Consider the following 107,954-nt stretch of genomic DNA (forward strand, 5'->3'; position numbering starts at 1 on the left):
AGGGGGACGGGGTCTGCGTCCCAGCGTTGGGCAGGCCTACTGACCAGGGGGCACAGCCTCCGGCCCCCTGGTCACAGGAGGAGCCAGCAGGGCAGCAGTGCAGGGAGTCAGCGCAGCACACAGCCTGAGAAGACAGTGACATCACATCCTGTAAGCACCGTGACATCACATCCTGTAAGCACCATGACATCACATCCTGTAAGCACCGTGACATCACATCCTGTAGGCACCGTGACATCACGTCCTGTAAGCACCGTGACATCACATCCTGTAGGCACCGTGACATCACGTCCTGTAAGCACCGTGACATCACATCCTGTAAGCACCAATGCCGTGTTCCATTACCTGTACTGTCCGAACTTACTAGCCAAAATTTTAGTACGGAGTACGTTCCAATTCAGATCCGGCGAAAAGAAGTATACTTCAAGGACCCGGATGCCGTACTCAAAACGGGCTAATCGTGAAGTGTGGATCGAAGGACACTCCCCGTACTCAACGGCAGCCATCTTAGCTACGTAGCGGAAGAGGCGGAGCCAGGCTGAGCCAAAGTCGGCGCATTTTCCACATAGCCTGCATTAATAGAGTCATTTTGTAGTTTTTATAGCTTTTTATAGCTGCTAGGCGTAAAGAGTTCACCGTTCAAAACGGGATGTTTATTGCGGAGGAGGAGCCACGGCGGCAGTCGTGATCGTCATTTCCGGTGAGTGCACCACAGAGTACTCGATTTGGAACAGCGCTCACATCTGAAAAATTAGCGTACTCAAGTGAGTACGGATAGTGCAGATAGTGTACTTCCTTTAAGTATACTCATGGAAGTACGGGTATTGGAACCAGGCCCCCAGGATCAAGTACCCCTGACTGCAGCCCGCAGACGGAGCCCACATGGAGGGGGCGGGCACTCAGTCCACATGGAGGGGGCGGGAACTACGCCCACATGGAGGGGGCGGGAACTTAGTCCACATGGAGGGGGCGGCCACTCAGTTCACATTGAGGACTGGTCAAACAGCATTTCTGATCCCGTTTCTGACCTGAAATTAGCTGAAATGTACCTGAAATTACCTGAAATTAGAGTGTGCCCGCCCGAGCGAGTGATGCCTAAAACATGCAAGTAAGTGAGAATGTCAAAATGCTTATATTTATATTAATATTACTAAATATATTTAGTAATATTCATGCAATTGTGTATTATGTCTTGTTACTTAATCGTCAAATCCCGCCGGCGAGAAAGTTTGAAAGCGTAGAATCTCAGGATTGTCAACCAATGTCAACCATTCGGTGGAATAAATATGTTTAGTGAATATCGATCAAATATATCCTAGTGTCTTAGGTCAAAATAGCCCCCCTCACCCTCCCCCACCCTTGGTGCATTCTTACTTTATGGTCGTTGTGGATATCCTTAGCAATGAGTTGATACTTCATGTTGGGTCTTGAAATGTTCATAAGAGTCTACAGAAATCGAATATCAATATTATATTAGTCTAATTACATTGTGTATATGCACAAGCCATCTTATACAAAGCAGCCGAAAAATAGAAAACCGAAAAGCTGCAATGTTTTTTTGTAGAAAACTGCTTTTATGTTGATACTGATTTTCTTTGACTTTTAGAGACACCATCAATATACAAGTTATAGCCTACTCCATGGCTGATCTATTGCACTACTAGGGCCTACTTTTACTATTCCATTGTATTAGCCTTTTAGCCTCAACATTACAGACAACAATGATTGTTGTCTGATTGTTGTAAAACAGATTGAATCTGTTTTATTTCCAGACAAAACTGAGGACCAGGAACTGGAACCTGGGAACCTGGTATGTAATATGTGTGTAATGCTGGAGGTTGTATGTATAGCCAGATAAAATAGTCTGATGACTAGTTGAATAGTGTTTTTTATCACTGAAAACTCATCAGTAGGCCTAGTAGTAGCCTTTGTTTGCATATCATTTTGTGGTTTTGGGAGAGTAGGGTGTCAAGTACAGACACAAATCATTTTTCCTTCTTCTTCAAGAAAGATGATGTTGTCCTGAAAGACACAATTCAGGCAGGAGCATGGTGCCAGTTACAGTCCTTCAAGGACAGCGTTTCTCTCCCAGAGGTCATTGGGATGGAAGGTTGGGAGCAGATGGCAGCATCAACACAGCGCAAATCCCATGACGGCGGGGATGAGGAAGAAACGTGGAAACCATTCCAATTCTCATTCAGATTACATACTGATATGAACTGTTCTGTGTGGAGATGATGGACAGGAGAAACCTGAAGGTGTTTGCCTCTTTTGAGTCAAACACCTCTCCCCCTCCCCGTGACGCCTGAGCCACACGACTCCAATGTAGTCTGATGATGCAGCATAATGGCGGCGCTTGGCAGCTATGGCGGCGGTGACGGCGATGTCGGGCGACAGAGAGTGAAGCGAGAGTGGCGTCCACCTCACTGAGGAAGGCGTCAGTGTGTTCCCCCCCCCGTTGAGACTTTATTTGTTCTACTCTTTATTGATTTATCTTTTATGTTAATAGTTTACAATCTATTTTTTGTAGTTGTTATTTTTTAATTGTTTTGTTGAATAAAAAGACAGTTGTTAGTGCTCCTGTGATTGGTGTAACTTAATGTGCTTCACACATGTAGCTTTTCATTATGTCTATTGAGGTACATTTTTTGCCCTTAGATGTGGTCACTTCGTTATTCCTCACATTACATCTGTTAAGGTCATACCTTTGGGTCCCAGTCTTCATAGTTCCCCAAATCTTATTTTGGCTCTTACTGGGCCTGTAACTCTCACAGACAGACGGGTACAGGAGTTCGCACACGTTGCATTGTTTACAGGCAAGGGTGGATTATCGCACGGGCACACCGGGCACATGCCCAGGGGCCCAAGGGCGGTGGCGGGCCCTAAGCCAGAGCTTTGTGTGAAGTCGCTGTTAGTAACTTTTGATGTTGCATTGTCGAAGCAATCAGAGAAATATAAAAATTCAAGCGAAAACAGCAATAGTATTAATACTAAGTAAAAAAATAAAAGATCACTAGGGGGCACTATTTCAGTTAGTGAATTTGAGACTGGTCACGAACAAGGCACTGTGATTTAAACATGGAGCAACGGCGAACGGTTGTAACGTGAACTCTTAAGTGGAACCTAAATAGATCCAGTGGAACATCTCAGCAAAAAATAAATAAACAAGAGAAAATGTATTTGCAAGTCGTTTAGGCTATGCTTAACTTTATAATAGTTCCATGGTACGCAGCAAGAAAGATACCCAGTCACATCTCCCGTACCATCTGTTTGTATAATTTAATTAACAGCATGGACTCCCGCTAGCTTAACATAGTATTACCGTTTACTCTTGCATTAACAAGAGCAGCGGAAATCTGCTCAATCGTCTCGATGTGGACTGAGTGGCCGCCCCCTCCATGTGGACTGAGTGGCCGCCCCCTCCATGTGGACTAAGTTCCCGCCCCCTCCATGTGGGCGTAGTTCCCGCCCCCTCCATGTGGACTGAGTGCCCGCCCCCTCCATGTGGGTTCCGTCTGCGGGCTGTGACACGTTAAAATTGTACCGGGGGCGAAAATTGTACCGGCCTACGTCATCGTTTGTTTACATCCTGACAACCTGCCCGGCAACAGACGACGCGATGCAGAAAACATGTTTCCAAACGACGGTTGTCAGGTTGTCAGGATGTAAACAAACATTGACGTAGGCCGGTACAATTTTCGCCCCCGGTACAATTTTAACGTGACAGAGCCGTGCACTTCAAAATATGTCCATAGCATGGAGCCGTTTGTTTCAGTACGGCTCCTTTCAGCTGCGTACCCAACGTAAACTGCTAATAAAACGCTTGAGGAGGCGTTTTGAAAAGAAAAAACTTACATTTTTTTAGAACATGGTAGAAATATAATTATGAGCCTTTGATTGATATCCAGACATTTCTTGCGGAGACACAATCCTGTTCCCCACTTGTATTGGAGTGGACGGCAATATCTACTTCTGGGCCGCATGAAATGACGGACCCCCGTCCACTCCCAGCTAAAACAGCTGCAATAACAGGCTTGGCCTCTAAGCACGGGTGGATTGCGGAAGTATATGCCTATCCTGGGGAGATGCCCCTGACTGCAGCTGTCACGTTAAAATTGTACCGGGGGCGAAAATTGTACCGGCCTACGTCATCGTTTGTTTACATCCTGACAACCTGACAACCTGCCCGGCAACAGACGACGCGATGCAGAAAACATGTTTCCAAACGACGAAATAACATAATACAGATAGCGGATCGCTATCTGTATTATGATAGATAGCGATAACACTTGTTTTTACTTTATATTTGTATTGTATTTAATTGTTTAATCGAAACAATAAAAAAATTTGCCCGCGAACGAGCGATCGCGTCAAATGACAAATGTTTTGCCCGCGAAACGGGCGATCGCGTCAAATGACGTAGGAGGGTTTTTGAAACATAATACAGATAACGGATCGCTAGATAACACTTGTTTATACTTTATATTTGTATTGTATTGAATTGTTTAATCGAATTTAGCTAGTAAACTGAGTGTTTTAAGCAAGTTTCATGGTCTACAATGTTCAAGAACCTTCCTACGTGATTTGACGCGTCATTTGACGCGATCGCCCGTTTTGCGGGCAATTTTTTTTATTGTTTCGATTAAACAATTAAATACAATACAAATATAAAGTAAAAACAAGTGTTATCGCTATCTATCATAATACAGATAGCGATCCGCTATCTGTATTATGTTATTTCGTCGTTTGGAAACATGTTTTCTGCATCGCGTCGTCTGTTGCCGGGCAGGTTGTCAGGTTGTCAGGATGTAAACAAACGATGACGTAGGCCGGTACAATTTTCGCCCCCGGTACAATTTTAACGTGACAGCTGCAGTCAGGGGCATCTCCCCAGGATAGGCATATACTTCCGCAATCCACCCGTGCTTAGAGGCCAAGCCTGTTATTGCAGCTGTTTTAGCTGGGAGTGGACGGGGGTCCGTCATTTCATGCGGCCCAGAAGTAGATATTGCCGTCCACTCCAATACAAGTGGGGAACAGGATTGTGTCTCCGCAAGAAATGTCTGGATATCAATCAAAGGCTCATAATTATATTTCTACCATGTTCTAAAAAAATGTAAGTTTTTTCTTTTCAAAACGCCTCCTCAAGCGTTTTATTAGCAGTTTACGTTGGGTACGCAGCTGAAAGGAGCCGTACTGAAACAAAAGGCTCCATGCTATGGACATATTTTGAAGTGCACGGCTCTGTCACGTTAAAATTGTACCGGGGGCGAAAATTGTACCGGCCTACGTCAATGTTTGTTTACATCCTGACAACCTGACAACCTGCCCTGCAACAGACGACGCGATGCAGAAAACATGTTTCCAAACGACGAAATAACATAATACAGATAGCGGATCGCTATCTGAATTATGATAGATAGCGATAACACTTGTTTTTACTTTATATTTGTATTGTATTTAATTGTTTAATCGAAACAATAAAGAAAATTGCCCGCGAAACGGGCGATCGCGTCAAATGACGCGTCAAATCACGTAGGAAGGTTCTTGAACATTCTAGACTATGAAACCTGCTTAAAACACTCAGTTTACTAGCTAAATTCGATTAAACAATTCAATACAATACAAATATAAAGTAAAAACAAGTGTTTTCTAGCGATCCGTTATCTGTATTATGTTTCAAGAACCCTCCTACGTCATTTGATGCGATCGCCCGTTTCGCGGGCAAAACATTGTCATTTGACGCGATCGCCCGTTTCGCGGGCAATTTTTTTTACTGTTTCGATTAAACAATTAAATACAATACAAATATAAAGTAAAAACAAGTGTTATCGCTATCTATCATAATACAGATAGCGATCCGCTATCTGTATTATGTTATTTCGTCGTTTGGAAACATGTTTTCTGCATCGCGTCGTCTGTTGCCGGGCAGGTTGTCAGGATGTAAAGCTCCATTAACTTCCGAATTAAATTAAATTCCGAATTAACTTCCATTAACTCCATTAACTTCCAAAGTCTGAGATTTGTCCTTTACTTGACATGAATGGCGTTGTACACGGATATATAACACACATATCATTGAAATAGCTGGAACAGGCACGCACGTATTGATTACCTGAATGATTATGGGAGACCTACGTAATTTTCATAATATTGTAAATTGTCTGATATTAACATTTCAGTTGCGTTGGCAGGTATTTCTTTCATTTGCTTGTTTAGCTATGTATGACAGGGTTATGGTTAGCTATGTATGACAGTTGACAATGTTGGTGTATTACAATTCAATATTTGGGTAGGCTACTCCAACTTCGTTGCTGGTCGATATGTAAACATTTACTTTTATATAAATTATTGATTGCATTCTTCGTAAAATAGTTAGTTGGAAGGAATCTGTTTAAGCAATAACATTGAACTGAATTTTTTAGGCCTACATACGTTTACTATGTTACTATGGTATTATATGGAGAAATCTTACATATTTATGAAGTTTCCAGATCAATAAAGTTCTATCTCTTTTTATTTGAACTGCCTGTATGTCCTCTTGATTATAGTATTACAGTGTGTACCTTGGTTATCAGCTATCATAGAATGGTGTCAAAATGGCTGCATGTGTAAGAAATAGGATTTGAACCAAGTGTTACAATAAAAAAAAGCTTTTATTAAAAGACCCCCCACCCCAAATTTGAACAAAACACATTTTTTGGGCTGTTTGGCTGGGGCAGAAGAGTGGAAGGGGAAACAAAGACAGGTACCCTAAGAAGTAAGGAAAGGAATGAGAGGAAGAACAGTGAAATGAATGAACAGTGTGATAAACGCAAATGATTACCAAAAAGGTTATAATTACTGATTTATCAAATACGCAGAGAAGAGCATCATCGAATAAAGATTAAGGACCTGGATTATATCTTACAGTATTGAAAACTGTTGAAATTACAATTCAGAGTGGAGAAGGCTGAAGGCATTGGCCCTAAAAGTGTCAGTTTCACCCACTCTGGATTATCGCTTCAAGAGACTGTGAAATGCTTTTTAAAAAAATGTCATTTCCCCTATTGGTGAAATGAACCTTGTCTTTTAGGTATAAACCACAGCAGTTAAACCTTATTCCAGGATGCTCTACGCTGTTGCCTCCTAGCTCTACACTAACAAATGCGTTCATCACACTGTTCACCCATTTCCTAGCGTGATTTAGCTTCCCCGGATGGTCAGCCCTCCACCGGCGTCTCTCGTTGATGGTAGAGTAGACGATCTGCATTGCTGGGAACTGCCGGTGGAGGTACTGCAGGTCCTGCTTCATTGCGGCAACAACCTCAACTCCCTCCAGGCGTCCGAGGTCGTTGCCGCCACAGTGGATGAGCAGGACATCCGGGGCTGTTCTTCCTCTCAGGGACTGCAGGAAGAAAGGGATGAGGGTCTTCCATCTGAGCCCGCCCCAGCCAAACCAACTGACCCTGGCCTCTAGGCCAAGGTGGGGGCCACAGGTTTCCTTGTCTCTCTCCTCTCCACGGCGGACGTAGCTGTCCCCGATAATCCACACTTCTGGCCCTAAAGATTACAAAACACCGATTACTATACATGTAAATACAGAGTGAGGGGACTGTTAACTTATAGAACAATGTAGCTTAATATATCATAGTCATACAGTCATTAGCTTATGTCATATGCAGTATTTGTATGAATTCAGTAAACATGTAATTCTAATCATTTGTCATATTAGGGGACACACAGACAATACAAAATGATGTTCTGTGAATATCATTAAATATTATAAGCCTTGGTTTAGTTATTCAGTTCTGTTGGATTCCAGCCCACCATGGAATATATGGCAATGAAATTGCTGATAAATTAGCTAAAAGATACTAACTTAATTAGAAGAATTTAACCTTAAATATATATATTTTTTATTTTTATTCATTCATTTCTTTTGTTAGTTTGTTTTATTTTGTTTATTTTGTTTCGTTAGTTTGGTTTTTTCTTTGAATTTATTTGTCCTTGTCAACGTCCTTGTCACAAACTCCTGTGTAGTAGTCCAGTAGGTCGCGGTATATGGGGAAAAACTATGATCCGCCACTAAACTAGAAGAAGAAGAAGATCTCTGCATCCGGTACGTCACGGACTAGGTCACGTGTCCTGGCCACATACCGCGGAAGCAAATCGCTCCTGTTTGTTACCATGCGCCACTGAGCAGTTTGCATAGGAATGAATGGGCGGCCATTTTCCAGTCCGTGGTCCAGCCTTTATTATGTCCATGATTGGAACACGGCCCAAGACATCACATCCTGTAAGCACCGTGACATCACATCCTGTAAGCACCGTGACATCCTATCCTGTAAACACCATGACATCCCATTCTGTAAACAGTGGCCTAAAATCCTGTATACACCATGACATCACATCCTGTATACACTATGGCATCACATCCTGCAAACACTGACTTACATAAACAACACCAAAATGTCACAGTCAAGTAAATATGATTTTACCGACACGTCTTCCACGGTTTTGATAATTATTTCAGGCAGGGCTCCCTTGAAAAAGAGGCTAAAGGTCTCAATGGGACACATCTAGATAAATTAAGTTTAAATAAAAAATAAATTAATAGAATAATTTCCAGAGCAGAGCCAAAAACCAATTACTTTGATTTCAAAGTTGAAAATTGAAATATAGCTGCGAGCAGCAATGTGGGGGTCAAGCATAATGGGACTTGATAAACAAATTTTGCTGGACGGACGGAATTCGGCTAGGTGGCTACATGACGATCCTCTCGGTAATCGGTAATACCGACAGCCGGTGGGATGAGCATTATGCGAGTACGCGTCAATGTTTACCAAATGACCCCACCTAGAGGTAAGAGCGCAATACAGTCTGCCTGACAGAACAAATGTCACAAATACATAGCTATTCGGAACAATATCCCTAAAAGAGACAAAAATTTAAACAAGAATCCGTTCTGGAGGTGGTTCGTGAAGCATCTAATCCAATGGGAATTGCAGTTTATATTGTAAATGGGCGGAATGGTAAATATAGTCAATGTTTTATTATACATTAAGTACCGCTTGTCGCCACACGAGTGCAGTGTCTACCCATTAATGAGCGCTGTTCAGCGCAACTGACATTGATATAAATGAAGTAGTTTTCTGATTGTATGCTGTATGTCAGGTTGACATGATGATTGAATATGATTGATATGTTATCAGTTTTATATAACACAGTATATATGATATGACCATGAAAAAATACATATGATTAGATTTTACTGACAATGAAAGTATTGGCAAATGGGTATCACAATGAAAATACATTGAAGTTGCTTTCTAAGGGCTGGAATAGACTTTCTGCTAACAACGCACCCCTAAAATCAAATCACACCAAATGATTTGGGCATCATCAGGATAGGGTCATAAGACTATGAGCCAAGTTTGGTTTGGATGCATGAAGGCCTTGCAGAGGTATGAGCTCACTTCCTGTTTGACGTGCCCCTGAGGTCAAAGGTCACCAAATAGTTTGGATGTCCCCAGAATGATGTCATGAGTCACCAAGTTTGGCTATGACATGTTAAAGAAGTGCTGAGAACAGGCTTACTTCCTGTTTGGCTGCTTTGCCGTCAAGTTTGATTGGCTGTCACGGCCAAACGGTTTTGAATATGAGAAAGCTGTTGGACACATTTGTTCAGCTTGGTCTGAAGATTATATATGCCAAGTTTCATGAAGATTGGACATAATTTGTGGCCTGTGGAAATGTACAACTTATTTTGACAACTTTCAACATGGCGGCCAAGTTCTGATGTTGCCATAAGATATCATTTATAAGCTATATGGGGAGGTCTGACAGTATCATCAGATATTGAAAATAAGTTTGAAATGTACTCATGGGAAGAGAGAGGAGTTAAAACACGTCTTCATTAATTATAGCTCCCCCTAGAGGTCAATGGTCACCAAATTCATTAAGTGTCCCCATGATAATGTAATGGGTTTATGTATCAAGTTTGGTTATGATATGTCAAAGGGTTGCTGAGAAATTGGCTTACTTCCTATTTGGCAGCTTCGCGGTCGAATATGATTGGCTGTCGCAGATATTTCTGCAAGAAATAATATACTAGCTATATGGGGAGGTCTGATAGTATCACAAGACATTGAAAATAAGTTTGAAATATATTCATGTGAAGAGAGAGGAGTTAAAACACATCTACATTATTAACAGCGCCCCCTAGAGGTCAAAGGTCACCAGATTCATTGGGTGTCCCCACGATGATGTCATGGGTCTATGTACCAAGGTTGGTTATGATATGTCAAAGGGCTGCTGAGATATCTGCTGAGATAAACGGTTCTGAATTTGAAAAATCTATTCGATGATTTTTATCAAGCATGGCCTGAAGATCACGTGTGGCAAATTTCGAGATGATTGGAGAACATTTGTGATAGGAGATGCATTTTGAAGGTTTTTGACATTAACCAAGATGGCGGAAAATCCATCACGGCGCAAAATGACGTAATAAATTAAAAAATTAAAAATTAAAAAAAAACGAAAACGTTTATAACCTACCCCAATAACCTACTCGTGTCCCCGATACATAACATGGCTGTAGTGAACGATTTACTCTCGATAGGTTTTGTGGAAGGATTTTGTGTTTTATAGGGGCATGCCACATTAGATCATAATCTTAGATCCTTGCATATAAGAGCTACATACCATCCATTTAAAAATCAATGAAGGGATCTTTTTGTGGGGAACAATTACATTTAGGACCAAGGCTTCTAAGAATCTTGATGATATATTGTCACAGTACGATATAGGGATATAAAAAATATTTAGTCTCTTTCTCTTTATCCAACCCTTGAGATAAACATTTGAATAAACCCTTTTCCGCAAACTTAACTTATCAAGTGCTTATGTTAAGCGTTGTTCCAAAAGATACCAACAGACATTAAGAGAAGTTGACAGCTGCCAAGAGAAGCTAGCTGAGACTAATAGAAGCTCTGACAGATGCTAGGAGAATCCAGGATAACCAACAAGAAGAGATCATGTAGAATGCTTAAAGATGCCAACATACCAACAGACACTAAGAGAGGCTAACAGATGATAACGACATCAAACATCAATAAGGAAAAGCTATTGGAAGCAAACAGATGCCAATACAAGCTAACAGATGCTAACGTCAGTCCACTAAGGCTAACAGAGGCGAGGCGCTACCTGGGCCGAGGGGCAGCACGCCCACACTGTGGGCGAAGCGCGGCAGCAGGTCTCCTGCTTGGAGCAGCGGAACTCCCCCACATCGTCACATCGAACATCCTCCTCCACAGCGGACGGCCTCAGCATGGACCGTACCACCTTGCTCTGAGGGCGGCTGCGGGGGGTTTGGTGGCGCAGCTGCTTCTCGCAGGTCCCACTGTGCATGTTGCAGGTGTAGCCCTGCGGGCAGCAGTGCTCGTGGTTGTCGCAGAATACAGCCTTGAAGGGGAAATGAGGAGCGTAAGTAGACATGTACTGGATCACACACTGGTGGGGGTACATTGGAGACCAGGGCAGGCCTTCGGCTGGAAGCTAGGTGAAGTGTGATGTCATTGTCTGGTTTACACATTGTCTTATCAGTGTTGCCATTTTTTATTTTTCAGTGTTCTTTGAAAAGTAGCTAGAACTCGCTGGTTTGCTTGATGACGTCATTCGTGACATGAAATCAGCAGGCGCAAGGGATTGGGATTGGGAAGGGGCGGGGCTGGAGAGGAGGGAGAGACCTGTGCAGTGCAGAGACGAGGAATAACACGAAAAAAATCGCCAGATGCACGAAAAGGTCACCAGATTTGCCGCCGGTCAGTCGCTGGAGATAAATCTCGTCGCTAAATCTAACGACAAAGTCGCCATATTGGCAACACTGTGTCTTACATATAAACAAGAATAATTTGAATTAAATCTGAAAAGGGGGAACATGGAACATCAAACTGAAATCATCATCGTGGATAAAATTAGCATTATTTGTTTTCTGAAACAGATTATAATAAATGTCTCTTAAAAGAATCAACCAAATTGTATGGTATAGTTAAATATAAAACTAAAGAGTGTGTTTCTGTGCGTCACACATTCCCATAAGCAATTGGACATCTATGCAGATTGGAAAAAATAAAAATAATCCTACTGAATACTGTCAGCCTCTGCTACACTAGAGCCATTCTGTCTGGAGCACAATATCAAAACTTGACAAGCCTCATAGAAAAAATATCGAATTAAAGTGAATTAAAGTTCATACCGTAATTGACAGGCCTACTATGTGCCTTGAAGAATACATCGTCCAAATGCAAGAAAAAAATCTCTTCATTTCACATTCACTTCAAAAAATCTTTTTTAACAATTTATGCACACAAGAACATCTGATTGCATGGTTTGATGGGAAATAGGCAGCAGGGCTGGGGGGCGATGAAGAAGCAAAATGAAGCACTAATAGCGTGTCCGTCCAAGTTATACATGTCTTATGTCTGCTAATCTAGAAGAATTGAAGGGCCTCTACGAATTCTATATTTTGCATAGGAAATTTTCTTTCCTGTGGAGATGACCCGGAACTGCTTGAAGGAAAGGTGGTTCGAATTCTAAAAATGCTTAGGAAAGGAGCATTAATGCTTCCTTTAACTCTCCTTTAAGCCGTAACGAGCCGTAAGTAGCAAGTCTTATACAGCTTTGAGCAGGTCCTCAGCTAGCATTGCTGCCACAATGGCTAGAGCTAAGGCTGAAGCAGCCAAAGTAAAGGTGTCCTTCCCAAAAGGAAGCAGCCATGATGAAGAAGAAAGCGGAGGTAGAAGCCAACCTCCATGTATTAAAGCAGGAAAAGGAAGCCGTAGCAGCATCTACAGCGGCAGCAATATTTGAAGCAGCGGCAGACATGGAGGAGGGTCATCTTGAAGAGCTGCAGGATTTAACGCAGGAAGATCCAGCAAAACACACAGCTGAGTACATAGAACAACAGGCATTTGAGCACAATACTCAGAGACAGCGTCAAGATGATTCCAAACACCATTTTCCAAGTGAAATCACACAGCAGCTGACTTCTCATTACAATGAACAATGGGTTTCAAACCAACCACCCCCTACCAGCAGTGCAGCTTATGCAATGTTAGGGCCTCAGGAGTGTGCAAATGGAAAGAAGCCCACTCCTAACAGACGCTATGTAACTTCACCTCTCTCCTGCGCATCCATTCCAGCACAAGTTCATAATCCAACAGCAGCTGTCAGCATGATATGGCAACGCTTGGAGGAGTCTTACGGAAGCCCTGAGATGATTGAAAACGCTTTAATGAGGCGGCTTGAAAACTTCACGTGCATCTCAAACAAAGACCCACACCAGCTCAGAGAATAAGGTGACTTGTTGCTAGAAATAGATGCTGCTAAATCAGGAGGATACTTACCTGGTTTGGCATACCTGGACACCGCAAGAGGAGTTAATCAAGTGGTGGAAAATCTCCCCTTCAGCCTTCGGGAACGCTGGATCACACGATGCTCAAAATACAAGGATGATCATAACGTCTCCTTCCCACCATTCAGCTTTTTCGTCAGATTTGTAAGTGCACAGGCAAAGATCAGAAATGACCCCAGTTTCACATTCAATCTCACCACTGCTCCAACCAAAATGAGAGCAGAAAAGGCACCTAAGTACTTACCAAGATCAGCTCTGTTGGTTTAAAAGACTGAGATCACTGCTGCAATATCCGGTTCACAGTCTAGCTCAGGCTCGAAGGACGATGAACCAGACAAGCAATGTCCGGTACATAATAAACCTCACCCACTGTCAAAATGCCGCGGGTTCAGAGGGTTGTGGATCCACGAAACCTATTGCTAAAGACTGCAAGGTAAGAATAAAATGCAGTGAGTGTGAAAGTGACAAGCATACCTCAGCGATGCATCCTGGTCGGGCTCCATGGCCTCTTGGTACGCCTGCTGCAGACAATGCGCAATGCGGGGAGCCTGAAGAACACCCATCACCTGACGTGACTTCTATGTGCACAGAAATCTGTGGTGGTGCTCCCAAGCCGAGATCCTGCTCTAAGGTATGTTTGGTGAATGTTTACCAGATACACAATCCCAACATATCCTACAGAGTGTACGTGGTGCTTGACGACCAGTGCAACCGATCCCTGGCAAAATCACAGTTGTTTGACCTGTTTAACATAAACGGCAGTACAGCTCCATATACATTACGGGCATGCACAGGCATTGTCGAGACAGCAGGGAGAAGGGCAAGCCAGATCATCGTAGAGTAAATAGATGGGAAGACTAGAGTAGCACTCCCCACCTTATTGGAATGCAACAACTTACCTGATGACCGATCAGAGATTCCTAGCTGAGGCTGAAGCAGCTGTGTGGGAAGCAGCAGACGGTATGGAAAAGTATATGCTGGTAGATGATGTAGGCCCATCAGAAGAGGATAAAATGGTACGGACAGAAGAATACATTACGTCTCACTTCGACCCGCCCTCATATAAAGGCCATCCTTCTACCGACCCCCCAGCTCAGCCAGCCATTAAAGCTATCCAATCAACATGTCAGCCTCCTGATCTATATGTCCCACCAGGGGTTAAGATAGAAAACCAGGCTCCGCATGGAGAATCTGACCAACAGAGAGGCTCAAAGGTGAGCCACACCGACTCGAACAGGTCAGCACAGCCTTTCTATCCCCAGAGGGCACGACAGCTCCCCACACTGGACCCACGGCCGAACACCTGGGGCATTATTTGGCTCGACGGGACCTGGTGAGTTCAAGTTTATATCAGTTTGACGATTAGCCTGAACATTTTCGTGCTTGGCAGTCGTCATACATCAGCGCAAGTACTAGTGGCTCGCCTGCAAAGTCTGAAAAGACCTTCTTTAAAGGCACAAAGTACCCAATTTCAGTCCACAAGACGGACATCGCCCCAACAAGCCTAAGTATAAACAAAGGAGTCAGCGACCTGAACAAAAGCATCCAATACATGGCAAGCCACATCCTCTTAAACGCTGAAAAGCCTTCAGAGCTATGAAGCTGGAAAGAAAGGCCTTTCTCAAAGAAAAAGGAATCTACTTTAAGTGCTGTGGCTCAACTACTCACCTTGCTAAGGACTGTCCGAATGCAGTTAAGTGTTTGGAGTGTGATAGCCCCTATCACGACTCTGCCATGCACCTGCACCTGGATCTGGACCTGCACCTCAAGTCAAGTCCCCTTCAACTCCACCACACAACGGCGGGGAGGAGGAAGAGAGCAGCAAAATTAAAGCTGTTGTTAACTCAAACTGCACAGAGGTCAGTGGTACAGGAAACGTTGGCTGGTTCCAAGATGTGTCTTGTGAAGCTATATCCTAAAGGTCAACCAGACAAAGCTATCAAGGCCTACGTCATCCTAGATGACCAAAGAAACCGGTCGCTAGCAAGGTCCAGCCTTTTTGTTTAACATTGAGTGCAAACCATACTCTTACTATCTGAAGACATGCTCTGGTGTAGTGGAAACATCTGGGCGCAGGGCTGAAGACATCCTGGTCGAGTCACTCGACGGAAAGGCCACGATCCCATTCCCACCAGTCATCGAGTGCAACGACATACTTGACAACCGCTCTGAAATCCTAACCCCAAATGCAGCTCGTCATCATCCACATCTTGTCAAGGTAGCAGAGCACATCCCAGAGGTCGACCCAACTGCTGAGATCCTCCTGTTACTTGGTAGAGACATAATAAGAGTGCACAAAGTTAGGGAACAAGTCAATGGCCCCCACAATGCCCCCTTTGCCCAACGCTTGGACCTAGGATGGGTGCTGGTTGGAGAAGTCTGCTTGGGGAAAGCGCATATACCAACAGTCAACACCTTTAAGACAACCGTGCTTGACAACGGCCGGCCCTCCCTACTCGAACCCTGTACAAACTTCTTGCACATCAAAGAAAAGGTTCACCAAGAAAAAGAGATGAGAGACAGGATTTCAGAGACTAGCAAGTCTGTGGAAGAAACATTGGGCCAAATAGTTTTCAGTCACACCGAACATGACAACAAGCTAGCATCTTCTTGAAACTAATGTACAAAGAGGTCTAATGAATCCAGACGATTCTATGCCTACGTCCATAATAGAGTTCAGCGCATTCGCCAAACCACAAAACCTGAGTAATGGCACTATGTGCGCACAGAGGTTAATCCTGCAGACCATGCATCAAGGTCTATTCCTGCCTCACTCTTGGCACAGACTGCATGGTTACAAGGCCCTAACTTCTTGCTTGACTCTCCCAACAAACCAGATCTGGTTCAGTCCTTCAACCTGATCAAACCAGAATTGGACGTGGATATCCGTCCCCAAGTGAGGAGCTATGCCACAAAGCAAGAGAAAAGCCTCAGCACAGAACGCTTTCTAAGGTTCTCCAGATTCAACTCTCTTGTCCGAGCTATAGCACTCTTAATTCACATTGTGAGGTCCTTTAAGCTCTCTAAAGACATGGACAAGTGTAAAGGGTGGCACAGGTGTGATCTGTCTCGAACCCCAGATGAACTATCCCTAGCAAAGGAAGTCATTATTGCAGCTGTTCAGAGGAGAGCATTTTCAAAGGAATTTGAGGCTTTGATCACGAATAAGCCAGTCCCGATAAACAGCAGACTTCGTCGCCTCAGTCCAACCTTGGAGAACAATCTCATTTGTGTTGGAGGACGACTAAAGAACGCTAACCTGGGCGCTGGAGAGAAGAACCCCATAATCCTCCCAAAGGATATCCACATCGCCTTGTTGCTTGTCAGACACCAAGTCAAACCAAGTCAATCACGCCCAAGTCAAACACCAAGGCCGTCACCTGACAGAAGGAGCCGTCGGAGCAGCAGGTCTATGGCTCTTGGGGGGGAAGAGGCTCATCAATTCAGTCTTACACAAATGTATAACTTGTCGCAAACTCAGAGGCAAAATGCAAGAGCAACGCATGGCAAATTTGCCTCCAGAACGCCTTCAAACCTGCCCTCCATTTACATATGTGGGATTGGATGTCTTTGGACCCTGGTGTATTACTGCCAGACGAACAAGAGGAGGACAAGCAGAGAGCAAATGGTGGGCTATGATGTTCTGCTGTATGAGCTCCAGAGCCGTCCACAATGAGGTCATTGAGTCAATGGACACTTCAAGCTGTATTAACGCTTTGAGGCGTTTCTTTGCCATAAGAGGACCTGCCAAACAGCTAATATCCGACTGCGGCACACATTTCATAGGAGCATGTAAGGAACTTGGAATGAGCCAAAACCAACCAGACGCCATGGTGCAGAGGTACCTAAACCAACAAGGGTGCTCATGGGAATTCAACCCCCCACTCTTGGGAACGTCTGATTGGGGTGGCCCGAAGAATCCTGGACTCAATGCTTTTCGAACAGCACAATCGCCTAACCCATGAGGTTTTGTGTACACTAATGGCAGGAGTGACAGCTATTGTAAATGCAAGGCCACTAATCCCAGTTTCTAATGATCCTGACGATCCATTCATTCTGTCGCCATCAATGCTCCTAACTCAAAAAACTGGAGTCCCACATCCACCAGGAGACTTTACAGATAAAGATCTCTTCACCAAACAGTGGAGACAAGTACAGGCTCTTGCCAACAGATTCTGGAGTCGTTGGAGTCAAGAGTACTTGCCAACCTTGCAATGCCGCAAGAAATGGACCAAAACCTGCAAATAGGAGACGTTGTCCTTCTCAAAGACAGTCAAGCTACCCGCAACAACTGGCCCATGGCTACCATCACAGAGGCCTTCCCTGGAGAAGACGGAGGGGTGAGGAAGGTGGAATTGAGGACCACAAATCAGGGACATTCAAAAACTTTCTTCAGACCAGTCTCAGAAGTTGTCTTACTTCTTACTAAAGACTGATGTTCAGAGACTCATGTAGTCCATCGGGGTCAATAAATGACCTCACAGAGGTCAGACGGGGAGTGTGTTGCCTTTCACGCATAAATCTGAATGGACTTTTGCTTTGAAAGAGCTCTTATTTTGAAGGGCAGCTTTCACCCTAATGTTCCCGGGTCATAGGTTTGTTTTGGTTTAGTAGTCTGAGGAGGCTAACCGAATTTGCATAGCTACATTTCTGTGTTCAACCGCATGATTGTATCACTGTAAACGTCACAGAGGCAACGTCGTAAGTTGATAATTTCATAATTACATTCAAAAGTTAATGTTAGAAAGTACTATTTATATGAAAAATGCATGTGATATATTTGTGGCTAAAAACGTTTTATTTACATTTATTTACATGTGGAAAGCACCTGTTACAGAGCTAAAATTGTAATTTTCGTATTTGTCTTGTTACAGTTTTCACTCTGACCTTGTACAAGGGGGAAAAAAGCCACAGTAAAGAGCAACTAAAGCTTACTACGACTCACGTCTTCATTTATAAGGAAGAGTTGAACTAGTTGTATAGCTGCAGTTGCTACACTGCAGTGAGGACAACACAGACTGAAACAACCTAATTGTGATTGCAAAAAAATGCGTTTGTGAAATGTGTTTTTGATTGGTCCACTACTTAAGCTAACGTATTGATCCACGACAGCAGACGCTTTAAATAATAGTTATAATTACATGCAACTTATTTATCGCAACGAAATTTCAAATAGTATACTAGATACATACAAATATATATAAAGGAAAATATACAAAAATGAAATGGCTAAAGTTAATGCAAAATTATGATGTAGTCTACTCTCATTGCAGTCTTTGGAAGTTAATTCTGGCTGATATACTGTTATCTTCCACAGCATGACATAACACATCTCAGAAAGTGGTAGTGCTCCACTTTGTTGGAGAATCTCCATACTGAGGGGTATAGTTCTTCTGAAGCAGATGTGCTGTGAATTCCAATATTAACACAACCGTAACAATGAACTACAAAAACTATTTGTGTGTGTGTGTGTGTGTGTGTGTGTGTGTGTGTGTGTGTGTGTGTGTGTGTGTGTGTGTGTGTGTGTGTGTGTGCAGTCATTGCAGAAGGTTTGCTCATTTCACGGAGGGCCGAGAGATGGCAAGAGGAACTCTACAACCTATCTTCGGTATCCCGAGGAAGCGCAAAGTGTCTGAAATGGAGGAGACATAATATTTATCTTTTCTCTATTTCTTTATTTTTTATTGGTTTGTCTGAAGAGAAGAGCAGAAAATAAAATGTATAATAATGGATACCAATTCCAAGAAACATATTATTTGAATCGAAATTAAATCATATATTGCTGGTTATTAAGCACACAATATCCACCGTAAGAAAATAAAATGCAGACTTCACATTTAGTAAAGACTAATAGGGGAAGTAAATTTCAAAATCGACATAAGTTGAGCCTCTTTTTTTCACATGTGAATTGGGATTCTCACCGTTGGCCCAACCTCATTGAAATCAATACGACAAGAATGCATTGGAGCACTTGCTGTTGGGGATACTAAATCATCAAAATCTTATAAACATTTGTTTTGTACTCCAGGGTGACAACGAAGTGCAAAACAACGTGCAATTTCCTATTTATTTTATCAGTTTCAGTGTGGAGAAACTGTGTTACCAAGAGGCAGAGCTTACAGGAAGGGTTACAGCAATCTTGCACAGTCTAAAGAGTGCAAAGGAAACTTCCCTGTTCTACTGTTCTTTCCCCACTAGTCACTTAAGAAATTAAATCGTTTTACTTAGTTTCGACTCTTGCAACAGGAGAAATCGTGGCTCTTTCTCCATAGTCGCTGAGCTCTCATTTACCGAGAAGCAGCAGCACAGTGTTTGGGTTAGCCACTCTATGATTTAGCTTGTGGCGCACTTATGAAAGCCCTTGCGCAATAATATGAATTTTAAGAACTGGGTGTTGGTGGTTCCCCACATGCGTAAGATAATGTAATAATTGCAAAGCAAACCATTTCTGTTCCCTCTTTCTTCATTTGTCACGTGAAGTCGTTCCCCATTTTGTTATACTTTTCCATCATTGCCAGTACGTTTTTATTTTTATTTTATCAATATTAATTTAAACAAAAACAAATAAATATAAAGAGAAATGTCGACTCTCTCTAGCTTTCAAATAAATTCTGTTATTTGTTATTTTTAATCCGACTGTACATTACTTTGAAAGGATGAACCTCAGTTTTGTTATTTAGACCTCCCTTGACCTCACTCGCAGAGGTCCACGGTGCAATGTTTTTTTCACCACTGGGATGCTGACGGCGTTACCCGCCTACATTTTTTTCCTTTGGCGGCTCTCAGTCAAATTTTGGGTTCCTAAATTGGCCATCAACTGTCAAAACTTTGAGAACCCCTGTTGTAGACCAATTTCGGAAAACTGTAGTTTCACCGTAAAAACGCTAAAGTTCAGCAATACTGTCTGTCTTTTCCTATGTTCGAAAGGAAGCACATTTTCATCTCTCCTTGACCCGATGACGTTTTCCACAAAGGTTAAGTAAAGGAGGCATAAAGGCCTGATTACACCGGACGCGTTACGGCAACGTTACGGCTGCGGCAAGTCTTGGCCGCGGTCACCGCAGCAGATAGGTTCCACTCTAATCAATGAGACCATTTCCACTGGGTGCGGCTGCGGAACGTCTCAGCAACGTCCCAGGAGCGGCTCGCCGTGCCGCAGCGCTATCATTCCGTAGCATTTCTATTTTTGCCGCAAGCCGTTGCTGAACCGCGTCAATTTCAACAGAGCAGATCGAGCAGGAAGTGAAAAAGTAAAAGCCATAGAGCATCCGGTCAATTTTCAAAATAAAACACAATACTCAGCTCATGTAGCCTATCACAACGTCATTTATGTACCAAATCATCCTTTTTATAAGGGCAATGGCCGGAAGGACAAAGCGTGGCATTTAATTGCAGTAGTTTTGGGAGTGGAAGGTGAGTACATTAGGTTTAGGATTATCGCTTGATCTCGTGATCTCGCGTGAATACGGCTGGCTCGCAGGGCAACGCTGCGCTGCCTTAACGCGCCCGGTGGAAATGCAAGCAGGGCAGAGTCGCAGCCGTTCCGTGCCGCAGCCGTAACGTTGCCGTAACGCGTCCGGTGGAATCCCCGGGTAAAGGTTAGGAGATTTGACTATTGGGACACAGCTAAGGAGTCTCACCGCGTCCGCCATCTTGTCGTCACGTGACAGCACTTGGACGTCGGATGTCCATGACCTACAGGCTGCAGCGAGACCTAAAAAAACAGTTTCCTTGACAGCGGTCAAATATGGTGGACGTGAGTATTCCACTGCATTGAGCCATGTAATAAACAAATTATTGACAGCTGAACGTTAGGAAGGCCCATGCAAATGAATGGAGCAGTCTACAGCATTTTGAAGAGCCGAAAAAATTACTTCACATGGTGTGTCTTTTTAAAATGTATTTGTTACCAGCATTCGTAGTGTTGATCAACAGAAAAAATAGTCAAAGACGTTGACGTCGCTTAGCAACCGAAGACGCTAGGGTTGAAAAGTTACCGGACTACTTGAGGAGTGATCAGGGGCGGATCTAGCCATTTTGGGGCCCTAGGCAAAATATAGACATGGGGCCCTCATTTTTGAAACACGTACACAAAACAAATAACCATCCCAATACTCTTAGAATCGCAATAAACCCTTAGTGCACTGCCACTCAACTCTCCACAGTAAAGGGAGGGGGGGGGGGTGTTTAGGTGTGCAAGTGGTTAAGTTCTCCATCTTCAAATGTCCATTTTCCCTGTTGCCTTCACCATTTCATGTGAGTAAAACAGTGTGTGTGTGTGTGTGTGTGTGTGTGTGTGTGTGTGTGTGTGGGTGTGTGTGTCTGTGTCTGTGTGTGTGTGTGTGTGTGTGTGTGTGTGTGTGTTTGTGTGTGTGTGTGTGTGTGTGTGTGTGTGTGTGTGTCTGTGTGTGAGTGAGAGAGAGAGTATGTGACTGAGTGACTGGCAAAGCTCTGTGTGTGTGTGTGTGTGTGTGTGTGTGTGTGTGTGTGTGTGTGTGTGTGTGTGTGTGTGTGTGTGTGTGTGTGTGTGTGTGTGTGTGTGTGTGTGAGACAGAAAGCATTTGTAAACACAAAGTCCTACTGTTGTCGTCTTCTCAAAAGTCTTCATATCAGAGAAAAGTGGTGAGCAGCAGTATAGAACCCAACCTGAAAAACAGACAAACACAGCATTAGAACATACTCACTACACCATGTTTCATTTGGCAATGATCTTTATACAACAAGAATGTACTTTGTCAACTCAAATACCTTGTTCAGCCAGGGCTCACTGATAGAAGGTGATGTTGTTCATCTGTCTTTTCCCCTGTTGTTTTCTCACTGTCTGTCAACTTTTCTGGCCAATGTGCAGGGTCGTCGCCAATTAGGAAACTGTTTCCACTGCTGCTAGTGGTAAATGGCATAGCACCACTACTCACCGCCAAATCATCTTCGTCTTCATCTTCCTCTCCTTCGGCTTCCATAGCCACCTCTTCTCCTTCGGCACCCACCTCTCCTCCTTCCTCCTCCACCTCCACCTCCACCTCCACCTCCACTTCATCATTTTCCCCAACAGCAGAGCCTGTCGCAAGTTCAGCAGCGGCTGCTGTGGCAGCAGCAGGTGTAAAAAATGAAGTCAATTTCGGCAGTGTATCTGCAATTCTTTTCTTCTCAGCTTTTTGTTTTCGTTTAGCACAACCACTATCATAATTCCGCCGCTTCATTTTCACCGAGTCGCATCCCTCTGCTTTGGTTTGAAGTACGTTATTTCGCGCTGCGCGCGTTACTACGTAATCATATTCTGGACTAGTCCAATGCACAATGGAGGGGGGCATGTGTGCTGGAAAATTATTATTTAGGCATTAGTTTGGCGTTATGTTGATATTTTTGTTATTTTTTTCTGCTAGAAATGTTTTTTTTTTTTTACTTTACATAAGTAATGGCTGGGGGGGTCAGATTTGGGGGCCCCTAATAAAGACAGATTTGGTTGGGGCCCTAGGCACTTGCCTAGGTTTGCCTAATGGAAGATCCGCCACACCAAAGACGTCATTAAAGGCAAAAAGTCCTTTGTTTTCCTTGACAGCGGTCAATTATACTTAGCACACCGGAAGTTGTGAAGAGCCTATGCAAGTGAACGGAGCGTTCCACGGCATTGAGAAGACCCGTGTAATAATCCATATAATTCAACTCGATTTTTTTGTGGACCGGCATTAAGTTAGTTTAATATTCAACATTCATTTAACATTCAAAAGACAAACCTATAATGCGCTTCAACCATTTGAGTGAATGATGTCAAACAAACTGTGCAACATACTGATTAATGTCCCTCATGTGCCACAAGGCTTATTTTTCAAATATATATTTTCATCGATTTTTTACTTTTTTTATTTTTTAACTTATTATGCTGACCTTTTGACCTCAAGATGTCAAACCAACTGTATAATACAGACAATAATAACCCCCATGTGCCACAAGGCTTGTTTTTCAAATATATCATTTCAGCGTTTTTTTTAAATTTATATAAAATTTATAAATAAACGTATTATGCTCCTTGACCTTTTGACCTCAAGATGTCAAACCAACTGTATAATACAGACAATAATAACCCCCATGTGCCACAAGGCTTGTTTTTCAAATATATAATTTTAGCAATTTTCTACAATTAATATAAAATAAATACATATACTTATTATGCTCCTCGACCTTTTGACCTCAAGATATCAAAACAACTGTATAATACAGACAATAATAACCCCATGTGCCACAAGGCTTGTTTTTCAAATATATAATTTTAGGAATTTTCTACAATTAATATAAAATAAATAGATATACTTATTATGCTCCTCGACCTTTTGACCTGAAGATATCAAACCAAGTGCATAACAAAGATAATAATAACAACCCTGTGCCACAAGGCTTATTTTTCAAATATATCATTTCAGCGTTTTTTAAAAATTAATATAAGATTTATAAATAAACGTATTATGCTCCTTGACCTTTTGACCTCTCAATGTCAAACCCACTGTATAACACAGATAATAATAACCCCCATGTGCCACAAGACTTATTTTTCAAATATATAATTTCGGCAATTTTTCACAAATAAAATAAATAAATGAACGTATTATGCTCCTTGACCTTTTGACCTCAAGATATCAAACCAACTGTATAACACAGATAATAATAACCCCCATGTGCCACAAGGCTTATTTTTCAAATATATCATTTCGGCAATTTTTCACAGATAATAATAACCCCCCTGTGCCACAAGGCTTATTTTTCAAATATATCATTTCGGCAATTTTTCATAAATAAACTATTATGCTCCTTGACCTTTTGACCTCAAGATATCAAACCAACTGTATAACACAGATAATAATAACCTCCATGTGCCACAAGGCTTATTTTTCAAATATATATTTTCAGCTTTTTAGTATGTGGGTAGTATGGAACATGCCAAGTTGAAACAGTAAATTTTCACTTCTCATGTACAACTGCTTGCAAGGCTGATCTTGTCAGTAATCGTGAAATCTTAAGTGTAGCACGTTTTTGGAAACATTGGTTGAGTTACTAAAATCTTTAATTCAGTCATAAGATTATTTTTTTGTCCAGCATTTTCTTATTTTTTGCAGTTGAATTACCTATTATCCACTATTTGGGCTGATTGTCCTGAGATCCGATAAATGGCTTAAAAAATCAGACATTTCTTTCTATTAATTTATTATTATTTTCAAAATCACATCAAAATGTAACATTGACAATCTCTATCGTAACTCTATATTTAGTTTTCTTTCCGTCTTCTTACTGTCCTTGTGTCCTGGTGCCTATAGATAGAAAAATGTAATTACTAATTTTAAAGCATTAAAAAGTTTGTATTGACTCAAAATAATAAAAAGCTGAAAAGATATATTTGAAAAATAAGCCTTGTGGCACATGGAGGTTATTGTTATCTGTGTTATACAGTTGGTTTGATATCTTGAGGTCAAAAGGTCAAGGAGCATAATAGTTTATTTATTTATTTTATTTGTGAAAAATTGCCGAAATGATATATTTGAAAAATAAGCCTTGTGGCACAGGGGGGTTATTATTATCTGTGTTATACAGTTGGTTTGATATCTTGGGGTCAAAAGGTCAAGGAGCATAATACGTTCATTTATTTATTTTATATTAATTGTAGAAAATTGCTAAAATGATATGTTTGAAAAATAAGCCTTGTGGCACAGGGGGGTTATTATTATCTGTGTTATGCACTTGGTTTGATATCTTCAGCTCAAAAGGTCGAGGAGCATAATAAGTATATGTATTTATTTTATATTAATTGTAGAAAATTGCTAAAATGATATATTTGAAAAACAAGCCTTGTGGCACATGGGGGTTATTATTGTCTGTATTATACAGTTGGTTTGACATCTTGAGGTCAAAAGGTCAAGGAGCATAATACGTTTATTTATACATTTTATATTAATTTTAAAAAAAACGCTGAAATTATATATTTGAAAAACAAGCCTTGTGGCACATGGGGGTTATTATTGTCTGTATTATACAGTTGGTTTGACATCTTGAGGTCAAAAGGTCAAGGAGCATAATACGTTTATTTATAAATTTTATATAAATTAAAAAAAAACGCTGAAATGCTATATTTGAAAAACAAGCCTTGTGGCACATGGGGGTTATTATTGTCTGTATTATACAGTTGGTTTGACATCTTGAGGTCAAAAGGTCAAGGAGCATAATGCGTTCATTTATACATTTTATATTAATTTTAAAAAAACGCTGAAATTATATATTTGAAAAATAAGCCTTGTGGCACATTGGGTTTATTATTGTCTGTATTATACAGTTGGTTTGACATCTTGAGGTCAAAAGGTCAAGGATCATAATACGTTTATTTAGAAATTTTATATACATTTTAAAAAAACGCTGAAATTATATATTTGAAAAACAAGCCTTGTGGCACATGGGGGTTATTATTGTCTGTATTATACAGTTGGTTTGACATCTTGAGGTCAAAAGGTCAAGGAGCATAATAAGTTTAAAAAAAAAGAAGTAAAAAATCGATGAAAATATATATTTGAAAAATAAGCCTTGTGGCACATGAGGGACATTATCAGTATGTTGCACAGTTTGTTTGACATCATTCACTCAAATGGTTGAAGCGCATTATAGGTTTGTATTTTGAATGTTAAATGAATGTTGAATATTAAACTAACTTAATGCCGGTTTTTTACCGGTGGGTACACAAATCTTGGAAAAATGTGCTGGGGACACGTCCCCAGCGTCCCCGGCGTAATTAGCTGATCTTATTGCAAAGGCCAAGAAACCCAATAGAAGAGCTTCTCTTACCTGCAGAAATTGACATGTCCAGACAGGTTATAGATCAACCGGCGGCAGATAAGCTGAAGACCATACCACTAGCTGCGTTTACATGGCACATCTGATGCGCATAGATTTCTATGCGGAATAGATCTGTTCCTAAAATGTGATCCGAATGTACTGTATACATGGCAGTAGCAAAAGTGTCCGATATGTCTCTCGCGCACACCTGACACATCTCTGGACCGGCGGCGACATATTGGACGTCTTATCACTATTTGACATTGTGAATTTTATTTTAATGAAAGCACAGCAGCATAGAGCTTTTCTCTGCCTGCTCCTTCAATTAAGAAGGAGGCAGCACAGCTACGGCAATATCTCGTCCGATCTTTATATTTACCCCCACCTCCGCCGCAAACAAGAGGAATTTGAACGCGAGTCTGCAGCCAAGACTGGTGGGAGAGAGTGGTCTCTCTAAGTTGAGAAGTATTTTAACGTTCAGCCTGCAAAAGTACTAGTAGTAGCCTATCATTTACAGTTATCTCGGCCGCGCGCGGACACTGCGATACGCAAACACGTCATTAATAAACACCCATGTCCTGTCGCTTAGCAACCGGACACGCTTACCGGATTACTTACGTAGTCCACTTTCCTTGACAGCGGTCAAGTTCGTTGTGCATAAAAGTACCGACGGAGCTCAGTGGACCAATTGTGAACTAGGCCTACTGCAGCTGCTCTAAGTTAAACCCCAATCCATTCGGAATAAGTGTATACATGTCGATTAAAACGGACTACACTACCTCTTCTATTCGGCATAGATTTCTATGTCGAACAAATAATTGTATTCCGAATGAGGCGTATGATCATTTTCTATTCCGCATAGAAATCTATGCGGATCAGATGTGTCCATGTAAACGCGGCTACTGTTGAATGTTACAATAGGTAGGCGCATGAAGAAATGTCTGCTGACATAAATTTGCTTGGTTTGAATAAAGATGGGTGGCGACATAATGACCATGTATTTGAGAAGTAGTTTAACGTTCAGCCTGCAAAAGTACTAGTAGTAGCCTACTCATTTACAGTTATCTCGGCCGCGCGCGGACACTGCGATACGCGAACACGTCATTAATAAACACCCATGTCCTGTCGCTTAGCAACCGGACATGCTTACCGGATTACTTACGTAGTCCACTTTCCTTGACAGCGGTCAAGTTTGTTGTGCATAAAAGTACCGACGGAGCTCAGTGGACCAATTGTGAACTAGGCCTACTGCAGCTGCTCTAAGTTAAACCCCAATCTATTCGGAATAAGTGTATACATGTCGATTAAAACGGACTACACTACCTCTTCTATTCGGCATAGATTTCTATGCCGAACAAATAATTGTATTCCGAATGAGGCGTATATATGATCATTTTCTATTCCGCATAGAAATCTATGCGGATCAGATGTGTCCATGTAAACGCGGCTACTGTTGAATGTTACAATAGGTAGGCGCATGAAGAAATGTCTGCTGACATAAATTTGCTTGGTTTGAATAAAGATGGGTGGCGACATAATGACCATGTAATATGTAGGTCCCAAGGCCAAACCAGTTGAGAACCACTGCCCTAAATTTCAATGTTATGGGAATAAAATAAATGTATATACATTAGGGCCGGACAATTCTATTTGCAATGTCCCCTTCGCATCAGATACGAGGCTCTCTGACAGCGCCTGTAGCTGTGAGCAGGGCCAGGGATCCAGTTCAGCTGCACTTATTATTTCTCATTGCAGCCCACTTCCTCTTCCCAGCCCAGCCCCTGAATTCTATCGTGAGGCGTTGCATCCCAACCGTGACCTGGTGGCCGGACACGGGGTGTCTCTTTTGTGATGGGGTAACAGAAAGAGCCCGCCCCGCGCCAGCTACCGCTCAGCCTTCTGCGTTCTACAGCTCCCACTTCTCTCTCCCTGCACACAGTCTGGGGAGCGAAAATACAACCGTGATGGACTGGATGATCACTCTTGTAGTGTGCTTCTCAGGTAACAAAGACGCGTTAAACAGTGTGCTATTTTGTCATTTTAGTCCTTATCCTGTCTTGATTCTTAAGACTTTAGTTGATTATTGTGTTGCCTATGTGATTATTGGGCTCATGATGCATGAACTATTTTCTTGTGTGGCTCGTTGTGTGTTGTGAAGTCTGTATTTAGAGGAAATCAGTTCACACATCCTGCAAAGTTCTAACTGAACTAAGACACATACACTACAAACACACACACACACACACACAGATAATTCATTTTTTTTCAGGCTTGCAGGCGTCCCAAGCCTTTAACGTGGATTCCCCAGCCTGGCAAACGTTGACTACAAATTCTGGCGATCCTTCTGGATGGTTTGGATACAAGGTCGTCCAGACAGGATCTGGGTGAGAGAAGATGATATTGGTCTAACACTGTCTTAATATCTAACTCTAACCCTGTCTATAGAACTAACCCTGGTTTAAATATCTAACCCTGTCTTAAGATCTAACTCTAACCCTGTCTATATAAATAACCCTGATCTAAATATCTAACCCGGTCTTAGGATCAAACTATAACCCTTTCTATAGAAGTAGCCCTGGTCTAAAGATCTGACACTGTCTTAGGCAGTGGTGGGTAGAGTACTGAAAATCTAGACTCAAATAAAAGTAAAATTACTTCCTTCAAAATTTACTTTAGTAAAAATAAATATTCCAATTGGAAAACCTACTTGAGTAAGAGTAAAAAAGTACTTTATTTTAAAGTTACTCAAATTACAAGTTACTTTACATTTTTGTATTGGAATGCTTGGATCAGTGAAAAAGACATAACGTGTTAGAATGCGTGAGTGAGGGAGAGAAAGAGATGCACTCCTAAAACATTTCTTCACAAGTTGTACAACAAAAGCAATATGGACAACAAAAAATGTAATTTCATTTCAAACAAATTTGCATTAAGCTCTGTGCATGTGACAAAAGGCAAGAGCTTTGTAGGAACACAACCAATTAAACACAAACAAGACTGACTTGGTTGGCTGATTGGGCAACCAGATTTATCTAGCCTACGCACTCACAGAGTGCATGGACGCACTCACAGAGCCAGACACGACAATGACGAACAAGTTTGTGAGTGGTCTGCAGATTACAGCGTAACATAGTATCTAACTCCGCACCCCCTGGCGAAAATATCTTCCTGCGCGTCTGCATCCATGCGTTTCTAGTCCTCAGTCCCAACGTAACTGTCGACTCGTCTCCTCGGCTGTGGAATTGCAACAATGTTGCAACCTAGGGAGGGTGCGTCGCTAACGTGTACGCTTGTATGTACAGTCAACGAAGATAATGTCTTTATCAAAATACTTGTTTTAATGAAGGCACAATGGAAAATGTAATTGAGTAAAGAGTAGAATTCTAAATCAAATATTTACTCGAGTAAGAGTAAAATTACAGACTTAGAAAAGGAACGTGAAAAGTACTCGTTACCCGAAAAATTTACTTTTTTACTAATTTGCGTTACTTGCAATGCGTTACTGCCCACCACTGGCCTTAGGATACATAGAACTAAGGATTGAACCCTGTCTAAAGAACTAGCCCTGGTCTAAAGATCTAATCCTGGTCTATAAATCTAACCCTGGTCTAAATATCTGACCCTGTCTAAGGTTCTAACCCTGGTCTACAGATCTAACCCTGTCTATAGAACTAACCCTGGTCTAAAGATTTTACCCTTGTCTAAATATGTCTGAAACTCATAGATTAAGCTAACCCTTACCCTAATTAACCAAACACTGAACAAATGCTGATCCATAATCAAAACAAAAAAAAGATGATACGTACTATTTATTTCCCTGCATTTCAGTACAGTCAAATGAGGTTTGTTTCTCAAACATGGGCTGTTAACGACCAAAGCATGGAGCATGAGTTTTGTGTGAATGATATAAGCGAGACAGTAGTAAAAGTAGTAATTGGTAAGATGAAGGCATTTGTAGGATGGAGCGCTTGTTAAATAATGGTGTTCAGGATCACCTGATTATGTAAAGCCAACCCCAAAATCTCGATTTATTATATCAAAAGGTTAAATTCGTCCTCCAATAAAGAAACATGTCCTGCTGTAATAATTAGTTGCACATGGTAGTGAAGCTAGAGTTGCTGACACGCGCCTTGTGGTGGGGTATAATAACTGGCAGTGTCTTTCAAAGATACTGAAGCACCATGAAACAAGTGGTTACCACATAAATGCTTATCTGATGTGGAAAGAATTGGCATCCTGCTTATGCCTAGGTAAAACTATTGATAGCGAATTGCAGAGAGCCTGTTGACTCCAGTGATCGACTGCATACTCTTCCTTGCAGAAAGAAACCTCCAACTGAGGGGGACACAGCTAGGAAATCCTAGAAATTGACATTTTCTGGGTATCCTTGATCGGTATGATGTTACACTGGCAGAGCATCTTAAAAAGGCTGCCTTTAAAAAAAACACCGGATATTTGTCCTGGTGCACTCAAAATGATTTTTTTGTGTGTGTTAGGTCAAATTTGTGCCCAGATCAAAGAGGGGGGGGGGGGGCGCCTGCTATGTGTCTGCATATACCCCCCAGAAAGTAGGCAGTTGCGCCCCTGAGAATGACCAATGGAAATAATTCTCTGCACAATTTGAATTGTATTTAAATATGCTACAGTGGTCATTTGTTTAGCCAATTCATGTTCAACAATGAGGGTTTTGATTGACCCGACCCGGGCCTTTGATGGAGCGTTTTTTTTTTGTTTGTTTTTTGTTATCATTGCTTTATTGGCCTAATCTGAAGAGAAATCTATGCCATCAACAGAAATAGTATAGGCCTTTATTACACAGGTCTTCTCAATGACTTGGAATGCTCCGTTCACTTGCATGGGTATTAGTCCGGTAACTTGTCAACCCCAGCGTCTTCGGTTGTTAAGCGACATCAACGTCTTTGGCTGACTATTTTACTGCTGATCAACACTACGAATGCTGGTAACGAATAAATTGTAAAAGGACACACCTGTAATGTTTAGCTGGGTTCTTTAATAAACACACCGTAAGTAGCTTGAGGAGAAGGCCTTCATATTCATGACACATACATGAGGTAACATTAACTCGCCTTGACGCATTCTTAACCCGGACCTGACATCAACATGCAGCAAGCCAGTCCAACTGCGCATGCTCAGCGTGACGGTCTGATAACTGATGCTGATATCATTACATCTCCCTCTCTTAAAATAAGAATGTAAAACATTTACATAGACAACACATACTTCGTTTTTCAATACTTATCTTTAACTCTTATGAACTGTAATTATTAACTGCAATAGTTACTTATTTAAACCTTTTCAACTGCAGTGTAAGAACATTAGAATATTCCAGGGAAAGTATAAACTCATAACTTTACAGCAATACTCATTATCCCCTAAAACTGTTAAGCCTCTGTGGTGGCTTCACAGCCCTGGAACTTCTTCTGAAGGGCAAGTCTTGCACTGGAACTGGTCTCTCAGGTGATGAGCTATCCGAGTGTCCAGGTTGTTCAGCAGCGGCATCACCTCTTTGATCTGCTGTGGCTGGTCCCATAATGTCTCGCCGGTTCCGTCTCAGCACTGCTCCCTCCTCTGTTTTAATGGTGTACGACCTTGGATGCACTTCATTTATAACAGTTGCTTTCTGTGACCATGTATTTGTTTTATCTTTGAGCCTCGCATAATCACCAGTATGCAGTTCAGGTAGGTTCTGTGTTCCTTTATCATAGTAGAATTTCTGTTTTGCTTTTTGCTGCTCCTTGAACCTCTGTACTTTTCCCCCCTCCTTCGTTTTCAGCAAGTTCTCCTGAATGGGCAGGTTGGATCTAAGGCGACGTCCCGTTAGGAGTTGTGCTGGTGAAATACCGCACTCTAGTGGCGTTGTGCGGTACACAAGCAGGCTTTGGTAAAAGTCAGCTCCAATGTCATTTGCTTTACACAGCAACCTCTTCACAGTCTGGACCGACTTTTCGGCCAAACCATTAGACTGCGGGTAGTGAGGACTTGACGTTGTGTGTACAAAGCTCCATTCTTCTGCAAAGTGTGCAAAACTGGCAGAGAAAAGACTTCGCTTGGCACACCAAGTCTGGAGAATATGGCCTTCATAGACGTTATAACCGCCTCTGCTGTTGTAGTGTGCAGTTAACAGACCTCTGGATACAGGGAATAATAGTCTGTCACCACAATTTAGTCTTTCCCTGCAGAAACAAATAGGTCAGCGCCTACCCTTTGATATGGTCTGTCAGGCACTGTGTGCGGCTTAAGTGGCTCAGCTCTATTGCTTGTGTGATATCTCAAACAGGGCATCAAACAAACAGGGCATCAAACATGTTGTGCAGTTTGCCACCTCATTTGCCACATCCTGGTTTATTCGAGGCCAGTACATCACTTCACGTGCCCTTTTCTTACATTTTTCAATCCCAAGATGCCCTTCGTGTATTTTCTTGTTGTCTCTGTTCTTATGAGCTCCATTTTCGCGTCTGCTACTGGCAGTGCCTTTGTGATCAAGTTCACATAAACATCCACGTCATCACTCATCTTAGTGTGCGTCGGCTCCTGTGGGTCAACTGCTCTTTACAATGTGTCCGCTGTGTACATCAGCTTGCCCGGGGTATACATTACATTCAGCGAGTAGCTTTGCAGCCAGATCATCATCCTCTGTATTCTCAGTGGGCAGTCATTGAGCGGCTTTTGAAACAACGCGATCAGCGGGTTGTGGTCAGTTTCAACGCTTATGTCCTGTCCTGAAACAACCTGGTGAAATCTTTCACAGGCATATGTTATGCTGAGCAGTTCTTTCTCAATTTGTGCATATCGTGTCTCTGCGTCTGTCATTGAGCGCGATGCATATGCAATTGGTTGCCAGTCATCATATTTTTGTAAAAGAACAGCTCCGAGCCCACTCTGTGAAGCATCTGATGAGATTTTGATGGGCTTCACTGGATCATAGAACCTCAGAACTGGTTCTAATTTGAGCTGTGTCTTCAGTTCTTTCCATGACTTCTCATGACTTATTTTCAGTCAGCTGCCTCAGAGGTGCCATGCGTTCAGAGAGATTGGGTATGAATTATCCCATGTAGTTTATCATGCCATTAAATCTCTGTATGTCCTTCTTACATTGTGGCTTTGGCATGTTTTCTATTGCAGACACTTTCCTGGAATCTGGTCCGATGCCCTCGCTGCTCAGGATGTCCCCCACCAATGTTAGTTCTTTAACCCCAAGCTGGCATTTCTCTTTATTCAGCTTCAAGTTTGCTGTTCTTGTTGCCTTGAGAACTTGTTTTAGCCTCTCATCGTGTTCAGCTTTCGTACTTCCCCATACTATGATGTCATCCATGGATGTGTCCACTCCTTCCAGATGTTCATAGATCATGTGTATTGTCTTATGATACACCTCAGGTGCTGAAGCTATGCCAAATGGTAACCAAAGAAACTTATATCTACCGAATGGGCTGTTGAATGTACACAGCTTCATCTGCCAAAATCCGGATGATGCATCTAGCTTGCTGAAGTACTTTGCATTTGCAAACTGTGACATTATTTCTTCTCTTGTGGGAAGTTTGAAATGTTCTCTTTGTATTGCTCTGTTCAAGTTTCTGGGATCCATACACACTCTAGGCTTGCCATTTTTCCTTTCTACAATAACAAGCGAACTCACCCAGTCAGTTGGCTCATCAATCTTTTCGATCACATTGAGGCTTTCCATCCTGTCCAACTCGGTTTTCAGTGGCTTTTGAAGAGCAAATGGCACTTTTCGACATGGGTAAATAACTGGTGGCACATTTTTATCCACTCTGATTGTGTGTTCTCCAGGAAGGCATCCGAGACCCTGAAACAGGTCACTGTACTCTTCCATCAGTTCATCATAGACTGTTTCTCCTTCCCTTTCCACCACAAGCACTCTCTTAACCAGGTTCAGTCTCTCACAAGCAGCTAAACCTAATTTGGCCTGCACGTCTCTGTGCACCACGACGAATGCGAGTGTGCGTTCTCTGTCCTCGTGTGTCACTTCCACCAAGCATCTTCCTTTCACAGGTATAGCTGTTCCTGAATATCCACGTACTTTAATTTTTGTTGCATGCATTTTAGGTCTGGGTCTGATGTTGTTGAACGTTGCCTCTGACATCACATTTGCCTCTGCTCCAGTGTCTAGTTTCAATGCAATGTGTGTGTCATTTACTTTCAGTGTCAACATCCAGTCCTTTTTATCTGTGTTCTGTTCTGTCACTACATCTACATAAAACTCATCAGTCACCCTCATCCACTGCATGAACTTTGCTCTGTTGGTTTTTACATTGCTGTGCATAATGGTTCTTTTTGCTACAGTTGTGAAATACTTTACCATATGCGGGACATCTTCTGGGAGCATGCTGCGTGCCACATCGATCACATGACCTTCCCTTTGCGTCTCTGCGCACCGGTGTATTTACGTCGGGAGCCGTGCTCTTCTTCTTGACTGCTCTGTTTGCATCTCTTCTTACAGCATCTTTCACAACTTTCACTAAACAGCTCTATTGCTTGTGTTTTCACAGTTTCTGCTGCTCTACACATTCCTAGTGCTTTTCCTAGGTCCAAATCGTGTTCCCTTTACAGCCTCTCTCTTAGACTATTATCTGGAATCCCGCACACAAGTCTGTCCTTTATCAACGAGTCAGTCAGCTCTCCGAACTCACACGTCTTGCTTCGGTTCCTCAGGTCCGTTACATATTGATCAAAAGTTTCTCCCGTTTTCTGCAGCCACGTGAAAAACCTGTGTCTCTCAAATGTCACGTTTCTTTTAAGTAATCCTCAAACTTCTCAAGTATTTTATCCAATTCCATTTTGTTCGCGTCGTCTTGGAACTGAAAGTTATTATATACCTCCAGCGCTTTTTCACCCACAACATGCGAGAAAACTGACGCCTTCATCTTAGCGCTCTTCTCGTCCGCCCCGATCGCCGTCAGGTGCAACATAAAGCATTGTTTAAATCTCCTCCAATTCTCAGCCACATTACCTGTCAACTGAAGGCTGGGTGGTGGTTGTAATCAGGGCCGTCGTAAAGGGGTTAAAGGTGATGACGATTCTAGGGGCCCACAGCCCAGGGGGGGCCCACAAAAACAAAAAAAATAAATAATAATAATTAACTACCAGCCCATAGTACTGGGCCCCCCCCCCCCCCCCCCCGTCAACAATTTAGCGCAGGGGGGCCCATCAGTACCTCTTGTATAGGGGCCCAGGACTTGGTGCAACGGCCCTGGTTGTAATGCTTGCATCTTTGCGTTGGTATGTCCTCTTTCTCTCCCGGAAAGTAAATAGGCTACCGATGTCCTCTTCGTGGGTTATTAGCGTAGCTCTTAGCTGCTCACCGTGCTTTAATAATAAACACACCGTAAGTAGCTTGAAGAGAAGGCCTTCATATTCATGACGCATACATGAGGTAACAATAACTCGCCTTGTCGTGTTCTTAACCCGGAACTGACATCAACATGCAGCGCGCCAGTCCAACTGCGCATGCTCAGCGTGACGGTCTAATAACTGATGTTGATATCATTACAACACCATGTGAAGTTATTTTCCAAATAAGATTTGAAAAGCTTTGAAGTTTAATACAACACTATTTATATGGTTTCGGAGTAGTACACTTTGACATTTAATACAGTTCAGAGAGAAAGGCGACGAAGAATAAGAAGGGGGCGTTCCAGTTTGCATAAACGGGAACCCCCACCACACGAGAACGCCCATTTGTGTCTGCAGTGGGATGATATTGGGAGAGCGGGCCCTGGGTGTCCAAAGGATCAGGACCAAAAAGCACATGCGGATTGACTTTGCACACAGAATAAGAAATGTACTGTATATACAACTACATGCTTGTAAAACCGCTTTATTTGTGAATGACTGATATCAGGTAACTTTGTTGTTTTTCAAATTAGGCCTACGATACACAGACTAATAGTGCCCCATTGATGTTCTTTGAAGTAGTTTTCTACAACATGCACGTTTGCATTAAAACAAAAAGATAAATAAAACATAAGATCCCCCCCCCCACCGGTGGGTCTTTCTTTTCTTGATACTAACATTAATTCTCATCCTCCTCATCCTCATCGTCATCCGCTTATCCGGGGTCGGGTCGCGGGGGGAGCAGCTCAAGCAGGGGGCCCCAGACTTCCCTTTCCCGGGCCACATTGACCAGCTCTGACGGGGGGATCCCGAGGCGTTCCCAGGCCAGTGTTGAGATATAATCTCTCCACCTAGTCCTGGGTCTTCCCCGAGGTCTCCTCCCCACTGGACGTGCCTGAAACACCTCCCAAGGAAGGCGCCCAGTGGGCATCCTTACCAGATGCCCGAACCACCTCAGCTGACTCCTTTCTAAGTAAAGGAGCAGCGGCTCTAATCCGAGTTCCTCACGGATGGCTGAGCTTCTCACCCTATCCCTAAGGGAGACGCCAGCCACCCTTCTGAGAAAACTCATCTCGGCCGCTTGTACCCGCGATCTCGTCCTTTCGCTCATCACCCAGCCCTCATGACCATAGGTGAGGATAGGAACGAAGATCGACCGGTAGATCGAGAGCTTTGCCTTGCGGCTCAGCTCTCTTTTCGTTACAACGGTGCGGTAAAGCGAACGCAATACCGCCCCCGCTGCTCCGATTCTCCGGCCAATCTCACCCTCCATAGTACCCTCACTCGCGAACAAGACCCTGAGGTACTTGAACTCCTTCACTTGGGCTAAGGACTCATTTCCTACCCGGAGTACATTAATTCTAAACAGCGTTTTACACAGTAGCCTATAACAGGAAATGCTCAAAGGTAAATCAGCACAATTTAACACTGACTGAAGTTTTTTATGGGTAAAGAAGCAACGGTGAAGGACCGTACTAAACGCCATCATTGTATGGGTCTGTAAAATGCTAATCAAATCAAAATAATTGTATTTATTAAGCACCTCTAATTAAAAGGTAATTGTTTTGGGGGGAGATCTTATGTTTTATTTATGTTTTTGTCATACCCGTCTACGCTTCAAACTCGTGCATATTGCAAAAAATCTGCAACAGCGCCCCCCGGGGTCACACTTTTCGTCGCAGAATTTGGTGTCGGACATTTCTCCGCCCAAGAAAAAGTATAGCGTGAACGCTGGATGCTACACAATGCTAAGTAGTGTTTTTCAAGTGCCATGATGTTAAACAAACAATAAGTGTGTACATTAAAGGTCCCATGGCATGCTACTTCATGGATGCTTATTTATAGGTGTTAGTGGGCCCTTAATACAGTATTTGAAGACGTTCAAGAAATTCAGCGTCGGTGCAGAATAACAGCCAGTCCTTTCCACAAACATGCCATTTTTTAGAGCGGGTCAAGGTGGATGGTGGGGGTGTTGCCCTGAGCAGCTTGCGGCCACGGTACCATGCGCCCATGTTTACAGTGGATGTATCGCAATGGCGAGGCACACACAGCTTTTGCTAGGAGCTCTATATCTAAATAATATCATATTATACATTATGTTACGGGTCCCAGGATTGGGTGCCACGGCAACAATAAAAAAATCTGTAATATACAGAAAATGGTGAGAAACAATGAAGACACGACTGCTCAGTTCGTCATCCAAGTTGCGTCTCTATTCAAGTTCTCAAATAAAATACAAACATTTCTCTGAGTGTCTCTTGTTCAGTCTTCAACTGTTTAAAGGAGCATTTCACCGGTGTAGGCATGAATATGTATTGAAATTGGGTCCTATATGTAGTCGAATAATAAAATAAAATTCTAATTTGGTTCCGTCTTGACCGAGAAAAGGCAGAAAGTGACTTTTTGGCGCTTGTGGATTGAAGACAACTCCCACCATGCACCACGATGCACAGCTTCGCTGGCCACTCCCGCTTATCTAGATCTCCGCCTATCAGACACCTCGCTGTTCCATCTACCAAGCTGATACCGCAAGACTGCTTGAAAATCATTTAACACAACATTTCTAGTGAAGAGTATTAGTTGGTGAACTCAGTGAATTAGTCCTTGTTTGTATTTCTTTCGAAATGGTGAACTTTTGCATGGTGCCATCTTCTATGTCAGATCCAGTACCTTCCGCCATTTTACTTCAGTTTTATCAACAGCCTCTGTTAGCTTAGCTTCAGACGCTGTGGATGTTAGCTTCTGCTGGTGAAGTCCCACCCACTGGCACTGCTCTAATAGGTCTGTAGCGTCAGTGGGTCCCACCCCCTATAGAGGGGTGGGACTAGTGCTTGTAGTCTTACGAGAATCCTCCCCTCTTACACTTCCTATTTACTTCTACGCAAAAATCGTCATATTGCGTCATCTTAAACAGGAAGTGTTGGAGAACGATACAGATCTCTCCAGTCCCTCCAGAAAATAAGGGAATGATGCACAACCATTCAAAAATATGAGTGGGTTTCTAACGATACAAAGCTTAATGGAAATGAGTGAAGTTTCCCTTTAAGTGCATCAAATATTAACTACATTGTACATACTATTCTAATACACATTCATGTTATAGCTCGTGTACATTCAATATTCTCCATTAGTCCACTTAACTCTACTTGAGCAACGTACTCATTTACATTCACCTGTTTAAGTGAGTTAAAGCATCAATAATAATGTAGTGCAATAAACAGCATTAATCCACTGTACTTGAATACAACATGTAGTTGACAATTATTCTAGATTCACACACACTTAAATAAAACAAAATTATTACTCAGAGAAAGCTAAACGTTTTCAATACAAAGTAAACCAAGTTGTGACTCTGGATGTAACAGTAACAGTATTTTTTATCTTTAAACAGTATGCATTAATATAAACACTTTGAAACTTTTATATCTGTAACCATGAACCTTTAACAATTACTCATATTCCCATTTGAACTGTGGTGTACAGGAGACCAAAAATAAAAAAAAACTAACACTGTGCAAAGTGCAAACAAAAAAACCCTTAAAGGGGTAGTTCGGAATTTTGGACATAGGGCCTGATTCCCAAGTGAGCATTGGTATTCTATATCACTGGAGACAGTTTTCAACACATTTCATACAGTCCTTCTAGTTGCAGAGTTCGCTCGTGCTAGGCTAGCGCAAGTCAACGGGCAATGCTAGCCTGCTATTAAAACAGTCTTACCCACTCCACAGTACACCCGAGGTAAATCAATTATAACGCCAGACTATAGATTTAAATGTCTGTTTATAGAATAATGAAATAAAACCAACCTTGCATTGCATTTTGAGGGAATTGCGGGGTCTCAGCAGCAGTGTTTATATTCCTGTACGTAGGCTACGGCAGCGGCGGACTGATACCTAGGTTACCTGCCGCTGTCATTGCTACAAACGCAGAGTACAGTGAACGAAGGAATTATATAAGCGTATTCAATTAACAAGATATGCCCACGTTTGGAGGAGTTAGCGATGCATCTGCTTTTGAAGACGATTATGAGGAATTTGTTGTATCCAACGAACCGTACATGTACTAGCCGGTGTTTTGATGTCCAAGCCAGCAGCAACAAGCCACAGTTGAGTACTTTCTGGATCTCGCACTGGAAATTGGTGGAAACTTTGTGGTGCCCATCTGTACCGTTTATTTCTACAATTTCTAAAAGCACACTGAACCATCATGTTGCCTAGTCGTTCAATTGCGCTTCTGTCCCACGCTTCTCTGTTTACGTTCTTCTGTCGTGATTCGGTTACAAACCTAACCAGCGCATAGTAAAATTCCGCTTCTGCTGAGAGAGTAGTCCCTCGATGATTCATGCGATGCAAGGTGAGTTTTATTTCTAACATTATTCTATCAACAGACATTTAAATCTATAGTCTGGCGTTATAATTGATTTACCTCGGGTGTACTGTGGAGTGGGTAAGACTGTTTTTAATAGCAGGCTAGCATTGCCCGTTGACTTGCGCTAGCCTAGCACGAGCGAACTCTGCAACTAGAAGGACTGTATGAAATGTGTTGAAAACTGTCTCCAGTGATATAGAATACCAATGCTCACTTGGGAATCAGGCCCTATGTCCAAAATTCCGAACTACCCCTTTAAATTGCCCGGCATTCACGCAAGGCAATACGCAGGGCGAAAAATAAACCCATAATCGGCGGGACCTGCCGTTTCGCGCTTTCCGGTATATTTACCCCTGCCATTGTACTCAACGGCGGTATTTTAAAGTCTCTTAAGTTCGCTAGAAACACAACAAAACATGACCCGAACTTCTTCAACAGTTATACATATAAAGCAAGGCTTTAGAAGGTTGACATGTTATAGTTTAAACCAACGACTGACCTGTAAAATACAGAAAATGGTGAGAAACAAGGAAGACACGACTGCTCAGTTCGTCATCCAAGTTGCGTCTGAGGACGCGGGCGGAAGTGCTCCCATCTGACGACAACCCGGAACGCAACTACTTAAGTGTCGACAGTTCCACCTGGGTGCTGCTTACATTTTAAGTTCCTCTCAAGACAAATTATGAGGAATAAATGAATGTACTGGTCTCATACATTTATAAAAATCGTTTCACCCTTCAAATCAGAGAAAATTACCTTTTGCTAATATAAATAAAATAATCAGTTTTGAGAGTACCACAATTACATTATACATATATAAAGCTGCATGCGCCTCCAGACGAACTAACGCGCCTCCTGACGATATTATGAATCTCAAACGACTGGGTCGGGTTCTCTGACGTCTCTGGTTCTTCCACTTCCACATCAATCTGAAGTAGACTGAACCGCGACATGGAGGAGAAAGGGATTGTTGACCACGATTGTTTCCCGCCGGAGCCGCGGGGCCTGTTCCGCGGCGGCGGTGCCCCGCGGCGGCGGGAGGGTGCCCCGCCAGTGCTGCTGAGGCAGCCGGCATCGTGGCTCCGGCGGGGGACAATCGCGGACAATTCCTTTTGTCAAAGGCAGAGCAGGATGGCTAGTGCTCGTTTTACACCTAATGCCATTTCTAGCTACTGGGGGACCATATGCAGGCTAGGGGAACTCATATTAATGTTAGAAAACCTCCTAAAGTGAATTTTAAGTGCCAGGACGTACAATAGTGCGTAAGGGGGGCTATGCAGTCCAGGTGAACTCTGAACAAGTGAGTCTTTTGTGTAAGCTGGTGAGTGGCTGGAGACTTGAAATCTGCAGGTTTTCTTGATAAATCTAATCTATTTATAAAATGAAATGTCAGAATGGATTTCTTTCAGTGGATTCAAAGTGAACAAAAACACGTACTAGTCGGTCACAAATAAGAATAAATGTCACCCCAGGTTACTCGAGAAAAATATTTGAAAGAACATCACCAGTTACATATAATAACACTGAATTCAACTCAGCTCAGCCGACTCATCGACGCAAAGATGTTGATTCAATCAACATGAAGCTGAGTGGTTTCAGGGATAGCGGCATCCATATGAATCACCATGGCAACGATAGAACACGTTGCATTAACTAACAGGCTAAACATTGTATACATTCACTGAAGATTACAAAACGGAAATATGCATTTATCGCTAGAAAAGTTTGAAACTATCTAAAAATGTCCACAGAATAAATCTAATGTCATCCATTTTGTTTTGGCACAACGGTGAGATACGTGACATTCATGTTGCTGTTTCTTCAAACAGGCGATAGGGGGCGCTGTACAAGTGAGAGTTCATATGGCTAGTTTTGGGTCACACCTATTCTGTCGTTTAGGTTGGAGAACAGGCTGATAAATAAGCAATAGTCTGTTCTGCATACTCAAGTTTGGATCTCGTTAGTTATTCACGGTCTATCTGTCGATACCTATCGTTATTTGAGGGTTTGGGTATTATATTTATAGTGGATTGATAACGCCTATATCTCCCCATTGGACTGGTCAAAAGATAGATATTAAGTTAATCGAGCCCCCAAAAAGTTTGTTGCCGAAATTCCCATGGCTATAACTTATGGTCAAGGTTAAACGCCCGATGGATAAAAATATATGTAGGCCTATAATGCAGATTTTGTAGGCCTACTTTATATTTTGCGGTAAAATTTGAAGGTTCCTGTTCAGTCAGTCTGGTGCTCCTGGTGACTTTTCTCCTAGAGGTTTACGCTGGAAATGGAACCAAAAACACAAGGTTAGAAAATTGAAGCTGTGATGACTTAGTGATACCAACATAGGAATGACAGAGAAGAGGTAGAGCAGAACATTAACACTGCCAGGGTGCAGGGTCGAATCCCGTCTAGCAGGCCCGGCCCTGCGCAGAGGCAGCAGAGGCGAATGCTAAAGGCGCATCCATCGGCAGGGGGCGCCAAAAATATGTATTCTTTTTTTTTTTTTTTTTTTTTGCATACTGTATTCATCTAACTTTAACTTCAATGTTTATATTACTTAGTACCAGTAGTTATGTCTAAATAAATATTAGACAACATAATAACATGTAAAATAAAAGAGCACCCTAGTTTCTGTTTCCCCCCTCATTCTGACCGGAGAGGAGAAAGCTCTCTATTTGCACATCACAATGTCAAAGAAACCTAAACACTCTGGCGCCCAGGGGAGGAAGAGAAAGAAAGAAGAGGAGGAAAAACGGGAAAAGACAGAAATACAGTAACTTTAATTTATTTATCTTTAATGTTGACCTGGCTGGCTATAGCCAACTGGTCACTTTGTCGGGCTCTTGTTCATCTTTCTATCTTTATTTCTATGGAGCTAACTGTTCCCTATACAAAACTCAGCTTAATACATGGCTATTAGTTTAATTTATTCACTTATCGAAGCATTATGTGGTTTTAAATGTGGTTTTATTATTAAGTAAATACAAATAGTCCGCCAAAAGTTGTCAGGGCGTAGCGCGTTGCCAAGCTACGTGTAAACAACTTAACCAGAGTTAACTAGTCATGCAGTGTTTGTTTTTAAAAAAGAAAAGGAATGTTAGCTCTTTACCTAGCTGGTCCGCTGCTCAATCCAAACCCACACGCTTCAATGAAAATCAAAACATGTCAGCTAAGTACATAGGTCCATAACAGTTTGTAACCCACAGTAAAATTGGGGTACTATCCTTAAATTATCCAATGCATAGTAACCATTGTTTCAGCAGTGTTTATTTTCAAGCTGATTTGGAGGATAGTTTGTGGTTTGCATATCTTACATTTCCCATATCTTTCATACAATAATGTATTATTGTATTTTTTTTACACTTCACTTGAGTGCTTGTTTAATCTCTGGTTAGAACCAAGCTATAAAAAAGGTAAACCACACTACATTTAATTGTATTTACAATAATTTGAATCTGAAGTCACTCAAAACGTAATACGTTTTTTGTGTTTAATTTTCTATCTAAATTAAAAAAGTCTCAAAGACAAAGCTTTGCAGCTTATCTGAGTGTATGAACATTGGTAGTCGAATTTACTGTGCGATCCAAAGGGGTAGGGGGCGGCAGCAAAAATCTTGCCTGGGGCGCCAAATTGGTCAGGGCAGAGCACGTTATTGAAACTGCCAAGGCTCGTAGAGGTTTAAGGTTCCTAGAGGTTTAAGGCTCCTAGAGGTTTGAGGCTCCTAGAGGTTTAAGGCTCCTAGAGGTTTGAGGGTCCTAGAGGTTTAAGGCTCCTAGAGGTTTAAGGTTCCTAGAGGTTTGAGGCTCCTAGAGGTGCAAGGTTCCTGTTCAGTTCGTCGTAGAGGTTTAAGGGCGAGAGCAGCGGTGATCCCTGTTAGTGTTGAGGGTTGCAACGCCACGCCCTTGTTCATATCAAGCTAAACTAATCCCACATGCGCTTTCAACTTATATGTTCTATACTGGTCCTATAGTAACATATGAACATCTCCCTCTCCCTGATAAGCTTACTGGTGAGCGAGCCACTGTTGCAGACATCCCCAACGCAAAGAGGCAGAATCTACAACTGCACTACTAAGAATTGTCAACCCATCCCTCTCTCAGGTAATCACACTCTATTCACAATCATACATGCTACCTTTCATTTGTTGAACAGGACTGAATGAAAAAGTGGTGTTTTTACGTGCGGCCTGTATGTAAATTGGACCCAATAGGACCTGGGTCAAAAGTTAAAAGTATAATGAGTTATTGATGAAGGTCTCAATACTTAATTAACTGTTACTTTTACTGTCATTCAGGTTATGTAGGCTTGCTTATCATCTTGGTCCTCGGAAAAACTTATCACAAGGCAACATCCACATGATGCTACACTTTATACAACTTTTTTAATTAAAAGGTATTGAGTGGATGCTTTCATCCAAAGTATATTACAATACCTTAAGTGAATGCATTCTGAGCATGAGAATCAAACCCGTAACCTTGGCAGTTTCAATACCATGCTCGACCAGTTGAGCTAGTCGGGATTCGACCCTGCACCCTGGCAGTGTTAATGTTCTGCTCCACCTCTTCTCTGTCATTCCTATGTTGGTATCACTTAGTCATCACAGCTTCAATTTTCTATCCTTGTGCTTTTGATTCCAGTTCCAGTGTTCGCCGTCAATATGTCTCTTGGTTTGACGTTGACGAAGGACCCAGCCTCTGAAAATACTTTGGTGAGGGGTCCATGTATTAAACATTAAATGGTTGTTTTAAAAAACAACCATCGATGGCAAAAAAGTATTGGCAAGTGTCCAAACGTCTACAGTTAGATGTTTAGAGAAGAAACATTGTCGTATTGTTTAATTGTTCCAAAAATGAACACACTATTTGTAACCGTATTTCTCCTTTGTTTAGGCATGCGGTCCAACCCTTACAAGAGAATGCAGGACTATCAACACATACAACGGATTATGCTTGAAGATTAACTCTCAAAATAGAGCTGAATTGCATAGACCATCAATTCTAAAGGGTAAACATGTCAGCTATGCTGATGCTGAAACTTCCTAGTATTAAGCTCTTCATAGAGGAAAGGTTTATGATGTGTACAGGATGATTTGAGGCTCACTTTAGATAGGCCGATGTTCTCTTATGAATTGTCCATTGCAAAATATTCATATTGTTATTCAACAAACGTACCACAATTGAACATAATTAAATTCAGTAAACTGAAATTAATCATGCACATTTCATGGGTTTCATTGGATTGACAGATTGTCCTGGCCTTTCGGACATCGCCTTTCTGATCGACGGCTCTGGCAGCGTAGCTGTTGGGGACTTCAACGCCATGAAGGTCTTTGTCACGCGTTTGGTCAGCTCCTTACGCAATGGAGACACACGGGTAGGGACAGATGTCTATAAGAACACTTCTCGAGGTCCACCGCAGTGTCAATGTGTAACCACACAATGACACCCATGTCTTACATAGCATGATATTATCCAAGCCCTGAATCTATGAGTGGCCAGGGAGGCATGGTGGTGCTGCAGAGATACTTGCATCGGATCGCTCTGCCTTTAATGGTGCACCTACAACGACCAGTATAGGCTACCTACTGAGTTAGGTGGTGTCAATGGAATCTATAGTTTTTTTACTTCCCACTATTGGTTTTTCAGTTCCCACAATTCATAGCCGATATTGTTATCTAGTTTTGATGGGCATGATATTATTAGACAATATTTCGGCATTGTATATTAGCCTGAAATAAGTGGACCAGGGACGGCTTTGTCATTGTATGGTTATAGCTTTAATTTTAAATACATTTCTATGTCTTCATTTCAGTTCGCCATCACCGAGTACTCAGGAACTCCTATAACTTATTATCATTTTGATAATTTTGACCTCTTCAATTCTTTGGAAAGTAAAATCCCGCCAATAAGACCACAAGGTGGAGGAACGAACACGGCACAAGCCATCGAGCATGTTGTGTAAGTCCATCATCATCGTTTCTATCGTAACAGAACCATTGGACCCGATGTCACAGCCTGGTGCAGCCAACACTCATTGGTTGATCTTGCAAAAATAATAAAGTAACATTGTTTATAAATATTGTAATGATATTGTGTTTTAATGCGTTAAAAGAATTGAGAAGAAAAATCACAAGAAACTTCTAGGCTTCTAACTTGTTGAAATGTAACATCCTAGCAACGTTAAGGTTACATTTAACATGGAAAACCTTGAGTATGGTAACAAATATTCACTCCACTGGTCATTTTGTTTCCAAAGTACACAAGTCTTCTCACCAACCAGAGGGTCTAGGAGAAGCTCAAAGAAGGTTTTGATCGTGATTACCGATGGCGCGTCACAGGACTTCTCAAAGTTAGATCGCGCAGTCAATGGCGCGGAGGCAAAGGGCATCGTTCGATTTACAATCGGGGTAAGACACTTTTAAAATGGTTATTGTTAATAATTGCAAAGCATTCAGAAACAAAAGCATAATGGGTAATGTTACCAGGCTGCACACCCTACCTTTCTCAGTGGCACTTCAGCACTGCGCTGATGGTAGATGGACGGGAAGCTAAAACATGGGGGGCTTCAGTGGCTAATGCAGCGTTAACAGTTGAAGCTGTACACATTTTGAGAGTGGGGATCCTTAAAGGTGCCTCAACAGCTATTTAGGGTTGTGATTGTATCTCCGCCTACCGAGGCTGGACAAGCCCATCAGAAAAGACCGTTTCTAACGTCTATTTTTATCAAGACTGTAAAAAATAATGCAATGATAATGACATTTTTCTGCGTGGCTGATAAAGTTCTAATCTTTGTTTTCTATGGATAGGTGGGGAAAGCCTTCGACCAGTATCGTGCGAAAGAAGAGTTGGATAAGATCGCGTCTAGACCATCCAAAACACACGTGTTCCGCGTTAGCAACTTTGAAGCCCTGGACAAAATCAAGGACACACTGGAGGAAAGCATCTTCTCTATTGAAGGTACGAAGTCTCTCCACCTAAAACTCAAAATACATCTCAGGTATTTATTAAAATTGCAATATTTGATAATAATTTTGCGTGATCATTCTCCCGAATTCTCATCATGTCAGTTATTTAACACCAACTAAACTCTTTGATGAAGAGCTGATGATAGAAATGGTGAGGAAAAATGATACAAAGAAATCCATCAGTCACAGTTCTGGTATATGCCAGAGAGGGTCATGAGAGTGTTTTACTGAGTCCCATCAAGACTCATGTAAGTCCATAAGATACAGTCCAGAACACAGAACCAAAGACATCTGATGCATGATGCATAGGCCTATGTTGGTTGGAGTTATGACCATCATAGATGTTTAAAATTTTGATCATGGGAGGAGCATCCAGGAAGGCATATGTTTTTAAAGGCTGCTAAGCAAGAGGGTGCATGACTCTGATACGTCTTCCCTATAGGAACTCAGACAGGTGGCTCTTTGATAATGGAGATGGCCCAGGAAGGGTTCAGCGCAGCCTTCGTCCCGGGGGTGAACAAGTCTTTCAATCGACCAACACTAAGAATCTTTTCCACACATTAACAACCTTAATTCAACTCCACATTGCTGAGAGGTTAGTTATACATACAGTATGTCCCGAATAGTGACCTAATGCTTCTTCATACTTTCCAGGGTGGGTTTCAGATGGCATCTGTCGGAGCGTATGATTGGAGTGGGGGCTTTCGGGGCTACTCATCTGATGGTCGGCTTACGTTTCCACAGGACGAACAGTTTGTGGAGAAAGACAGCTATCTAGGTAAGAAACACTAAGAAACAGTGAAAGGATCAATGTGGAGTTTGGACCAGTGAGACAGTTTAGCTTCTTCAGCGCCATTCAAGGCTGTTCAGGATCTGACCAATCATAACCTTCTGGGTTCTTAGCTAGAGAATAAGTAAGAAGCGTGAGGCATATCACTGTAGACATACCTGTAGCACCTGTGTTCGTTCTACAATGACTCTGAAATGGGACTATTTCAGATTTCTATCTAAAATAAAAAGTCTCATATCTCCAATTTCAATCTTTTTTCTTTTTCTTGGAGGAACAAGCAGGTTATTCTAACAAGCTAGCAAGATATCTTAACAAGCTAGCAAGCTTTCGTAATGAGCTAGCTAGCTATCTTAATGAGCTAGCATTCTGTCCTAACGAGCTAGCCAGCTCTTCTAATGTTTGGTACTTTTTACATTTTTTTTGGGATCCACCAGGCTACTCCATGGCTGTTGCTCATACCAGAAATGGACCTCTAACCATTGTAGGGGCGCCGAGATACCTTCACAGAGGAGTAGTGTTTGTCTATCCTAAATCTTTGGACATCTCTAAAGGCCAGATGGTTGACCCCTCTCCATGGCAGGTCTGTCAGCAGGAAACCTCTGTCAAAACAAATGTCCAGCATGCAGCATTTGTACTTTTTGTACTTTACAAGTACAAATGCTTTTAGAAAACCTTTATAATATTTTTTTATTTGGTCTCATGCTTTTTAAATGTAATCTGTGTAATCCCGGTGTTTGACAAGGGCTATACAATGGGGAGGCTTATTCATATTTTGACGAGCAGCGCGGGTAGGACGAGACGGGAGTCCAAGTTAAGCGGTAATGCGACTCTCGCGCCCCTTACACCGCACGACTCCGACGCCTTCATTGAACACACACATGACACACGGCAAAACACACCCAATACAACCAACCAACATGAACGTCTCGGTCACGGTGTCGGGAACAACATCTCAGTAACAGCAACGCTAACCCACCCATAGAGATAAACAAACCCCACACAATGTCTCCGCCGCAAATGACCTAGGAGGGTGCCAGAGGTCCAACTTGAATTGGTCCAAACCCCCCCCCCCCCCCCCCCCCCCCGGATCCCTACAATATAATTCCCAATTATTATTATTATTATCATTATTATTATTATTATTATTAACATCATTATTGCTTTTGCTTGGTTTCAATCAGTCTCAGATTGGTGAGTATTTTGGGGCGGAGATAGTGACCATGGCAGTGAATCCCACCCGTCAGATGTTCACCAAAGTGGTCCTCATCGCCGCCCCTCTGCACATGGAGGAGAACTGGGAGGGCCGGGTGTACGTCTGCCCCCTCACCGCCTCCGTGAGTAACCCCCCTACCATCAGCCAATGGGCTGTTTAGTCTAATTACCATCAGCCAACAGGTTGTATGGTCTAATTACCATCAGCAAATGGGAGGTGTATAGTCTAAGTACAATCAGCCAATGGGTTGTAAAGTCTAATTACCATCAATCAATGGGGTGATTAGTCTAATTACCATAAGCCACCATAAGCCAATGGGGGGTGTAGTCTTATTACAATGAGCCAATGGGGGGTTGTATAGCCTAAGTACCATCAGCCAATGGGGCTTTAGTCTAATTACCATCAGCCAATGGGAGTCTAGATTCAGTCTGACCCGTGTGTCCATGCCAGAGAGTGGACTGCCAGTTTGAGGAGCCGGTCGTCCTGCGAGGACAAGCGGGGGAGAGAGGGAGGTTCGGATCCTCCATGGCTCCCCTCCCTGACCTCAACCAGGACGGGGTCTATGACCTGGCCGTCGGGGCCCCGCTGGAGAACCAGGGCCAAGGCAGCGTGTACATCTTCCACGGCGACATGAGAGGCACCATAAACCCCAGGATCTCGCAGGTGGAAACCCAGACCTCTGTCATGTTCTGACGTTCATCTTCTGAAATGTGACCCTTCCCTCTGGTAATATCTACTGGATTGTCCCGGTCTCTCTGTAGAGGATTGCAGGCTCAGACATCCAGCCGGGACTGCAGTTCTTCGGCCTGTCCATCAGCCAGTCCTCCTCTGACCTCAGTGGGGACGGACTCCCTGATTTAGCAGTGGGGTCAAAGGGCAAAGTGTTCCTACTCAGGTACTTTCAGTCTCGTGTGTTTGCATTGAATGATTGTAACCCAGTCAAAAAAGAGTTTGGTCATTTCTGCACCTTATAGGGTCGACAGATTAAGCTCCCGTTGAGGTAGCGAGAAGGGGGGGATCTTTTATATTTTAAGAAATTATTATTATTTATTATTTTGTTATTTATGATTTCAATGGGATTCAGGATCACCTGGCCCACTCAGATGGGCCTCATTCATGCCTGAAGGACTCCCCGACACAAAACTGATCCCATACCAATTCATCATGCCGCCAAACTTTGATTTTTGTTATGGATTTTCGAGAGAGCCCTGGCGGCAGGTTAACATGTTATCACTTTAAGTGTTGGAGATGGTTTTACAGGCCAACCCTGTCAAATAACTCTCAATCTGTTGCACAAGGCTCCACCCTACACCCAAAAACTCGTTCTGGCGCATTTTAATGAGCTGTACCAGAAGCCCTCTTGCTCTGCACCCAGTGGTGTGTATATTGGTAGCATTCAGATACAGCGTGTTGAAGGGGACATATTATACCACCAGGGGTTAGTGTGATTAGCCTAACAAGCCGTTTCGAAAATCTGCCCCCTATGACATCACTAGTGGGCGTGTCCACCTAGATCTGTACTTGATAGATGGGCAACGGTTACGTCAGTACACTGGGTAGGCTGGTAGACTGATCTATCCAGCATAGATCTAGGTGGACACACCCACTAGTGATGTCATATGGGGCAGATTTTCAAAACGGCTTGTAAGGCTAATCACACTCACACCTGGTGGCATAATATGTCTCCTTTAAAGCGCAGGTGCCTTCAGCCCCAGCAAGCTCCTCTCTCTTGCGCTGCAGAGGAGCACACTCAGAACCAGAGTACATAGTGAGCCCAAGTCCACCAGTTTTGTTTCCCTCACAGGAAATTATTTAGGAAAATGTATGTACTGTAATAAATGGCAAATTACATATAACATATAATTTAAAAGATAATTTTGGAAGTGTCAAAAGTCGCATTTTTTATTCAAACAGTAAATTAATATTTAGCTATGTGTGAAATCGTTCATTGCAATACAGCTCTTGTCTCTAACAATATACGTCCCCAACACCAACATGACATGTTTACTCTCGCTGTGTTTCTCTCATGAGCCAGTGCAAAACAAAGCTCTGATAGTGTTGTAACGCTCTAACAAATAATTCAGCGTTGAATTCAGAATCCTTGGTTTATTTACACACCAGATTGTTGCCAGTGATGCAAAGTTCAATCTTAGAATCCAAAGATCAGACTCCAATCTTTGGATCTGCGGCAGACCTTACAGAAAACGAGTCTTTCTGACACCCCAAAATCTAAAAATAAGCTGCGAGTTTAGGAAAGAGTTGGGGGGAGGTGTTATCGCCATGGTTACAACCCACTCCAACTCATTTTTTTGCAACGTTTTTGTGTAACTGTTGTGAGTGTCAGATCAAAACATCAGATCAAAACAGGCTTTCCGTCTGAACAACCCCAAAGTCCTGAGGTGTGCAAAGTCGACAAACTCATAACAATACCATCAATATTACTTAAGGACACGAGTATCTCCCAACGTCAGAAACATAAACCAAAACAGAACTGGATTAAAATAAACAGGCGGGACATGTTTACGTCAATAAATTAGAATTCTAATTAGAAGTAGAAATGTAAGGGATCGCGTTAATTCAGAAAAACAGCTGAATTTGTGTCGCCATGAAAACTGATCTCAGAAAAGATAGTTAACTCATTTTCTCAAATGAATGCATAATGCCTCTGTACTTTTGCACAACGCTTGTGGTCAATATGCTCTTCCTTCTGCCCACTGATGACGTAGGAAGGTGATGCAAAACATGTAAAGCTGGGAAACTATTGTAGACTCATTCTGAGTCTACAACGCTTTGATGAAATGTTAAATCGCTGGACTGCCCCTTCTAATTATTGACAGTAAATTTGATTTTGAAAGTTATCCAGATGATCTCATTTGGGGGAATTATTGTTTGAAATATGTGAAAAAAATGTTTTGCCTCCTTTCTCTCAGGTCCAAACCCATTGTGATGGTGGAAGCTCAAGTGACCTTCACTCCGGCCCAGATACCACCCAGCCCCTCTGACTGCCTCACCCCGGTGAACGTCTCCGCTGATGTCTGCTTCACAATGAGCGGCCCACCTTCGGTCCTACAGACAGGTTTCTGAACCTCTCACCTAAACCTGTGGTAGTTTGTAGCTCAGCTAGTAGAGCAAGCATTAACACTGCCAGGGTTAGCGGTTCCATTCCCTGTCTAGCTCACCTGGTAGAGCTGGCCCTTACACTGCCTTATTTGTGCGATAACCCTTGTTTTATTTCCCATGGGGTCTCTCATGCAAGATTATATGCACTCATGGGATTGGCAGAAACACACACACTATAAATCGTTCACATCTTCACACTATTCCAACGTCAACGTTCAAATCAAACCATATGAGGTAAAAGGAGGAGGGGTGAAGGGGGGATTGTGTTTTGTTAACTAACTTCGATAATAACATCTAGGACGTAGTGACAATCAAATTGGTTCCACATGGTCTTCCTTTCTACTGTCTTCCAGTACAAGCCGGGATAAATTTTACTCTGTCACTGGACGCCATCCGAAAGCGAGCCTACTTCACTCCGAATGTGCGCGCGCGGGACGAGTCTTTCACTGTCAACCAGCGAGGAAGATGTTTCACCTACCGAGTGGTCATTGAGGTACGTGGTTCCCTAAGCACCGTGCTGGTAACTGGTAGTTAGTTAGTGATGTGCAATGGGAGCACCAGGGAAAACTGGTCCAAATGACCTATTTACACAATTTAGGGGTCAATCAGGTAAGCCAATCACTTGGTACTTGGCTGCTCTGTGCTGTCTTGTGTAATACCTTTTGTAATAAATCTCTAATACATTTTAAATTGAGCACTAGTAAAGTAAAGGGTAGATAATTTCAATTAAATTCAATTCAAAAAAGCTTTATTTGTCCCCAGGGGGCAATTGAAGACACATAGAGCAGCAGTATTACAAAGGACAAGGTTGGGTCCAAACATAAAAACAAAACAAAAGCACAGCGTTGCTACCTGATAGACAGTACACACAAAGCACAGGTGCGTACAAATGCACAAAAATAAAATAGTGGCGTGCACAGACATTTTGGGGGGCAGGTGCTCAGGGAAAAATAAGGGCACATTAAAGTGTCATTTCGAAGTGAAGAGTGATCATTACCACTTTTCTAAAGCAGCATCCTCCTCAGTGCCATGTCTTGATGTTGATGACCTCACTATGATTGATCTTGATATATTTTTCTATAGCAAGCAGGAGAAGGTCAGAGAGCCGTTCTTCTCCACACAGACTTCTTAGTTTAGTTTTGATAATTTTCAGCTTTGAAAATTATCTCTCCACAGAAGCAGTTGTCACTGGCAATGTTTCATCGATTTTTATCATCTTCACAAAGGCAGGAAAGATGAGCCGGCCACTGTTTTCCCTCAGTATGGCAAAGATTTCTTTGAGGTCTTTTGCAGGAAAGCTGGAGTGGAACACCTTTAGTTCTGTCTTCAGCTGGTCCTCGTCTTCTCCATAGAAATCAGGATGCGGACGGCTTCCTTGGCTTCTGCGTTTGGCGTGCTTACCCAGTTGGCATGTACCGTGAAGGGGTGGAAGGACTGAATGATTCTAGCAGTGGGACTTCAGCTCCTCAGTCACAGTATCCAGAAAGGAGGCTTAGGGGGCAAACAATACACTCTAGACTCAATTCATTTATGTGTTACATCGCCGGTTGGGCAGGGCAGGGGAGTAGGTGTGTGTGGGCAGCAGCTTTGAACTACAGCTGCAACGCGCCTCCGTTTGTGTCCGCTCTGCGCGTTCACGTTGACAAAGGAAGAGAGTTGTGTGCGAGGAGCAGGGGGGGGGGGGGGGGCATATATATTGGGCCATTATTATCACACGTTTTTAATTGTCGAGCCTTTATAGATGATAATGTCACCATGGGCCACATACACTGTTTAAAAAAAAAAAAAAAAAAGATTATTTTATTTTTTTCAAAAGGGCACTTGATTGGGTCAGGGGGCAAAGGGCAGGTGCTATAGCACCACCTTGGGTCTACCTGTGCACGCCACTGATGAAATATGTATAAAATATGTACAGTGTATGTTTATAAGTGGAGAAATTACTCTTAAAAGTGTAAAAAGTGTAAAATATGACAGATATATAAAGTGCAATCAATTAATAAATACCATACTGGTGAGAATACAATTATGAGATGAATTGCAGCGAGGTAGGTAACAGTTAATGGGAGGGAGAGGGCAAAACAGAGTTTACGGCTTCAACAGTCTGTGTTGGGCGGGCACAAGCCCGGTAGGGGGGTTTAGGAGGAGTTGAGGAGGTGAACACCCTTGGGAACATAGGTTGCTTTTCTCCTCTGTGTCCTGCAGCCGGGGCAGCGAAGTCAGCGACCTGAGGGGAGCCACTCAAGTGTAGAGTGTTTGAGGGGTCCTGCATGATCCTGTTGGCTAACCGGAGTGTTTGCTGGTCATAGATGGAGGAGAGAGTTCTTGTTGAAAGTCCAATGATCTTAGAGCAGACTCTGGCCGTACTCTCCAGGCGGTTTCTGTTTTGGAGGCTAATGGAGTGGAACCAACAGGTTATGGAGAATGTACAGATGCTCTTGATGAAGGGGTAATAGAAAGTGAGCAAGATGTTTTTGCTGACTCCAAAGGAATTGAGTTTCCCTCGGAGATCCTGATGCCAGACTAATTCTGGACTATCAGGGCATCTCTTCCCTTATTGGTTCGGGGAATCCATCTTGCCTGTCACTCACAGTGCGTGTTATGCATCACTTCTGAGTGGCAGAAAAGTGTTGGGAGGGCGGGAGCAGAGTGAATGGTTCCAGCGGCGGTCTCAAGGAGCAGGTTGTAACCGTGTATTGTCCCTTATATTGCAGCCCTGTCCCGATGACTCTCTGAACGACTTGTACAATGAGCTGACCTTCTCGTTCGTCGGCCTCCCCTCAAAGGACAACCTCAGCCCCAGTCTGTCCCAGCAAGCCCTCACCACCAGCTACCATCCAGTAGGCTCCTCTCCATCTCCATTCCAACGCTCTGTCTCATTATTGACTGGTTCCGTGTACGAGATAGGGCGGCCCTAACATTTTGAAGTCCTCTTGTTTTCTGAACCCATGAACTGAACACACAGGGGCATAATTACGTGGGAGATGAGGTGTTTTAGATAAACGGCCGCCTGGTTCCCCGTGGTTAACACTGTCAACGTTAGAACAGAAGTGTGACCATGGTTCACACCAACACATATCTTCTAACCTCCTCCCCTCCTCACTCTCACACAGCTGAGCTTCAAGATCAACTGCGAAAATGCGTGTGTGGATGAACTCAAAGTCGGTTTCAACTTCAGTGGGTGAGTCAACCTGAGCTGTTATAACGTGTAGGTGAGAAGGATGTGTGATGGTTAGAGGATGTAGGCGAGGTGAAGACAATGTGTTGAGGTCTGAAACACAAAGTGAAGTGAACATTTTCGAACCCACGCTAAGGCGGCATGTGGCTCTGGAGTTACAGCGGGTTGGCTGGTAACTGAAAGCTTGCTAGTTCAATCCTGTGTGTGTGGAGGTGTCCCTTAGCAAGGCACCTCACTGCTCCCGAAGAGCTGGCTGTGTTTCATGTCTGAGACCGCCGTCTGTTGCTTGAATGAGTGAATGTTAAGCAATATTGTAAAGTGCTTTGTCTTGCCCCTGGTTAGACAAGCGCTATATAAATGCAGTCCATTTACCATTCACACAGTAGGCTGGCTAGCATGGTCAAGACGGCTTGATAGCTGGTTAAGTAGTTGTTTCCTAATCCTCCTTTCTCCCCTACACCAGCTCCTCTGCCGTTCGGGTCGGCATCGATGACTTACTGAACGTGACGACGTCCCTCACCAACCTGGGAGAAGACTCGTACAACAGCCAGGTGGTTCTGACCTACCCCGCAGGACTGTCCTTCAGGAAGTTCAGCACCCTGCAGGTGCGTGCATAGCATTTTGGTTCTGTTTTGAGCATCCCTCTGTTTGTATGAGCAGCGAAGGAGAGCAAAGAGCCATGACACCGTGGACAGAAACAGCCCACCAAGCAACAGAACAAGTAGAAGTTGATCCAGCATCATCTAAATCGTCTCTGTACTCACATAATAAGAACAGCGGCAGATCACGCTGATTTTAAATAACAACATTGGAACGTAGTTCAAAAGTAACATTTTGCCTGTTAAAATTCACTATGGGGTTAGATTTACTATTGGGGTCGGATTTGAAAGGCTTGTAATTGTGTGTGTGTCTTTTTGAACTGAAATTGAGCTGGTCATGTGGTTCATTTCTTTTTGTAGATCTGAATATTGTGTTCATACTGCACTAAGTGTGTACCTGTGATCAGCCCTGGTCTTCAAAGCAAACCCTAAATGTCCATGTACACTCAGTAAGAACCATCAGAGTGCAGGGGAAGGCTCAGCCGTGGGCTGGAGGAGGCTGATGTGTCTTTCCCCCTCAGGGGCGGGTGGAGTGCAGCTCGGTGGACAGTGAGAACGGCCTGTCTCTCGGACGGAGCAGCTGCTGGGTCTACAGACCCATCCTCAAGACCAACGCTAAGGTCTGCCGCCGCCATCACACCGACCACCCAGTCAATCCACCAGTTAGTCCCTTAGGTCATTGGATGATCTGTCATTGATTATGTCAGTCAGTTGGATAATTGTGAGTACGTCAGTTAGCTAGTTAGGTGGTTATTGCTTTAGTTAGTGTGGAGGCTGATCCTCACAGGGTCTTTCTGGTCATGGGAGGATCATGCTACTGATTCATTCACATGATTGTTGACGCAGACTGTCTGCCCATCAGGCTGTGTTCACCGTTTCCTACGGCATCGACTCCAACAGTCAGCTGAGCCACAAGATTCGCATCACAGCCAAGGCCAACAGGTAGCTCACACACACGCACACTCACCTCCAACCTCCGCCCTCCAGGCCACACAGACCTCCTCAGGTCCTGCACTGAGTCCCCCGTCTGATGGCAGCAGATGAGGAGTCAAGGGCCGTAGAAGCCTGTTTACTTTGTAACCTTTCTTTTACGTTTTGTGGGGTCTGTTTAGTGGAAACCTGGATCACTCACAGCAGAGTGTACTGAACCAGACGGAGGAGATCGACGTGAAGTACAGCATATTCCTTTCCATCGCCAGGTGGGTTTGCACGAATGCAACACACGTTTTTTGGATGAAACAAAGACGAAGGGCTCGACCGATCTGGAGAGGGAAGAATTGACCATAGCTGAAGATAGCCCTGGCAAGAAGTCAGCTTTAATGTTAACACATTATGGGGTGGAGTGTGTTGAGTTGTTCCTTAAATAAAAGATAATTCCATCTCAAAGATAACAAATTAGCACAGGGATGGGCAACTTTCATGATAAAGAGGGCCACATTTTTCATCATAACCATCGGAGGGCCACATGACTGCACACTTCAACTAAACGTGAGCTGAGAGAAGCTACACAATTTTGAATTTGGTAGATATGATTTCCTGTATTCTGGTGCATTTTGGGGATGGCCACTACCTAAAAAATCATCCAGAATCATAACCTATGTACGGTATGTTAATTGAACCAACATACATTAATTTCATGTTTTCCATGCTCAAACAGCCACATGAATGGTCAGTATTTTTATCAGTGCAAAGGGCTCACATACATCATCATTCAATGAAGTCAAAAAACTGAAAAACAGTGGCCCAACATTAAGTGCAACAACTCAATGAACTCAAACCCAACAAGCAGTTGTAGTAGTTGTAGTGGCGACTTAAGTGGATATCTTTAATGACTGATATCGCTTCTAAGCACACTAGACGCATGGGTTTGCCTTAGAATTCTATGAATTCTTCTCATCTTTCTTGACCGAGTTTTCTGTAACTCGATCAATTATTATTATTATTATTATTTTTTATTTTTTTTATTTTTTTATGTGCGGGCCTGACTGAGTGAGGATGCGGGCTGCACTGAGTGAGGATGCGGGCCGCATAATGCCCGCGGGCCGCCAGTTGCCCATCCCTGAATTAGCATGTAGCAAATACAGTTATGTATTTCATAACTGGGCTTGTGCATGTGCACAGCAGTCGCATCTTTCTCACATCTCCACAAGCAATAGGCCGATGTCAAATGGAGGCTGTGGCTCCACTGACACAACAGTAAAACACAGCAAAAGCCGTCAAAGATAAATAACAAACCCCCCTTTATGAATAACAACCAGGCACCCAACACCAACACACACTAATGCACACACACACTCAGTCTTGTGCTCACACACATACACAGGTACTTTTACTTCCATCTGTACCGGTCCATGAGAGGGGAAGTAGCTCTCTTCCTCTCTGATGTTCCAGTCAAGTCATCAAGGTGTATTCAGTCAAGTCATATCATTTGTGATATTATGAAAAACATTTTTCCATGACAGAATTATATCGAAAAGACAAAGAAAGTCCTCAGCTCCTATCCTTCCAAACATCTGGTTGAACATGTGGAGTAACCTCCATACATCACTGAACATACTAACAACATTCATCTCTGAACATTGTATTAACATACATCACTGAACGTAACATCACTGAACATATTAACAACATGCATAACTGAACATAGGAACAACATATGTATGTTGTTCCTATGTTCGGTTATACATGTGTTTCCTATGTTTGTGTGATGTTAATATGTTCAGTGATGTTATGTTCTGAAAATACTGAACAGACTGAACATACCAACATACATCTCTGATCATAACAGCACCGAACATACTAACAACATACAGTACATCACTAAACATATTAACAACATACATCACTGAACATACTAACAACATATGTCATTGAACATAACATTACTGAACATACCATCCAGTACAGATTGGAGTAGCTGCAGAATAATATCCAAGGGCTGTGTATTAACTGACTCACTCTCTCCTTATTTAGCTCACTCAGTTACACCAACTTCACCTTCGGAAGAAAGGATTTACACAAACCAGTGGTGAATCCAGTAACGGTAAACGCAGCTCTAAAACTATTTAAAGCACTATGAAATTAAGATTAAATTATTTCAGATAATTGATCCTCTTTAACATGCAATCGCTTTGCGATCTTTGCTTTTCATCTCAACTATCACTCTCTTCCATCTACCGCTGTCTCTCTCATCATTGTCCCTCATAACCCATCTCCATATTACCTCTCCCTTTCTCATTCTCTCCGTTAATCATTTCTCCACCTTCATCCATGTCTGCCTCTCTATCTCTCTTTCTGTCTGTCTGTCTATCTGTCTCCCTCTCTTTCTGTCCGTATCTCTCTCTTTCTGTCCGTCTCTCTCTCTCTGTGTCTGCCTCTGTCTCTCTCTGTCTGTCTGCCTGTCTCTCTCTCTCTCTCTCTCTCTCTCTCTCTCTCTCTCTCTCTCTCTACCTGTCTGCCTCTGTCTCTCTCTCTAACTGTCTGCCCCTCTCTCTGTGTCTGCCTCTGTCTCTCTCTCTTTCTAACTGTCTCTCTCTCTCTCTCTCTCTCTCTCTCTCTCTCTCTCTCTCTGTGTCTGCCTCTCTCTCTCTCTGTGTCTCCCTCTGTCTCTCTCTGTGTCTGCCTCTGTCTCTCTCTCAGGTGTTAAACTTTGGGAGGGCTTTTAATGTGACGGTGCTGATCAAGGTTCCTGTGCGGCTCGGAGGCGAACACATCTGGCAGGAGAGGGAAGACCTCCAGGTGGCTGACGGAGCACAGACTCCACCACTCAACAGACCCCTACACCTCCACACACACACACACACACACACACACACACACACACACACACACACACACACACACACACACACACACACACACACACACACACACACACACACACACACACACACACACACACATATACTTACAGACACACACGCCATATATGTCAATATACAATGACATTATTTAGCTTGATAAATATAAAAGGTCAAACTCACCTTTAAAAGTAAGTATTGTCATAAAAATTATAAAGAAAAAGTCTCTTCAAAACACACACATACACACACACACACACGCATCTATTTTGTGTGTATTACTTGCTGCTGTGATCCCTGAAGGGATTCAGAAAGTGATTTTATCTCCTCTGAACCTTGATGTGGTGTTTGGTTTGTTAATGCTGCTCCCTCAGCCAGTTCACCCCTGATGACGACGTCATGTTTTCATCTCAACCAGGCGGCTCAAACAAAGTTAAATCCATTAGAAGGTGGTGTTGTGTTGAAGTAGCTTGAGTCGGCCCCCTGGTGAGCAGGTGCTTCCTAGAGAGACTCTGACTCTGAAGCTGTTTCTAGGTTCCAGAGTGCCGGCGAGACGGCGTGGAGCCGGCGGCCCGTCCAGACTTTCTGGCGGAGGTTCAGCAGAGCCTCACAGTGGTATGTATGTCCCTGTGCGCTGGCGTCTTTGGTTCTGTCAATAACGGGTTGAGTGTGTTTGTCCGTGGCGCCGCAGGTCGCGGCTGGTAGTGTTGTTTCTGTACATGATGGGTTGTGTGTGTTTTACGCTCTGTTGTGTGCGGTTGTGATAATGGCATTGTGTATGTGGTTGTGCATGGTTTTGTGTTATTCTGTGTGTTGATGTGTGGTTTGGTGATGTGTGTGTCAGGACTGCTCGGTGGCGAGCTGTCTGGTGTTCAGGTGCAACATGTTCATGGGTCGGGCGCAGAGCAGCACCTTCACCATCAACGGCAACCTCAGCTCTGGGTGGATCGCACAGGTAGGTTGGGGGAGGAGTCTGTCACGGAGACCGTGGAGGGTTTGGATAGGGTAGAGGGTTGTCATAGAGACCGGGGAGGGTTTGGATAGGGTAGAGGATTCTCATAGAGACCGGGGAGGGTTTGGATAGGGTAGGGTTGTCACGGAGACCGGGAAGGGTTTGGATACGGTAGAGGGTTGTCACGGAGACCGAGGAGGGTTTGAATAAGGTAGAGGGTTGTCATGGAGACCGGGGAGGGTTTGGATAAGGTAGAGGTTCTCATAGAGGCCGGGGAGGTTTTGGATAGGGTAGAGGGTTGTCACGGAGACCGGGGAGGGTTTGGATAGGGTAGAGGGTTGTCACGGAGACCGGGGAGGGTTTGGATAGGGTAGAGGGTTGTCACGGAGACCGGGGAGGGTTTGGATAGGGTAGAGGGTTGTCACGGAGACCGGGGAGGGTTTGGATAGGGTAGAGGGTTGTCATAGAGACCGGGGAGGGTTTGAATACGGTAGAGCGTTGTCATGGGGACCGGGGAGGGATTGATTAAGGTAGAGGGTCGTCCTAGGGACCGGTGAGGGTTTGAATACGGTGGAGGGTCGTCATGGAGACCGGGGAGGGTTTGAAGAAGATATAGAGTTTCCATAGAGACTTTTCCTTCCTATGTTTTGGCTATTCCCGAACCAGCTTACTATTTCACTGGTCTATGCTTTTTTTTTACAGATCGGTATTCAGTCGGCTAAGTTCCTCCTCATAAGCACAGCCACCCTGGAATACGATGAGGACACATACATTTTCTTTTCCACAGAGTCTAAACACACCCCTCCCATCCGAAAGGTAACTCTCGCTCTGGTCTCACCTCAGTCCTGCTAGTCCAGGGTCTCTGATCAGAACCTTCACGCAGTCATGTGACTCCTCAGATCGTCACTGAGGTGGAGGTGTACCCGGTAGCAAACTTCACTAAAGAGATCGTTGGAGGCACCTTCGGAGGACTGCTCCTGCTGGCCATCATTACGGCCGCTCTATTTAAGGTGACCTCAAGACTTTGTGTGGATGGGCCGATCCCAGCAGAAAGAGCTTGAGTTCAGGACAGTAGTCTTGGAAAGTTGTTCAACTTCCAGCTGGAAGATACTTGATGTAATCCCAAATGACCATGGCTTCCCTGAGCAACAGGTCTTAACCCTTACCTGCTCCTTAATGCCCAATATCCGAATTCACTTGAGATCTGCTAAATGACTTAGTAAATATAAACTGCTCCAAAAACGACTGTTACATAAATACAACTATGAATACAAAGGAGATCTGATTTATAGTTTTTACATTAAGTTGGTTAACTATGGGCAGATTATTGTTGATTATGTTAGGGCTTGTCATACAGTTGTATTTGCACAACACTTCTCCCTAGTGGCCATGATCATCCAATGTGATAATGAGACGGGAATGAATCATCTTCTGAGTCGTTTTGAGGGATTATAGAGGGTTATTGGGTTGGCATCACGAGGTCCTCTCTTCATGGGTACCTGAATGATTCTGTCTGCTGTTTTCAGGCTGGCTTCTTCAAGAGTCAATACAAACAGATGATGGAAAAAGCTGGCACTTCTGGTGAAGGTGGAGAAGGTGGAGATGGTGGCGGAGATGGTGGCGGAGAAGGTGGCGGAGATGGTGGAGAAGCACCGTGAACCAGGCAGACCACCCTTCCATGCTAAGATGCTCATTTGAATGCTTCAGTCCCATAATTCCCTCCCCACATCCCATATATCAATGATTTTGTTTATTGTACACATATAAAATCTAATGATTACACCTTTAGGATAAAACTCTTTTGGAAAACCATTGTAATTATCTTGTAATAATCTTTTTTGATGTAGAACATTCGTTCCTTTTGGCCAGACAGGCCAAATGTAAATACAGTATAACTAAAAATAAATCATCCCCCGCATTTAATACATTTGTGTTAATAATCGTGAATAAAAAAATATTTTATGGGCTGTTTGAATGTTGATTGACAACTAATTTGGTCCCGGGCCAATACGATTTAAAAATAGCATATTATACCACCAGGTGTGAGTGTGATTAGCCGTAGCATTAGCATACATCTAGGTGGACACGCCCATTTGTGAGGTCAGAAGAGGCAGATTTTCATAACGGCTTGTAACAGCTAATCACACTCACTCCTGGTGGTATGATGTCACCTTTAAAGCAAATGACGAAAGAGCAGCAGTTAAAGTTCCGGTCGTGGATCACGGAGCATTTTGCCACCATCCCCCATTCGAGGTACGTTTGCTTGTATTTTGGGGCGGTGGGGTAGGTAAAAGGGCCCACGTTCCCCTTCAGGACAGGCCACGCGTCTTGACGATGCTCTGAATGCCGTACGGGGCTCCGACCTGTTCTGATCCATGGTCACAGCAGCTGCATGCTGCCAGGTCAGACCGCATATAACCAAAATAAATCATCCCATCATATCACTCATTTAATTGTTGCATTACATCCCACCCTCTATGGGACTACAACCACCATGCATATTCAACAGAAATGTTTTATATACTTTGTATTTTACATATCAAGTGATCTGAGGTCACTGTGACTGGACCCATCAACTCTGTAATAGGGCTCACTCTTAAGCAGTGAACCTATCCCCCGCGAACACCTCGTCTACCAGTGTGCATTCACCGCCAGTCGTCATGACGACCATCTGACCACAGAGGTTTTTGTGAACGCGTGGCGTTAGGAAAAGGTCAAAGAAAACACCATCTTAGTCAACATCATTCAAGGACGCAACCTTTAACGAATGGATGACATTTGAGGCTATAGGCATTGCATAACTTTATTAATGCAACAACCTTTTACAAAGTCTTCAAAGAATGTAGATTTAAATCAAGAATCAACAGTGTGACGGATATCATGTGACCGGTTAGTCTCCGATCAATTTCTTCATTACCCCATAACTCCCATAACTAACACTTTCTCCTTTACATCGAAGACCCACAACACACCAAAAACATTTTATAGGCAAATTCAATTCACTCTTGATATTAAAAAAAGGTAATCAATGAAAGACCAAACTCCGGAAAGTCTAAAAGATGAGCCAAGGGTTGAATCTGTGTCTGCTGCAGAACCCCCCCCCCCCACACACACACACACACACACACACACACACACACACACACGCACACACACACACACACACACACACACACACACACACACACACACACACACACACACACACACACACACACACACACTCTCTCTCTCTCTCTCCAGAACCGCTACCAGACCTGACCCTGAGGCCTCACTGGGCCTCAGGGTCATGAGCTCCGGTACTCAGAGCCAGAGGGGAGCTCAGTCTGGGGGGGGACAAGGAGTCAAATCCAGATAGAAGATTGGGTTTCTTTACATTCTTGTAACCAAAATGGACTTGCATGGACTTGAAAACCCAACTCTGGGCTCAAAAGGAGGAGGGAGCTTCAAGTCATCCCCAGTCTTTAGATTTAGTGATCCTGGAGAAGACACTTTAACATTGGAATCATGACAATTTAACCAAAAGTCAAAGCGATGTGAGATTTTATGATTTTAAACCAGCATCACTCGCTGTCACACTAAAAGAGGTAGCATATACCCACGTACATTCATATTCCTCTGGATTAAGGGTCATTATTCCGGGCAGGGCCTTCTTAATATTTATGCAGGATTCTCAGAAAAACTAAAAAAGATTAGCTATCTGGTTTTTGTAAAGTGGCGGACACTGTCCTTACAAAACGTGTTCTATTAGACCTGATGAAATAATGAGTGTCACGCAGGAACCCAGCAAACTCCAGCAGGGGGTCGAATAATGGTTGGAACAGAACATGGACTCGATTGCATTGAAGTGAATCATTCTTTACAGCAGTTGAAGAGCCGGTCTTCCAGCCTCTCCGGACAATGAGACCTGTGATGTGCCCCCCCCCGCGGTCAGGTCCTGAAGGGCTTAGAGTCCCAGGGGGACGGGGTCTGCGTCCCAGCGTTGGGCGGGCCTATTGGGCTGGCCCCGGGGGGCACAGCCTCCGGCCCCCTGGTCACAGGAGGAGCCAGCAGGGCAGCAGTGCAGGGAGTCAGCGCAGCACACAGCCTGAGAACACAGTGACATCACATCCTGTAAGCAGCGTGACATCACATCCTGGAAGCACCGTGACATCACATCCTGTAAACACTGACTTACATAAACAACACCAAAATGTCACAGTCAAGTAAATATGATTTTACCGACACGTCTTCCACGGTTTTGATAATTATTTCAGGCAGGGCTCCCTTGAAAAAGAGGCTTAAAGGTCTCAATGGGACATCTAGATAAATTAAGTTTAAATAAAAAAATTTAAAAATAAATAATTTCCAGAGCAGAGCCAAAAAACCAATTACTTTGATTTCAAAGTTGAAATTGAGTAACCTACTCGTGTCCCCGATACATAACATGGCTGTAGTGAACGATTTACTCTCTATAGGTTTTGTGGAAGGATTTTGTGTTTTATAGGGGCATGCCACATTAGATCATAATCATAGATCCTTGCATATAAGAGCTACATACCATCCATTTAAAAATCAATGAAGGAATATTTTTGTGGGGAACAATTACATTTAGGACTGATGAAATAGGGATCTAAAAAATATTTACTCTCTTTCTCTTCATCCAACCCTTGAGATAAACATTTGAATAGACCCTTTTCCGCAAACTAAACTTATCAAGTGCTTATTTTAAGCGCGGTTCCAACAGATACCAACAGACATTAAGAGAAGTTGACAGCTGCCAAGAGAAGTTAGCTGGGACTATTAGAAGCTCTGACAGATGCTAGGAAAATCCAGGATAACCAACAAGAAGCGATCATGTAGAATGCTTAATGATGCTAACATGTCAACAGACACTAAGAGAGGCTAACAGATGATAACGACATCAAACATCACTAAGGAAAAGCAATTGGAAGCAAACAGATGCCAATACAAGCTAACAGATGCTAACGTCAGTCCACTGAGGCTAACAGCAGCGAGGCGCTACCTGGGCCGAGGGGCAGCACGCCCACACTGTGGGCGACGCGCGGCAGCAGGTCTCCTGCTTGGAGCAGCGGAACTCCCCCACATCGTCACATGGAACATCCTCCTCCACAGCGGACGGCCTCAGCATGGACCGTACCACCTTGCTCTGAGGGCGGCTGCGGGGGGTTCGGTGGCGCAGCTGCTTCTCGCAGGTCCCACTGTGCATGTTGCAGGTGTAGCCCTGCGGGCAGCAGTGCTCGTGGTCGTCGCAGCATACGGCCTTGAAGGGGAAATGAGGAGCGTAAGTAGACATGTACTGGATCACACACTGGTGGGGGTACATTGGAGACCAGTGCAGGCCTTCGGCTAGAAGCTAGATGAAGTGTGATGAGATGTCATGGTCTTGTTTACACATTGTCTGATCAGTGTTGCCATTTTTTATTTTCACTATTGGTTCTTCGCTATTGGTTCAAACCAGCAAGAACTCGCTGGTTTGCGTGATGACGTCATTCGTGACGCCACCAAGCCTCATTGGCGTTCGAGGGATATCCGGGCGAAGAAGAAAAAAGGTGGGAAACATGAAATCAGCAGACGCAAGGGATTGGGATTGGGAAGGGGCGGGGCTGGAGAGGAGGGAGAGACCTGTGTGCTGTTCAGAGACGAGGAATAACACGAAAAAAGTCGCCAGACGCACGAAAAGGTCACCAGATTTGCCACCGGTCAGTCGCTGGAGATGGCCAAAAGTCTCTAATGGCGCGTTTCAACTGCAGGGTGCGGTACGGTTCGCAAAGGTGCGGTACGGATTGCGTTTCCACCGCCAAAAGTGGGCGTGACCCGGACTGAGCCGTGCTCGTTTTGCCCTCGTCTGCAGTACTCCTCCGTTGGGGTTCTGTGTGTCACACATTCCCGTACGCAATTGGACATCTATGCAGATTGGACAAAATAAAATGAATCCTACTAAATACTGTCACTACACTAGAGCCATTCTGTCTGGAGTACAATATCAAAACTTGGCAAGCCTAAGTTCATACCGTAATTGACAGGCCTACTATGTGCCTTGAAGAATACATCGTCCAAATGTAAGATGCATCTTTAGATGCATCAGTCAGTCACATGTCTAGATGAGCTATATATTCTCAAAACTAAAAAACAAGATCAGAGAGTTGACAAGAACACCTGATGGCATGGTTTGATGGGCTGGGGGGTGATGAAAAAGCAAATTGAAGCACTGCTAGCGCGTCCGTCCAAGTTATACATGTCTTATGTCTGCTAATCTAGAAAAAAATCAAAGGGCCTTTACGAATTCCATTTTTTGCATAGGAAATTTTCTTTCCCATGGAGATGACCCGGAACTGCTTGAAGGAAAGGTGTTTAGAATTCTAAAAATGCTTAGGAAAGAAGCATCGACGCTTCCTTTAACCGTCCTTTAGCATAGGTTACTCCTGAGCAACCTTTGCGAAAGGAAAGGAGATAAATGGTATCCCATAATCCTTTATGGCGGCAAAATTTAAAGCAACATGCCACCGACGAAGATTACTGACTTTACGCAAAGACGCACGAGAGACGCGATAAAGCAGAAGAATAGAAGAGAAGAAAATACAATTGATAATGAAATTAATAATAAATTAAATAATAAATTAATAATAATTGATATTTTCGTTGGCCAAGTCCGACCAAAGTGATTCTCACTCTTGGCGACAACCTGATTGAAGTCAATACGACAAGAACGCATGGATCAAAAGCAAGGGCGTAACCATGGTTTAGACCAGGGGTGTCAAACGTACGGCCCACGGGCCGGATCAGGCCCGCGAACGGGTTTAATCCGGCCCGCGAGATGATTTTGTGAAGTACAGTATTGTAAAAAAAAAAAAAAAAAAAAAAAAAATTTTTTTTTTTTTATAAAAATCCTTCCTAGCATTACATGAATTGCATTGACTGGCACTGACTAATTTGTTGTACATTGAACTACTGGACAATTGTGTGTAACTGGAAGTCGCTTTGGAATGTAACGTAAAATGATCTGCTATTTTTCAATGAAAGAAACTGCTGTTCTTAATGTGTCCACTAGAAATCGCAATAGCAATTATGTTAAGCAAGCAAACTTTATACCGGGGCTGAGCAGGGAGCAAGTATAAACAGGTAGTGCAGCTAGCCCGGAGCTACCTTGTCGCTCTGCCTTATGCTACGGCCACACCAACCGCGTTGCTCGCAGTGGATACCGCGAGTACCGCGCCTAACCTGACGCTTGATCGGTGTGTGGTGGTTCAACGCTTCCACCGCGTCACCGCGCCACCGCAGCTAGATGAGTCCATGTCCATGCAAGTGAACGGAGCGTTCCCTCTTCGTCATAACTATCAAACCAAACATCCTTCACATTCACTGAGCAAAAATTATGAAATTAAAATGCACATTTCTCGCTAAAAATGTTTCCATAAACGCATTTAATGGCGTAACTATAACTATTTCCACCCAGAATAAAGAAAGATGTCGGCCGTGGCTGCGCTGGAGTCCGAGGTAGGAAACCCAAACGCCGCGTTTGGGTGCATGATAGAGTTTAGATCGGGTTAGATTAAATAATCTCTGATATAAATAACACTAATCGGGTTAAATAACTTCACATGGTGTGTCTGGTGTGTTTCCAGCATTCGTAGTGTTGATCAGCAGAGAAATAGTCCGCCAGGCTGCGTTTACGTGCGTAATTACGTGCAACTTCCGCGCCTAAAGCCCCCAACGCAACGCTTCAACGCGTGTACCGTGCCTAGACCAATGGTTCCCTATGCAAAAATGCCGATTTTCAACGCCCCTACCGCGAGCAACGCGGTTGGTGTGGCCGTACCTTTATACTTCCAACATTATGCGCTTTGGCACTCTCATTGCCCCAAAATGTCTCTGTCAAAAAGACGAAAAGTGGACACAGTGCAGAGTTTTACAAGAAAAATGGTCATCGTACTTTTTATTCACGGAAGTAAATGGGAAACCTGTGTTTGGTGTGCTCACAGCATGTTTAATTTTACAAAATTATGCCATATTTTTACCGGTCCGGCCCACTTGGGAATAGATTTTCCTCCATGTGGCCCCTAGGCTAAAATGAGTTTGACACCCCTGGTTTAGACATTGGGGGGGGTCCAATTTTTTATTATTATTTGTTAAGTGCATTGCCTACAATTCTATATTTATATATGAAAATGTGGACATTTAGAACATAGTTTCGAGGACTACATTGACCATTTGAATTCACATCTAAAGGAATAGTGTATGTAATGTAATGTAATAATGTAATGTCTGCCCCGCCCCCCCCCCCCCCCACACACACACACACACATACACACACACTTTGTTTTGGTTAGCTGCTTACTGACCTTAAACACACCTACCAATTACAATTATGCTCTTCCAGTAGTACTGTAGCAAAAAGGATTGCTTCCAATGGAAAAATACCACATACCCATGACCACATGTCATTATGTTATCAGAAGAACAGTGGCTGACCTTCGTGATCATTTTGGTCTATATATTCTGCTTGTATTAGAAGTAGGCTACTTTTATGTATTGCTGACATGTAGGCCCAGGTTATAAACAATGTTGTAAGGCTGTCTAGTCTCATATTCAAAATTCTCACCTTATCACCTGCATGTCCAGAGCATGTCCCTGTCTGGCCACTGCTTTCAGCATGCCTGTCAAGTTACTTACTGTCTGAAAAAAACTGCGTATGCTTGGCTGTTGGTCCAGTTTCTTCTGCTTTTTAGGTAACCTCAAATCCTCCATTACTCAACTTTACTTTCTTGGCTCTCACTGAAGAAAGAGTGTGGGGTAACCATGACAACGCAGAAAGTCGCGAGGTGGTTTCAAACTAAATTGCACAAGTGTACAATTAGGAGGGGGGATTCACACACTCAACAAACAGAAATAAATTGAAAATAAATAAGACATAACCAGTGATGTTGATAGGTTTTCAATGTAGTGAGTCCCCGGGACCCACAGGTGGCGAGTTGGGTGTGTCCCTGAGAAATTCAATGGGTCCCGACTCCCCAGTTAAAAAAATGTGTTTCTTTTTTATTATTATTCTATTTCTTAAATTAAATTAATAGTGTTAAACTCCTTGATGGGTGTATGATATGGTTAGAGCTGGAGTACTCAACCGTTCATGTTTAACACTAGAAACGCCGGGCCATTTTTACTTACTCCTAGCGCCGCAAGAGGGGTCAAATGACCCCTAAGTCATTTTAATGAGAGGCTGTGCATTTGCACATAATGATCACTAGGTGGCGCCAATGAGCTATTACCGCGCGAGCGCCACATTTGTTTGTGTGTGTGTGTGTCACAAGCCTAGTCCTCACGATTTTGTCATAAATGTACATATATTCAATCAGAAGGATTGCAAAAAAATCCTGTTTGATTTGCTCATTCGACACGAATGAGCACAGCATCGAGCAGTGGAAACGTGGGTTTATTTACTATGAAGTTCGTATTTTTAATTGTTGAAATGAAATCAGCGGTGACGAGCTAGTTGTTTTGGTAGCGGCTAAATTAGCATGTCGCGATACCTTGTACAGGGGATCACGTCTGCGCCGAGTAGATGCGCAGAGGGTTGAAACAGCGCTTGTCCGATCTGCTCACAAGAAGGTTTCTTTGGCCAGTTACTGTGATTAAACACGAGTTGTTTAATGTTCACAATGTATCGTTTTTCATGGGGAAAATGAGATACGTCCCCGGGACGCATGGATAGTGAGTTTAGTGCGTCCTTTCAGATTTTAATGCGTCAGGGACGCAGGACGCGTACCTAGCAACATCACTGCATAACAAGAGACCGATCCATTGACAGGGTTCATAAAAAGTGAACATATATTTTACATTTTATCCTGCTGTATATTGGGGGGGACAGGTTAGTATTTTCTCAACATTGGGGGGGACACGACCCCCTCAAAGAATGCGTGGTTACGCCCTTGATCAAAAGAGCGCTAGTTGTAGACCAACTTCGATAAACGGTAGTTCCACCGTGGAGACGCTAGAGGTCAGACTTATTCCCCGTCGCGCAATGACGTCGGGTAGGAAAAGTGGAGTCGGATTCATTTTAAACAGCGCTGTCTTTTCCTATGTTCGAAAGGAAGCACCTTTTCATCACTACTTGACCCGAAGAGGTTTTCCACAATGGTTAAGTTAAGGAGGCATAAAGGTTAGGAGATTTGGCTATTCGTAGAGGCCCCAAGTCTGAGCCACGGGGAGTATTCGTGCCCACCCTCAATAAGTACGTGAAACAGGAGGCCTTGAAGTGAAATGATACAAAACAGAACGTTTCTGAAAGACGCTGAAATTGCTTTTGCCGAGATGAACAGTGTGAGAATAATAAGGAGTATTTCTCAAATACAAACCCTATTCTAGTATTAAAATGCAATTATTAACCCTAAAAAAGCATGATATGGGATCTTTAAGGTACTTTAAGGGTGCACTCACACTAGGCCATCTGGCCGTGGCCGTTTTCACACCGTGCTCAAATCTGCCAGTGTGAGTGTGGCCAGTCTGGCCAGGCCAGGCCAACTTGGCCACTTGGGAGAGGTGTGCTGCTACGGTACGGGCCGCCACGGTACAGATGCTAATGAGCTGACACTCGCACACGCACGGCTACGCAACCTGAGCTGGATGACGTATAGTCCATGCGACGACCATGGACATAATAAAGGCGACGAGCCTTCTCCCATTAAACGGTAAACATGGCGTCAAGCGGTTCAACTGTTGGTTATCGTTGGTCCCATAGAGAAGTCGAGTGTCTGTTAGCCATTTGGGCAGACGATAAGCAACAGACTCAGCAAAGTGCGAACTGTGTTCTCTGTGTTGTTGTCCATTGTTGTTAAAACTCTGACTGGCGGCAGACTTTATTATGGTCCATGCTGCGGACGCTTGGTGATGACGTGTTACGACGTGATGACGTATGTACAAGAGCCTACCGTGGCCAGGCCACAGTTGCGACGGCCGACGGCCAACGGCCAGATGGCCTAGTGTGAGTGCAGGCCAGAGAACAATGGGGCCATTTGAGCACGGTTAGGTGTGAAAACGGCCAACGGCCACGGCCAGATGGCCTAGTGTGAGTGCACCCTACGAGACCAACCCCAGTGTGGGGGGGCTCACCTTCACCAGCGGGCAGCAGCCCCACTCCCCCGTGTCCAGCTTACAGCAGGTGGTGCCCGACGCACAGCTGCTGGCGTTGTCACACTTCACATCCCCCAGCATGCCCCGCTGCACGGCCCTCTCCTTGGAGAACCAGGGCAGGCGCTGGAGCCCCGCGGCGGCGCGGGGCTTGGCGCAGGAGGCTGTGCGGGCGTCGCAGGTGTAGCCGATGGGGCAGCAGTGTTCTCCGTCAGCACAGCACACCGCCTGGGGGGGGGGGGGGGGGGGGGTACGCAGTCATTCAGCAGCAGATGGAGGAGAGAACCATTTACAATTTTACATTATGGGGATTTTGAGATTTTATCCCAAGTGACTTACAACAATTCATTCACACACCGACGGAGGAGTCAACCACACAGGGCGACAGCCAGCTCGCCAGAAGCATTGAGGGCGAGGTGACACTCAGCTAGGAGGAGCCTGGGATCGAACCAGGAACCTTCCGATTACCAGTCAACCCGCACTACTTCCTGAGCTACTGCCGCCCCTAACTAGACTGTCCTGTCCTCCCACAGTGGCTCCATCTGGATCTAGTTTTGGAAAATGGTTGCAACTCAGCCCACCAATAACCCCTCTGACCGACCCAGGTCCTGAAGACCCTCTGCTGACGGCTGGGGGCCGAGGGGTGAGGGCCCCATGTTAACCCTCCCGTGTTCTCCAGGCCCTCCCAGTCTCTGACCTTGGGTAGGGGGCAGCAGCCCCACAGGCCGCTGCTCTTCATGAAGCAGCAGGTGGTGTCCCGGGGGCAGGTGGTGCGGGCGTCACACTCCACCCTGGCAGGGCTCAGGCCGTCCCGGGAGGGCTCCTCGGGGTCCGCCCGGGGCAGGGCGGGGGTCTTCCGCACCCAGGGAAGGCTGCTGGCGCCTGGGCCGTCGCGGGTCTGGGGGAACAAGGGAGTGAAGTGAGGAAGGGAGGCGAAGCGCTCCACGCCTCGAGGACTAAGATCACACTCCACAAGCTCCTGATGGCCAGCGGCCGAGGTCTGGATGGAAGGGGACCCGGTGGGGTCCAGGGTGTGGGCTTTAACCCATTGAGTTTAAACTCATAGAAACATACTTCGGTTTACAAATGAAGAAAGCTGTTGTCATTTGGATTACGTTGGTTTGGGAATGTCAATCAGTGCAGTGATCTGAGGAGAAGTGCTTCCAGAGGTCAACCTGTAGCTTGAAATAGTTTGAACTTTGAGCTAGGGGCAAGTTGCTATCCCGGGCATCGCGGACTGCTCTGATTTTCCAGAATATAAGTATATGGGTATAGGTGTAGTGTAAAGGGATCAGGTTCTGACCTGTGGTAGGGGCAGCAGTAGTATATTAGCAGTGTTGGGAAGGTTACTTTTAAAATGTATCCAGTTACAGAATACATGCCCAAAAATTTAATATGTAACGTATTCCGTTATATCACTCAATCTGAGTATTCTCAGATTACGTTTTAAGTGGGTGTCTGTCCAAATTCCCAGACAGTCCGACAATTTGCTGCTAGTTTTGGAGTTAACGCTCAAACAATAATTCCCATAATGCGCGCGGCTGAGCGGGTGCCTGTTACGTCCAAAGAGGCATATGCTTTGTAGAAGTGGATCGGACCGAGGTGTGTTCGCTTTCACATCACAAGCGAACCGTACCAGGGTTTGTTTGGAAGCGAACCGAGACCAGCTGCTCAGGGAGGTCTCGGCCGGCTGATCCGAAGTGAGGTGGTTGCATTCACACCAACGCAAATGTACCGAACAAAGGGGACCAAACTCATTTAGTGCGCACTAAATGCTGTAGGTGTGAAAGCACGAGTAAACTGCTGAAACAGAAGTATCGTCATGTAATCCATTGATTTCAACAATGTAACTGTATTCTAAATACCAACTATTTAAATTGTAACTGTAACGGAATACAGTGAGCTATAATTTGTATCCTGAATACGTAACGCCGGTACATGTATTCCGTTACTCCGCAATACTGTATATTAGTATAGTGACCGGCGGTAGGCGGTAGCAGTAGCAAAAGTAGTACAGTATATTAGTATAGTTTATAGTCGCATTTCTCATCGCTGCTCGTTACCGTGGCGACCTCCTCGGCAGCGGAGAAGCTGAGGGCGGGCAGTTTGGTCAGCCAGGGCACAGAGGGGGCGTGGCCCCGGGCGGGGTCACACCGGGACTGGGCCAGGTTACAAACAGTGGCGTGGGGACAGCAGTGTCGGTGGTCCTTACAGCACACCGCCTACAGGGCAGGAGGAGGAGGGTTCACACACCAAAACCAGGGCCCTCATTATCAACATTTTGTAGAAGAACTCCAATCCTAAGCAGGAAAGGGAATAATACGTGTGTAAATTGTACCTCCCCCAAGGAGTGGTGTACCTCCCCCAAGGAGTGGTGTACCTCCCCCAAGGAGTGGTGTACCTCCCCCAGGTGTGGTGTACCTCCCCCAGGTGTGGTGTACCTCCCCCAGGTGTGGTGTACCTCAGGCATGGGGCAGCAGGCCCACTCCCCGGCGGTGGTCTGGCAGCAGGTGGTTTCGTCAGCACAGGCCACCGTCTCGTTGCAAGGGACAAGGAGTCCTGGAGACAACAACATCCATCAGGCCCTCCAGGGTTTACCACTGCCTCAAGTCATGCAGAAATCAAGCAATGCCTGGGACATTCCACAAGCTTGCATATTTGTCAGATTGTTAAATATGATGACATGCTTTGCTGTAAACTTGGCTTCGGAGGAGACAGCACGCAGAAGTGATGGGTAGAAGGTTTTGAATGACATCCAAGTTCAGCAAGTATAGGTGCTTTGCTTCTGCTGCAGCACATATTGCATGTTCTAGAAACTGGATGATTTATACAGTACAGGGTAAATTTAAGACTTTTAAAGACCATTAGGAATGCAATTTGAATTCCTATTTAACCTCCAAACGGTCAAAAACGGTATGAAGGCTATGAAGGAAAATCCCAGAATTACTTGTAAAGTAAATAAATGTATTAATTCACATTCAAAAGAACATTACTAGACAGAACTGTGAGTACGCAAGAGTTGCAGTAGAATATGTGATGTGAAGAATATGTATTTGTGATTAAATTGTAGACAACTCAAATGTCGGTAGTTAGTGGTTAATCTAACTGTTGTAGTCGGTCGCTGTATGTCTGGTCAGAGAATGTCTAAAACGTTGTAAAAACAGCTAACCAGTCTCACCACCCACAGCCAAAATGTTCCTTAAATAGTAATGGATTACTATCATTACACAAACCAGGTGTATTCAGGCCGTCTCGTGGTGTAGTACCAACTGTAGGTTCTCTGAGCATTATACTTTAGTATCCGAGAGCGTGATCGAATCCAGCAAATTAGTTTTTTCTTTTATAAGAAAGAAGAATCACGCGTCACATAATCAGAAACTAAAGGTACGTTTTGGGCATTTTGACTAATATGCTGACGTGAGCTCTGCTTCATCTGGGTAAATGTGCTTGTACTGCCATGTGCACGCGGTCGGGGACCAGATATCGGGGGAACCGAGTTGTTGATAGTGCAGTTTGGGTCACGCTGGGACAGGACTTTGAATACTGAACAATATTGGGTGATGGCAGGCAATGCCGGGGGCTTCTTACAGCGGTTCATGTTTTTCTGAATTTGCATGCGACTAATGCCTTTACATCTTAAAGGTTGTATCAGTGATGTTGGGTGACGTCTCTTCTGTTGGTATTTGAAGCGAGATCTGTAATTCTGTTTCTATAACTACCATTTGTTGATTATGCCTTTTCTCTGAGACCCCTGGGATGGTCAAGGGTCAAAGTGTCCAACTGAGAAGTCACCACTATGAGACCCCAAATTACATTGTCAATGATAAAATAATTTATTGTTTACTTAATAGGACAGAGTTTCCTGTGTTCTCATCAAGGAGAAGAATGCATAAGGGGATCTCTGCTCCCTTGTGATCGCTATACCTCTGGCACAAAGGTTAACGTTGGATAACGCTGGGGACAAGTAGAGTGGCTAGACAATGCAAGGAATGGGAGATAGAGCTTACATGATGAAGGGGAAACAACATGATTGATTTTTCCATCATACATGATGTGTGGAGCAGAGCTGTTCTCAGCATCTCAGACCTGTGCTACTGTATAAGAACCCCGTGCCTTTGCCAATGCATTGGACATCTCCTTGCGAAGCTAATAGAGAGGTGCAGGGCGAACTCCCATCTGAGGCCTCGGATTACTGAATGTTTGTTGTATGATTGTACATGGTTATTACTCAAATAAACCAGCCTAATTGTTCTAAGTTCGGATGACTCTTTAGTTAAACAGTTTAGACAGAAACGATTGACATGGTTCCTGAATTCCCAGAACCAGTTTGCCCCTCCCTTCCATGTTACATGCATCCAGTAAAAACCATCATGATCGCAGCGCAAAACCCCACAACACCACCCCTTGTCGGTGATTGGTTGGAATACTATTTATTTTGGTTTTGATTAGTTGATAGTAGCATTTGATTTTTGTTCAAGTGAAATAATCAACGTTGATTAAAATGGAAAGTAATCAGGTTGGTTTGTTTTAATAATCCAGTATAAGCTTGTTTTTTATTCCTTGTATTATCTAGCCATCCCATATATATAAGCTAGAGCTATCCAGCCCATTTAACCTTTTGCCTGACCCTAACCCACACATAAGGATATCTGCTTGGCGAGAACGCAGGTTGTAAATATCTCTTCCCTTGACGTAAGGGGAAACTGCCATCCAGAGAGGGGGTGAAAGGTACTCCCCTTCTCCTAAAGACAACGGAGGGTGAAACCGTGTTCCCTCTAATGTAAGGACACCAGCCCTCTGGGGAGGGGGTCCCTCTATCTAGGGATAGAACACAGCATAGGTGGAAGATTTAATTTACGCCTAAAATAAATGTCACGTTTTAAATGACCATCTAGTCAGTGCATTATCAGTTGGTAGTCCTGCAGCACTACAGGGCCGCAGAACCACAACTGATGAATACCTGGGTCAATGTTTGAAGTTAATAAAATGAAATTGAGCAAAGATAGAGTTCTAGTAGAGGTGAAATATAAATTTGATGACACACACACACACGCACGCACACACGCACTTCCTCTGAAACCTTCTCTTAGTTACTATAAATTAACACTGGTTTATCCAATTATGGTGGCTTTATGCAATCAAACAGCATTTTTGTGACGAAAACAACAGTGTTGAGACATAGCTTTGGTTGTAAAGGTAAAAGTGATTTTCAATTAATTTCTTCTCTAGTTCTGTGATCTCTCATATCACGTGAAAAATCTTGCGTGAAACACAAAATTTGTTGCTTCCTCTTATTTTGCCTGGGTTTGAAATTGTCTTTTGTTTAGCTAACAATGGTAACGGTAGACTAAAAGCTGAGAATAGTATCGTGCCAATGGTCTCACATGACTTGGCACACAACCTCCTCAGGCGTTTCGGCCCTTCTCTGGAGGAAAACATTTAGTTGCAGCCGCTTGCTTCCACCCTGTGGCAGAAAAAAGAATAGCAGCTCATGGCACATTGGTTTGGCCTGCTTAACAAGTTGCTCTCTTTTTATCATGGTTGACCTGCAAACCGCAATGTTTGAGGCGTGGTTTGAACGGTTAAAAAAATAAATGGATATTGCCCAACCCTACAGGAAATGCAGCCCGATGGAGAGAAGCGATGTCTCTCACGGGTTCGAGACTGACCTTTGACCTCGGCCACAGCAGAGGAAGTCTTTGCAGGTGCGTAGGTGAGGAGAGGCAGGTGTGTGTCGGAGGAGAGGCAGGTGCTGTGGACCAGGTCACAGGTGTACCCGTCGGGGCAGCAGTGGAGGTGGTCCGAGCAGCACATTGCCTGGAGGGAGGAAGGGAGGGAGGGAGGAAGAAATACCAAAACCAAATAAGGTCAAACGGGTCTTCGTGTCTATCAATTAATTATTTCTGAACAATTCTACTTAAGTGCTTTTCAAATACAATCAGAGCTTGAAATGAAGCATGCCCGATCGCATCAGACGAGTCTCATTTCACGCATGTGCATCAAGTTTTTTTATTTAACTGTATTTGATCCATCTAGGAATATAACATAAAAATTGAGCGGGTCTTCTGGGACCTCTGGACGTGCAGAGACCACACAATCAGTAAGGGCGACTCTCCGCCTCATTCGTACTGGTCCGCTCTGCAGGACCAGTGGGACTCCACTCCTGAACCACAGACTGTCCGTCTGATACACGGGCCAGAGAAACTCTCTACATGGGAGACAACACGCTGCAACGCACTCTCGGTGCGCTCCTCCTCTATCAACAGCTCATCACTAAACTGGTTTATAAACAGGCGGGGGCCAAGTTATGGATGAAATACTAGTTAATCCTGTCGATTGTCCTGCCTTTTTAAATCAAATTAATATTTGGCTATATCCAAATGTGTTTTAATGAAGCCTGTAGCCTCAGCGATTCGTTACGGCAGCATAACCCCTGACTGCAGATGCAGGGGTCCCGAGTCATTCCGAGGACTTTTAAAGGTCCGCTTACTAATTCAATCAATCATTTGACAAACTATAAAAACAATCAATTATTGAAGAGAATTAAAAAAAGTGTTGCCTTCTTTCATAAAGATAGTAGGTCCGATAGCTGACAGTCGACTCAGCTGTTTAGCTCACAAAGAAAGGCAAAAGTAGTCAATAATACAAGACTTCTAACTTAAGAAATAAGTAACGTATAGAATACTAGCATTCCAGCAAACTGCCACATTAGCACATCAGAACATTAGCACGGTAGCACGTGACTCACGTTGGGCATTGGGCAGCAGCCGTAGGAGCCGTTAACCAACTGGCAGCAGGTTGATTGTTCGTGACAAATAGTCAGGCTGTCAGGACAAACCACTGCCAAAGAGGAGAAAAGGCACATTACAATAAACATTAATTGATCACATACATCGTGTAACCTTCATTACTTTAGCCCTAGGTCATTTAATATTCAGCTGTACATAGATGTTGCATGTGGGTGGATTCCAACTCTCTGATCATATCTTTATTAAATCTTATCTTTCCCCATCAAGAACGTCTTGGAAGAAAGGGCTGGGACACGGGACCACTCATTTCAGTTCTCTCATTAAAGGGCCCAGGAGGAGAGATGAGCTCTGCTTCCACACAGGAGCCAGAAGGAGGCGTCCTCTGTAGGACCTAGCAGTAGGTTTCCGTGGCAACGGGGATGAACTCACCGTCGTGGTTGGGTGCGGCTGAGATCTTTGTAGCCAGCGGGAGCGCCTCCCCCTCCCCAGAGAGGCACCTCTCATGCTCCATGTCGCATGTGGTGTTGGCAGGGCAACAGTGAAGCTGGTCACTGCAGCACACCGCCTGCTCCCAAGTCACATGACGCACACAGCAAAGACAGGGTGAGTGGAACAGCCCAACGTTTGTCTGGCCCGAGATGTACAGGTCACATGGCTCTGGGTAATGGGCTGCATGTGAGGCTGTGTGACCAGACCAACCGTTTCAGATGCTACACATGCCTTCCATGTTTAGGATTGTACTCGTCTGGAGTAGAAGAGCTAGCGGTTTAATATTGGTGGTGCGATAAGTACACTGATTCTGCTGCCGTTGGAAAGCTCTTTAATCGTGATAAAACACAGAGGCTGAATCTTGTTTTCTGGACCCTTTTACACAATGGGTTATTTTGAAGCTCTGTTGGCCCATTGGAGCTGCTCTACTATATTATTACTTAAGGCACTAAACCTGACGGGTTTAGGGACCAAAAGTTCAATGTATTTCCATTTCTCTTAGAATAACAAAAATAAAAATGAGTATTTTTGCAAAATAAAATAATTGGGAAATTTGTCGAGATGGAAAAAATATACATATGATGCTGGTGGGGGTCAAGGGATGGTGAGGTTAGCGGGGGGTCAAGGGGGTGATGGTGCTGACGGTGCTGTTTGTGGGGGTGATGGGGGGGGGGAGGTGGTGCTGACGGTGCTGTTTGTGGGGGTGATGGAGGTGGAGGTGGTGCTGACGGTGCAGTTTGTGGGGGTGATGGGGGGGGGAGGTGGTGCTGACGGTGCAGTTTGTGGGGGTGATGGTGTGAGGGGGCTGACAGTGGTACCTCTGGGTGGGGACAGCAGCCGTAGCCTCCAGTGGACAGCTGGCAGCAGGTGTACCCTTTGGGACAGCGGCTCTTCCCCCCCGGACACGGCCCTGAAGCCGAGTCGACCTCTGCTAGACACATCACGCATTCTACCGTTACCGACTGGTATCTACTGGTAGCGCTCATAATGGTGCGATCTGAAGACGTGGGCATTACTTGAATCCATGTGGTTATATGTACTTTGTATTTAAGCTAGAGCTGTCAGTTAAACGCGTTATTAACGGCATTAACGCAAACCAATTTTATTTATTTTTTGGGCTCAAAACAAAGAAGCAGTAGCCTGACTGCTATGTTCAAGGCATATCTTTGTATGTTCATCGTTTAATTGCATTATAGGCTTTTTTTTTTATACCGTCCTTTGATCAGTATATGCCAATGTTGTTATAAATAAAAAAACATTTGCACAATTTAAGCCGATGCACTTCTCCATGTTGATAAGAGCATTAAAATGAGAAAAATTAATGGGACAAAGAATTCAAGGGATATTTAGCATAGAAAAAAAATTACGATTAATCGTGAGTTAACTATGGCATTAATGCGATTAATCGTGATTAAATATTTTAATCGCTTGACAGCCCTAATTTAAGCATAATCAGCATGCTATGATTGTTAATGAATATAGTTGCATAAACTGCGTCGTTATTGCCCATATTATCCCTGATCAGTGTATTTGGGTTTTGTTAAGCCAAAGCTTTGGTTTCATGAGAACAGCTGAGGTGTTGTGGTGCGCTGGCAGGCGTCCCACCTGTTCTCCTGCGAGCAGGTAGCTTCTCCAGCAGGGGGACGGAGCCCAGGCCCGCGGACACACAGCGGGAGTGGCTCAGGTCACACTGGGTCCCCTCGGGACAGCAGTGCTGCCTGTCTTCACAGCACACCGCCTGTGGAGCGGACAGACGGACGTTAATGTAACGTATACACTAAGGGTGGGAACCACAGGGTACACGGGCCACCATACCGATAATATTGTGATACATCTATATATATAGATACGTTGGATATTGGATGTATTGTTAGAAAACCCTATATCGATTCATCACGATAGATGTCCAACGATGAATAAAAAAACTACTGAGAAAGTAAAGTGCTGGATTTCTGCCTTTATTGATGGTACATAATTCGTTTTTCAGTAACTCGTCTTTGGTGGGTGGACTTCTGTTTAAGTTTCCTTGATTCATATGTTGAGCGCCACCGCGAGGAGCAGGGAAATCGGTTTAGAACGCCTTATTTTATTAATTACAATATCGATATTTGGGGCGATACTTCCTGTCTTACTCTTCAGGAATAAAGAATAAATATGCCAATGTTTCCCACAGGATATTTAGAGACTATGATGGGGGGCTCGCGATCCTCTAGGGTCCGGGGAATTGCCCCCTGGGAAGAAATATTGAATAGATTGAATTTAAATTCATCAATCGGGGGAATTTTGAAAACCAAAATATGACATATCAATTACTTTTCTGTATCTTTTTATTTGTTAAATATTAGACTGCTGTGTTTAACCCAAACCAAGTAACACAGATATGTTGAGTTTGTCTTTTTTTTATAACTATGGCGGCAGAAATTAGACTATGGCGGGGTGCCATAGTCTCGTCAATGTCTGGGAAACACTGGATATGCTAAATAAATGTTTTTTTAAAAAAGGAAAATATTATATAAATATTTGGCGCCAGTATATCGATTCTCATATCGCACGAAGAAGGGCCACAATAATGTACCGTTCACACTGGACCCAGAGTCTGATAAACATTAATGTACCGTACACACTGGACCCAGAGTCTGATAAACATTAATGTACCGTACACACTGGACCCAGAGTCTGATAAACATTAATGTACCGTACACACTGGACCCAGAGTCTGATAAACATTAATGTACCGTACACACTGGACCCAGAGTCTGATAAACGTTAATGTACCGTTCACACTGGACCCAGAGTCTGATAAACATTAATGTACCGTTCACACTGGACCCAGAGTCTGATAAACATTAATGTACCGTACACACTGGACCCAGAGTCTGATAAACGTTAATGTACCGTTCACACTGGACCCAGAGTCTGATAAACATTAATGTACCGTTCACACTGGACCCAGAGTCTGATAAACATTAATGTACCGTTCACACTGGACCCAGAGTCTGATAAACATTAATGTACCGTACACACTGGACCCAGAGTCTGATAAACGTTAATGTACCGTTCACACTCGACCCAGAGTCTGATAAACATTAATGTACCGTTCACACTGGACCCAGAGTCTGATAAACATTAATGTACCGTTCACACTGGACCCAGAGTCTGATAAACATTAATGTACCGTACACACTGGACCCAGAGTCTGATAAACATTAATGTACCGTTCACACTGGACCCAGAGTCTGATAAACATTAATGTACCGTACACACTGGACCCAGAGTCTGATAAACATTAATGTACCGTTCACACTGGACCCAGAGTCTGATAAACATTAATGTACCGTACACACTGGACCCAGAGTCTGATAAACATTAATGTACCGTTCACACTGGACCAGTCAGACTTCAGAGTCTGATATACGCACGTTGTTGATCTTTACTATGGTCGTGGAATTGAGTACACATTCATTATCCAATGACTGCCATTGTCCTCATTTGTGAGGGGCTCAACGTGTGGCCTCATGCAGTCCCAGGGAGTGTACCTTGACCATGGGGCAGCAGCCCCACGTATCGTCAGGGAGCTGACAGCAGGTCGTCTCATCTGGACACTCGGACTCCTTGTCGGGACACATCACTGCCTTCACCGCCTGACACACACACACACACACACACACACACACACACACACACACACACACACACACACACACACACACACACACACACACACACACACACACACACACACACACACACACACACACACACACACACACAGATCGTTCTTGTTGCCATGCTTTAAACGGGTTAAGACGAATAAGTGTATTTTTATGCCTTTGTCAGTAGAAACTATGCTGCAGTAGAAACTGCTGTATGGGTCAAAATCATGGACATCATTTGGACACAGAGCTCCACGCGGCGGACACAGAGCTCCACGCGGCGGACACAGAGCTCCACGCGGCGGACACAGAGCTCCACGCGGCGGACACAGAGCTCCACGCGGCGGACACAGAGCTCCACGCGGCGGACACAGAGCTCCACGCGGCGGACACAGAGCTCCACGCGGCGGACACAGAGCTCCACGCGATGGTTTTAAGATTCTGTGTTGCCATACCCAACTTGTATAGTAATGACGTACCCTTACCGACATTGTAACTAGCACTACTGTTCTACTGTAATATAGAACTAAATACCCTTAACCACATTGTAACTAGCATTATTGTTCTACTGTAATATAGTACTAAATACCCTTAACCACATTATAACTAGTATCATTGTTCTACTGTAATATAGTAGGACCACACCGTGACCCTCATCAGAACTAGTGCTACTGTTCTACCGGTACTCCTACTCATTATTCCTGTGTTGTCACTAACATGGGCTGGAGGCGGTGGAGGACAGCAGGCGGCTGCTCCGTCAGGGGAGGTGCAGCAGGAGTCGTTCCACTCACACCGGCTCCCATCTGGGCAGGAGGTCGCTGAGCAGACTGCCAGCAGGAGGAGCACCAGCCATGAGCCCTGCAGAGACTGGACAAGAGGAGGAGGTGGTGGTGAACAATACTTTACACACCTGATTTCATTTAGTTTACATTAAAGATTGAATAACTGAACAGCTTATCTCGGTGAGAAAGATAGGAAATGTGATAGGAAGTGCAAACACAACTTGTAAGAGTGTGTGTGTGTGTGTGTGTGTGTGTGTGTGTGTGTGTGTGTGTGTGTGTGTGTGTGTGTGTGTATTTAATAGTCTTTTATTTCCAGCTACAGAAACTGAAAATAGCTATAGAAACTGAAATATCCGGTGATATTGTTTACTGCGAAGAAACAATATCAAGTGTTAAGACTGGGCTTAATCTGAGGCAAATCAAGTATGAACACACAGAGTTCATCTTACCATTGGACCAGATGGTTGCAGCATAATTGGGCAATTCAATAGGCCTCCGGTGCAGCCCACGTCTTCCTGGGAGGAGATAACGACAGCTTTCTCAAACAGTGGACTGTGGAAAATAGGACCTTGGAAGAAGGCTGAAGAAGAGTAGACCTTCTGATATGAACAGAAACACAATAGACAATAGCCACATGTAAATTATGAAAGGACTGCATTTATACAGTGCTTTTCTAACCAGTGGCAACTTAAAGCGCTTTAAAATACATGCATATCATGCGAGGCGACAGCCAGATGGACAGGAGCAGTGAGGGTCCGGCGTCTTGCTCAGGGACACCTCGACACTCAGCTAGGAGGAGCAGGGGATCGAACCAGCAACCTTCCGGTTACCAGTCAACCCGCGCTACCTCCTGAGTCGCATGCCGCCCTTATGTGAATGTGTGACATGTGAACAAGTGGTGAAGGAACAGCTCACCTCGTCGTTGGGTACGCTGGATCAGAACCAGGACGTTACAGTCAAACTGCAGCAGGCTGTGAGTCGCTTTCCCTTCCGAGACCGGAAACAGTGAGGTATACAAACCAGGGATCACGTGACAGCCCGCCATCCCCCATCGGACCTAAAGTATATTTTATAAATATATTTTAAAATATTATGAGTACTGCGATACTTCGTGTCAACACTGTTGGACTCGTTTGGTATATTTGCGTTTTTATTTTATTTACAAATCGACAATTTCGCAAAAACATTTATCATCAAGTCTCAAAAGACTTGATAAGTTAGGATCATGATTGAACTGATTATTAATACCAACGTTACAGTAAATGGTTTATTTCCCGTATGAGGATAACAAAGTACAAATGAGTGATCACCACATCAGTCAAGACAGAAGTGGAAAGATTGTTTTTATTTCTACTTTTTCTCAAGTACAGAAATAATTGTTTTACATTTTACAAACAACCGACAGGTTTATGAACTGATGATCCACACATAAAGTTAGCCTCCTCCAGCCCCCATGGTCCACAACAACAGCATATGATCCCTATGCGCTGCAGGGTTTAGTGATGGTCCACCCATGAGGTCAGCCTCCTCAGCCTCCACATGGACCACAACTACAACTCAACAGCAGATCTATTTTCAATATGCCCTGCAGGGTTTAGTTCCACATTTTCCTTGTAACTTTTAATCACTTGTATTGAATTAACAATTAAATTGTCAATAGTTAACAGTTTAAAGATATGGGGAAAAAACTCTACTGAGAATACATTTCTCATTAAATACTAAACCAGCCACAACGACAAAGAAAAGCCGCGACTTCACAACCCAAATAGCGATAAGATAATAAAGTATTTTACAGCAGGACGGAGTAGGACCATACCCATTTCAAACTTTGTTTTAGAAATCTCACTATTAACATTCAAGTAAAAATGAATGAACAACTTGTATTTCATTAATTCCCCCCACCATAGTGAGTTATGAATATTAGGTGTACGTTGATGACCCAGCAGGGGATGGTCAGGACACCATAGTGAGTTATGAATATTAGGTGTACGTTGATGACCCAGTAGGGGTTGTGGTAAGGATGGGATTGTTGTAAACATTAACGACCGGAAGTGAACTTTGTTGGCTAACCGAGGGAAACTCGATCTATTTTTTATCTAACTCAACTACAGAATGCAATGCCGCATCAACATCTGTGCCGACATGTCCTGGTTAATAAAAAAAAAGAATTAAAAACAGTCTTCTACATATTACATGCACATACTTCATCATATACATTGAATCTCATGACGTCCAAATCGTATCATTTACAAGGTGGAAAAGTGGTAAGGTAGAGGAAAGTATGAATGTTACATTGGGTGTAAAATGTGTATTTTGTGGTCAATGTGGAAGGCTCACTCACTCCCCAGAGTAAGGCGTGTTGCTGTCGGCGCTCTGCAGTGTGCTTCTTGGTCTGGCGACGGGTGAGCTGGAGATGCACCAGCGTACACGACGGTGTGTGTTGAAGGACCACGCCTCAGTCCTAAGTGGCGGAAGAAGGCACTTGGAGGAAAAAAATGGCACAAGCCGACAGACTGTCTGAAGGTCTTCCTCCTTCAGCTGGCTGTTCCTCCACACCGTGAAACTCTTCCTCCTCTTCCTCATCCTTAGCCTTTCAGAAGGTGGTGACGGTGGTGGTGGTCAACCCCAGAGGCCCAGATAATGGGTGGAGGGTGTCCAGTGCCTTTGACTGGTTTCATACATTCATATGCATGCAAACTGGTATCCCAAAAAGGAAAATCTATTTACACGACAACATTAAGAGAAACGTGTCTGTCTGCTAGGAAAAAAGGCAGAGAAGTGATATTTTGGCGTAACTATAGAGGGCAAGGGTAACAACAGTTATGACTAAAATAATCTGATATGAAATTCAATGTTATTTCAATAACTACAAATGTATTCCAATACATAAACACAGCTTAGAAGATAAGGACAACACAACACAGTTAGAGTTCACTCATGTTCCATTGACGTATGGGGAAAGTACAGTTGATTAATGGATTGGATTCAATACAGATAGTACGTGTTAAATTTGGGGTTTCAGTAGTTGGGATACAACTCGATAAGGTGGTTCAATCCTATCAGTCTCTATCATTCCTCTAGAAAATAGTCATCCACTTTCAAATACTGGACTCATTCAGTCAAATTCTTAGTACTATTAAGTGCTTTAAAATCTCCTAACTTTTCTGCTGTTTTTCTCTGAAAATGGCTCTTTCCAAATTCAGCATATACAATGGCTCAGACCTTGATTTTAAATGTTAAGGAAACACAATTTAAAATCAGTCCCGTGAAATGTACGTAGACCGTCTGGGAGATGGTGGGACTATGAGAGAGGCCAAGCACTGGAACTAAAGATCCACATCCTCCTATCCATCCTGATTGTGCTTAACGTGATCTACCTCCGTAGCTGGGAGTGGAAGGACTGTCTCTTAATATATCATCTAGTAATAGAGGGTGGGAGGAGCTCCAACACCCACACGGTTTACTTCTTCGGGTGGAAGACCATCAAGGGCCTGTCCTCGATCTTCTGCCAGGGGCTCTTTTTGTTCCCATCCTTATCTTCCGAGTCGTCCTCGGGGCTGGTCATGGAGTCACGGCGGTTGTCGCTGCTGCGGCTGCTGCTGTTGCCACGGCTACGCCCCCGGCGGGAGGAAGGCCCTTCATCCAGCAGAGGGGTCAGAGAGTTTTCCTCAGGTGACACCGGGCGCCCCTGGCTGCCGCCGGGCTCGCTGTGATCCGGGTAGGCCAGTTTGGAGTAGGTCTTCCCCTCGCCAACACCGCCGCCGCCGCCACCTCCTCCCATCCCCTGCCCCCTCCTTCCCCCGGTCCCCCAGCGATCGTCCTTCGCCTTCCTGTTGGCGGCCGCCTTGCGTTCCAGGGCTTCCATGGGCGGCTCCAGGTTATCCCGGAGGTTACTGCCGGCACCACCGGCAAACAGCATCCCTCCGCCGCCGAGGTCGTTGCCGGCGTCGATGTAGGAGTGGCGCACGTGGGCGTTGTTCCGTCCGTCCAGGGAGATGAACCAGGCCCGGGGGTGCTGCTTCACCCCGAACTCCAGGAGCTTCTTCTCCGTCATGGCCTGCAGCTCCCCGTTCATCTGGGCCATGGTGGAGTCGTTGAAGAGCACCGGGATGGTCATCGGCCCGCCGGACGAGTCCGAGGCCCAGCTGGGCTCCTCCGAGTCGTCGCCCTGGGAGCCGCCGTGGTGCTGCTGCTGGCCCTGCTTCTGGGAGTGGTGGTGGTGGTGGTGCTGCGGGCCTCCCCCTCCCATGTGCGTGTCCTTGTCCTGGTCCTTCTGGTCCTTGCCGTCGGCCCTCCCGGAGAAGTCGGAGGACATGCGCATGTAGTGGGCGGGGATGACCAGCGTGGGCACCATGCTGCGGTACATGTTCTCCTTCATCTGGTCGATGGAGCTGCAGAAGATGATCTGGCCCGGCTGGGTGTTGAGGGACGTGGGCCTCTTGAGGTTGTCCGCCGCCGCAGAGTACTCTGGGGGCTTGTCGCCCTGGCTGGGCATGTAGCCCTGGAACCTGGGGGGCGAGGGGGGGTCCGAAGCGTAGCCCTGGTTGTCGTTGGCGTTGTGGTGGCGGTAGTGCTCCGGCTCCTTGTCGTCGTGGAGGAGGGGGTTGTCCAGGTTGTTGGTCTCGGTGGCCCGGGTCACCTTCATGGGGAAGCTCTCCCCCCTCTGCGGCCCCGAGGCGTTCTTGCCCTTGGACTGGCGCAGCTTGTGTGCTGGGATGTGCTTGGCGAAGTCGTCCCTGGAGCTCTGGTATTCTTGAGACGGAGATAACTCGGATTTGCTGATGTCCCCCGCGCTGCCGGACTCGGCGTGGCCGCCGCAGATCAGGTTCAGGTGGGAGGTGGACGTGCCTTGGTCGCGCTTGCCGCCGTTCAGGTTGGAGTTGTGGGGCTTGCCTTGCTGTCGACGTGGTTTCAGACACTTCCGTCTATAAGGTAAAAAAAAAAAGGATTGAAGGAGGTTTTAGCAATGCCAGAGCTACAATCAAACCTAAAGTCCGGGCTCCAGACTAACTTTTTCATTGGGGACAGCTTATCATCAGAGTGCTCATCGTAACAAGCTTTCTGAGATGCAGACAGGGTAATCACCCTGTCTGTGTCAATGAAGTCAGTTGAATGGTTGACGAGTTCCTGATCAAAGGACAGCATAGCCTCCCCCCATCAAGTCAAAGATTTGATGGCCAAGTCTCACCACCATTGCTAGGCTGTCGCTGCATGACCGCAACACAGACTCCACAAGAGCCTATGTTGTGGACTCTGTATCTATTAATAGATATGTAGATAACATCTCTATAAATATCCCAGCTTGCTATAGAGCCCGACATTTTAGCACCAGGTGCGATGAGGATAAGGCGTTTAATCATACATGGGCCCCCAGAAGATCAGCCTAACCAGCTGTTCGGTGGACCTCATCTGGCCGGACGTCTCACACTTGTGATGCCACTAATGGCTCATTAAAGTAGATCCACATCACATCAGGCAGTCACATAGGGGCCATGTGATGCATGATTGAGGAGAGCAGAAGGTAGGGTTAGGGAGTGAAGGTAGGGTTAGGGGGTGAAGGTAGGGTTAGGGGTGAAGGTAGGGTTAGGGGGTGAAGGTAGGGTTAGGGGGTGAAGGTAGGGTTAGGGGGTGAAGGTAGGGTTAGGGTTAGGGGGTGAAGGTAGGGTTAGGGGGTGAAGGTAGGGTTAGGGTTAGGGGCTGAAGGTAGGGTTAGGGGGTGGAGGTAGGGTTAGGGGGTGGAGGTAGGGTTAGGGGGTGGAGGTAGGGTTAGGGGGTGGAGGTAGGGTTAGGGGGTGAAGGTAGGGTTAGGGGGTGGAGGTAGGGTTAGGGGGTGAAGGTAGGGTTAGGGGGTGGAGGTAGGGTTAGGGGGTGGAGGTAGGGTTAGGGGGTGGAGGTAGGGTTAGGGGGTGGAGGTAGGGTTAGGGGGTGAAGGTAGGGTTAGGGGGTGAAGGTAGGGTTAGGGGGTGGAGGTAGGGTTAGGGGGTGGAGGTAGGGTTAGGGGGTGAAGGTAGGGTTAGGGGGTGAAGGTAGGGTTAGGGTTAGGGGCTGAAGGTAGGGTTAGGGGGTGGAGGTAGGGTTAGGGGGTGAAGGTAGGGTTAGGGGGTGGAGGTAGGGTTAGGGTTAGGGGGTGGAGGTAGGGTTAGGGGGTGAAGGTAGGGTTAGGGGGTGAAGGTAGGGTTAGGGTTAGGGGGTGAAGGTAGGGTTAGGGGGTGGAGGTAGGGTTAGGGTTAGGGGGTGGAGGTAGGGTTAGGGGGTGGAGGTAGGGTTAGGGGGTGGAGGTAGGGTTAGGGTTAGGGGGTGGAGGTAGGGTTAGGGGGTGGAGGTAGGGTTAGGGGGTGGAGGTAGGGTTAGGGGGTGAAGGTAGGGTTAGGGGGTGAAGGTAGGGTTAGGGGGTGGAGGTAGGGTTAGGGGGTGAAGGTAGGGTTAGGGGGTGGAGGTAGGGTTAGGGGGTGGAGGTAGGGTTAGGGGGTGAAGGTAGGGTTAGGGTTAGGGGGTGGAGGTAGGGTTAGGGTTAGGGGGTGGAGGTAGGGTTAGGGGGTGGAGGTAGGGTTAGGGGGTGGAGGTAGGGTTAGGAGGTGGAGGTAGGGGCTCTCCTCACCTGCAGTAGTAGAGCAGCACACAGAGCAGGATGAGCACCAGCAGCACCAAGGAGCCCAGGATGCAGAGCAGGAACAGGGTGTGGTAGGTGCTGATGTCCCTCAGGCCAGGGTGCCCCAGGAGACCAAACCCTGCAACGCAGAGGCTAGGGTGAAAAGACCCTCAGACCACCAGGGACCACCAGGGACCATGAGACACCTCCCCCCAGCAGCCACTTCATATATATATATATATTAAAAAAAAAATTATTGCCTCACTGTTTATTTATTTATTTTCTTATTGGATTTATATTCTACATAATAACTATTAGGTTTCTATCTCTGAACAGAGCAATGTGTGAGTGATAATTTCCCTCACGTTGAATGAAGTTATCTTAATCTCAGCATCTGGGTTTCAGGATTTAGGAGCAGGAGATATTGCTGAGGAATTGACTGTGTGTACAATTTGGCCATGTCAGCCATGCAAAAGAGATGCACAACCTCAAAGAGTCATACCTGAATAAAAAGAGGTTGAATACAATTGGAACAAAGGTTATATAAAGGGCTACAACATCAAATGATGTCAAGCCGTGTGAACCAGGGCTTGTTGGAAGAATAATGCTAACTTGATGTTTACCAGATGCATTGCTTACTGATGCCATCCTCAAGATAACAAGATAGTAACCAGGGGCCTCATTCACGAACCGTTCTTAAGAACAAATTTGTTCTTAAGTCCTACTTACGAAGATTGTGGCATTCATGAATTTTTTTCTTAGGTAAGAACAAATCCTACGAACACTCGACATGTTGGCATGGTTGTGTTGTCTCCTTCTTCTTCTTCTTCTTAAGAAGAAGAACTTAAGAAAGAATCTAAGAAGATTCTTAAGAAGATATTGGTGAATGAGGCCCCAGATGCTTAGCCGGACACAAAATACTAACCAGATGGTAACCAGGGTGTTTAAATGACTGCTAACTGGATGTTCAACGAATGCTAAACCATTTACATCTGTTCAGCGGCTCAGATTTCTGAAACCAGCTTCGGTACCTGAGGATGAGGGGAATGCGGCCAGCCAGTAGCCCATACTGGGAACCACCAGCGTCCAGATGAACTGGGAGCCCTCCTTCTTGATGTAGCCGGTCCCGTTGCGTACCCACAGCCCTGGACAAACACAACCAAACCACAATCACACAACCAAACCACAATCACACAACCAAACCACAATCACACAACCAAACAGGTTCATGAAGAACACAAGGTGATCAAACACACGGGGAGGCCGCCAGAGCCAGAGGGTTTTGTTCTATAATTATATATTTTGACAAACAACATATGAACAAAAGTGTTTCCGAGAAAGTTAACCCTTCAAAACGGCCCATTCGATTTGTGATGGAACGTGAAGGGTTAAATGAAAGAAGCCCTATTGTCAGCCTATCAGAATGCTGCTGACTCTGCAGTTGTTGGGAAGGCAAACGCTATTCAGCTCTTTGGCCCGCTATAATTTCATAGAGGTCGAGTATTAGGGATTTAATGAGAGGAATTTCAAATGACAGTAAAATTGACCAGTGTATTAGTCCCTCTAAATGTTCTGCCAGCTGTCAGGGACACAAATCCAATAAACTGGACCTCAGTTTATCGGGCGTTACTTGGATGACTTCACAATGTCAGCTGCTGCCAGTAACGTAACCGCTAGTAAGGAGGACATTGTTTCTGCTCCATTTTCTAGGTTAAGATTTAATAAAAAAAAAAAAATGAATAACAGGAAGACACAAACCAGAGCTAAAATTGGTCCAAAAAAATAAATAATGCATTTGAAAAGGCATTGCAACTCCACCAACTATCACGATACCCGTGGATGGCGAGATCATCGAGAAGCAAAAGCTTCACTGTGGGTGTCTGATTTGTCGGCTACAATGCACTCTGCACCCCAGGGCGTTGTCTATATATATATATGTCTATATGTTCTGCTGAAGTGCACACACAGCTTGTGTGATGATGCAATTATTTGCAGGAGGATTTTTATTTTTAAGAGATAGCTGTTTTTAGATTTGGTGATAACGCTCTCTCTCCGTGCTGTTTGCTCGTTGCAGTGCTAAGGCTGGACTTGCGTATTAATGTCAATTCCGAGCTGGAATTGTCACATGGTTACTTTTGCAATACTATAGAGGGGTCACGGCGACAGGGAAGGTGGGGTCAGAGGGCCGAGTTTATAGAGTCACGGTTCGCTACTGGGAAAACTTGAGAACTCTACCAACATGGGACCAAGTAAATCCCGAATCAGTTGGAATGAATATCCTCATGTCCTCTTTGACATTTAGGGTGAAATGTTTGAACTGAAATCATAGGTATAAATTATAATCGGTGAAGGCAAATGTCGATAAGGTATAGTGTAAGATTTAAAGGGGCTGTAGGAAGGAATTAAGAGCTATCATTTTAGGGTAATTTGTTAGACGAGCCAAAGACACTGGTCAGCTGTTAGTGAGTGAGAGAAGTGCTCTGTGAGAATATCAATACATCAATATATCAATAGCCCTCCTCAGTGTTGTAGGGTGAACCTGGTGGCCCTCTTCAGTGTTGTAGGGTGTTCCTGGTAGCCCTGTTGTAGGGGGTATCACTGTGTTGTAGGGGGTACTACTGTGTTGTAGGGGGTACTACTGTGTTGTAGGGGGTACCACTGTGTTGTAGGGGGTACCTGTGCTGGCCCGGTACGTCCAGGAGGGTATGCTGGTGGCCATCCGGTTGCCGGTGTCGGCGGGGAGCGGCACGCTGACCTGGATGGGGTCGGTCACCTGGATGGGGCCTCCATCTTTATCGTACAGCTGCACGCTGACCACGGCTAGCGCCGTTAGCTCCGTCCACCCGGTGTCCACCCCTGCACAACATTGGATCACGTCGATCATTTAGACACCCCGTTGCAGGGCGAGCCATCCGATCGGTCCGCTAGACCTTCATCAGGCATCAAAGCAGCACAAAGCTAGCTGCTCGGAGTAAACACGCAGCTATAGATATGACATAATTTAATAAAAACTTTTGCACGGCGCTGACATCTTAAAAAACGCTTGTGACATTTGCAGAAGTAGCGGCTCAATCTGTGGATTCGGTTTATACGTCTTATACGAATCTGCACACAAAACGTAGTGATTGAAACATCATTTAAATTCATAAGACAGCGTGGCCGTATGTGTGAACCTGTACTGATCCACTGGTCTGTTGGAAGGCTGTGGCCCACGCTGGGTGTGCAGAAGGACGTGGAGCAGTGCCCACTACGACACCGCAGGCGACGGGCACACAGCGCTGCGCCAACTGAGCCAAATAGAATCAAAGCCACGCCACTGAGGGAATGTGCAGAATCACAGCACTACACTGACTCCAAGGCCGCGTTACACAACAAAACGTAAATGCTAAATGGACTGCATTTATACAGCTCTTTCCTAACCAGTGGCCACTCAAAGCGCTTTACAATACTTCCTTACATTCACCCACCCACCCACCCACACACACCCACCCACCCACCCACCCACCCACCCACCCACACCCACACCCACACCCACACCCACACACACACACACACACACACACGGCGACAGCCAGCCCGTCGGGAGCAGTCAGGGTGACAGGAGGAGGAGCCGGGGATCGAACTAGGAACCTTCCGGTTACCAGCCGACCCGCTCTACCTCCTCTGCCGCGACAGTGTCCAGCGAAGCCTACCGGAGCCGTTGGTCTCCTGGCCCAGCAGGTAGGGGAACCCCCCCATCTCGTACTGGCTGCGGGCCACCGTCAGCATGGCCGACAGGGCCGTGGAGTTGGAGGCCGAGGGCAGCGACCTCCTCTGCACCTGCACCAGAGGTTGGTTCCGAGCACCTGGGGAGGACACAGACGTCAGGCTGGAGGGAGCCGGCGCTACTGGGGAGGAGCCGGCGCTAAAGGGGAGGAGCCGGCGCTACTGGGGAGGAGCCGGTCCTACTGGGAGGACAGTATCAGGCCGGCACTCCTGGGAGGATGGTTGTCCCGACTCCGAGATCCCGAAGTCGGGACAACCATCCAAAAGAGACGCTCTCAAAGAGAAAGGACTTCAACTGACTAATCATTCATTTAATAGTCTCTCCAGAGGCCACAAGGAGCTTTGTTTGTGTGTGTCGGTAAAGGGGAGAGGCTTTGTGGGCAGGGCCCACGACCAGGATCAATAGGAGCAGCTTTTTCAATTGAAAGAAAATGTAAGCCTCTCAATATCTGAAAGCTCTCAAAAAAAAGTGTTATTCATGAGTTTAAGTACTCATGAATAACACTTCTCATAGTCGGGTTATCACTCACCCCGATGGCGATGGGGGCGGGAGGGGTTTACCTGGAGAGCCGGCGAGGACCTGCAGGACATCGTCGTACAGGATGAGGGTCCCGGGACGCTGGGCCAGCAGGTACAGGCTGACGGCGGCGTACACTGCAACAACGCACACATCCTCAGGGCCTCCTCCACTACATTTACATTTTAGGGGATTTTGCAGACGCTTTTATCCAAAGTGACTTACAACGGTTAACACACACATTCACACACCGATGGCGGAGTCGACCGCGCAGGGCAACAGCCAGCCCGTCAGGAGCAGTGAGGCAGAGTTGTCTCGCTCAGGGACACCTCGACACTCAGTGAGGAGACGGGGATCGAACTGGCAACCTTCCGGTTACCAGTCAACCCACTCTACCTCCTTAGCTACTGTCGCCCGCTCCGACGCTACACCCCTGTCTGCTGACCGCTCCCCCCATGCATGGCTTTCCCCCCCCATCCCTACCGTGACCCCACGGTAAACCGAGTCCCCTGTGTGAGCACGCCCCAGCTCTAACCGATCAAAGTGTTCAAACATGTGTTGTGGTTCCATTCAGGTTGTTCCACTTTCTTTCGATTCAGGGATGGGTCTTTGTGGATGTTCCTGTTCCACGGTCTGAACTCTCCCTTCAGTGGAGGGGGTGCAGCCAGGCTGTGTGCATGATGTCACCTGGTTACTGAAGATTGCTGCCTTTTGACCTGAAGAGGGCAATGTGGGCCCGTATTTACATCTTATGCTATGTTTTTAAACTTTGTGAATTTAGGTAAGAAAGTTTATGTTACCCTCTCCAGCACGTTTCATTGAAAACTGTTTTATATTTGGTTTCCTCTAACACATCCGGCCCTAAACCTTAACCTCAAATCTAAACCTAACATACATTTGTTGTCGTTTTGAATCTAATCCATGACCTCCAGGTCAACAGGCCCGTACTGTAGCTGTGGCTTCATGGCCGATGGGAGGAGGAAACCGTGTTCTGACTACAAAGAGAGAAGCAGAGTCCGCCCGACCCAAGCTTTGTGGTCCGCTGGACCAGGACAGGAGACCACGAGTGGTCTCCTGTCCTCGCTCGGTGCACAAGAGTGCACCGAGCGAGGAGCCAGGGGCCTCACCTGTTCTCCGGCTAGCGTGCCATGAGTGCGCAGGCAGCAGAGAAGAAACACAGCAAAGGGATGCTAAATGCATTTGTTGGAGTGTGTGTGTGGATGATGGCTGGTTTCAGCAGCCTCACCTCTCTGACTGGCCTTTGGGGCTGGCTGACACCGGGATTCCACCGGACGCGTTACGGCAACGTTACGGCTGAGCACGTCTTGGCCGCGACTTTGCCCTGCTTGCATTTCCACCGGGCGCGTTACGGCAGCGCAACGCTGCCTTGCGAGCCAGCCGTATTCCCGCGAGATCACGAGATCCCGCGATAATCCTAAACCTAATGTACTCACCTTCCACTCCCAAAACTACTGCAATTAAATGCCAGGCTTTGTCCTTTCTGACATTGTTCTTATAAAAAAGATGATTTGAGACCCTTTGATTGATTGACTGCTGACCTGGTGCCACCGGTCATGACGTAATAATGTTGGTGTTTTATTTATTGTGTTTTATTTTGAAAATTGAGCGGAATGCTCTATGGCTTTTACTTTTTCACTTACTGCCCTGATCGATCTGCTCTGTTGAAATTGACGTGGTTCAGCAGCGGCTCGCGGCAAAAATAGAAATGCTACGGAATGATAGCGCTGCGGCGCGGCACGCCGCTCCTGGGACGCTGCTGAGACGTTCCGCAGCCGCGCCCGGTGGAAATGGCCTCATTGATTAGAGTGGAACCTATCTGCTGCGGTGACCGCGGCCAAGACGTGCCGCTGCCGTAACGTTGCCGTAACGCGTCCGGTGGAATCAGGCCGTGAGGCTGCACAGCTGTTGCACATTGAGTAACCAATGAGCGACGGGTTTAGCCAGAGGAGCATCGCCACAAGCACAGGGAGAGCTCTCCTACATGGCAGCACGGAGCACCAAGCCACGGATCATTGCCTACACACTTTTACAACAGACCTTCCTCTTTCAACACCACCACCCAGCGTCCTCGTCTGGAGGGGCCCAATAGAGGTCACCTAGTTGGAGTGTGGCCCCCACCTAGATGGAGTGTGGCCCCCACCTAGATGGAGTGTGGCCCCCACCTAGGTGGAGTGTGGCCACCACCTTTGGTTGCACCCATTGTAACGACATCTAATTACAAAGCATATTGGATGCAACATTCCTTTTAACCATCACAAACCTCCCTTTCCCAGGGGGTCAATGTGTCATGTAGGGTCCGGGGACCAGAGGGAGGTCAGGTGACCAGGCGTAGGTCAGGTGACCAGCGTCAGGTGACCAGGATGACTTACGGGGGACCCTGCCGGAGTGCCACGGTACGGAGTTGGTGACGTAGTCCTGCTTGGAGGCGCTGATGATGACCCATGTTGCTAGGCGGTAGGGGAAGGTGACCCTGAGCACGCCGTCCGGCCCCGCCCTGCTGGAGGCCAGCACGGTCTGGTTGCCATGGACGACCACCTGAGCATCGGACAAAGGTGAAAGGTCGCTGTTGTCGAAAACCTGCACCCGTATTTGGACATCTGCAAGAGAAGGAAACACAATTTGTGCCTGTCAGTACCAAAGGATGAGGCGGATAAATATAAAGAAACCAAGAGGGGGTTATTATCCTGTACTCCCTCATCCTGTCATTGAGGAGGGATATTGAAACGAGAGCAGAGATGTTTGTCGACCAGCACCACTGTTCTGCTGCACGCAACGCCACAGTATATCAGCATCAACAGGACTCTTTCACACCTTACATCCCCCCCCCAACACACACACACACACACACACTGGTGGAGCCTGTGTGTCACTCTGGTGATCTCAGGATGTCACCAGACAACAGGATGTGGGTCAGAGTCAGACCATGGATATTTCTATGGAGAGGCTGGTAGCCACCGAGAAGGGGTTCTTTATATCTGTCTGTTTGTCTGCCTTGCAAGTCTGTCTCTCTTTCTCTTTTTGTATTTAGATAGACGTCTGTCTGTGTGTCTGAACAAGATGGTGTGAATACTCTGTACTTGATGACTTCAACGACTAATAACGTCTCAAACACCACAGGAGACCAACAGCAGCTGTGTGTGTGTGTGTGTGTGTGTGTGTGTGTGTGTGTGTGTGTGTGTGTGTGTGTGTGTGTGTGTGTGTGTGTGTGTGTGTGTGTGTGTGTTCCAATAAGGGCTCTATTGTGAGCAATGAAAGGAGGACTTCCTGCCTCTTTAAATGAACCAACGTTTCCTGGAGTCCAACCAAACAAACCCCCTATATTTAAGCCTTAATACTAATTATCATAACAATAAATAGAATATGATATCGATATTAGAATTAACAATATATCTTATCTCTTCCTTTAAAAAAGAACGGATGGCAATACATTTAGAAGATTGTGATTTGCTCAGGCTTGTGTGAACCACAAGTCAGCTGTCAAACTGTCAAGCAAAACGAGCACAACTTCGTAAATACGGGTTGGTTGGGCTCAATTTTATAAAACATGCTCTTCATTTAAACAAAATGACAGCTGAATAGAAAAACAAATACATTGTTTCATTCCCAATCTGTAGATCTAGAACTTCAAGCTCCACTGTCTCTTCACTGCAGAGGCTGTAATGATCTTTGGTCGGTCTCAGTACGACACCAGTACATGATGTTCACACATCATGATACCGTTATCGTGGGTCCTGGTGAAGCCCAGTTATATACCGACCATTTGCGTGCAATAATGAATATATTGGAACACCAATAGACACAATGGGCATATGAGCAGACGCGTTCTGCAGTCAGAGAGGAAGAGGCTCCCAGGCCTGATGGTGGAGCTGAACAAGGGGAGTGGGCCTCCCTGTCTCGCTGCCCTCGGAGCCCCCAGCCCCATGTCATCGAGACAGGAGCCGTCCACACACCCAGCAGACAAGCAGGCCCACATTTTGGACTTCGAGCCGCACACATCACGAACACCTTGAACAACAGTACTGAGTTTATGGTAATGAGGCGTTGATCTGTGGTCGATCGCGATCCAAACCCCACGGCAGCCCATTTGTAACCTGGGTGGTCGACGCATCCCTTCCTTAGAAATGCCGATTAGCAATGCACGTAAGCTTATAAACGCTGATTCGTGACGAGGCGGGATGTTTTTCGACAAAGAAAATACAAGATCGCAACCACTCCCATCTTGTCATTGTGCTGCATCCCCATATGACGATCTTACCAAACGCTCCCTGATCTGGAAGAGATTTGGCGGCCGCCTCCCAGACCGCAGAGAACAAGACGAAGAGGAGCAAACGAGAGATGGAGTTGGCCGGCATCCTTGCGACTACATCTCTAGTCCCAGGTCAGCGGCCAGATGTCCATATTCCTACTCGATCGTGATCCAAGGACTAGTCAGACATGGTCTGAACGCCTACTCATGGATGCAGGAATATCGGGAGAAACGCTGCCGACTCCCGTCTTTAGGTTTCGCCTTGTTTTTATTGTCGAGGTGAGGAGACGGTGGTTCTGCCGCCCTCTGGTGGTGAGAACAGGAACCGTCTCGAGTCGTCCAGTGGTCGGACCAGGAATAGCGACCAGACACCGCTTTAATAATATCCACTGCATTTTGTTGTTTTCATAACATTATATTCAACAATAAAATCATATACAATTATATAATTTTATATAATAGTATTAAGTGTATTATATTATTGCATACTGTTATCATGTTATGTAGTGTAAATTAAATAGAAGTGGAACCAAGTAGTTCTTTAAAAATATTCAATACTCAATATTGTAGGCTTCTAAGACAAACTGTTTGAGTTATAGTATTAAGTTATGAGACGGGTGTTGGCAACGGTTAAGGAGAAACGATCCATAAATAATAATGAATAAATCAGTTTTTCTTTCAAAAGTTTGTTGTTAGAGTGTTGCGTCATCAGGGGGCAGCAGATAATCACACAATATGTTGAGGGAAACGTGACCTCTGTGTTGAAAGCTACGTTTTGGAGTTTAGCATAATCAATTCAATTTATTATGAAATTCTGAAAACTAAAAACTATTTATAATTGTTTTAAACTGTGATCAATCTGTGTGAAGTCTTTGCAGGAACATTGTTTAACAAATGTTATATGTCCCAACAACACATTGGGCCCTATCTTGCATCCGGCGCAATTGACTTAATCACTGGCGCATGTGTCGTTGCTAGTTTGTGTCACCGTGTAGGTTTCATGAATAGAACAACTCGTTTATTTCCGGAAACATGGATATGATGTCACAGGTATGGCACTACGGTGGCCCATACATTGATATATCACTACATTTCTCCCTTTTAAGTCATTGAGATATCCCATGCATTACCCAAATTAGAACAGGCATTATTTCCATAACAGGGTGACACAGAACTAGGATTTTGGGGTAGACTGCCCGCCCTATTGCTCTGAAACAGTCCAAAAAGTCCATGGGTTTCCGACTTTGGCAACAGCCATACAGTCCAATTCCATTTCGTAACTCAAAAGTGCATTTCTTATAACAACTGTATGTCGGTAAACAGTCAAAAACTCAACAATAACATTTCAACTTGATAACATATTATGTTGTCTGTCAACAGGTGCAGGCTGTAGCTTCTCTTCCAACATAGGAAGTGTGGTTCTGATGCGTCTCCCAGTCATGAGCTGAGCTGGGCTCACACCGGTTGCTGCACTAGGGGTAACTCTGTAACACAACAGAGCCAGATGTGGATCGGGCTGCTTCAGGATGTGCTTGGCCGTCTGAACAGCCCGTTCTGCTGCACCGTTCGCCTGGGGGTAGTGAGGGCTAGTTGTAGTATGGGCAAAACCATACTTCTCACAAAAGTCTTTGAACTCCCCAGATGTGAACTGTGGGCCGTTTTCACTCACCAGTTCAAGTGGTATCCCCCATCTCACGAACATGGCTTTGAGCCTGTTGATGACTTGTATGGTGGACGTTGAAGAGAGGTGAGCTATTTCAAGGTCCCTTGAGTAATAGTCCGTCACCACAAGGTAACTCTTCTTTTCCAGTTCGCAGAGGTCTGCTGCAATGCGCTGCCATTGGCCCTCCGGTAGGGCTGTGGTGAGTAGTGGCTCACGTTGCTTATTGGGTATGTTTTCGACGCAGAATCGGCATGCTGAGACTTTCTGTGTTAACCTCCATGAATCTGCTCCAGTATGGCAGATCTCAGCGCAACAGGGATAACGATCCTATCCTGATATAGCACCAGCCCATCTGTTTCGGAGAGATGAGCCCTAGCAGAAAAATAAGGCTGTAGAGATGGTAGCATCCGTGACTTGGGCGGCCTCCCATTTCTGATAAAGGCTATGATCTGCAGCAGCTCGCCGTCCTGTTGAGCAGCTGTGCGGATCTGGCTGAGTCTTTGTGATGAGACTGGAGCATTGGCAACGACTGATTCCATGTAGGCCTGTACCTCGTGCTCCAGCTCCCCATCACTCACCTCGGACAAGGGCTGTCTGGAGAGTGTGTCGGCGCCGACTAACTGTTTCCTTGGAATGTGCTCGGCCACCACATTAAAACGAAGAAGGCACATGAGAAGCCTCTGACACCTAGGAGGAGCTTTGTCCAGGTCGTAGGTATTGATAAGCGGCAGAAGAGGTTTGTGGTCTGTGTGCACGTGAAAACTGTCCATACCTTGTACGTAGCGTGCAAACCTCTCGCAGGCCCACACACACTCCTTTTCATTTGGTGAGTACCTTTTCTCGGCCTCTGACAGTGTACGAGTACAGAATGCCACTGGCTTCCGCTCGCCGCCATGTTCCTGCATTAACGCAGTCCCTAAGCCGTAGCTGCTCGCGTCTGCACTGACGACTGTCTTCCTGTTAGCTTCGTAGTATGCCAGAGCAGGGGCTGACACAAGTATGGCTTTGACAGTCTCAAACGCTCTTTCCTGTGCCTCACTCCAGACCCAGTCGCTTTCCCTCTTCAGCAGATCAGTGATCAGATGCAGTTTGGTTTGAGAGATCAGGCAGAAATCTCCCAACATAGTTGATGAGGCCCAGGACCTGACGCAGTTCCTCGACACTTGTTGGACTCGCCATTTGGGTGACTGCCTTCACCTTGCTGGGGTCCGGCCTCAGGCCATCCGCACTGATGAGGTGTCCAAAGTACTGAATTTCTGACATGCCAAAGTGGCATTTGGCCCTGTTCAATTTCAGTCCACTGTCTTTGACAGTCCTCAAAACTGCATTCAGACTACGGTCAGGCTCCTCGGTCGTGGCTCCATACACCAGAATGTCGTCCATCACTACGACAACCCCCTTGTGGTCCTTAAGCAGAGTGGACATCTGTCTTTGAAAAATTTCTGGGGCTGACGTTATCCCGAATGGGAGTCTACGGAAACAGAACCTGCCAATGGGAGTCATGAACTTTGTCAGCTTGCGGCTATTCTCCTCCAACGGGATTTGCCAAAATCCGTGTTGACAAAATGTATCTCTCACGATTTACTGCCTTGTTCAGGTGTTTAAGGTCTACGCACACTCTTACTTCTTTGTTCTCCTTTTCGACAGGGACCATCGGGGCACACCAATCCGTGGGGTCCGTGACCTCCTCGATTATGCCCAGGGACAGCATGCGTTGTAATTCGGCTTCAACTTTTGGCAGGAGAGGAAACGGGATACGGCGCGGCGTTGTCAGGGTGTAGGGCTCTGCATCCGGCTTCAATTCAATCTTCACAGGGTCACACTTGTTCTGGCGCAAACGTTCCCTGTTGCTATTTTGACGTTTCATAAACCACTTGCGCCACAAACCAGAAAATACCTGTTTTTGGGCCCTATCTTGCATCCGGCGCAAGTGACTTAGTCACTGGCGCATGTGTCGTTGCTAGTTTACAACTGGCGCAGAGCGTTCTTTTCCCACCAGCGCCACTCGCCGGTAAATTAGGGATTGATCATGCGCCCCAAGGGGCGGTTCGGCGGAAGGAGGAGGCGTGTTCTGGCGCAAACGGTATTTTGCCGTCTCTGAATACCATTGCGCTACTGACCAGGAAATACCTGGTTTAAAGTAAGTGGCGCGTTGTTCAGATGCTATTTTAAGGGCGCATGCATACATGCGCATGCGATGCATACGGATTGCTTGTGCACCTCGCGCATACACTTTGCTTCTCTCATCTACCTAGCCGCACATTCTTGGTGAATTATTTGGGAAAGAACAGCTGATGCAGCGGTAATAAGTTGTACTTTTAAATCAATGCATCTGCAAACACCGTACAGCAAACGCATATTTTCTTGACACAGACATCGTGTAGGCCTACTTGACCATAACTTTTAGGATTGATGAGTAGACCTATTTGATCGTGAAAAACATTGTTTTACCGCGAGTGAGTGTTAAAAAGAATGAATGAATGCGGGCGCGCGTGTGTGCTCTGTTTAAACACACGCAAACTAAACACTCTCATCATCATCTCATCTTCGTCCGCTTATCCGGGGTCGGGTCGCGGGGGGAGCAGCTCAAGCAGGGGGCCCCAGACTTCCCTTTCCCGGGCCACATTGACCAGCTCTGACGGGGGGATCCCGAGGCGTTCCCAGGCCAGTGTTGAGATATAATCTCTCCACCTAGTCCTGGGTCTTCCCCGAGGTCTCCTCCCCACTGGACGTGCCTGAAACACCTCCCAAGGAAGGCGCCCAGTGGGCATCGTTACCAGATGCCCGAACCACCTCAGCTGACTCCTTTCTAAGTAAAGGAGCAGCGGCTCTAATCCGAGTTCCTCACGGATGGCTGAGCTTCTCACCCTATCCCTAAGGGAGACGCCAGCCACCCTTCTGAGAAAACTCATCTCGGCCGCTTGTACCCGCGATCTCGTCCTTTCGGTCATCACCCAACCCTCATGACCATAGGTGAGGATAGGAACGAAGATCGACCGGTAGATCGAGAGCTTTGCCTTGCGGCTCAGCTCTCTTTTCGTAACAACGTTGCGGTAAAGCGAACGCAATACCGCCCCCGCTGCTCCGATTCTCCGGCCAATCTCACGCTCCATAGTTCCCTCACTCGCGAACAAGACACCGAGGTACTTGAACTCCTTCACTTGGGCAAAGTAAACACGTGACGCATAATACAATCAATGGCAATGTCTATTACCGCGGGGACACATGCATATTAGGATAGCAAATAGCATACAATACTGATAAGAAACAATGTTTATAATGTATTGCGTATATCATTAAATAGAACCACAGTTACCGCATATCATATGTTATAGCCTATCATACGTTTTCTTTGCCGAAATGTATTTGAGGACTCAGTATTTCTGAAGTTGTGGAAGAAAACCCCTTATTCCATGTTTGAATTAGGCCATATTATTTGGCAATAAACTAAGCCATTTGCAGTTTGAAATTCATGTGCATCTGTCTCATCGGAGACTGCAGACGCGCTGACAAAATATCAACTCGTCCGATTCAAATGCGCTCATGGCTCTTAAAGGGGATGAGAGCTGGCACTCTCATTGGTTTGTTGCACGTTACGCCCAAACCACACCCAGTGCCGCTGCTAGCTATTTTGGGGCCCTAAGCATAACTCCTTTATGCCCCCCCCCCCCCCCCCCGAAGAAAATAATTGGTTTCTGCCAGTTTAACATTTTATTAAAACGCAAAAGTTAAATCTACTTTGTAAACACAGTTCACAGAACAGCCAAAACATACATACAGTACACACAAGTATTGGAATGTCCAAAATCTTTTAAATTAAATAGTTATCCATAAATACAAACTTAAAACCAGAAGTATACAAGTAAGAAAAGTTCTTCTATGAAGCAAAGATTTACAAGCAGAAACTATTTACACAAATATTTACACACTTTACTTTGTAAACAGAGACAGCCTATTTTTTTTTTTTTTTTTTGGGGCCCCCCTCAGGACTTGAGGCCCAACGCGCAGCGCGTAGTGCGCGTTATGGGAGCGGCGGCACTGACCACACCTACGGGTAATTAGGCAGCTTCAGACCAACCCTTTTGACACTTGCGCCACGGCGCAAGCGTCATTTATCCGCCTGTAAAATAGCGATAGCGCCGTAGAACCGCCCACAAAGCTACTTGCGCTTTGCGCTTCCCACTTGCGTTTCAGACCGTTAAAATAGGGCCCTTAAAGTCAGTGGCGCGTTGTTCAGATGCTATTTTAAGGGCGCAGGCATAATGTTGCTTGTGCACCTCGCGCATACATTTTGCTTCTCTCATCTACCTAGCCACACATTCTTGATAAATTATTTGGGAAAGAACAGCTGATACAGCGGTAATAAGTTGTACTTTTAAATCAATGCATCTGCAAACACTGTACAGCAAACACATATTTTCTTGACACAGACATCGTGTACATGCCCATACATTTTAGGATTGAGGAGTATTTGATCGTGAGAAAACATTGTTTTACCGCGAGTGAGTGTTGAAAAGAATGAATGAATGCGGGCGCGCGTGTGTATATGTAACACACACCCGCACGCGCGGGCCCGTGTGTGCGTCCATCTGTTTAAACACACGCAAACTAAACACGTTACGCATAATACAGTCCATGGCAATGTATATTAACATGGGGACACATGCATATTAGGAACACAAGTCGATAAAGATAATGCATACAATACTGATAAGAAACAATGTTTATAATGTATTGCGTAGCCAATATCATTAAATAGAACAGAACTGCATATCATATGTTATATCATATACGTTTTCTTTGCCAACATTTATTTGAGGACTCAGTATTTCTGAAGTTGTGGAAGAAAACCTTATTCCATGTGTGAATTAGGCCATATTATTTGGCCATAAACTGAGCCATTTGCCATTTGAAATGCATGTGCATATGTCTCATCGGAGACTGCAGACGCGCTGTCAAAATATCAACTCGTCAGATTCAAATGCGCTCATGGCTCTTAAATGGGATGGGAGCTGGCACTCTCATTGGTTTGTTGCACGTTACGCCCAAACCACACCTAAGGGTAATTAGGCTACTTCAGACCAACCCTTTTTAGATATGCGCCGGGCCGAGAGTCATTTTTCGCGCCGGTAAACTAGCGACATCGCCGTAGAACCGCCCACAAAGCTACTTGCGCTTGGCGCTTCTCACTTGCGTTTCAGACCGTTAAAATAGGGCCCCTGATGTTAATTTTATAGAGATTTGAATGAGACCACACACAAAAACTCCCACGCACACACATACCAAACACACACACATACAAACATACATCCCATTGCGCACACACACACACACACACACACACACACACACACACACACACACACACACACACACACACACACACACAGACACACACACACACACACACACACACACACACACATGCACATACACACAGACTCACACACACTCGTATGCTCAAACCCACACACAAATAAATATTTCTATAGTTATTGTAGTGTATAGCAGATGTGCAGTATTGGAGTATAACTTATATTTTTCGGTCGTAGAGGGATGTATCTAGAAGTATAGTAAGTTTATATTTAGAGGTAGAATACAGTATTAAATGTGTAGTTGGTAGGATTTATTGACACATAGCGGTGAGGTTGCAGAATGCATCCAACTGAATCATGGGCTACGGTAGAAAGGACCTGCTCCCTATGTAGGTGAAAGTACGTGTATGTGTTTGTGTGTATGTATGTATATACTGTATGTATGTATGTATGTATTATGTATTTTGGCCACTATTGCACTCTTCATTATCCCTGGAAAGAGGGATCAACCCTGCGTTCCTCCTCAGGATTAAGGGAGTTTTTTCTTGCCCTCGGGGGGGCTATTGTCAGGGGGGGGGGGTTATTGTCAGGGGGGGGGGGTTATTGTCAGGGGGGGGGGGGGGTCATACGGCCTGTTGAGCCCTTTGGGACTACCTGTCATTAAGGGCTATACAAATACAATTCAATTTAATTCAATTGAATAAAGAGCTCTTGCCAAAGTTACGAAAAACGAATCAAACTTCATGGGATTATAAAAGAATCATCCTTATTAATATTGTATTACATTTCTGCCGAGTCTGTTCTGCTAGATCAGGGGTGCCCAACCAGTCGATCGCGGTCTACCAGTAGATCGCCGACAGATCCCAAGTCGATCGCGAGGGGTGAAGGAAAAAAAAAAAAAAAAAAGTTTTTTTTTTTTTTTTTTTTTTAATAAAATTAAATTTGCGCGGGACATATACGCGCGGTAGCGCATGTGCTGTTAACAGCAGTTGAAAGCCGTCAACAGTAGTTACACACTCCTAAACGTTGGCATGGCTGAGGGGAAACAAGCTAAGACCTACCATTTTCACCCTGAGTGGGAGGAAGATTATTGATGGAATGGCAGACGGAATGAAACCTCCACTGAAGTCCGTAGGTTCACGATACAACCCCCCCCCCCCCCCCCCCCCCCCCCCCCCCCGCTTGAAGGTAGGTTTGCTGGTAGATCTCGGGAGGTTGGCTACTTGAAAAGTAGATCTTGGGTCAAAAAAGGTTGGGCACCCCTGTGCTAGATCATGTTAAATTCTACACATGCCCCTTTAAGCATACTTATTAAACAATAACAGATTAATTTATGGAACCACATGAAGGTTACATAATTAACCTTTTTTAGCAGTACAGACACAAAATAGTTACATCTAGAACCTATTATTATTCTTAATATTATTAACATATATATTTATGTTATGTTAATATTTTATTATTATTATTATTATAATCATTATTATTATAATATATATTTACAATATTATTATTATTATTATAGATTGAACTTTTAAAAAATCCATTGCAGTAGACACCCTCCCCTTGCTTTTCATCTTCATTCTCACCCAGCTGGATAATAATAGGTCATAGGTCTCACGGGGGTCCTGTAAAGAATAACTAGGAGAGAGTAAGCATCCAGTATTTATGATGTGTCTTCTCTCAAAGCACCAGTACAATCAAAAGGGCATCTTTCCTAGACTGACAGAGAGACAGGTCAGGCCTGAGTGAGTGAGTTAATAGGCCTGTCTACGTGCATCTGTGAGATATACTTTCATGTTAATTGTCAAACCGAATTACTTGCTTGTGTCATCCTTGCTGAAGACTTTAAACTCTAAAGTAGGCTTACAAAGAAGAAATAACAGAATCTCTGCATTGTTTTTCCATTATCATAAAAAAGCCACATGACTTTAGACTATTAAAGTGTATTTTGAGAAAGTATCATTTCAGAAAAAGGTTTGTTGAAAAAAACAAATTGATTTAACCTTTACCTTAGGAATCGTTTTCCCCAGAAGAACTCAGCCCTTAGGTTCTACAAAGAACCTATTTATGTTGGTATTTACCACTCAATATAAACTCTCCTGGTTTCTATTGAGTGGTTTCAATTCGTCTTCAAGTATTTAGTAGATATTTAGTATTTAGTTGCACTGTAATCAGGTATTAAAGTATTGTGTTCAATCAGTAGGCTTCTTTGGGGTTTGATTTTCACGGTTGCCATGGTTACATGTAGTTATCGAATTACAATAATGAACCCAAGTCAGTGAACCCGAGTTAATGTACTAATGCACTATTCTCTTGCTTTCTATTCATTACTTTTCTCTCTCCCTGTCTCTCCTACTCATTCTGTCAAACTCTGTCTAACTAGTGACTCCCTCCGTCGCTCCCTTTCTCTCTCTCTACCTCTCTCGCTTTTTCTCTCCCCCTACCTCTCTTCCTACAACTCAGTCTCCTTCTCTGT

General features: G+C 44.7%; 4 protein-coding genes across 7 annotated transcripts; 1 reads left to right on the plus strand and 3 right to left on the minus strand.

Annotated features, from left to right (window-relative positions):
• Window positions 1-6,784: 6,784 nt before the first annotated feature.
• Window positions 6,785-11,423, minus strand: LOC130371316 (progranulin-like). Its single transcript, XM_056577055.1, has 2 exons — window positions 11,188-11,423; window positions 6,785-7,542 (listed from the first exon to the last, which is right to left on the minus strand). Exons 1-2 carry the CDS (start codon window positions 11,389-11,391, stop codon window positions 7,456-7,458), a joined length of 291 nt encoding a protein of 96 aa, XP_056433030.1. The 5' UTR covers window positions 11,392-11,423; the 3' UTR covers window positions 6,785-7,455.
• A 16,681-nt stretch (window positions 11,424-28,104) lies between these two features.
• Window positions 28,105-62,555, plus strand: LOC130371312 (integrin alpha-M-like). Its single transcript, XM_056577046.1, has 30 exons — window positions 28,105-28,207; window positions 28,476-28,590; window positions 43,952-44,049; window positions 44,587-44,657; window positions 44,839-44,953; window positions 45,195-45,322; window positions 45,761-45,906; window positions 46,205-46,355; window positions 46,755-46,905; window positions 47,356-47,426; window positions 47,568-47,691; window positions 48,138-48,283; window positions 48,885-49,037; window positions 49,367-49,579; window positions 49,678-49,811; window positions 51,847-51,992; window positions 52,390-52,529; window positions 54,748-54,873; window positions 55,147-55,214; window positions 55,675-55,816; window positions 56,332-56,430; window positions 56,673-56,752; window positions 56,923-57,009; window positions 58,784-58,853; window positions 59,450-59,548; window positions 60,145-60,225; window positions 60,455-60,565; window positions 61,265-61,378; window positions 61,462-61,572; window positions 62,089-62,555. The coding sequence occupies exons 1-30, from the start codon at window positions 28,171-28,173 to the stop codon at window positions 62,218-62,220; spliced, it is 3,459 nt and encodes a 1,152-aa protein (XP_056433021.1). The 5' UTR covers window positions 28,105-28,170; the 3' UTR covers window positions 62,221-62,555.
• Window positions 62,556-62,785: 230 nt separating this feature from the next.
• Window positions 62,786-84,374, minus strand: LOC130371313 (progranulin-like). Of its 4 annotated transcripts, none has more exons than XM_056577049.1 (15): window positions 84,275-84,368; window positions 83,809-83,874; window positions 83,295-83,444; window positions 82,461-82,565; window positions 80,530-80,662; window positions 79,743-79,855; window positions 78,865-79,000; window positions 78,435-78,526; window positions 77,356-77,503; window positions 74,148-74,245; window positions 73,750-73,908; window positions 72,384-72,584; window positions 71,669-71,914; window positions 65,568-65,825; window positions 62,786-64,649 (listed from the first exon to the last, which is right to left on the minus strand). In XM_056577049.1, the coding sequence occupies exons 2-15, from the start codon at window positions 83,830-83,832 to the stop codon at window positions 64,509-64,511; spliced, it is 2,004 nt and encodes a 667-aa protein (XP_056433024.1). In that variant the 5' UTR covers window positions 83,833-83,874; window positions 84,275-84,368; the 3' UTR covers window positions 62,786-64,508. The 4 variants fall into 4 exon arrangements, with proteins under 4 accessions (XP_056433024.1, XP_056433025.1, XP_056433023.1 ...); XM_056577050.1 differs by having other exon boundaries at window positions 83,809-83,955; XM_056577048.1 differs by having other exon boundaries at window positions 83,809-83,958.
• Window positions 84,375-84,496: 122 nt separating this feature from the next.
• On the minus strand, window positions 84,497-98,793 carry LOC130371541 (protein FAM171A2). The gene is made up of 8 exons (XM_056577352.1): window positions 98,507-98,793; window positions 96,621-96,848; window positions 94,275-94,367; window positions 93,641-93,793; window positions 92,625-92,804; window positions 90,980-91,093; window positions 89,958-90,087; window positions 84,497-88,284 (listed from the first exon to the last, which is right to left on the minus strand). The coding sequence occupies exons 1-8, from the start codon at window positions 98,601-98,603 to the stop codon at window positions 86,820-86,822; spliced, it is 2,460 nt and encodes an 819-aa protein (XP_056433327.1). The 5' UTR covers window positions 98,604-98,793; the 3' UTR covers window positions 84,497-86,819.
• Window positions 98,794-107,954: the final 9,161 nt, after the last annotated feature.

Source organism: Gadus chalcogrammus, chromosome 18 (genome assembly GCF_026213295.1).
Source record: "Gadus chalcogrammus isolate NIFS_2021 chromosome 18, NIFS_Gcha_1.0, whole genome shotgun sequence".
NCBI lineage: Eukaryota > Metazoa > Chordata > Actinopteri > Gadiformes > Gadidae > Gadus > Gadus chalcogrammus.

Excerpts from the sequence above, each read along its gene's own strand:
- LOC130371316 (XM_056577055.1), bottom strand. The coding sequence starts at position 11,391 with ATGCACAGTGGGACCTGCGAGAAGCAGCTGCGCCACCAAACCCCCCGC. Across the intron at positions 7,543-11,187 it reads CGTGCTGCCCCTCGGCCCAG|GGCCAGAAGTGTGGATTATC; the intron begins GTAGCGCCTCGC and ends TGTAATCTTTAG.
- LOC130371312 (XM_056577046.1), top strand. The coding sequence starts at position 28,171 with ATGGACTGGATGATCACTCTTGTAGTGTGCTTCTCAG. Across the intron at positions 46,356-46,754 it reads TCGTTCGATTTACAATCGGG|GTGGGGAAAGCCTTCGACCA; the intron begins GTAAGACACTTT and ends TTCTATGGATAG. Across the intron at positions 55,215-55,674 it reads GTCGGTTTCAACTTCAGTGG|CTCCTCTGCCGTTCGGGTCG; the intron begins GTGAGTCAACCT and ends CCCCTACACCAG.
- LOC130371313 (XM_056577049.1), bottom strand. The coding sequence starts at position 83,832 with ATGCTGCAACCATCTGGTCCAATG. Across the intron at positions 82,566-83,294 it reads CTCCACCGCCTCCAGCCCAT|GCGGTGAAGGCAGTGATGTG; the intron begins GTTAGTGACAAC and ends TGTGTGTGTCAG. Across the intron at positions 65,826-71,668 it reads GCTGCTGCCCGCTGGTGAAG|GCCGTATGCTGCGACGACCA; the intron begins GTGAGCCCCCCC and ends TTCCCCTTCAAG.
- LOC130371541 (XM_056577352.1), bottom strand. The coding sequence starts at position 98,603 with ATGCCGGCCAACTCCATCTCTCGTTTGCTCCTCTTCGTCTTGTTCTCT. Across the intron at positions 94,368-96,620 it reads GCACTCCGGCAGGGTCCCCC|TGTACGCCGCCGTCAGCCTG; the intron begins GTAAGTCATCCT and ends GCGTTGTTGCAG. Across the intron at positions 92,805-93,640 it reads CCAGGAGACCAACGGCTCCG|GGGTGGACACCGGGTGGACG; the intron begins GTAGGCTTCGCT and ends AATGTTGTGCAG.